The sequence below is a fragment of the Amblyraja radiata genome, chromosome 41 (assembly GCF_010909765.2).
Source record: "Amblyraja radiata isolate CabotCenter1 chromosome 41, sAmbRad1.1.pri, whole genome shotgun sequence".
NCBI lineage: Eukaryota > Metazoa > Chordata > Chondrichthyes > Rajiformes > Rajidae > Amblyraja > Amblyraja radiata.
This window is the reverse complement of record NC_045996.1, coordinates 10,365,437-10,467,433: the sequence shown is the minus strand read 5'-3', so window position 1 is coordinate 10,467,433 and position 101,997 is coordinate 10,365,437. Positions and strand designations below refer to the sequence as shown.

At 42.2% G+C, this 101,997-nt stretch overlaps 1 protein-coding gene and 1 long non-coding RNA gene across 2 annotated transcripts; one reads left to right on the top strand and one right to left on the bottom strand.

Annotated features, from left to right (window-relative positions):
• Positions 1-12,233: 12,233 nt before the first annotated feature.
• LOC116967865 (mitogen-activated protein kinase-binding protein 1-like) lies at positions 12,234-58,161 on the top strand. Its single transcript, XM_033014497.1, has 31 exons — positions 12,234-12,424; positions 23,591-23,682; positions 24,545-24,607; positions 25,894-25,951; positions 27,290-27,460; positions 31,778-31,915; positions 32,679-32,861; positions 32,956-33,116; positions 33,217-33,406; positions 33,654-33,803; positions 34,356-34,531; positions 35,395-35,486; positions 36,402-36,527; positions 36,809-36,879; positions 37,854-37,975; positions 38,401-38,476; positions 39,269-39,380; positions 39,989-40,052; positions 40,610-40,732; positions 41,550-41,677; positions 44,158-44,222; positions 45,272-45,517; positions 48,561-48,733; positions 49,283-49,431; positions 51,027-51,194; positions 51,291-51,411; positions 52,252-52,306; positions 53,680-53,956; positions 54,098-55,006; positions 56,265-56,350; positions 57,346-58,161. The coding sequence occupies exons 1-31, from the start codon at positions 12,305-12,307 to the stop codon at positions 57,586-57,588; spliced, it is 4,908 nt and encodes a 1,635-aa protein (XP_032870388.1). The 5' UTR covers positions 12,234-12,304; the 3' UTR covers positions 57,589-58,161.
• Positions 58,162-63,102: 4,941 nt separating this feature from the next.
• Positions 63,103-66,117, bottom strand: LOC116967667. The gene is made up of 2 exons (XR_004410304.1): positions 66,075-66,117; positions 63,103-63,739 (listed from the first exon to the last, which is right to left on the bottom strand). It is a non-coding gene; the product is annotated as an uncharacterized LOC116967667 (long non-coding RNA).
• Positions 66,118-101,997: the final 35,880 nt, after the last annotated feature.

The window sequence follows — 101,997 nt, the reverse complement described above, 5'->3', positions numbered from 1 at the left end:
TTTGGCATGTAACCTGTTGGCCTTTGAGGAGAAACTTGCAAGTGTATCATGGAGATTGTTAGAAGGATATATCTAGTGCTCCAGAACTGCAGTGATATGCTTTCCTCCCTTCCCCCCCAAATTTCAAAAACACAGCAGTCACAGTTCCATTCATACGAGAACGCCCAGCGTGAGACATTATTTTCCTATTGCCAGAGGGTGAAATATTTGTTAAACCTGAATTTAAATAGTTGGATTTCAAAAAGGAACAATTGAGTTAATATTGAATTAACTCATTGTTACTGGTTGATTTGCATTCAGTGAGGAACTACTGTTAACCAGTTTTCAAGTGAAATCCACGACACCTGTCCTGAAAACCCTTCTCCCCTCTCCTGCAATCAGTCTGAAGAAGGGTCCCAACCCGAAACGTCGTCTATCCATGTTCCCCCACGGATGCTACCTGACACGCTGAATTACTCCAGCATTTTGTGTCTTTCCTTCATAAACCAGCATCTGCAGTTCTTTGGTTTCTATATTCTGTAAAATCAGTTTGTTTTGTCCTTTTGAAGGCTGAGAGAAGGAGGGTGGGACTGAAGGTGAAACTAATGTTTGCTGATCACTATTGTTCTGTTTCTCTCTCCCATTGAAAATCTTTTTTCCTGTTTTTAACTTAATTTTGTTTTGGTGCCCATTACAAAAAATCATTTCCAACCCCTTGCACTAAATCTTTCCTTGATCTCAATATATCTGTCTTTGGAAAGTCAGATGAGGGGCAGCCATAGGGACAACAGCCAGTGATTAGACCAACTTGGATTTTTGCTGCATCTGTTAAAACTTGGGGTCAACGTAGTTTACAGTGTGTGTGTGTGTGCGCGTGTGTGTGTATGTTCACTTGTACAGGAGTAAGAATGAAATCTGCATTACCAAATGGGAAACCAAACTCTCATGAGGCAACGTTTTACTAATTTGTTCTATGTTCCTTTTCACATCTCTCGTTTCCCTCTCCCCGACTCTCAATCTGAAGGAGGGTCTCAGCTGGAAACGTCACCTATTCCTTCTCTCCAGAGATGCTGCCTGGCCCACTGAGTTAATGTGTCTATCTCGTCAGGCAACTTCAGTTCACAGCACCTGCACACACCTCTCAACAGCTCACATAATCATTCTTGACGTGGGAAAGTTTATTTTTAATTCCTCTTTCACCTGCAGCATTCCAAACTTTTTGTTGTTGCTTCCCTTCTGGGCATCTTGCATTTTCCTTCCCATTTAGTTTAGAATAAAGCCTTGCTGCAGCTTATGGAAAATGAAAAGATTGGAACCTTGCAGCTTGAGACACGCGGGCACCAGGCTTGAAATGCAAAGCAAAATATAATCTATGCACTGTGGCAGATATAGCCTGTCTTTAATCAGTTATTTAAAAATCAATTTTAGTGCTAATTTTAAGTTTATCTGTAGACTGCTTGGCCAATATACAAGCTAAGGGAGTGGATTATCTGCCAATTATATGTGATTACTCACAGGTAAATTTGTATTTGAAAATACTTTTGTTTTGTATTCCCATGTGATCATTGGCGTCATGGCTGTCACAGATATTGTGTGTGAATGGCCAGGTCCTGTGTTCTATCATCTGATGACTGTAGTTCGGGTTCAACCTCTAGCCTGGTCTGTAGAAAATGTACCCTCCTATCAATTACTTAGCCCCCAAACTAGAATTTTGATGAATTGTTTAATCATGGCAATGACATTGAGAATTGAAGGAAAGTAAGTTGCTTTGTCAATTGATTACCCTCTAGTCCGAGTGAGCAAATTGTGGACTTAATCACTACTTGAAGACATGAGTCCATAATTTAGTCTAACCCAACTATTGTTTACGGAGTTGATATTCTTTGGGTAGGGCACCAAGCAAGATGTGAGGTAGGCATTAGAAGCCAGTATGTCAATGAAGGCGAGAGATCTTGTGCTGTCCTGGCCAACATTCCTCCCATAACTGGATATTACACTCAATGTTGATGAGCTCTTGGTTACCCAGATTGGCTGCTTTTATTTGCCTACATAACAATCACTGCATTACAAGAGAATTGTAAGTGTGAAGCTCCTTGAGACCTTCAGGAGGTGTAATTAGGTGCTATATAAATGCATTTAAAAAAAATAATTGTGACTGTGAAGATTCCAGAGCATGATTGAAACATTTAATGAGGAAAAGCTCCTTAATGTGATTTCACAATGTAGAAAATGTAGAAAACATGACATCAATTTTTTTAATTCATGGTGTGTTCAAGTGCTTGTCTGCATAATGGAAGTTTTCCTTTCACGTCGTTGTAGTTCCTTGTGACTAAAGGATATCTTTTTTAAATGGCAAATACTGATTTGCTACTGAATTTATCTAAGCCAGTTTGTAAAGTAATACCAGTGTTATTTGTATTTTTAATATTTTTCAATGAAAGGTGCATCACCTAATGGTGAGAATTATTTTTAGTATGAATAATCTGTAAATACAGCAAACTCATTAAAAAGCATGTTTGCTGCAAAATGTTTTATTTGGCTAGATGTTGATCGTATTCACATCCAAGCGACAAGAAACTTAGCGTCTGATTAGTGATCTGCACAAGTATTGACCTCTCGCTCTCCACCTTAACTCCTGTTAATTTTTTTATCATTCCTGTTCACCTCAAATCTGTAATGCATTTTCACCATGCTCATACTACATCCCCACTGTTACTATATGTGATTAAAATGAAGAGTTGGGCTTTTGGAGTTTAGAGATGCAGCGCGGAAACAGGCCCGTCGGCCCACCAGCGATCCCTGCACATTCACACTATTCTACACACAAGAGGGACAATTTACAATTTTACCAAGCCAATTGACCTGTGAGAGGAAACCGGAGAACCTGGGGAAAACCTACGCAGTCACAGGAAGAACGTACAAACTCTGTACAGACAGCACCCGTAGTCAAGATCAAAACTGGGTCTCTGGCGCTGTGAGGCAGCAACTGTACTACTGTGCCTATAGACAAACATTGTCTATCCATGTCCTCCAGACGTGCTGGAGATAAATTCCACCTGTAAGTGACGGCTTTCAAATGTCCCTTTTGGTAGTTGAGGCTGTGGGTCCACTCAACAAGGATTGTGAAACTCCTGACATGGAGAAGTTCAAATCAAGAACAGCACTGGTCAGTGGAATCTCTGAAGGACATGGATAGGTAGGTGACACTTCAAGGTCTGAAGAAGGATCCCAATCCGAAACTACACCCAGCAATGCCAGTCAGAAGAGGGATCCCGACTCAAAACATTGTCTATCCATGTCCTCCAGACATGCTGCCTGACCTGTTGAGTTACTCCAGCATTTGTGCTCTACAAGATTCTAGCATCTGCAGTTCCTTTTGTCTTGGAAGCTCATAGCAAAAGAGCATAAGATTAAAGCAGATGGTAGGCCAGGATAAAATCTTGGAAGATTTGCATAAAAATCCATCTGCTTTATTAAAGTCCCTCAGAGGATGAAATTTGTCATCCTTATCCTGTCCAGCCAGTGTGTAAGTCCACATCCACCAACGTGGCTGACTGACTTCCCCGCAGAAATGGCCAGCAATCAACTTGGTGCAAGGACTTGTTAGGCATAGGTATTAGACTCTGCTCTACAATCAATGGCCACAGTCTGTATAGGGAGAAATGAGGGGGAAAAAGCTCCACTTTGAATCTTGTTTGTACCATGTTCCCGATGTTGGGGGAGTCTAGAACCAGGGGCCACAGTTTAAGAATAAGGAGTAAGTCATTTAGAACGGAGACGAGCAAACACTTTTTCACACAGAGTGGTGAGTCTGTGGAATTCTCTGCCTCAGAGGGTGGTGGAGGCCGGTTCTCTAGATATTTTCAAGAGAGAGCTAGATAGAGCTCTTAAAGATAGCGGAGTCAGGGGATATGGGAGAATTCACTGGATGTTTTCAAGAGAGTTGGATGTGGCTTTTAGGGCTAACGGAATCACAGGATGGGAGAAAGGAACTAATTGGGGATGATCAGCCATGATCACATTGAATGGAGGTGCTGGCTCGAAGGGCCAAATGGCCTACTCCTGCATTTATTGTCTATTGTCATTGAGTGGAGTTTTAAGAAGTGGCAATGTCACTTATCTGAGGATAATCGAGAAGACATCTCTACCCAGAAGAACGAATGGAGCGTTGGGTGGAAAACTTCCCAAGAGCTCTAGTATGTTCAAATGCACTGGAAACTGCTGCAAAGCTGAACAAACCAAGCATCAAAGAACCAAATAAAGCAGCAGATCCTTGCTAATAATAAAATCAGAGATGGCATCCAACTAAAATTATTAAACATAGGATAGATTTTAGAGTTACAGTGTTGAAACAGGCCTTTTGGCCCACTGATCCATGCTGTCCATTGATCTGATACACTAGTTCTATGTTTTCCCACTTTCTCATTCACAATGTACAGAGGCTAATCAACCTACAAGTCAGCACGTCTTTGGGATGTGGGAAGAAACCCATGTAGTCGAGTCACAGGGAGAATGTGCAAACTCCACACAGACAGCACCCGAGGTCAGGATTGAACCCGGGTCTTTGGTGCTGTGAAGCAGTGGCTCTAGCTCCTGCACCACCCATCTCACTGTAATCTTGCGACTAGACATAGTATTCAGTTCAAACCTGATGGAGGACTTGGTCCACAAAACTTACAATGTTATGGCACTGTAAGAATAGAAGTGACAATTCCAGTGGAATCTCCCTGCTGAGAATTACAGTGAATGTAACCAGAGCCTCCAGATAATTGTCGGACAGTAGGGTCAAAATTGATTCTAAGGAAAGATTAAGCAGATTAGTAGCATGAAAGGTGATCTTATTGAAATGTGTAACTTATGAGCGGGATGGTTAGGGAAGATATTCGGACGGGAACATGCATAGGAAAGGTTTAGAGGGAGATGGGCGAAATGAGGGCAGGTGGGGCGTCTTAGTAGGCATGGACAAGTTGGGCCAAAGGGCCTGTTTCTATGCTGCATGACTGTCCAAGATGCTACTTCCCCTCATTCGGGTAATCTAGAACTAAGGGAAATAGCCTTGACTCAATTTGGAAAACAGTAAGATATATTTTCAAAGGATTATGAATCATTGGAACTCTCTATTCAAGGCATAGACCTTAGGTGGGAAATCAGGGGGATTGGAGAACAGTGAGAAGGGAACTGAGGCCCAGCATCAGTTTAGCAAAGAAAATCAAACCAGAAACATCTGCAGACACTTGGAATTTGTTCCACCCACTGCTCTCACCCACTTCTCTGCTGGACTAACTTGCTTTCTCTTTCTTAATTCTGATGAAGGGTCTCAAACCTGAAACATTTAGTACTTCTCTTTCCACAGATGCTGCCCGGCTGCTGAGTTTAAGCATGTTCTGTTTTTATATCAGATTAACCATGAACTTTTGAATGGCAGATCGGGTTTGAGAGGTTGTCCCACCGACTCCTGTTCCAGTTTCTGTGTGATATTGAATATGATATTGCCAGCAGAACAGCTCCAACAGAAATGCAGAGAACAGAAAAAAAGAGATGCATGCCGATATTGACCCAACAACAGCATCTATCTTCTCTAGCTCTTTGCAAGCAGGCTGCTGGTCCTGCCACACTAGTCAAAGGATGAGTTGAATAAATATCAGCTCCTCTTATTCGTTTACAAAGCCCTTAACCTTAATCATGCCAAACTTGTACAAAAGGTAGAGCAAAGAATATAGTTATCAGCATTGTAGTATACCAGCTCCAGAAACAAAGTTCAATGTCCACGATGAGGTAGTTTGGAGAATTGGGTCTGCACTCTAGCTTATTTAAGGACAATTCAGAAGCCTGATAACAGAGGGGAAGAAGGCAGCTCCTGAGACTGGCGGTGTGTCCATTCATTCTCCGTAACAGGAGCAAGAGGAAGAAGGAATGGCTGGGGGTGGGAAAGGTCTTTATTATGCTGGTTGCAGTCCTGACGTAGTGTGAAATGTAGACGGAGACAGTGTTGGGGTATGGTCTGTGCGGTGGACTGGGCTACATCCACAACTGTCATTTCTTTACTTCTTTGGCAGGACTGTTCCCAAGCCAAGATGTGCTGCAACCTGCTTTTTATAGTGCACACTTGGCTTTTGAAGACCAAGTTTTGTGTTAGTTGTTCACTGCTCAGTGTTAGACCTTGCTGTACCTTTTGGCCTGTTTAAACTCTAAACGTTTCCCAGTAGCTTCAGTCACAACGTGGATGGATTCCACAAACTCACACAATCTACAGCAGGCAGTGAAGAAAGCGAATGGCATGTTGGACATTATAACAAGAGGAATCGAATATAGGAGCAAAGAGGTCCTTCTGCAGTTGTACAGAGCTCTAGTGAGACCACACCTGGAGTATTGTGTGCAGTTTTGGTCCCCTAATTTGAGGAAGGATATTCTTGCTATTGAGGGAGTGCAGCGTAGGTTTACAAGGTTAATTCCCGGGATGGCGGGATTGTCATATGCTGAGAGAATGGAGCAACTGGGTTTGTACACTCTGGAGTTTAGAAGGATGAGAGGGTATCTCATTGAAACATATAAGATTGTTAAGGGTTTTGACACGCTAGAGGCAGGAAACATGTTCCAGATGTTGGGGGAGTCCAGAACCTGGGGCCACAGTTTAAGAATAAGGGGTAAGCCATTTAGAACGGAGACGAGGAAACACTTTTTCTCACAGAGAGTGGTGAGTCTGTGGAATTCTCTGCCACAGAGGGCGGTGGAGGCAGGTTCTCTGGATGCTTTCAAGAGAGAGCTAGATAGGGCTCTTAAAAATAGCAGAGTCAGGGGATATGGGGAGAAGGCAGGAACGGGGTACTGATTGGGGATGATCAGCCATGATCACATTGAATGGCGGTGCTGGCTCGAAGGGCCGAATGGCCTACTCCTGCACCTATTGTCTATTGTCAATTGACAGCATTAGTCAGCTAATCCAGGAAGTGAAAGTTAATCTCCGAAGCTCTGCTGCATGCAACTTGCGAGAACAATGGGAACAGTAAATAACATGGAAATTATTATTAACCATTCTCCATAAACACAAGTACCTTAGACAAATAAATGGGTTGTTCTGAGTGCCATTTCAAGAATCGAGTTGTCAATAAAGAGCTTTGTGGCCCATGGGGAGATGGGATATTGTGAAGTACCATGCCAAAGGACTATTGTGGGGTTTTTCCTGAGAACCTCAAAGCCATTCCTCAGTCAATTCAATTCATTCTACATGATTTTAAAAGCTTGGTATAAATGAGGTAATGGGAGCAGACAACATCCCAGTGATAGCACTGAAGACCTGCACTCCAGAACTGCACCTTGAGTCATCGTTTCATCACACCATCTAATGGACTAGAAGGAAAATTGCCCAGTACATTGCTGTTCGCAAAACGACAGTACAAAACCAATTCTGCTTATTGCTGCCCAATCAGTCTACTCTCAATCTACAGCAAAGTTATGGAACATGTCATTAACTTGCTTATTGATATCCAGTTTGGCTGTCACTGGGACCCAATCTTGCTAAACCCTTGGTACAAACATGGAGCAAAAATCTGAATTGTAGAGATGAGTTGTAAGTGACTGCCCTTGACAGCGAGGCAGGTTTACACAGGAATCTAAAGCTGAAGTTGATGGGCATCAAAGCCTACTGAGTGCACCAATTACAAAGAACACTGGGTTTCCTTATCAAAGTTAGGAGAGGGACGGTGGTTCACTGGACGATCTGGATGGAGGTGACAGCTGCAATGGGTCTTTATAACCGGTTGTAGGTTGGACTTATAGGACAATGGTGCCAAAACCTGGCGACTCTTGTATATGGTTTCAGTGGGCTATGCCTATGCACTTAAACAATATATAATGTACCCAATATATAACAATATATGGTAATTTACTGAACTGTATGCAAAAAATAATAATTTCTCGGTACAAATGATGATAAAGAACCATTGAATCCAACAACCTCTTCCAAACCCCCCACCACCAAGAATGACAAGAACACCAGGTGCATGGAAAGGCCACATACAGTGTTTCCCTTCCAAGTCGCATGTCATCTTGATTTGGAAATATATCACTATTCCATCACCCTTGCTGGGTCTATATCCTGGAACTCTCTACCACAAAAGCATTGATTCACCAGAGGGGCAGCAGTGATTCACAGTGGCAGCTCACTATCACCTTCCCAAGCGCAGTCAATGCTGGCGACACTCAGACTGCACAAAACTGTTTTCCCAATGTAGTAGAGGCCGGGGAGGTTAGAGGCAGGAAGTCAGGTGATAACACTTCCTGGAATACATTCAGAGTTGGCAATGGTACTGCCTTACCAAAATAAATAACCAGCACAGAACACAAGTTTAAAACTAAATATCACATACTGCTGCAGTCCAGAAACTGAATCATTCCCACTTTGTGGTCCAGTGCTGTTTGCAAACTCAAACCATATCTGTAGGTTCAGTAGGCTGTGTTTACATTTTGCCTATCCAAATCCAATCAGCCCTGCAATCCAATCACCACACATCCAGCCTGCAATAACCTTCCTGTGTTTTTGATGATTCAGAATTAGAATGCAAGACTCATCTCCTAATGTGGGAGAGAATGCAGAGTTTCACCAGTTTTGCCACTGATCTGGATGAATTATGTTTGGAAATTGAGTTGGAATCTAATTGAAACATATTCTGACGCAAGAACATTTTTTGGACATGAATCTGTGTCAATTCCTCATGTGTGGTTTGAATAGACTTACTGGTGTGTCTGGACTTGCAAGAAAATCTCTCTTCCTGGGCAGGGCAGGCAAGACATTACTGTGAAGGGTAGAGTTTAACATGTATGTAACCACTGGGCGAAGTCATAATATTCTCTCCACAGATTTATTTGACAATTCACCTCCCAGGAATGTGCAAACTTCTTTGGCACAGAAACTGAGATTAAAGATCAAATCTGTTGACATCTTCTTCTCTTCTCTTAGCTCACCCACCAGACCAAACTATTGATCATTTAAAAAGTTGCAGAGCTTCTTCCCTCCTGGGTAAGAATCTAGATTAGAATGCATTATTTTAAAAAAAATACTGTATGAGCTGTCTGTTAGAGGCAGATTAAAGGAGACTTTTTTTTGCCTCTGAGGATTGGGAGTCTTTGGAACTCTTCTCCATAGTAGGGAAAGCAGAATCATAGAATAATTCTATAGCAGAGGTAGATAGATATTTAATAACCTTTCACTTCCTTGTTTATCACAGGCAGGCAGGAATATGGTTGAGATAATGTTCACATCACCCATCATTTTATTAAATGGCAAAACAGACCCAAGAAGCTGAGAAGCCTCCTACCGCTCAAACCTCCTCCAAGACCTAATCATGCATCTTTCTTCAGTTTCTCACCTGCTCCAACCACTCCACAATCTTGCCATTCGCTGCCTTAACATTACACTCACTGGCTATCCAGTTCTTTAATAGACTGACATTGTTAAATATTCTTACTCAACCAGTACTGTAATGTAAATGCAATGTAAATGCCAGCGTCCCTTGAGGCCAAGAGCAGAAGCTGGCAAATGTGCCTGTGCCTCGTGACTGAGGTCAGGTGATCTTCTAGAAGTTTCAGTTAGTTGTTCAAAATAAACTCTTCTTACACGATATCGTGGGTGTTGGACGTGTATTCACTGTGCTCGTCACAACAGGCTCTTACACCAGACTTTACATGGGGTCAGAAGTGGGATTTAATTTTCATCTCATTGGCTTGCTCCCCTTTTTCACTGCTTTCAGAGCGCTTATCTTTTCACACGCTGTTATTTTAAGCTTTTTCTTGTTAACATCAGTACTGATATTGTCACTGAGGCTCTCAGTTTCCAGGCCTTTCATCATTTTTGATTTTGTCCGCATGTTTAAACTCTGCTTTTTCTTTTTATCTCTCAGCATGCTGCCTTTCAGAGCTTCGCCAGAACCACGTTTTCTTCCTTGCTTCGGTTTCTCCCCCAACTCTCTTCGTTTGCTCTTCAGATCAGATCAGATTCAACTTTAATTGTCATTGTCAGTGTACAGTACAACGAAATGCAGTAGGTGATGCAGATGATGAACCTTCCCAGGTTCATCATCATCCAAGTCGGGATCATTGGAGTCCAAGTCATAAAAGCGCTTCAGGTCTTCTGTTGTGCTGTGGTTGATTGGTCCGCCCCTCTTATCCACAGTGTAATTCAGTTTAAATTTATACTCATGAAACATGCCTTGAAACCTTTTGTCAATCTTGATCTTGCGTTCTTTCTCGGGCACCTCCCAGAACCTGGGGCCCTTCATCACCTGCCTGATGCGGTCATCCACTCAGATGGATGCAGTATTCTACTGCATGATCAGGTGAATGAAGTGGAAATGGTGTTTGCAATTTTATTGTTCCATGTGGTATTCATAAACATAGAAAGGAATAAGAAATATGTGCACTTACTGTGGCAACCAGGTCACGCGACAACCGTTGCACAAAATGTATTTGTGTATTCTGATGCCATTTTCAGAAACTTGCCATCAATGTTTTATCTTTTCTTATATTTGTTGTTGATACTATGTTAGTCATGAACCCAATAAAGTGCTTGTCAGCTTTATTTAAAGAATTTGAAATTTAACCCCATGTCCTATTTTTGTGTGCAGTTTTGTAAAAAAATATATATATATATGAATTAATATATTTATATAGTTGCATATATTTATATGTATATATTTATAAATATAATTGCCTTTATAGTTTATGTACATCATCTGACAAATAAGATAAAGAGAGAAATAGTGTTGCTTTGAATCAGTTGCTTCTGATCCATAAAGCATGGAATAATCTCCACCCAACTATAGTTACCCAACCAGATGCAACTAAATTTAAAGTAGCTCTTTCTTCCCAATAACCCTTTCTGGCTTAAGCCCTCCCTTCACCACCTCGTTTAAATTCCATTTGGAATATTTTGGAGGACCAAGAAACCAAGAACCAAGGAACTTTGAGATCTATTTATCTCTAACTTGCCTCTCACACACAAACACACATTCATATATATATATGAATCTGAGTCTGAAGAAGGGTTTCGGCCCGAAACGTCGCCTATTTCCTTCGCTCCATAGATGCTGCTGCACCCGCTGAGTTTCCCCAGCAATTTTGTGTACCTTTCATATATATATATATATATATATAAATGTTTTCCCCCTGTGTAATCTATCTGTTTCTGCTCATTTCCCTCCCATCCTTCCTCCACAACCCCCTCCTTTGTGCAGTTTCCCTTGTATTGTATTATGCAGTTTCCCTTGTTTTGATTTAACACACACTGCACAAAATTAAGTTTAACTTATATATATATATATAAATATATCTTTAAAATTAACCAAAATCTGTGATGTGATATGTGAGCTTTATCACACACTGTCAGCCAACAACAGTGATTACACTGCAAGAGGCATAACGGAAGTGGCGTTTAGCATTCCAAGATGGCGGCCGTGACGCTCCGTTACGTACTACAGCCCAGCGCGTTGGGTTACGCAGATGTGGAATACCGACGAGTTTTGGGCGGTGATTCCGCGAAGCCTATTGGTTGATGTAGTTGCTAGGGTGGGCTCGGTCCAATCACAGGGCGGGGACATGAGCTGAGGGGCCACGCGGGGATTGGACAGGCCGCGCGTCCATCACCCGCGCTCGTCCAATCAGCGGCCGCCGCTTGAGTTTAAACGGGGGTTCGCGCGCCGCGCCGGCCGTTGGAGACTGGAGTTTAAATCTCGGCTCGTGAACGAGCGCGCGCCGCCGCCGCCGCCAATAAACAGCGGGGATAAAAGTTTTATATATAAGTTTTCCTGCACTGCCGCTGGGAGCGCACGGCCAAATATATTCGTGTCTTTGCGCAGGGTAGAGTTTCTGAGGTTGTTCTTGCGGCAGTTGGGAAGTTTTTGTTCCCCCTCCCGGTCGAGGAGAGTCGAGGGGAGTCGAGGGGAGGAGAGGAGAGTTGAGGGGAGTTGAGGAGAGTCGAGGGGAGTTGAGGAGAGTCGAGGAGAGGAGAGGGGAGGAGAGGAGAGTCGAGGGGAGTTGAGGAGAGGAGAGTTGAGGGGAGGAGAGTTGAGGAGAGGAGAGTTGAGGAGAGTCGAGGGGAAGAGAGGAGAGTTGAGGGGAGTTGAGGAGAGGTGAGGAGTGTCGAGGGGAGTCGAGGGGAGGAGAGTTGAGGGGAGGAGAGTTAAGGGGAGTTGAGGAGAGGAGAGTCGAGGGGAGTTGAGGGGAGTTGAGGAGAGGAGAGTTAAGGGGAGGGGAGTTGAGGGGAGGAGAGGAGAGTCGAGTTGAGGAGAGGAGAGTTGAGGGGAGTTGAGGTGAGTCGAGGAGAAGCGCCGGGATGGCGGCCGCTGCCGCGGACAGCAACAGCATTACCAGCCGCCTCAGGAACCTACTGCGCTCTCCCTCCGCCCTCGGCCTCAGGAGGTCGCGGCCGGTCGCCAGGGACGTCGCCGAGCGGGTGAGAGGGCACGGGAGATGGTGGTGGTGGTGGGTGGAGAAAGTGGGACTGAGGGTGGGGGTAAATAGGAGAGTGTGGTGGGGAGGTGGTGGGGGGGGGGGAGGAGTGGGGATGGGGAGAGCAAAGATACTAGAGCCCCTCTAGTATCTTTGGGGAGAGTGTGGGTGGAGTGTGGTGAAGGAGATTGGGTGGGAGTGGGGTGAGGAGTTGGGGGGGAGAGTGCGGTGAAGGAGAATGGGTGAAGAGTTGGGGGAGGGGTGGAGAGTGGGGTGGTGGTGCTGAGGAGGGGAGTGAGGATGGGGAGGAGGTGGGAGTAGGGTGAGGATTTGGGGGGGGGGGGTGTAGGGTGGTGGTGCGCGGGGATGTGGTGGTGCGGTAGGGGGGAAGGTGGTGGGGGTGAGGATGGGGAGGTGGTGGAGTGGTGAAGGAGAGTGGGGTGAGGAGTTGGGGGGAGGGTGGGGTGGTGCTGAGTGGGGAGATGGAGGAGAGTGGGAGGGAGGTGGGGTGAGGAGTTGGGGGGACAGTAGGGTGGTGGTGGTGCGGGGGGAGGGGGTGGAGTGGTGCTGTGGAAGTGGGGATGGGGAGGTGGTGGAGTGGTGCTAAGGAAGTGGGGATGGGGAGGTGGTGGAGTGGTGCTAAGGAAGTGGGGATGGGGAGGTGGTGGAGTGGTGCTAAGGAAGTGGGGATGGGGAGGTGTGGAGTGGGGGGGAGTGGGGTGAGGTTGGGGGGGAGAGTGGTGGTGGTGCGGAGGGGATGGAGTGGTGATGAGAAGGGGAGGGTGTGGGGAGTGGGATTGGGGAAGGAGAGTGGGGGGGTGGGAGAGGGGTGAGAAGTTGGGGGGAGGATGGGGAAGTGTGGGTGGGGGGCAAATGGGGCAATGCAGTCGAGTTGGGGAAGCGTGGCGATGTGGGGGGGAAGAAACATAGAAAGTTGGTGCAGGAGTAGGCCATTCGGCCCTTCGAGCAAGCACTGCCATTAAATATGATCATGTTTGATCATTCAAAATCAGTACCCCATTCCTACTTTTTCCCCCATATCCCTTGATTCAGAGCGATATCTAACTCTCTCTTGAAAACATCCAGTGAATTGGCCTCCACTGCCTTCCGTGGCAGAGAATTCCACAGATTCACAACTCTGGGTAAAAGTTTTTTCGCATCTCAGTCCTAAATGGTCTACCCCTTATTCTTAAACTGTGACTCCTTATTGTGGTCTTCCCCAACATTGGGAACATTTTTCCTGCATCTCGCCTGTCCAATCCCTGAAGAATTTTATGTTTCTATAAGATATCCTCTCATCCTTCTAAATTCCAGTGAATAATCGCCCAGTTGATCCATTCTTTCATCATATGTCAGTCCCACCATCCCGGGAATTAACCTGGTGAACCTACTCTGCACTCCATGAATAGCAAGACTGTCCTTCCTCAAATTAGGAGACCAAAACTGCACACAATGCTCCAGGTGTGGTCTCACCAGGGCCTGTACAATTAATGTAGGACCTCCTTGCTCCTATTCGCAAATCCTCTCGCTATGAAGACTAACATGTCATTTGCTTTCTTCTGGTGGGGTGGGGGTGAGGGATAGATTGAGGTGGGGTAGGAATGTGGGGGGGAACAGTGAGATGGGGAGGGGGAGCGGGAGCAGAAGAGTGGGGGAGGAGTAGAGGTGGGGGGAAATGGAGTGGGGAGCTGGCCAAATTGAGTGGTGCTGAGGAGGGGAGAATGGGGTGGGGATGGGGGTGTGTGTGGGTGGGGCTATTGGAATGGTGCTGAAGAGGTGGGGGTGCAAGTCGTCGGAGCTTGGGGCAAATTGGCGGGATTTGGGGCCTGGGTGGGGCCGATGAGGTGGGGAGGCAAGTGGGAGGGGCTGGGAGGTTAGTGGTTAGGGATGGGTAGGGAGCAAGTGGGCAGGACTGGGAGGTCAAGAGGGTATGTGGGTGGTATTGAGAGCTCAGTCAGTCAGGTGGGTAACGATGAGATGGGGAGGCAAGCTTGCACTACTGAGATTAGGGAGGCAAGTGGGCAGTGCTGGGAGTTCAGTGGGTTGGGCTGGGGAGAGGCTTGGGGGAGTCAGTGGGTCTGGGGAGATGGGAAATGGGTGGGATGAATGAAGTCACAGGAGCAAATAGAAGGGGTTAGGGAGGTTGGGACAGTTTGGACTCATTGGGGACGTAACCTGGCATGGAATTGGGGTTGACAGGAAGAGTGCTGAAGGAAGAGGATGAGGGTCATTTGGAATTCTGAAGGGGGGGTGTTTGAGAGATTAGGTCTTCTTATCTAGTCCATATCACGATTAGAAATTGTTCAGTCAGAGCTGAACACACCTATCGGCATCTGCATACAATGGCTTCTTGTGCGTAGTGGTAGAAAGATCGGTGGAAACGGGGCCGCAACGTAAATGTTCTTTCCTTGACCCTGAGGGATGAGGTCGTCTAGGGGTTAGTAGAGGGAGTGGGGGTTGAAGGAGAGGTTTCAAGCTCTATGAGATCGCGCAGAAAATGGATATGACAAGAGGCAGTGGGCTTAATGGCAATGGAGTATGTGTATGGCAGCTTGGGTGGAGGCAGTTGGCAACTGGAATCTAGGGGTTTATGTGGAGGATCGGTGGGCAAGAGCCTAATGTAGTTCAGTTTCCGTGAGTGATAACAACTTCTCCCCTTACCAGGATATTTATGGTGGAGTGACAGTAATGCTATTGATGATAAGAACTAATGTTAGATTCCTGTTAGCAGTCATTGCTGCCTCTATAGGCATAATTATTAGTTTCCACTTGTCTTTTCATGCCTGAATGTTGTATAACTGTTGCGTTCAGCTTTGGACTGTTCTTTGCTGAGAAATTAATCATGGTGCAGGCATCGAAAAATATCCCCACTTTATGATGGTACAAATGTCATTGATAATATAACTGATATTGGTAAGGTCCAACACACTGCACAGTTGCCATCTCCTAGGTCTGGAATTGTTGATATCCTTTCACGACAATCACCTTCTATGCAATATGACTCGATCGTAGCAGTGTTCACCACTTGATGCCTGTCGTTTTCTGTTTTACTGAGGTTCTGTGATATCATGTTCCATCAAATGCTGTCTTGATGCCTATGCCAGTTGCTCTCAGCTGTCATTGTTAAAATGAGTTATTTTTGCCAGTCTAATTCCAGAAAACTTGAGTCAAACCATTGCTGCTAAAATCAATTCTTTATTCTGTCAGCGCTGGATAATTCTTTAAACCTTCCAACACAGAGATAGAAACTGGGGCAGGTCGAAAGAACTACTGACTTTGGCATAAATGTAACACATTATATAGGTAAAAGACAAGGATAGTACAAAAGGAGTGTCAAACTATTAACCAATCATTATGGTTTACCATACATTTAACTTATTTGCATTAACCAATCAACTAAATCCTTTCCAATCCTTTCCATTGATTGATAACACGTATAGTCACATGATTTCCCCTTTTCCAGCCCCTTTACAACCTTCTTCCCCTCTGGTTTCTTCAACCTCTTTGCTCAAAATCATTTTATTTCAATAAAGTAAAACCACAGATATACAACTAATTCTCAGAATATATACATAATACAGCAATCACACAACACATACATACAAAACATATTTTCACTTTTGGAAGAGAAAGTTATTTCTAAAACTTCCGATTTAAACAAAGTCTAATACTTACAATCGTAATTAAACACAATACACTTCACAATTAATTTCCTTACAACCACATAGTTAAAATACAGTTATTTATGGATTACAAAGATTAAAGATGAGTTTTGCCTCATTCTTACAAAGTGATAAAGACAAAGTTCTAATCACACAATTCCCAACTACAGACACATAAAGGCCATTAATTGTCACACTTGATTGCTTCTTCCCAAGCTCGGGTCTAATTTCATTCTGTATTACAACCTCCCTCTACTATCTCTGGAAGAAAATAATGTAAAAGCCTCTTCACTAAAAGCATTCCTCACAACAAATGAAAGATCAAAACAGAATTACTTTCTCAGTTTCTGGTAACCATAAGAAATCCTTTTGCAAAGGTCACACAACCATCACCTAATGCCTTATCTCTTATCCCAACATAAACGCATGTAAACAGCACAAACCATCTCACAGACTAGTATCTACCCTTGGTGCCTACAATCCAACATAGGCAACCATAAATCGCCTTAAATGACACAGCCAAACTCTGAGATGTGTCACAAAGGAAGAAGGATGGTACCCATGTCATGGAGAAAGATCCCATTTACAACTTCCATTATAAACAGCAACCTAAACCAACTACAACTTCTCACAGCATGATTATTGCTTCAAAGCAATAAATAAAGATATGCCTATTCAGATCAACCTTTCCATGTCATGATAAGCCATCTGTTCTCCTGTGTGTGTTCTTTGTTCTTTATTTCTTTGTGGAGGCATGTATTTCTGAAAGTCCCAACTCCAAACCCTTCTCTTGCAACTTAACACAAGTTCCTTAAGAACTTATCATTTGAGCAATTTTATTATATATTTCCTCATCATCAGGGATTTAGCTGTTTTGTCCATGTTTGGGCCAAGACACCGGTGTCTGCAGCTGAGAGGTAATGGTGGAAACGTGGCTTGTACTTAACAGTGGCAGATGAATTGGGATCTGTGAGTGGAGAACTGAACTGATATACCAGGAGGTTGAGGTGGACAATCAAGGAAGACTGGTATGTCTGTAATTACTTCCCACACAAAACAATTTACTGGAGGAACTTAAGACAGCATCAGTGGAAGGTAATGGGTAGCTGATTTTTTATTTTTTAGGTCAAGACCCTTCCTCTGGACTGAAAGTGGAGAGGATGTAACCAGTATGGTAGGGTGGGGCAATAGCTGACACAATAGGTGGATCCAGGTGAGGAGGAATGGAATGGGGTGGAGCAGAGATGGGAAGGAATAACAAGAGGCTGGAACCCACGCGGTGAGACCATACACACTATGTGATTGCTTTGCTGAGCATCAGTGCTCTGTCCGCATGGGCACCTGAAGCGCCTGCCATTTCAATTTTTACTCCACACTGACCCGACTGCTCTCTGCCTCTTTCATTGCCTATCTTTACGACAACACCCTGTTCCCACTCACCCAGTTTCTTCCTCACCCGTACCACACTCTTGTCATCTGGCCTCCTTTTCCTCCTTCATTCCCACCAAGTCATATCTTCCCTTATTCGGTCCTATGCTCCATGTTCCTTTCCCGATTCCATCGTCTGCAGGTTCTGGTAACTCCGCTAATCACATCTGATAACCTGAAGTCCCACAAAAGTCAGATTGGGCAAATATATTTTCTATGATGAACAGTTAATGTGTTAATAATTTTCTAGAATTCTGTACATTACGGAATAATAGAATGTTGTAACAGATTGGTGAGCATTACCCTGCTACATTTAAAAACAATTAAAAAATAAATAAATTACAGATTGTATATCTGTGGGGCAAATACTAGAGGCTATTATGAATGATGAGGTAACAGAACACTTAGAAAATATTAACCAGATTACATAATGTCACTATGGATTTCCAGAAGTGACATGATGTTTTTTTTGCCTTCCATCACAGCGAGGAGGAGATGCGCTGTGATGGATGTCTGTGTAAATTGTGTTGTGTCTTGGGTCTTTTTTTATTGTGTGTATGACTGTAGAAACAACATTTCATTTGAGCCTCTATGAGGTTCAAGTGACAAATAAATTGTATTGTGTATGTATATAAAATGTACCAGAGTTCTTTGAGAATGTAGCCAGTGGCTGAGGTGCCTTGGATGACAATATGCATAGGAAAATGTGTAATGCATAATAATTATACATTATTTATTACATTAATTAATAGCCAACATTAATTATTAATACTATTGTACATTAATATTGATTAATAATTTTTTTTAAATATGCAAAGAAAAGAATGATCCCAAGCATTTCCCAAATTAAGGATCGTAACTCCTATTTTTTGTTTTTCTTTGTCCTTTCGTATAACCAAATATAATTGAATTATGAATACTGTCACAAATGTTATTGCATAAAATCATTCTACCTGCCCAATTTCAACCCTTCATGCCAATTTCTCATGACTCTTAAAGCTGCCCTCCTACAATATTGCCACAGCCATACATTAATCTGCATTGGGGCTGTAAAATGCTCCATTTATCCGCTCTATTACTCCTGACTCGCCGCTGTGTGGTGCTGGGAGTAAAACCTGGATACTATCACCTTTGAGCATTTGCTTGATCTCTTTCCAGAAGACCTCATTTGTATTTCTTCCTATGTTGTTGATTATACAACAGACCAAAAACAAATAGCTGTTCACTCTCAAAATACAGAAAGTTCTGTGGCTGCTCAATACATCTTTGCCTTTTGCACCCAGGAGGCAAAATATCATCATGGAATTGTGTGTGGCCACAGAATGTCTGTTTACTTCTCCAACTATTGCTGTATTGACCTTTCTTCCTTGTACAGCTGATGTTTTGGCTGTGACTTCACTTTTAAGGCTCTTCTATCGCAAATCAGAAATGTTTAGTGCGTAAAATGCCTTCAAGCCTCTCTCTGATCCTTTTATATTTGGTCTGTCCGGGCGGTCACGGTGGCACAGCGGTAAAGTTGGTGCCTTACAGCGAATGCTGAGATATGAAGAGAAAGAGAATTGCTTTTGCAGTGGAAGCATTTGAATGAGACAGACTTTTCATCATAATCTGAATGTTGTTCTATGATATATTTTAAATATCTTACTGTGAATTTGATTTTGATTCTATGATTTAAACAGCATAGTAAAATTTGGCATGTCATGGTGGAAGACATGAGATCTTACAGTGAAGGGTGCATGAGTAATTGATTTTGAGCACATAAAGAAAGGAAGGTGGTAGTTTATCTTCATATTCTGGTTCAATGGTCTCCAAGGGGTATAAATGAGTAAACATTATCAAGGGAAAAGGGCTCAGCTTAATCTCATCACTTTATAGAAAAGGCTCCTTTTAATCTTCACCAGATCTGCAGTTTTTGCATGGAGGCGTCACTAACTTTGTTCAGCTTCCAGAGTGTGGCCTAAAACCACAAGAATCTGATCCTAAGCCAATAAATCCTAAACTGTGGCAGGAGTACTTCACATTTGTTTCCACTCCTACAGCATTTGACTCTAAATGTCTTGTATGGTTTACTTCTCAACTAATGAAATTTAAACGTGTTTTAAATTACATTTGTGAAAGTAGATAACTGTGGTTGGTGACTGGTATAAATAACCCACTAATGCCATATATATCTTTTTCAAATGAATAAAAAATAACACCAAATGCCATCAGGGTGTTTATATTGCACTTTTATTGCATATTTAGTGAAGGCTTTCTGTTTAATATTTTGCAGCAGTTTAATGAAAGTTGCTTAAAATTTTAGTTGCTCGTCTTTTGATACATTATAATACACTTAATTGTATACAATTGAAAGCTTTATTTGCCCCCTCTTTATATGTGAACCGTATGTGCACTAAATATTTAATGAGCAATTTAAAGAATATTTTTGTGGACCTTATCAAGGAACTAAAAATCCCTATTGTTAAACTTGGTATTTAGACCATTTTGTCACAGTACATGTAATGAACATTTGTATTTACAATTGTAACTTGGGTAGTTAATAATGCAATAGATGTGGTCCAAAGACATCCCATGTTAGCGAAAATCACATTAGACAAATTTTGTTAATGGTGAATAGAGTGTTTGGACTGAGAGTTTTAGACTCAGCAAAAACAAAGTTTTGTTTCTCTCACAAGATTTTCAAAGTAAAGGACTTTATAATAGCTTTAAGTCTATTTTTGTTACGGCGGGTGAAAAATACTAAAGGCTATATCATTGTTTAATTGAGTATCATTGCATAAGGATCACTGGGAGCTGGAATCCTGAGCAAAAAGCAAAGTGTGAAGGAACTTGGGCCAGGCAGTATCTGCAGGGGGAAATCAATTGGCAACATTTTTGGTCACCCAAAATGTTACCTGTTCATTTACCTCCACACTGGCGGCCTGGCCTGCTGAGTTCTGCTACCACTTGTTATTTTTTTTGTCAATAGCAGAGAGTGCTTGTCAATTTCAATGGCCACCAGTAGAACGGACAGTCTGTTCTTAAGAAACAAATGGCTGATTACTGTGTGGTGGTTATATCGAAACAATTTGTTTTCTCTACAAAAAGACATAGTACTGGAGTAATTCGGTGGGAAAAGTGCCTGTCCCACTTGCACAACTTTTTCAGCGACTGCCGGCACCCATCATAGGGTCGTTACAGGTCGCCGAAAATTTTCAACATGTTGAAAATCTAGCGGTGACCAGAACAAGGTACGACTCTTTGGGCGACTACTCTTGATCATACAGACATGTCGCCAGGGTGTCGCCTGTATGGTTGTGAGTAAGTCTCCTAGTCACCCAAAGAGTCGTAGCGTCTTTCTGGTCGCCGCTGAAATTTCAACATGTTGAGAATTTTTGGTGACCTATGATGGGTGCCGGCAGTTGCCGAAAAAGTCGCGCCCTTCAGAACATGGATAGAAGGTGTCGCTTATCCATATTCGTTAGAATTGCTGCGTAAACCACTGACTTACTCCAGCACTTTGTGTTCTTTTGTGTAAACCAGCATCTACAGTTCCTTGTGTCTGTTGTTTTCCCTAGGCTTTTATTTGCCACACAGCTTTTTTCAGTAGTTGTCTAGTTTTCTGATCAAAATTGTGTTATAAACTGCCGCCCACCAAATTCAAATAATGTTATCTAATTTATCAATTGCGTTAAATCCAATTCACAACACGGGAATATGCGCCTTAAGAAAAGTACTTGTACATCATTTTTACTATGTTGCAAGGTCAATGCTTAAATCAGCCATGCAACTCTTTGAATCTGTAGGGAAATCCAAAATTGTTCTCGATTTCTTCTCGATGCCTTCTAGATTTGTTTACTTAATTAGTAATTCCAGTTCTTTTCGTATTTCTGTGAAGAACTGATAGGGACCACAGATATTCCTCGTAGGTTTACTTTCAGTTCTTCAGTGCTGTTCCTCCAACATTCCACTTAGTCACGTTATATGGAAATTTTTGACATGGGTTTGCACATCTTTTAGTAAGTTATTTAAAAACAAGAGAAATATGGGTAATTTCCATTTTGCAGCAACTATTCTATCCTAACATTCACTTTGAGGATAATATTGCTACCTGCACAGTATTTTTCACTTTGATTGGTGGCACATTTCTTGACTTTTAAATAGATGGGAGAGACTTAACATAAAATATATATATGATGCTAATTACATAATTACCTCACCAGTGCATAATCTTCAATTTTTTTTTGTTTTATATTTTTCCTTCCTTTCTCCCACTAAAAATATTTATTTACACTAATCTAACAATCTATTATTTTGTCAGCCAGTGTTGTTTCCAATGTTAAATAAGTAAATTACCATTAGGACTACACATCAGGGTAATGTTATGATTTCACACTGAGGAAGGATAATTCAGAATGGCATTGAGAACCCTAGCATACACAGCTTGGCAAAAATTGCGCTTTGCAAATTGCTGACACACTTGCCCTGCCAAGTACCTTTTTCTTCATCTGCATTTCCTACATTACCCTTGCTTGCCACCTCAGAATGCACAAAAGCAGACAAGAAGCAAGTTCCCAATGTTTAAAGACTGTCCAAGAAGTCTGGGAGAGAGCATATTCAATCTACTAAGTAACCACAGATTGTATGCATTGTAGCAGCAGTGTAATTTTTTAAAAACTGTTAAGCAATTTTATTTTGTCTCATCTATTCGATTTAATTAGCTGATTATTCTTTCCCTATTTCTACTTTCAGACATATTGAGTTGTATAAATCCAATTTTAAGAAGACACAAAGTGCTGGAGTTACTCAGCAGGTCAGGCAGCATCTCTGGAGAACATGGATAGGTGAGGTTTCAGGTCAGGATCTTTCTTCAGTCCTAACCCGAAATGTCATCTATCCACAGTCTCCAGAGATGCTGCCTGAGCTGCTAAATTAATCAAGCACTGTCAAAATTTGTATAATACTAGACCAAGTGCAGACCCGTTGGGTCTGTTCCCCCAGCGTGCGGTTGTGGGGGGGGGGGGGGAGAGGCGGCATGCAGCGTCACACACTAACTATCCTCCGCCCCCCCCCGCACTCACGCTAATTACACCCCTTGATATTATATTAATATTATTAATTTGCTCCTTTTACCCAATAACCACCCTATCCACTGACGCATAGCCCCCAACTTGCAGTCACATCTAGAGAGAGGGGGGGGGGCGGGGGTAGAGAGTGAGGGCAGAGAGAGAAGGGGCAGAGAGAGAGACAGACACAGAGAGAGGGGCAAGAGGGATTGAAGGGTGGGGGAGGGGATGGAGGGGAGAGAGAGAGAGGGGGAGAGAGAGGGTGTGCTGAGAAGGGGTGAGATGAGGAGAGGGGGGGGGAGAGGAGAGGGGGGAAGAGGAGAGGGGAGGAGGAGAAGAGGAGAGGGAGGGGGGGAGAGGAGAGGGAGGGGGGGAGAGGAGAGGGGGGGGGGGAGAGAGAGTGCCTTTTTACTTCAACCCAAACCCAAACAACCATTTGCAGGCAGTGCTTTTTTTAACCTCTAACCATATTTTCATTTTCAAACCAAATTAAGGGTACTCACAGTGCTGTAGACATTTGTCAGTGTCATTCAAAGCTCTGATTGAGGCACACCACTTGCAGAGACTGATTGAGGCACACCACTTCCTGGTTTTATAGTCGCTCCCCCTCCCTCCAGCGGGGGCAGCAGAGAGAATGGGGAATGTTGTAAAAACATTATTATCTCTGTCAATTTTCGTTGACGGGAAAAATCCTCGGCACACATGTGGCGGAGGGGGACTCTGAGCGAGGTGGCCAAAAATGACGGCCGTAGGTGGCGGCGTTCTCTCGGAAACCACAGCACAGAAAGCCAAAACCGGTCAAGAACAGAGTTTTAGTAATATGGAAGTTGCCAGCATCTGCAGTTGCTTATTTCAACAAATGCATTTTTAACCTGTTCTGTGATTTTTGGGAAGGGATAAATATTTAGAAGAATATGATGTGGAGAGATTCTGTGTTTGCTCCAACATTTGGAATTCTCTGTGCTCTGTCCAAATACAATTTATGATCCAGCTAACAAAGTAATCTGGATGTTTTGCTTTTAATTTTTTTTATAGATTACACTGGACAAAGTCCTTGGGATTACAGCATCCAACAGCAGTAGTTTAGCCTGTGATTTGACCACGGGGCTAGTGGCATATCCGGCAGGGTAAGTGGCAATGTAGACCCAGCTTTTGTGGATAAAGCATGAATGATAATTGAGACAGTTGCTGGCTTTAAAGAGATTTATTTTAAACTGATATTCAACAATCTGCCCATTCAAAATAGGCACTAAGATTATTGGCTTTTCTTTTATTGGAAGGCCATGAATAGTGAGTGGTGCATCACAAGGATTGGTTCTGGAAACTTTGCTGATTGTGATACATATTGGCAATTTGCATGCGAAAGTAGGAAGCATAATTAGCAAGTGTGAGCATGTCAGTGCATATGATAACTAAATATGCATGATTCTTGAGAAGGAATGTGGCCAGATCTCCTAAAATATCTCATTGTTCCCTTACACTTTTTTTATCTGCACTTCTTGTAACTATAACACTAAAGGCTGTAGCTCTGTATTCTGCATTGTGCTGTTTTTCTATTTACATTAATTGTTGTAATTTCAATTTACAAATAGCGTACACATTGGGGGCAACTTGCAGCAATCAATTAATTAATGTGCCCACTAAAACATATTTTGGGAAGCGGAAGGAAATCTTAGCACGGGGGGGGGGTGATCTCAGAGAAAATGCAAAGTTGCTGAGTTTATAAAGTTACAACATGCCAAGATTACAAAGTTAACAAAAATAAACTGTATAAATTGGTTTTGTTTTAAGCTAAGAAAATAAGCAAGAATAGCAAAACATTAGTGTGTGTAAAACATTAGTCTCATGACTTCACTATGTCATTCTCTATTTGGTGCAGAATTAGTTTTGGTAAAGTTGGGTTTACTTCAAACTTTTGAAATCGGTGTTCTTAAATAGGAAAATAATTTCTGAAACTAACAAAATTGAGTTCTAATTTTCTTTGTCAAGGTGCGTGGTGGTGCTCTGCAACCCAAAGAAGAATAAGCAGAGTCATATTCTCAATGCCTCAAGGTAAGATGACAAATAAGACAACTTTAGCCAAGCAATTAGTCTGTATCATTCCTTTGGGTGGCAAAGAGGGTGTGGTAGGTCATGACTCTTCATTTCAACAAGGATTTTTTTTATGGACTCACCACCCCAAATTTACTGATTTTTTGGGGGTTTTATACTTTGTACATTTTCTTTCATGTGCAACAGGACACACAAAGAAAAATATGGGGAATTGACGGGTTAAATAGAATGGTAAACACAATCCCAATGAGTGGTGTGGGTGTCTAGAGATTGAATTCTCTGTTATTTGGGTGCAGAGAATTAAGTGGGGGTTATGGGGATGTTAGGAACAACAAGAGCAGGTTGCAAACATTAAAAGTGACCTTGGCTGGAATCTCTTGGAGGAGGGTGCTTTTATATAGCACTACTGCCACAGTGCGATCCAAATATTTATTGATCCTCCAAATATGACTAGGTTTCTTGGGTAGCTCTCTAAGGGAGCAATATTTGCAATGGTGAAATTTAACCAGGAAATAATTGCAATCACATTCTTCTCTAGAAATTAATTTTATTTTGCATCCAGCTCAATGACACGGGAGAAAAACAGTACTTGCCTATGGTGGAGCAATCCAATCATGTCATGCACAAAAGAAAATTTTGGCACACAATGCATTACTTAATGACTACTTTTTAAAGGTTGAGTTGATGAAGGATATTTAATGTTGTAAAATACATTAGCTCTCATTTATCATTGCATGTCAGGATGCAGTATCCTGTTTTTATTTCACATTTTTACTTTTTTATTAAGATTAGAGTTGGGTAGAATATCTTGACTGGTCAATATTTGGATAATCATAGACTCATTGAGCTTGTTTATTAGTACTGAGTTTACTGATGATTTTAACCACATTTTTAAAATGTTATTCCTTTTAACTCTTCTAACCATAGAAATGTATCTGATATGTAGGTTCTTGTTATCCATGTCAGTTGGCCTAAGTTGGTGGCAAGCAGCACTAGCAGAGAAGTAGGAGGGGGAATGTTAGGTGTTTGGTAGTAAGCCGGTGATGGTTACAGAAGGGACCCACTTTGGCATCCTACTGAAGTTTTGGGAAATATTTATAAAGCATTTGTGATTTCATGTTGATTTTCAGATAGCTGAGAATGTTACCTTTCTTGGTGTGCAAATATTAAAGTAGCTAGGAAGTGGATTTGAGTATTCAATATTCTTTGGCGTTGATAAAATGCTGTTTAAAAATGAATACTGTGCTTCGATTTAAGTATTCATTTGATGTTTTCTCTTGATGTAGGAAAACAATCTGTTCTTTGGCATTCTCACCAGATGGAAAATTCTTAGTTACGGGTGAGGTGAGTGTCTTCTTAAAGTGGCAGGCAATATTTGCAGTCTGGAATGTTATTATCAGGTTCTGTGATATATAACCTTCTAAATAAGTGTGAAGAGACAAAGTGTGTCAATTTATTTCAATGCAGCCAGTTAATTGCACTACATTTTTGCTTCAACTCTTGGATATAGTTTGTTCTATTTCCATTGAATTCTCCAAACCTAGTGCATTGTACATTGAAACAAACTTAACTGTTCCTGTAATTTCTTTTTAAACTTGGGCATTTCCATTTACTCTTCACTGACAATGTTAGAAAAATCGATTACCATATTATTGGGATTTCTGACATACTGTGACATGCTTTATTCACTTTACATTCTCTGTTTAGTTTTTAATTGGTGGGTAACCTGATGAAATTTTACCTGTATTCCTGAATTTTGCAAAATGTAGTGATTCATTCGAGAGTGCTAACTTTAACTGAAATTTGAGCACTGAATTTAACTTTCGATTGATAATTATGAAAAAGATGCATTAAAGAAATGTTAATTGAAGTTGGACTACAGATAGTTGATGTCATCAAGGTTGCATACTATTGTCTGCAGACTGAAAGAATGCTTCATCTGGGACTCGCAGAAGCTAGCCACTTCAATTCTCCTTCTTCTACTGACCTGTCTGTCTTCGGCCAACAGGAAATAAAATAAATGTAATTGCAATTGATGCACAGAGTCTCTTACCGATGCACAGTCTCTTACCCAGAGTAAGAGAATCAAGAACCAGAGGACATAGGTTTAAGGTGAAGGGAGAAAGATTTAATAAGAACCTGAGGGGTAACATTTTCACACAAAGGGTGGTGGGTGTATGGAACGATCTGCTTGAGGAGGTAGTTGAGGCAGGTACTATCACAGCGTTTAAGAAACAGTTAGGTACATGCATAGGACAGGTTTAGAGGGATATAGACCAAAAGCAGGCAGGTGGGACTAGTGTAGATGGGACATGTTGGCCAGTGTGGGCAAGTTGGGCCATAGGGCCAGTTTCCACGCTATGACTACATATTGAATGCGAGCATGGAATCAAACGTAGTATTTTGCACAGGAGGATGGACAATTGAGTTGTAGCTTTGCACTACGTACGAAAAAGTAAAACAAAGTATATAGTTAGGAGATGCAGAGTTAAAGGGAAGGCATATAAAAAATTATATTCAGCTATACTCATAAGCTGTAAATTAAACAGATCTTGAGCCCCAAAGTGTAAATGCAATTTGGGGGTCAGTAAATATCTAAATTCAGTTACCTGATAAATTGTTTAATTGATCCCCAGTGTATGTTCTGCAAATGTGCTGATGTAATTTTACTTTTAAATTCAGAGTGGACACTTGCCTGCAGTGCGGGTCTGGGATGTGGCTGAGAAGACTCAAGTGGCTGAACTGCAGTGCCACAAATATGGAGTATCATGTGTGGCTTTTGCACCCAACATGAAGTATATTGTGTCAGTAGGCTACCAGCATGACAAGCTTGTGAATGTCTGGGATTGGAAGGTAGGATGACAATTGTGTTATAAAAAGGTAGTGGAGTCGTTTTTCTGTTTATGCAATTAAACCTGAAGGAAGTATGTTGTGGGATAAAAATCCAAGGGATTAATCTGTCTGGAATGAACCCCAACAGAACTTCAACTAGACTTGAATTCCAAATGTATGTGTACCTAGTAATCAGCAGTAGCAATGAAATTCCAGATAATTACATCTTAATCATGCAGTATGATGGGCGGCGCAGTGGCACGGCTAGTGGAGCTGCTATCTCGCGGTTTCAATCCTGATCTCCATTGTCTGTGTGGAGTTTGCATGTTCTCCCCGTGCCTTTCCCCGTGAGGTTCCTCCAGGTGCTCTGGTTTCCTCTCACATCCGAAAGACATGGGGGTTTGTAGGTAAATTGGTGTCTGTAAATTGCCGCTGGTATTTTGGGGGTGGATGAGAAAGTGGGCGTAAAATAGAACATGTGAACAGGTTATTGATGGTCAAAGTGGACTCGTGTTTAAGAAAGAACTGCTGATGCTGTAAAAATCTAAGGTAGACAAAAATGCTGGAGAAACTCAGCGGGTGAGGCAGCATCTATGGAGCAAAGGAATAGGCGACGTTTCGGGTCTGAGGAAGGATCTCGACCCGAAATGTCACCTATTCCTTTGCTCCATAGGTGCTGCCTCACCCGCTGAGTTTCTCCAGCATTTTTGTCTACAGTCAAAATTGTTTTGGTGGGCACCTGCTTCCATGCTATATCTCTAAACTAAACGTAATTTTCTGACGTGGTCTACGTTGTATTATGCAACTCTGTCTGCTCAATGATGGAAGGAACCGCAATCTAACAATCTTCTGCCAAGATCCTCCATATCTTGTAAAATGGCGGCGCCCTGGTTGGCTGCGGCTGCATTGACTCTTGTTAGGGATAGCGGTAAGTTTTCTAAGGTCCGGCTTCATAACTTGCAGCGGGCAGGCTGCAAGTTAACGTACGATCATGGGGCATTACTGAGATTACAACGGTTAAGCAGTAGAGACTACGTGGACGTTGAACTCGAGGAACGCCTGCACTGTCTCGGACTGCTGTGTCGGGAGAACCCAGCGGCCTGCAGAATTGCGGAGACATTCACAAACACTGGCCGCTACAGAAGAACACGGAGGCGGCGCTACAGAAGGACACGGAGGCGGCGCTACAGAAGACAGAAGCGGGGCTGTCGAGGGGGGCTAACGGCGAGGCTAAAGGCTAACCCGTGGAGGACACCGCTCCCATCCGTTCTCCTGTCGAATGTCCGCTCTCTGGAAAATAAAATGGATTATCTACATCTGGATCTCACAATAAAAAGGGAGGTGAGAGACTGCTGCGTTATAGTTTTGACAGAGACATGGCTAAACCCATCTGTACCTGATGCGGCTGTTAGCTTAGGGGGGCTAACAACTTTCCGGCTCGACAGGGACACTGTTTTGACTGGTAAATAGGGACACTGTTTTGACTGGTAAATCCCGGGGTGGGGGTGTGTGCATCTACACAAACAACAGCTGGTGTAATAATGCTACCGCTGTTTCCAGCCAGCTCTCCGGACATAGAGTTTTTGACTGTGAAATGCAGGCCATTCTATCTGCCACGGGAGTTTACTGTGGTTAGCATTACTGCTGTATACATCCCCCCTGCAGCCAACACTAAGGAGGCTCTGCGTATTCTCTACCGTTCCATCAGCGAGCTGCAAAGAAATCATCCAGAGGGCGTTGTTATTGTTGATGGGGACTTTAACCAGGCCAACATGAAGACTGTCCTCCCTCATTTCCATCAATATGTGGACTTTGCTACACGTGGAGAGAATACGCTGGACCGGGTCTACAGTAACATCAAGCAGGCTTTCAGAGCAGTACCCCAGCCTCACCTCGGCTCCTCTGACCACCTCTCTGTAATGCTCATCCCAGCCTATAAGCCCCTGCTGATCAGAGAGAAACCCACTGTGAAGCAGGTTAGAGTCTGGTCTGAGGGAGCTACAGAAGCACTCCAGGACTGCTTTGAGTGCACGGACTGGGACATGTTCAGGACAGCAGCCACTCACAACCAAAACATCAATGTGGATGAGTATGCCATGTCAGTGTCGGGATACATACAGAAGTGCATGGAAGACGTCACTGTCATCAGGAACATCACAACCCGGGCTAACCACAAACCTTGGATTACTGCAGAGGTGCGTGCCATGCTGAAAGCACGAAATGCGGCTTTTAAATCTGGTGATTTGGGGGCTCTGAGAACAGCGAGAGCCAACCTCAACCGCGAAATTAGGAAAGCAAAGCGCGCCCACGGACAGAAAATCCAGGGTTTCTTCCAGGATGATACCAACACCAGGAACATGTGGGAAGGCATCCGGGCCATAACAAACTACAAGGCCCCTCAGATGTCTTGTAAGGATGACACAGACTTTCTAAATGAACTAAATAATCATTTCGGCAGGTTTGAGGCACTGAACACCACTACAGTGAGGAAATTAGAGCCACAACCAGGAGAACAGACACTGTTTTTTGAAACTGCTGAAGTCCGCAAAATCCTGGAGGGCATTGACCAGCGAAAGGCAGCCGGACTGGATAACAGTCTGCTTAGGGGATGTACCGACCAGCTGGCTCTGGTTCTGACAGACATTTTTAACATCTCCCTGAACCAGGCCATTGTTCCATCATGTTTCAAGACAGCCACCATCATACCAGTTCCCAAAAAGTCTACAATAACCTGCCTGAATGATTATCGCCCCGTAGCACTCACACCAATAATAATGAAGTGCTTTGAGAGGCTTATTAAGCAGCACATGGTCTCTAAACTCCCCTCCAGTTTTGACCAGTTCCAGTTTGCTTATCGCCCGAACCGCTCCACAGAGGATGCTATTTCCTCTGCAGTCCACCTGAGCCTACAACACCTGGAGGAGAGGAACACCCACTTGCGGATGCTGTTTGTTGATTTCAGCTCAGCATTTAACACGATAATCCCCCAGCATCTGGTGAGCAAACTGGCACCCCTAGGTTTCAATACCATACTATGCAACTGGATCCTGGATTTCCTTTCTGAAAGACCCTAGTCTGTGCGGGTGGGAAAGAACACCTCCTCGGTCATCACACTGAGCACCGGCTCCCCTCAGGGCTGTGTCCTGAGTCCGCTGCTCTTTACATTGATGACACATGACTGTGTCGCCAGGTCCACTACTAACCATATCATCAAATACGCGGATGACACAACAGTAGTGGGCCTCATCTGCAATAACGACGACCAGGCATATAGAGAGGAGGTGGAACAGCTGGTGAGCTGGTGCAGCAGGAACAACCTTCTAAATGTGAACAAAACCAAGGAGATTGTCGTCGATTTCAGAAGGAAAATTCAGCCCAGTCACACTCCACTTTGCATCAACAACTCAGCAGTGGAGCAGGTGAAAAGGATCAAGTTCCTGGGGGTGCATATAACGGATACCGTAACCTGGTCCACAAACATTACATCTCTGGCAAAACGGGCACAGCAGCGGTTGTACTTCCTCCGCAGGTTGAGAAGTTTACACCTCCACCCTCCCATCCTCGCCACTTTCTACAGAAGCACAATTGAGTCGGTCATGACCAGCTGCATCTCTACGTGGTGCGGCAGCTGTACAGCTGCGGACTGGAAGTGCCTTCAGAGAGTGGTGAGGACAGCGGAAAAAATCATTGGGACTTCTCTTCCTTCCATCCTGGACATGGGGTACAAGCGCTGTCTGATTAGAGCTAAGGGCATTACCAGAGCCCCCACACACCCACAATTTGGACTGATTATACTGCTTAACTCTGGGAGGAGGTACCGCAGCATGAAGAGCGGGACAACCAGGTTCTGCAACAGCTTCATCCCCCAGGCCATAAGATTACTGAACAATCAAAACCGAGGCTAGAACTTTTTAAATATCGACACTTTTTAAAAACTTTTTATATATATTTATTTTACAGAACCATGCACATGAGGCATTTTTATGGACGCACCTAGCACTTTTACTTTTACTATTACCTGATTTGGAGAGTCAATTGCAACGAAATTTCGTTCAAGGTGCACTGTGTCTAGGTGTATATCTGAATGACAATAAAGTTTTCATTCATTCATTCATTCATTCATTCATTCAATCATTCATTCATTCATTCATCTTATCCCACCATTAACAAAAATCTGTCTGGTTCTAAATTCCAGTCCTCAGTATTCTTTGAATATCGAGGCCCTTATCCTCTACTGTCTGATTTTTTTTTTTCTAGTGAAAAATTATCACATATTGAGTATAGGGCGAGGATGTGTCTTGTGCATTGGTGCTTAAATAAATACTTTTTACTTTACAGAAAAACTCCATTGTAGCATCTAATAAAATTTCTAGTAAAGTGACGACTGTTTCGTTTTCTGAAGACAGCAGTTACTTTGTCACAGCTGGCAACCGACATGTTAAGTTCTGGTACCTGAATGACTCCAAAACCTGCAAGGTAGGTTATTATCATTGTCTAAGATTGCCTTCTAATCTGGCATACAATGCTTGTCACCATATTAAAAATAATTTTAGTCTTGCCAACTATGCTGATCTGTGATAAGTAGTTTCATTTCAAGATGCTGTTTTCATATCTGTTGTAAGCTATCATTTCAATAAATTATTTTGTAATGAATTGCAGTTGCCTTGATGTGTTCTTAATTTATTTCGCAAGTCTGTCTTTTGCCTCATTTTGTTTTTGCCACACATAAATCTCTTTTTTCTCAGCTTGATTGCTAAATCGACAATTTAATTAGAACCATTGAATGGGCTAGCTATTAATACTAATCATATAATCTTCAGCCAAGATTAATTGTCAGAATCCGGCATAGAGATAATCATTTAGACGTTTTTGAGTCCACATCTTAATGAAGATGTGATTCCTGCTATTCATGATGAAATCAAAGTTACTTCCTTATATTTGCCTGTAAAATTTAAAATATCTTGCAACTTGGCTACCAAGATCAAAAGCAAGTCTGTGATACTTTCTAGTTAGGGTCTTCTGTTTTTTTAAATATATTAATAAGATTATAACTCTTTGGTGGACCCACCACGTTTGCTTTGAAATTAAATGAGATGAAGACCGAATTTTATCCTGAACATGTTGGATGCTTTTGATCAAATCTTTGAGCAATCTTAATGGGTGCTTGGTGGTGTTCTTGTGTAACTTAACATATTTCTGTTGACTACTAAACCAAATCCCTGTATGTTTTCCAATTCAGGCAAATATTACAGTTCCCTTAATAGGACGATCTGGATTACTGGGTGAGCTCCATAATAACTTTTTCTCTGGAGTGGCATGTGGTAAAGGGAAGATGGCCAAAAGCACCTTTTGCATCACCAGTTCTGGTCTTCTCTGCCAGTTCAATGGGAAAAAAGTACTGGATAAATGGTTGAATTTAGAGGTATGCTGATCTCTGCTTCCTTTGATAAAAATTTAAATATTTAAATAATTTTAAAATTAAAAAGCATCTTTTATCTGCGCCTATTTCCCCACAGACCTCTGCAGCAAATTGTATCGCCGCATCCCAGGATTTCATCTTTTGTGGTTGTTCCAATGGAACATTGAAATTATTTAACCCTACAACCCTCCATTTTATCATCAATCTGCCCAAACCTCATTGTCTGGGAGTCAATGTGGCAGCAGGAATTGAAGCAAGGTAAATTTAAAAATTGGTCCATTTTTATTGTCATAAAATTCTTGTGTACAAGAAGCATAAGTATAAATATTTAATAAATAAAATTAAAATGTCTCTACAGCCGTTTATTCACTAAGAATTCAGCTGCTACGTATCCTGATATTATTGGTATGGCCTTCGACGCTTCCAATCGATGGTTGTCATGTGTGTACAATGATCATAGTCTCTACGTGTGGGATACAAAAGACATTAAGAAAATCGGGAAGATTTACTCATCGTTGTATCATAGTTCCAGCATATGGAATGTAGAGGTATGATAGCACGTGTGTGTGTGTGTGTTTCTTTAAACCTGCAATGTCCTTGTAAGTGTTGGCTCTTCCAGGAGATTTGATAAATCAATTCCACTTTGGGAATCTTCTGCTTTCCCACTACCTCGCCTCCACCCCGTTCTCTAATCCATAGCCTTGAATCCAACTTTTTTTGTAAAAATTTGTCCACTTTATCTTTATTGAAAACCCACAGTGTAAACAATGCAGTAATCATTTTTTAATTTTTCAGGTTTATCCAGAGTTGGAAGATAATAACCTGTCTTGTCTGCCACCTTCATCTTTTCTAACTTGTTCATCAGACAATACTATACGATTGTGGAATTCTGGTGGTACTTCTGAATTTCAATTCGCTTCATTCCGTCGTAATATTTATAGCACAGTGAGTTTTAACCTCTACTTCCTATTTCCACCTGAACTTGGTAGTTGATCTAATCCAACATGCTTTTGTTTTTTGCTAGATTCATGTGAAAACAAATAGTTTTAGCTAGTTTTGTGTTAAGGGCCATCAGGCAATTATTAATAGAGTGAGTTAGCTCAGGAAGTATGAAGGGAGAGAGACTTCCACTCAACTGAAATGAATGAATTCCCCTTGTCAGCATGGCAGAGGTTAAATAAATAAAACATAGTTCATTAAAATTGAGAATTGTAGTGATGAACCATTGACCTGCAAATGGTTTAATAAAAGCTGCAAAAACTTCTGCAAAAATATCCTGACATGGGTAATTTAAGAAACAAGAAATTTGATTTTTTTTTTTCCATATCAGTGTTTTTTAAAAAGTGGCTTTGTCACATAGGGAAGCATACTGGGGAATAAAAATAAATCAGACTTTAAACGTTTAGTTTGCACCATTCTTCACATTAGAACGGAAAAATGGAATCTAATGAGTGAAGAACTTGAAGTATTTGTGACCCTTGCTTTTTTTCCCCCCAGGATTTAATCAAAATTGTGTATGTGGACGGCAATATTCAGTACCTCCAAGACACAACAAGCAATCCTGACCGAACGGAAAATGGAGGAACGTCTGAGACAAAATCAGGAATTCGGGCCATAACCATCAGCCCTGATGGGCAGCATCTGGCATCTGGAGATAGGATGGGGACCCTGAGGTACAAATGATAATGACGTTTTCCTCAGCAACTTAATAGCACAGTTGGTTAAAGGAAATATTTTGCTGCTTATGAAGATACTTTTTACTGTGTCATTTAAATAACTAAAAATGAAAAGCCTATTGCTTATAATATGCAATTACATAAACTGAAAATGTTTACAGTATCATACTGTTTGAATTGCTGATGGCACTGATATTAAAATTATGGCAAATAAGAGTGATTTTAAAGGATGTGTATAGGACAAAAAAAATCATTATTTTCTTCCCTAACACTACCTGATCTGCTGGGCATTTCAGACACCCTTGGCCTGAATTTCAAAGCCTTTACAAGTTCCTCTGTATCAGGTTGCTGGATTCAAAAAGTTATCACCTTGCTTTAATGTACCCATGGGGTGGGAGATTGCAACCTTCACGTGGTCCGCCCTGTTTCGACAAATGCAATCAACCCGGTGTGCACAGTCAAATAAGATCAAATAGAACAAGTTGTCCTACAACTTTAGGCTGTGCACGACATACGCAAGAAGAATGTACCCATCCCTCCTCTGCTCAAACTGAACTGTATTTATTTCCTAATTTGACATGATCATTACATACGGCGGATATGTGTGAATAAATAAAAGATTTTATGACTATTGTTAATAGGACTTTGAGCATTTACAAACTCATTGAACTTTTCCCTTGTCTTATTCTTAATTTGTGGTTATGGTTGGAGATTTATTCCAGTTCAGCATGAAAAAGTGGAGGACTAGTTTGCGTGGTTGCAGTCTGGGTCCTGATAAATAGCCGAGTGCAATGTGTTGTGAAATCAAATATGTTTTGCATCAAACCCAGTGTTTTAAAATATTTTTTTACTGTTTCTAGAATTTTTGACCTGCAGTTCCTGGATGAAATAATGAAAGTTGAGGCTCATGATTCTGAAATTTTGTGTCTTGAGTACTCTAAACCTGAAACTGGTGAGTAAAATTCAGTTGAGCTCAATAGGGGGGAAAAATGGACCGATCAACATAATTTTCCTGCCCAGTCTAAATCTCAAATGATTGTGACCTACTCCTTATCCCAATTCTTGTATTTAAATAAAAACAGATATTTCCTTAAAAAATCCCAAATCTTGTAATTTGTTTCCCCCCCCCCCCCCTGTAAATAGCTGAGTCACCAGAAACTGAAACATCTGGCACCTTACTGGTAACTCATTTTTCCACGATTACCTGTTTATACTCATAATGGTTCCACGAACAATGCCTATTTTACGTACTGATTGGCCATGGTGGACTATTCTTTTGAAGCCTATTGCATATGCTTGGACAAAACTTCCTATGGCTGCTGTGCATTGATTTAGTGCTCTTTTACAAGCGCTATGCATTTTTGAGATCATAATCCTCATTGAAGATGCAACCTGATCCTTTAAAATATGCTTTTGCGTTAAATTAATCTATTTTGCCAATAGGCCTTTTTTAGTTTCCTTACTTCCACCTGTTCCACGTCTCCACTTTCCTCTCCCAAAGGTTGTGTTGGAGGGGTGATTTTTGCCCACTGTTAATTTGTGTGTGAGGGTGAGCGTATATAATCCTGATTTTTATTTTGGATCATTTTAACCTCTTCCACATTTAATTATTTTGAACAATCTACCAAATTAGTTTGAATTTAACTTTGTGCAATTGTGCCTGAAGTGTTGCATATCACATGGAAGAGGGTTTACCTGCTACTTTTGTGTAATTGGTAACATTTATAATTCTAATTCAAAATTCAAATGTATTTTTTCTACATATTCAATGTAATTACTGAATAATCACATCATTCTCTCCTTTGTGTACTTAAGAATTCTGGTACTCTTGTTACTGTATTTTAAAATGTATTAACTTTCTTTTAAGGAATGAAGTTGTTGGCAACAGCAAGCAGAGACCGTCTAATTCATATATTAAAAGTGGACAAACAGTATAGCCTGGCACAGACACTAGATGACCATTCCTCCTCTATTACTGCTGTGAAATTTGCAGGTACTTTGTAAGCAATATGACTGCCTCATCAATAAATGGCACTGAGCTTAATTGCTTATGGGCTTATTACACAAAATTACATTTTGAAATATTTTTAATATCTATTGAACGTGGATGCCACGGATCATTGATACTGGGTGTCAGTAAAGTATAAAGAACTTGGCTTTTCCAGTGTTGATGTCTACTTTTTAACCTCTACTAATGACTTGGATTTGTCCCAGTCACTTAATATGACGCAGATACTTGACAATGTTATGTCCCTTTCAATTCTCTTCCTGTAGCTTGCAATGATGTTGTCAAAATGGTTAGTTGTGGAGCTGATAAAAGTATCTACTTTCGTACTGCACATAAGGTAAACCTTTTTGGTTTCTAATTATCTCTGTAGTTTGTGCATTTATTTTGTGATGGCTTGGCCTCTTTGAAAGGGATTTTAAAGAGCTTCACATCCAATGCAGTGATGTGCATTACTTAATGTATTATCAGGTGATAATGCCAACAGCTAGCGACTTGTATGTGCAGTATAAACTGACCATCTAAGATTATTATTTATTCTGAATTACTGCTATTAGAATCCTGAGCTGGCATAAGAATCTCTCAAAACCAAGAATTAGTACAGAAAATTTGAACTGCACATATAAACACACTTCTTGTGACTTGGTAAAGTTAAGTATTACTGGTCCAAGGTTTTACCCTTCATGACTTCAAAATTTTCCAAAACTTAGACCCTGAATCTCATGCCTGCTGCTGAATGTTCACTCATATAAGACTGGAATAGTTGGTCAATGGAAAATGAAGGAAATTGAGGACACCAGTTTTTTTTTTTAATGTTAGTTTACTTCATTAAAAAAAGTTAAGCTTTTTTTGCAGATTAATGTTCTGGCTTGCAAATATGAAATGCTTTCCTAAGAAGAGGAAAAAGCACACTTAATGATTTCACTATGGCTTATTTTCAATGGTCTGCTCTGTGAAAACTACGGGTACATTCGTTCCATGGCAAAATTGTGTAGCAGTGGAAGAGTTTGCTGTGAATACGTGGGAAGAAACTCATTAGACATATTCAGTGAGTCATGCAGCGTGGAAACAGAACCTTAGGCCTAACTCTTCCGTGCTGACCAAGCTGCACCCCATCAACACTTGTCCCATTTGCCCTGGTTTTGTCTGTACCCCTCTAGACTTTCCCTATCTATCACACACATTTTGTAATTTTTTTAATCTCTTGCTGATTGTTTCCATCAAAATATGTGTTGTTGAGCGTGGGTAGTTTAATGCTGAATGTTAGTTATGCAAACTCTTAGTATTTAGACTAAATTAAATTTGTTTTTGCAGTCTGTCGATGAAGTTCAGTTCTCAAGAACTCATCATGTTGTTGGAAAGACCACCCTGTATGACATGGATGTTGATATCACACGAAAATATGCAGCTATCTGCTGCCAGGATAGAAATATTAGGTATGCTTATCTCCTTGGAGGAAATGGTCTTTTGTTTTTCTGTTATATCAGAACTCTCAAGTTGTATGATGTAGAATAAATTCCTTTGAGAAGGAAAGGATATAAATAATAGAAAATCCATGATACAGATCGCAAATCCATTTTAGTAACCGAGCCGTTTAAACTTTAGATTACCATGTATTTTTCTTGATATGTTCGCTCATTTCGATTGGGGTTGTAACTATTACCAGCATTCCAGTTCCCTATCCATAGACTGTGCTAGAAATACTGTGGGATTCAGACTGTGCTATAATATTGCACAGTGAAAAATGATGACACCAGCATTTAGATGGGGTATTGGCCAGTACCTGTAGAACTGTATAGAAATTTATTTGAGAGGAGAAGATTAAGGAAGTATAAAACATTAAGTCTTTTTTATGTTACAGAGTATTTAACATTAACAGTGGGAAGCAACAAAAATGTTTCAAAGGTTCACAGAGTGAAGATGGGATTCTCCTCAAAGTAAGAACTGCAAATCTCAAGCACCTGAAATAGTACAGAATTTCTTCTGTTATCGTCTTAGTTCTTTTGCAATATAATGCCTAACAATGAATAACAGCATATGGGAATTCAGAATTTAATGAAACATTTATTTTCACATTGTTTTGAGCATAAGTAAGCTTGGTAGAAGTTCATTATAGAATGGAATATTCTTATTTCAATGGAACATCGGTTCTCCTGTACATGGTTAATGTGTCCACAGCAGCCTTTTTGTTGAAGGCAGAATTGTCTTCACACATCTCTACTAGCTGCCACTTCCTGAGGTGGACAAACTACTCTTTTGTCTTACTGATGTTAAGGGCTAGGTTTTTGTTCCAACACTATGGTACAAGGTTCCCGAACTCTTTGTGGAAAATAACAGAAGCAAGTGGCCTCATCTTAAGCCAAATGTTGGTCTGTGGTGCCCTCTGCTGTTAGAATAATAAAAGCATTTGAATATAAGTGCATGAATGCAAAATGTGTCTTTTAGAAAGTTAATATTTTTAGACTATGAAGATTTAAAAAGAACATTAATATAAAAAGACAAGGACATTTTCTTCTTGCTAAAGAGCTAGGAAGTAAGATTTAAGTTCCATTTTGTATTGGTGTGGACACAATAAATAATGATTGCTTCCTATGAAGTAAATCACTATTTTCTGTGTATGATTTTATTTATTTTTTTGCATTTTCACATTTGGGTGACTTTGAATCAATTTTATTTAGTATGTAGTCTCTGGTCTACTTTCCTAGCACTTTCTCTGCTTTAAATTTTAGGTTCAGATGGATCCTTCCGGAACATTTGTGGCCACTAGTTGTTCTGACAAGAATATTTCTATCTTTGACTTCTACACTGGAGAATGTGTAGCCAGCATGTTTGGACATTCGGGTAATCTACTTACACTTACAAAGCAATTATTGTTTTGCTTTCATTCTGTTGCTTGATTTATCAAATTCGTTTTTATTCCTTAACACCAATTTTTATTTATTTATTTTTCCCCTGTTAAATATCTGACCAGCTCTTGCATTCTTGTTTAAATTGCCTGAAGACTGGGTACACAGGGCAAGTCTATGAGGTGCCCATTTTCACTTGCGCAGTACATAATAAGCAATCACAGTCATTTGAAAAGTGTGTTGAATTACAGTAAAGCCTTATTAAGAGTATTGTGTTTATTTCTGGTCGCCCAGTACAGGATGGATGTGGAAGCTTTAGAAAGGATGCCAGGGAGGTTTACCAGGATGATGCCTGGACTAGTGGGTATTGGCTACAGATGTTGGACAGACTTGGATTGTTTTTCTGGAATATCGGAAGTTGAGGGGAGACCTGATAATTGTGTATAAAGTTGTGAGAGGCATAGATAGGATAGACAATCACAACTAGTTCGCCAAGATGGAAATATCAAATATGAGAGGGCATAGCTTTATAGCTTGCAATACTTTAAAGCACTATGTTACATTACAAAACATTTCTAATTAGTTCTTATTCTTCTGTTTTAGAAATTGTAACTGGAATGAAATTTACGCATGACTGCAAATATCTAATAACAGTATCGGGAGACAGGTGAGTAATTTTCTGCTGAATGGACATTACACTTTTGGAGAACCTCCTTGCAAAGCGTGCTTGGTTGTAAAGTGCGTTATTGAAGGGCCCCATTTTGTTAGCCAACACCACTTTGTCACTGAAGCCATGATCATATTGAATTGCGGTGCAGGCTCGAAGGGCCGAATGGCCTACTCCTGCACCTAATTTCTATGTTTCTATGAAGCAACTGCCATGTTCTGCTTTTGATCTTTAAACATTGCCACAATGCAATTTGTGCTGCATTACAATAGGAGAAATGCACTGTCCTTTTCCAGATTTGGTTAATCACTAGGTAACCAATTTGGTACTGAAATGTCTGAAATATGATCAGTGGAAAGACCTTTCTCATTCCTTTGCTTCCCAACTTAATGTACTATTTATTCAGATATATTCCTTTGCACATTAGAGGGTGCTGACATGCAAACTTAAATATCCAGTGATTAAACAAGTCGGAATCAGAAAGTAGTTCTTTTCTAAACTGAGTATCATATTACATGTCTTTATTCAATATTTTACATTTTATTTTTATTCCACAGTTGCATTTTCATATGGCGTTTGGACCCTCAGTTGACTGCATGCATGAGACATCGTCTCTCAGAAATTAAACAAATCGCTAAAAAAGATAAGACGTGTGGAACCAAGGCTTCAGCACCAATTAGGTACGTTTTAAACCTGCAGACCTGCAAAGTGCTTCATAAAATTAGAATACTTTCAGTCTTTCTAATTTTACATCAAAACTGCAAAGTTTAAAGATCCAAGATATATCTGGGTGACACTCTTTCCATTAAGCTGTAAATCCTTTGGTCTGAATGCATGGTGAAATTTGCATGAATGATGTGGTGCTGGAAGAACAACTTTGTCTATAATCCAAAATAGTTTAGGATTCAACTCTAAGCCAAGTGTCATTTAGCCGATAAATCTTGAAGCACATTTAATTCTCGCCTTTCACAACAGCAAAACATTTTAGATCTGAGTACTTTTGAAGTAACGACATGATCATTAGAGTTGTAATGATGTTGATTGAGGATAAATATTGGTCAAGACACCAGGGTGAAATCCCTTGCTTTTATGATGGAGTGTAATATTTTACTAACACTTTAAGAGATGTATGGGGCATCAGAAAGGTGACAGCTCAGACACCATAGCAGTCCTTCAGTATTGCACTGGTGCCTCAACGGAAGTTTGATACTCAAGTCCTGGGTAGAATTGGCCCGAGTGAGATTGTAACAGTTCAAGTGTGCTACCACTAACCTGTCCTAGCCCAAGTAAAAATTACTGCTAATATAACTTGGTGTGTGTACAGTGCTTTTGTTTTCTGCAACTGCACTTTGACATTGTATATGCAAATGTATGCTGAGGAAAGCATAAAAATAGTATGCCTATTTATTGACTGATGATTAGAAGAGCTAGGTTTTGGTGTACTCCAAGGTGGAAACATATTTTATCTTCGGTATTAACTCTTCTGCAATGATTTAGGAGAGAAACCTTTATGGTGAAAACGTTAACTTCAGATTGTCAGGAAGATGATCAAGAGGAGGAAATAAGTGGGGAAGATGGAGATGATGGGTCATTCCAAACTCCTGTGAAAGATCACATGGACAGAGGTAAGAGCAGGCTTATCGATGAAATGACATTTTAAAGATGAATGGTCCTAAATATTAATGAATAATGTTCTTCATGCAATGTTGTTATCATAAATTAAAATCAATGCTTAAATATAATATGGAGGTAACAAATAAATATTGAATCCTAGAATAGGGAAATAGTTGAGGAATTAAACATCACAACAAAAACTTCTCCAGAAATACTGAAAGCCACAGGTCCAGTGCAGAGGAACTAAAATACGTTCTAGTTTTTTATATAAAAATAATAGAAATAGAAACTAATGGGCTGAAAAAAATGTATCAAGGACTTGGTCGACATCCCAGAGTTTTGAAAGAGGTGCACTGGAGCTGGTAGAAGCTTTTGTTTTAATCTTCCAAACATCTTCAAAGGTTTCAAAGGTCCTTTAATTGTCACCTCTACCAATTAAGGTACAGTGATATGCGAATTACCATTCAGCCATATGGGGGGTGGAAACGGAACGAGACACACAACTACATAAAAGTGAACATCCACCACAGCGGATTCCCCATATTCCTCACTGTGATGGAAGGCAAAAAGTCCAATCTTCTTCCTCTTTATTCTCCCGCGGTCGGAGCAGTCGAATCATCCATCGAAGCTCCCGCGGCTTGGAGTTCCCTAAGTCGGTCTCTGACCAGAGAACGCGAGCTCCGTGATGTTAAGTCCGCAAGCACCCATGGTTGGAGCTCAGAGGTCGATCACTGGTAAAGGGATCGCGGGCTCTGCGATGGTAAGTCCGCAGGCACCTGTGGTGGAGTTCTCAAAAGTTGGCCTCCAGCAAAGGTCCTGGGATACTTTCTGCAGATTATGGGTCACATTTACTTCACTTGCTCATTAAATGGAGGCAAAGAGAGAACTGCCAACTATCAAATACTTACCCTAGCATCAGTAGTTTGACAATACTGGAATCTATATTAATGCATGTGCCGTCAAAATCAATAAATGTACGCTAATTCTGCTCGTATTTTCTTGAAGGGAAATTGTATTTTAACTGATCTATTGGAATTCTTGGAGGATGTAGTTAGATAAGAGGCAACCAATGGATGTGGTCTGTTTGGATTTTCAGAAAGCATTTGCTGAGCTTGCAAAAGGCTGATTGCTGAAAAACATTAGAGCATATGTAATAGGGTGTAACATACCACTGGGAGTTGAGAGTTGGTTAACAGATGGTAAATAGAATAGGAATTGGCTGGCAGGCTACACTGCAACAAACGGGATACTGTGGGGATAGGTGTCTTGGCCCCAATCATCTACATTGATAATTCAGCTGTAGGTATCAAATATAACATATCCAGGGTACACAAAATTGCTGGAGGAACTCAGCGGGTGCAGCAGCATCTATGGAGCGAAGGAAATAGGCGACGTTTCGGGCCGAAACCCTTCTTCAGACTGGCACAAAATTGCTGGAGGAACTCAGCGGGTGCAGCAGCATCTATGGAGCGAAGGAAATAGGCGACGTTTCGGGCCGAAACCCTTCTTCAGACATATCCAGGTTCACTGTTGACAAAACTAAGTGGGAAATCAACTCGTGATGAGAATGTAGGGACTTCAAAGAGATAATGCTGATTTAGTGAGCATAGTACTATGTTGAAAAATGAGATCATCTTTTTCGGTAAAAAACAAAAATGCTGACTGGTTAAATAGTGAAAGATCAAGGAATGATGTTGAATAGGGCTTAGGTGTCTCTCTAAATAAATTGCAAGGAACAATGAGTACAGGAGTAAAGATCTCTTGCTACATTTCTACAGTCCTTTACAAAGACTATACATTGTTTTTTGTGCAAAATTTTGGTCTACTTAAAAATATATAGTTGCCAAAGAGATCCAATGTAAAATTATTAAAGTAGTTTCTCGCATGTTTAAGTCTGTCTACACATAAGTAGGCTTTACTCAGTGAATGCAGCTTTGGCGGTCTCTACTCCAGGATCAAAGTAGATTCGAGCATTGAATGCATTGAAAAGAGAGATCAAAAGGTTTCTGGCTGTTGGAGCAAACAAAGGAAATGGGAGTAGTGCAGGGCAGTGACGGTGAGGTGGTAGATTAGCCCTGTTAGTCCCATTAGCACTGGCAGAGCTTACTTGAAGAGCTAAATGTCTTGCACCTGCACTTAAAAAAAAATCCTACCAAGGTTTCAAAAAGGCTTTAAATTAAGCTTGCAGTTTGTAAAAAATGCTATTGCAACATTTATTACAAGTGTGATTTTTGCTATAATTGAATAAATCTTGATGATACCTTCCATAATTTCCCTTAATTTACTAACAATCTTTTTCATAAATATGGCACAAATGCAAATGTGGTGCCATTGTTATCGTTTTTTTAAATATTGCATAAAATACTTTTAATTCTTTTTCTTATTCTGCACAAAACCGTCGGAAAGAATCCAGTAAAGGAAAGCTTACCCCACAAGATTTTAGTCTTCCTTTTTGTGGAACAATCAAACTAATCTTGTCTGTTCTTTCCAGGTAAGGCTGAAGATGTTGCATTCCTGCTGACTAATGGGAGGCTTCCAATGTGGGCAAAGAGACTGGTAAGTATTTTGTGAGGAAGAGTAAACATTATTATAAAAGCAATGGGAATAGTTTGTCATTTAATTACTATCATATCTTAATTTATAGTGTACAATGTTACATTACCCTTCTCTATATAAATCTGCAGTAGAGGTATATGTTTTTTTTTTTGCAATATGGATATATTTGAAATGCTAAACAAGTTGCCTGCCAGGTTTGTAATTAGTCACATTATGCACTAAAACTGGTTAACTAAACTCGTTGGTAGATAAAAGTGCTAGAGAAACTCAGCGGGTACAGCAGCATCTATGGAGCGAAGGAAATAGGCAACGTTTCGGGCCGAAACCCTTCGTTAGGCTAACCTTCTTAATAACTAAACTCGTTACTGATTCAAGACTTTCAGATCAATGGGTTTTGCTAAAGAATGGCACGCTCTGTTCACTGGATGTCCTGTCTATGGACTTTGTGGTACAGTAAGGTGAAGCTGCAGTTTTATATTGAAAGAAAATATTGCAAGCTTAATCTGTATTTACTTTGGGCTCCCTAAATGCATTTTATTTTTCCACCTTTGATATACTGAAACAGATAACTGTTTCTTTCAACACAGATGCTGGCTAACCTGCTGAGTATGTTCAATACTTTGTTTCAGATTTCCAATATAATTGTTTTCATTTTCAGTTGATGAACTGATCTATTTTCAGCTAATGGATTTGGCAATATATTGCCAAGGCGATTGAACAGCTGAATTCTCTGGTGTTGAAAGAGATGACGTTGGGGATAGTATTAGACATTTTACAAAATTCTATATATCTAAAATGGTCCTAACTGGAAACAAATGTGAAGAAAGGGAAAAGACGTGCAAATAGTCTGTGGAATAAACTATTTTGAATCATTCTAAAATAAGTGAAATTATAGACTCTTACTTAATAGTAGTCAGTTAATCAATCAACTGATATTTCAAACTTGCAGAGACACACAAACCATGAGGGCTAATGTGCATTGACTTTTATCACACGGTAAATTCAATGCAAAGATTTTCTAAAATAATTCATTTTAATGTTTGTTACAGGAGGCAGGTGATAACAGTGTGCAGGATGGAGTAAGAGATAACACTGAGAAATTTCATCCACGGGGAAGGTGGGCTGAAAGGGTGGACAAAGATCTTATTCACTCCATTCTGGGTATGAGGCAACTGGAGGAGTACTGTGCGACCCCAACCCCAGGCAGAATGTCGGTGGCACCGGGAAAGCCTAACAACTGCTTGGTGACGCAGGACAATTTTGAACCACGTAATTTCGATAACTTTTTCAAGATGGTTAGTAGATTTCTGTGAACTAGTAACATCTATAAGATTAGTAATGACTACTAATAAATTGGTAATTCGGTTATTTAAATGATGTTGCTGTACATGTAGTGTAAGGGAAGACATTTTAATGCTCTATTTTGTTTTCTCTGGGAACAGCATTTATTTGGGAATCCAGTTGCAATAGCATCCCAGCCTGATAAATCTGCTCGCTTTTGATATATTTTATGCATGGCAGAATTAATAGTCTTACATGTAGAATAATGTTTACTACGGAATGAATAGGAGGAGCAACTTGACCTATTGAAATGATTGTTAAAAATGAAATGCTAAAACTTTATAACCATCTGGCCTTCACAGTGTCAAATTGTTTTCTGATGAGATTGTAATGTATATTGAGTTTTATTTTTGATTTTCACAAATGCTGCTGACAGTCTGGCATAGTACCAAACTATTTGTTGTCTGATAACATATCTGCAGGGTATTATCATTTCAAAATATCACTGTACCACCTCAGTATTGATATCATAACATTATTAAAATATGAACTACACTCTTTATTCCTGCATTTATTAAAGAATAAATACCAAAAACAAACTAATTAGATCCCCCTTTTACAAATTGAACTGTTGGAATCTAGGTGCCCTCTGGGGTGGGGCATGCGAGGGGGTCTATAAATAGTGATAGAAATCATCATGTCCAGCGGTAAACATGACTCTTGCATTTGGTATGGTTTATATCTTTACTACTAAAAATGTGTTCTTTGCTATCAAACAGTGTTATAAAAATCTTTTGTTTAGGATGATGCCTTGCTTAAAAAGGTTCAATGTAGCAGAAGTGATAAATGAACTACTTTAATAGATCAGAATTTGTAAAGGCAGAGCTCAGTCATTTGATTGTGTTATCAAAAGGCAATTTCTTCTACGCATTCTTCATGGAAGACTATATCAGTGCTGTTGCTGTTAGTCATTTCGTGTCTTAAGCTGTGCTAATCACTAATCTATCTTCAATATTTCATGACCTGACAAATATTCAAATAATCTTTGCTGTTAGAATCCTTCACTTTTATGTCTCGTTACTTAATTTTTTTCCAGAATTCACTAAGCATAATTACTGCTTAAAAATATCAGCATTAATTTAATTATAACATTTCCTATTTTTTACTTTTAAGGTCAACGTTAATTTTTTTGTATATTCCCATCATAAAAGATCAAGGAATGTCAGGAGAAGGCAGGAACAGTAAACTGAAAAAAATGATTGCCCACGTTTAATCAGAATGATGGGAAAATCCTTTTCCTAGCGGAGGGTCTCTGACTTAAAACATTGACACTATCTCTCTTTCCATAGCTATGGCCTGACCTACTAAATATTTCCAGCTATTGCTGTTTTTGCTGTACTCCTGTTTTTATATTTCTGTTTTGTTCTGGATCTATTTAAAATATTTTTTTACTTATAAAATTCTCTGGGATTTCTTTAATATTGACAGCTTAATCTGCTTGATAACAAATTTGTTGGAAGCCTAAAATGTCTCCTAGATACCTAATGCTGGCTAATATTAAGAAAGGGGAACTTCATGCTTCACAAAACAAAGATGAATCAGTATTAAAGTTCCGACTGAAGTAACATTTGCACTTTCATTGATCTTTTACTGAAAATATTCTACTTAATTGGTTCATAATTGAAAGTGGATTTTTAAAAATAATATATTTTGATTTTAAGCACCAATCTTTGACAAAGTTCATAAAAATTTGAAGTTACTAAGATCAAATACTTCCTTCCATGCCATCTACGTTACTGGTAATCTTGCTGCTCTGGTAGATTACGACTGAAGTTCAGATATTTTTCTTCCAACACCACTCAAACTATCTTCTCTTTCGCGACAAGAAAAATCTGAGTAAAAAATCCTATATTCTTCCAGGGTCTACTTCACTTTGGATTAAGAGGCTGGAAATCCTAGGCAATCTATTGAATTTATAGAACTATAGTTGGCCTTGAGTACTCATGTGAAATTGATGCTTGCGCAAATGTCATTATATAACCTGAACTTCAGTTAAACATCCGAGTCCCTAGACACAATTAAATGTTGCTTAACCCTAACTGCCACCACAGTTTAATACACTGGGAATGGACAATAAATGTGTAGATTTTTTACCTAACTCTTGAACAAACAGATTAATAGAAGAATAGCTAATATAATTAATGAAATAATTCCAAGGGACTTTGAGAAGCATTTCTCTGGAGTTGTATTCACTCAATTGTCTTCCTTTTTGCTGTACAGTAGAATGTCAGAGATCCCAAATGCTTAACATCAGTGGCTATTTTGAGACAGCTGATGTAATGTATGGATTATTATATTGCAGAATTTGCCTTGCTTATAAGCTGGGTGTGGTTATACAGCTGCATTTCTCTATGATCACTTTTTGTACACAAGCTGAAGTGGATTGTAATATATCTCAGATAGTGTTGGATCACTGTTTATTCAATTGATTGGGGAATGGACATGGTTTTATCATGAATTGCAGAGCAATATGAATGGTATGTGTTTGACTGTTTTATATGAGTTGATAGTTGGTTTAAATGTCAAATTGCAAAAATGATTTCCTACATTCTTGTCCAAGGTCAGTTAAGAAATCAGTTTGATTAAGATCAGTTTCATTGGCTTTGTTTCGTAAAATGTTTTTTCCCCCCCATTTGAAACGTTAAATTGTTTGATTAATTTACTTTGCAGTTTGAAAAATGTTTTAAGTTTTAAGTTCCAAGAAATTTTGAAGCTTTCAGGATATTTTGGAAATATGGAATTTTGATGTACTTTTACAATGAAGACATTTTAAGCTTGATTTAATTGCTAAGACTGTGCCCTTAGAAAATATTGGTTGCTTTTGCTTTTTTTCTTAATATTTAGCATTTTCTATACAATTTAAATCATCAAATAATTTAGCACCATACTATTCGTTAGCACAACAGATTTTAGTGTGTTAGTGTTTTAAACAACAGTTTAAACTGGTTAGTGTTTTAATTCTTAAATGTATCACATTACCTAAAATCTTGTTGCTAGATGGAATTTTCCCCTAGTCTTCTATCAAGAAATTCTATGGGAAGGCCAAGTTCAATTTGTCCAGAGGATACTGATAATACCTTTTCACAGAAGATGGATGTGGCAGAAACTGAACCAACCATGCAAACCTGTTATCCTTTGCCTAATGATGATAATTCTACTAGTATAGAGAAGTAGGTATTGTGAATTCTGTATTGTTAGATGTTGAATTCTCAAATTATCTTATAGTATTCATATCATGTTAGAGTATAGTATTATAGTTCTCACCATAATATTATGCCCTTATCTATGCATTGATGTCAGCGTTTATCATCTGCAATGCAAGCTATTCTGACATGTAGATGGAATTCTTTAGAAGTGACCCAGCATCTCCACCCAGACTGATTTGGATGGCAGTAATAGTTATTTCTGCTGTGCGTGTGCATGGTTTGTGCATTCTGTGTTGCATGGGTCCTGAAGACATGGCAGTAGGTTAATTGGCTGTTATAAATTTCCTCTATGTGCAAGTTAATGGCAAAGAGAAACAAAGGGGAATTGATAGGCATGTGTGAAGGCGAGGATCTGACGTGATATTTTGTGAAAAGGAAATAGTTACAAGTGAAAAATGTGGATGTAATGCTATTATTTAGTAAGATTTTATAATGCCAAGTTTGAGTATCCATTATTATCCTGCTATAGCTTGCAGTTGTTGTGTATTAACTATGTATCATCTTCCATGGTAGTGATTATCAAGTAAAAAACCCACCAAAAAAACTACAAGAAAGTGACTCCGAGTGGCCAGTTGTGCATTCAGTGGAGAACAGTCCTGACAGTGCCTACTCAATGGATTCGGGAAGTAACCACACCACCAGCCATGAACAACAACAGGATGGTGAGAGATTCTGAAAAGAAAGCAAGCAATAATTTTCCTTTGGTTTTAAAAGATAGAACAGTTGAGATTTGGAGAGTGGTTTGTGAGATAGAGGGAATTGTACTAAAGTTAATGCCACTGACATTGCTGAATGGAATATTGTATAATACATGTATGTGATAGGGATTTTGAGTAGCACATTCCATCGCATTTTCAAAAGGATGGTAATTGAGTGTGTTATCAGTTATCAGTGTGTTATCAGTTATTATTGAGCTATTTGATTATGTTATTAAAGTTCTGATAACCATCTGAGCTTCTTTCACTCAGGCTATTATGATCAATAATTCTCAAGTATAAAGTCTGTCTAGCAGCCAGTAGTGCATTTTTCACTGCATGGTTGCCTTGTATTTGTTTTTCCTAACCAAAAAAAGTTACAATGCTGTTTTTCTTTCCCCAAAGTGGGTTTTATATTGACTAGTAAAGTTGCATTTATGTACGCAGTGAAAATATTTTGAGATACAAGCACCTTAGGTGTAATTTTGTTAATATATTTTTCTCTTACAGTGGTATTCTTTTTATTAGAATGCTGTTTTGCTTAAATCTGCTCACTATATCTAGTACCATCTCCCTACTTTGCTCTCTACCTTGGAGTCAACTTAGACTGGATTTTGTAGATGCTAGGTACACAAAAATGCTGGAGAAACTCAGCGGGTGCAGCAGCATCTATGGAGCGAAGGATTAGGCAACGTTTCGGGCAGACTTTGGCACACTAACTCTTTCATAAATGATGTATTTAACATTAGAATACAATGGCGTTATGGTCTGTTTGGGGAAAATATATTTTGGGTAAGTGTGTAATGGAGTAGTGGCTGAATATACGGAAAAAACATTAAACCCCACAAAATCAATTGTTTTTCAGTTGTAGATTATTTTGCTGGGAATCAAAAAAAAAACAGTTGTACATTGTTGGCCTCCAAATGATAAAACAATTGAAGAGTAACCATTAGAATTATAAAAACATAGTTATTAGAGACTTATTATTTAACACTGAGGTCGTGTAAAGTTTAGAGCACAACATGAATTGAGTATGAGACCCTTCTGTGCTCTTTCAGCTTTCAGAAAAGAATGAATTGTAAATACAGTTTTGAATAAATGGAGCAGATTTCAGTAAGGGTGTATTTGGAGAATATTAATCTTTTTTTAATAGTTTACAGCTTAAAAATAACTGGCAAAGGGGTATTTTAGTGACGGATCGCTATAGATTAAACCAAAAATTAGTTGATAAATGTAAATTGAACAGAGGCCTTCAAAAGGACATGGTGCTGATAGAATGTTGATACAATTTCAAAACATAGATTGGGACTAATTGGATAACTATCAAAGGGCTTGAGAATAGAAGTCACTGTGTGGTATTTTGATTTTATGATCACTATACTTCATAAATTAGCTGAGAAACATGCTACATTGTCATTTTCCCGTCAGGTAAAAGCAGCATAGGTTTTGGTGTGATAAACCAAACATTGAAACAGTTCCACGAGGGTGATTTTTTTAAAAAACTTCGAAACTCCGAGTAAATCCTAACAACACTTGTCACATCTTGCATCTACCGTTCCTAGATTCTGACTCCGTGGGCCAACTAAGTTCTGATGGCCATTCTTCAGGATTAGAGGAGGACGAGGAACAGTGCAGCACAATACCGCAGCAATTACATGCAGCAAAAACTCCAGATCAAGAAACATTCCTCAAACACAACTTTGAAGCTCTAGCTAATGACTTTTCTCATGGTAAAAACGTGTAGAAAACTTGTTTTCTTTTCTCCATATTGTTCAAACTAATTACATGCATGTGCATATGACTAAAATAGGTTTGTTAATTTGCAGAGAAATTTGACAACTCTTTGAAAGATGTTCAACGAAATGCAGAAAATGAGAATAACTACTTCCTTAATCCTCGTTTAAGTATTTCTGCTCGATTTCTGTCCCGCTGCCAGAAAAGCAGTAGGTTAGTGTTTGACATTTTCAAAGACATTGGTAAAATAATATTACTTTGTGAAATTTTTATTGTATTCTTTATTACATTTTGGCAATCCTCTTATAATAAGACGAATCTGAACTTTGATCAAGAGACTATTGGAAAAGGAAGTTGAGGAGTGATGAAACCTGCTATATCCTTTTTTGTTTGGCTTCACAGATTTCCCCTAGCCTAATATTTTTTTTATATATCGTTGGGTTTGTGGCCATGGAGGAAATTATGGAGCAGCTGCTTTCAGTCCTTGTCAATGATCTGAATTCACTGCTGATCAGGATTCTACCCTGACAACCACATCTCAGCACTAAACAACTGCACTGCTTGGCAAAACACCAACACTCACCGACAGTCTTGTACACCACCACTACTATATTCTGGGTGATTCATTGTTGAGTGAGCAGCAACAGAACATTTAGGTGTTTGCGCAGCACCTACAGCCCAAACAGTGCCTGTTCACCTTCGGACTAGAGGACAAAAACATTATAACATAAGTGTGCAGCAAGAGGGTGCTGGTTGGATACCTGTGTAAGAGTAACAATATCTCACCTCTCTCAAATTTGATCAATTACAGTAAGCTAATTACAAAGGCATTGCAGCACAAATTGGTGACAACAATCTGGGACCATTTTGCCTACATGTGAATAGACAACTTGATCATTATATGCAGTTCTGGGAGTTGTGGATCAGATATTTTGGGGTTACAGATTAATTTGATTTTGCTTTTAAGAAGCATTACATTCAGGTGGTTTAAGAATATGCTCATGGTAATAAGAATGTAAATTAAAGCATTGTGACTTCTCTCTTTTCCTGCAGGATAGCAACAGCTTTCCCTGCCAACTTCCACCAGTATAGCAAACATTTGCAAGAAGTGAGTGGCTAATTTTGGATTTGTTGTCATTTTCAAGCGAGATTGAATAGTTTATGTAGTTTCCTGCTGCTTTGTTTTATTGCGTTCAAACCAAAGTTTATGCAAGGTACTGTGATGATCAAGCTTCCAGCCCAGCAACCAGAGGCACGTGTTAGAATCCAACGAATCCTGTTGGAGACGAGGAATTTTAGTTTGCACGTTCTTCCTGTGACTCCGTAGGGGGTTTACTCTGGGTGCTCCGGTTTTCTCCCACATCCCAACAGTGTGCGGGTTTGTAGATTAATTGGACACCGTGTGTAATTGCTCCTAATATGTGGGGAGTAGATGAGAAAGTGAGGAAACCTAGAGCTAGTGTGAATGGGTAATCAATTGTCCATATAAAATTCTTATTGGTTTTGGACAGGCTATACAGAAAAAATGTTCCCAATGTTCGGGGAGTCCAGAACCAGGGGTCACAGTTTAAGAATAATGGGGAGGCAATAAAGGACAGAGATGAGGAATAACTTTTTCAACCAGACAATTGTGAATCTGGAACTCTCTGCAGTGGAGGCCAGTTCACTGAATGTATTCAAGAGAGTTAGATATAGCTCTTAGGGTTAATGGAATCAAGGGAGTTGGGGAGAAAGCAGGAACTGAATGTGGATGATTACCCATGATCATATTGAATGGCTGTGCTGGCTCGAAGGGCCGAATGACTTACTCCTGCACCTATTTTCTATGCTTCTCCATTACAGTTGAAGGATCACTATAGGCTGCCACTGGCTTTACATTCTGTCTAAATTCTTAGATTCATCATTGGATCGAAGTAAAACTAATTCGTCCCTAGAACTGAGTTATTCATTGCTTTAAGAAGATTGCTTTGTGAAATCCTGAATAATCAGATCCAAATCAATAATCAAACTTCGCACCAAATATTTGTTATGCTCTACATTTTCAGTTGTATTAGAGAAAATGTATTAAGTTCTATTAAACATTTTACATTCATGTAAATATAATTATTGTAACTTTGTCCAGGGAAGGTTATAGCTGCATGTTCCAGAGTTTTTGGAAAGCAATCTGCAGTGAATAACATATAATGGAAATAAGAGTTTCTATCAGTATCTGAGAAGAGCTTGCAGCTAAATACCTTTCATTTACCTTTTTTGAACATTTCATATTATGCATTTTCAGATGTATTTATCAATCTCTTTATTTTAACTAAGAAGTGATATGTTAATTGATGATTTCTAACCCCGCTTAATGTTCAGATAGAATGAAGTAGCTCTAAGTGATGGAATGCATTTCCCATGGAAGCATTTTATTAATTAACAACTCAATTGAAAGCAAAGCATATTTGGGAAAAGTATCTTATCTTAATTATTTTTTTACTTCAGGCAACTTTCAAGCCTTTGCAGTTATGTGCTGAAGAGAATCCTTCTGTACAAGTTACTGGATCCGATGTGCAGTTGTCTTTCAATGGGACAGAAATTCATGACGGTGGAGAGAGGAATAGTGTTGAGAAAGTGATCAGTGGGAATGAAGGTGGTACAGAATCAATGAGTGCAAGTGCTGAGATGCCCCTTGCAGTGCCTGCGAAGAAAGATATTACAAATCATGAAAGAAGTCCAATGGGTAGAAGATCAGCCTCGGTCAAGGACTTGATACGAACAGGTAAGATTTGCCCTAATGTTTGCTATTACTTTCCATTCGAGCTATCTCTCCAAATAAACAACTTCTGATGGTAAAATAGTTTTTAACATTTTTTCTATTACTGCAAGTACATTAAATATTTCCTATTTTACTTTCAATTAGAAGAACAGCCATCGTCACCTTCATTCATAGCTTCTCAATCAAACAAACATGATATGCAAGTGAACGAGGAGGCAGGTGCCAGATTGTCGCTGAATGGCAAAATAAATCTGTTTGCTGATTCCCTTGCATCCAAGAACAAATCTGGCAGAGCCAGGTCCTACATGTATCCAACTGCCAGCTTCAGAGCTAAGATGTCTCGTAGTGTATCTGTGGGAGAGAACCTGAATCTGAAAACCTCAGGACAGTCGAGTGGTATGAGTTTGCCCAATTCCAAAGCATCATCCACTATAGATTTGACAACCGAGGCAGTGATGGGATCCATTCCAAGTGAAGTTGGTTCAATTGAAGATTCTAAAGAAATAATGTTGTCAAAACAAATATCGCAAAGTGGTACTTTATCTTATGGGAACCACCAAGCTAGAGCTAACTTGACCCTGAACCTTTCTAAAATTCATACAGACAAGTTGTTGATGCCTCCTCCAATAGCTAATGGTGTTGCAGTTTCAAAGGTTAAACCAAAGCTACGAGCTGCTCAAGATTCCGCGCGCTTGTCATCCGCTGCAGTTGCACCATTGCAACCAGCGTATTTATCTAAAAAGTATCAAGGTCCCCGTGACCATGAGGAAAACGTGACCAGTCCGAGCGTGAACTCATTGGAAATCCGAAAGCGAAAAAGTGAAAGTTCGGAGCAGTGCAACAGTTCAGGGGATGCAGCAGAGCATACTTTGGATGGATGTCAGTCGTTGGATTCATTCACCATTGCAGCACAACTTAACTGTGTCAGTCCTAACAGAGATAGAATGAGTAGTAATTCCATGACGATCTCAGAAGGAAACAGTTTCATGGTGGAAGTCCCCAACTCACCTGGAGAAACTCCGGAGGTTGAAGAGGAGACAAACAGTGAAGCAGGTACTATAATTCCCAAAGTTTTTTTCATTACTTCTCTGACCTAGAATATTTTAAGATTGTTTTTATATTTGGGGGACCAAAACAATCTTTATAATTTATCAAATTTGTATGTGTTTATTCTGCTTCCATTTAATATCCTCTTCACAAATTCTGCATGGGTACTGGGAAGTTTAAATCTGTGGTTGTGTCTGGAAGAGAGAGCTAGTCGCAATTTGGGGGGATATTAAACTATCGGATGTGAATAGAAGGAAATCTGAGCTAAATTCATATGTATGACTAGCAGTAATCATTGTATATTGACCAAGGCAGTAAACCAGTTGAATTTAGTCTGCTTTGTTCAGTGATACTAGATAAATGTTAGTACTCTGAATTAATCTTGGTAAATGTTGTTTACATTCCTCTCTGCAAATTGTTTGCAGTCTCTGTCTACCATGAATTATCCTTCAGCTAAAAAATTTTTAATCTAATAACTTTGACCCATTTGACAGATGAATTTGCTTCTCAAAAGTATCTTTTGAACTATAAGAATAATTATATGCTATTTTTGTATTTTTAAACCCTACATTTGGGTAGTTGGTTAACTCCCAATTTTTAAACATATGAAATTCTTAAGGGATTAGACAGGCTAGATGCGGGGAGAATGTTCCCAATGTTGGGGGAGTCCAGAACCAGGGGTCACAGTTTAGGAATAATGGGTAGGCCATTTAGGACTGGTGAGGAAAACTTTTTTTACCCAGAGAGATGTGAATCTGTGGAATTCTCTGCCACAGAAGGCAGTGGAGGCCAATTCACTGGATGTTTTCAAGAGTTAGATACAGCTCTTAGGGCTAACGGAATCAAGGGATATGGAGAAAAAGCAGGAATGGGGTACTGATTTTGGATGTTCAGCCATGATCATATAGAATGGCGGCGCTGGCTCGAAGGTATGTCTTGCTGCCCAATGTTTCTCTTCTCCCCATGTTCGCTCTTGTTTCCTCTTGGAGTGTCTGTGTTTTGAACAGGAGTTTGTGTATATGAGATAATCCTTGTGTTCAGAATCGTTCCAGTGCTTTTATGATGTGTATATTTTTGTTTGTGTTTTGAACAGGAGTTTGTGTATATGAGATAATCCTTGTGTTCAGAATCGTTCCAGTGCTTTTATGATGTGTATATTTTTGTTTCTTGTTTCTTGTCTGTGTTTGTGACATTTTTTGTTGCACTCCACCTTTTAAGAGATAGTGGGATTTTGTTTTCCCTAATTTGTAATAAATGTTTACAGATCTTCCAGTCAGTGTCGAGAACTGTGAATATATCGTAAAGGAACTTCAGAACACATTGCAGAAGGCCGTACAGATGTATAGCAAGGTTTGTTGACATTGTTTCATAACATTTTATTTCATCGCCGTTCTGTATTAACTTTATTTGCGTCATATTTGATTGAGGATACACTCTGCTGACCTATTGGAGTATTTGTCTGTTAGTAGCCGATGTATTTATTCCACACACCACCATAAACAATTGATATAATTGATAAGCTAAGATGCTTAAAGAAGCTTACAAGAAGTGTAACAGATGAACATGCCTGAAGCAATGTAATTTGATGTCTTTAACTGAGTACTCTAGAAAATCTCACCACTGCAAGTTTCACTGTAACCTGAGGTTTTTAGACTTGTGGCTGCTCAAGTAAATGCTAGGTCCATTAGTCTATTAAGAAAAAGATCCAGTGGCTAGAGGACAAGGGCCTCTAGGCTGGTGCAAGTAGCCTTTTGGGGTTGAGCGAGCGCTATCCTACACACACTAGGGACAATTTACAATTATACCAAGCCAATTAACCTACAAAACCTGTACGTCTATGGAGTATGGGAGGAAACCAGAGATTCCCAGAGAAAACCCACACAGGTCATGGGGAGAGCATGCAGACTGTAGTCAGGAACGAACTTGGGTCTCTGGCGCTGTAAGGCAGCAACTCTACTGCTGTGCCACCGTGCCGTGCTTTCTTTGAAAAGTATCACGAAGAGTATGAAGAAGAACCAGTAAATTTAATATTTTTGGATAAGGTGCATAAAGTTGGCATGGCAAATTAATTGATTGTGTTGGAGGTGATCTTTTAACATGGATAGAGGATTGTCTGACCAGCATCGAGTAGCAAATCAGTTTAGAGAACTGTTTTACGGTTGGCAAACCAATATCAGTTGAGGCTGTAATGCCTTCTCTGCACAGCCTGTTATTTGAATTATCTAATGCATGCTGACCAACTTGCTTCGGATAGCAGCTGATGCGTAAGAAAATAAACTTGAGTAGGATTCAGTAGGAGAGTGAAATATATTTGTTAAAAGTATTATTTCAATCCAATCTTGCAGGTGACATCCAGTGACACTGAACCGGAAGTGAAGTCCCAGATGACAACTATCCTGTGTGATTCATTTTCCTCTGTCAGGAAGCACTTGAACTCTGTAGCATGTTTGCCAATTTCAGATGCTGTGGCAAACAAGTCGCCTTTCCCTTCAGAATCTCCGGATAAGAGCAGGACGACAGTTCTGCTTGAGCACTATTCGGAACTGTTGATAGAAATGGTAACACAGAAACTGCAATTACAGAATTAAAAGGCACTTCTGAAAACACAGATGTTAAAAGTGGCCTGGTCCTTGGAGGATTGTACAGCGCTCCAGTAAAGAAATGAAATTCCTCATCAATTCATAGTTTGCTGTTATATTTATAAGCTAGATATTCTTTCCAGAATCCGTTGTGCTATTCGGAATCAATCCCTAATTCTTAACCCTTCGTTGCCACGAATGTAACAAACAGAAAACGTTTTATATTTTCAAGTAATTCAGGATTCTACCTCCCTCTCCTCCCCACACTTCTAGGCAAAAAAAATAATAATTACGCTCACCTATACTGAGAAATAGGCTTGTAACTTTTTTAAAGTTCTCAATGAGAAAACTAACTTTGCTCTTTAAGTGTTATTAGTTTTGGAAAATGTGCAGTATTAATTTGTGAAATAGTCGCAAACCTGCAAAATATACAAAAGATACAGCTAGCTCTATTGTGGTTGGAGTTAAACTTGTCTCAAACTGCAACTTACCTCTAATTCTCCATATGTTTTAATATAATTATCCAATAATTTCAATTGATTATGCACTATTATAAAGTGGTTTGAAAAAAAAACAATATTTTTTTACAAATTGGATTTAGACGAATAGGTCATATTTCACATCCCAGATACAGTATAGAGGTTAGCTTGTTGCATCTGACCAGTTGCAATAACAGCATTATGGTACATCAAAAATAATTTACAAGCTGGCTAACTGAATTGTGTATTTCAATTTTGTCTCTTGAAGGGAGATTTTTAATTTTTATTTTTTGATCTGGCCCAAGGAATTGTCAACTCAAGCTGGTTTCTTGCATCCTTGTTGTTTTACAAATATATATATGTATTTTCATGTAACTATTTTTAGAGCAGGTTTGAAATTTTAAAAAGTAGCTACATTTGTGAAATCTGTCCGAATTGTAAAATAATGGGGTGGGGAGAGAAAATGGTATTTGTCTTAATCAGGATTCTGATAGGCTTTTTCTTAAAATTGCATGAGTATTTTAAAATGCTATATGATCCATGTGGATACATTTGCTTTTCATGCTACTGTACATATACCTGTCTAAAGTTAGTTTATACAATGCAATAATGTGTTAAAATAGGCACAACCTGTTTTGAAATTGCATTATTTTAGGATTTTTTTTGTTGTAAATGCTTTTCTAGTTTGTGTGGAGATTTTTGTGAATCTCTTGCTTGAAATCTTTTGAAATAAACACTGTTTCATATCAAATTTGGAGGTGAGGTGAAGCATTTTAATATACTAGATTGTGGATGTTGATGTTTCATTTTTTCATGAGCATATGAAATAAGAATGGATCACTTGACTATGCCCTGTTTAGGATTATGGTTATAAAATCATGATCATAACTTCTATTCTGCTTTCCCATCAAGCCAAGTTGACCCTTCACCCCCTTATCAGGATTGTATCTACCTCTGGGTTAAAGATACCCAGAGGTCATAGCCTCAGAATTAAAGGACAATCTTTTAGGAAGGAGATGAGGAGAAATGTATTTAGTCAGATGGTGGTGAATCTGTGCAATTCTTTGCCACAGAAGACTGTGGAGGCCCTCAGTGGATGGATTTTAGAGAGAGTTAGAGCTCATGGGGCTAGTGGAATCAAGGGATATGGGGAGAAGGCAGGCACGGGTTATTGATTGGAAACGATCAGCCAATGAATGGCGGTGCTGGATCGAAGGGCCGAATGGCCTCCTGCACCTATTTTCTATGTTTCTATTGATATTTTTAAGGCAGAGATAGATTCTTGATTACTACAGGTATCAGATGTTATGGGGAGAAGGCAGGAGAATGCGGTTAGGAGGGAGATAAATCAGCCATGAATGGTGGAGTAGACTTAATGGGCCGAATGGCCTAATTATACACCTATCACTTATGACCTTTTGGGCCACACTGGGAGTAGTACGTGTAATGAGGTCCTCCCAAAATCAGTGGCTACTGCCAACCAGCTGTACGGTTTTCTTGACTCCAGCTAATGGATGGCAGGCCAGAAACCAAACAAGCAGTGTTGATCTCGTGTTCAGATGGCTAGATTGTTACACTGAGATATTTGTAGTGTACATCAGAGATTCCCAAAGTTTTTCTCAGTCTAATGTAAGAGCAGCAACTCAGCGGGTTGGGCGGCATCTCTGTCGAACATGAATAAGTGACATTTCGGGTCAGAATCCTCCTTCAGACCTGAAGCGTCACCTATCCATGTTCTCCAGAAATGCTTCCTGACTGGCTGAGATACACTAACCAGCATGTAAAGTTCCTCTTTATTACCAGAGAATGTGTAGTGGCCACTGACTGCAGCTCAAATCTATAATGATATCGTGGGACTTCATTTGGCTTGTTATTCTGGCAATTACTTTATACTTTTTTGCTGGCTCTTTGTGACAATTAACGCATTACTGCTTCACCAATTATTTAAAAATAAACTTGGAAAATTTAGTTGGCCTATATATCAACAACGAAAAGACTGTGTATTCGCGGGCCTTTAGTGAGGACAGAATTAGAGTTAGGGATGCATTGAGCCTGTAAATACTTTACCAGGTCTCGTTGTTAATTCTGTGGATGGAGAGTAGGTCAAATTCATAAGGAAGATGAGTGGTTCAGCAAAATAGCTTTTTCCCCTCACCAATCTTAAACTTTGGAAAACTTGTGAACTTGTGTCTTTCCATAAGAACAGTTTTTTTTTCTTTAATTTAACGCATTGTCCTTGTTCCATGTGGATTGTTTCAGAGAAACCTTCAGTCGTTTTGGAACGATGGAGGCTTTGCATTTGAGTATTAATTTGAGTTGTGTTACCTCACAAACTCCCAGTGGTCCTATGGATCAGAAATTTGACTGCTATGGTTGATTATTTCTTCTGAAATTTTGAAAGTGACCAAAATTTTAATTGTTTTGACTAAGCATTGTTATGTTGGAGGTCATTTACCTAAAACCATGGATGTGTTTTCCTCTCCAGAGATGCTGCCTGACCTGACATTTTATTTCCTACTGATGGTCTTGCCCAACTACATTTCCCAGGCCACATTATGTCCTGGCCTTCATTTTCTAATTTAAAAATTCTCTCTCTGACCGCCTTCATTTTCGGTCGCCTCCTCCACGGAGAGGCGACTTTCTCCATGTCGCCTCCCTTGTGGCCTAACGCCAAGGATTGGTGCCAGCCTTTCCCGTGGACGGGCCCGGAGCCTCAGCGGCGGGCGCAGCGTGGACTTTTCGTCGCGGAGCGGGCGAGCCCTCGCCAGGGGTCAGCAGAAGGGAGTGTTCCGATCGCTGGCCCACAGACTTGCATCCTGGAGCCTGGGATCCCTCGTTGGGGACCACGGAGGAGAAGAGCTCCGACCGCCGTCCTGCGGCCTACAACAGCTTGAAGGCGCGGCGGGGACTTACTTACTTACCATCCGGAGTGGGATCCCTTCCCGGGAATCCCTGGAGAAGAGCTCCGACAGCCGGCCTGCGTCATCTTCAAGCCGCGGTCTCTGGTAGGGAAACACCAATTCGGGACTTACCTTGCCTGTACATCTGGCCGCCCGCAGCGGCGACTGCGGTTTATGGTCCTGACCACGGGGAATAATGGAGGAGGACTGACTGAACGTGTGCCTTCCACCGCAGTGATGAAGGCTGTGGTGGATGTTTTGTGTTTTTTTTTTTTAATTGTGTATTGTTGTTTTTTTTATTGTACCGCTGCTGGCAAGTTCATTTCACTGCACTTCATTGTGTATGTGATGAATAAATCTGACTTTGACTACAACCTTTTTAATAATCTCTGCTGCTGCGCTTGAATTCACTCTTCCCCTATTTTCATCACTGTTGAATTTACTTGCTAAACCTCTCTTGCCTTCATCTTAGAAGATGCACCATACAATGCCACTGTGGATCATTTATTTTACTGATATCATCTGAATTAAATGCAGACAATGCTGTACTCAACTGATCAGACTATGGATCAATGGAGCGAGTACACTTATATTCTAGGGTGAATCTTCATTAAAAGAGTAACTTGAAACCTGGAATCCTTATATTTTACATTTCAATTTTTATATCAGATTTCTGACCTCAATATATGTTAAAAAAAATGTTGCTTTCCAAAATATTAAATCCTTTGGTGTCAAATAGTTTGATAACACTGTCATGAAGTTCCTTGTGTTTTATTATGAAAATATGAATTGGCTGACCAAACATTTATATTGTGCCTTTCAGTTTGGTGTGTTTCTATACTGGTAGTACAACAGCATCATTGTGGTACAAAAAGTGGTAAGATCATGTGGTGGGTGAATTTGTCCTGAGGGATAAAGATGGGATGGAAGGATTCCATCCTTCAAATAGTAAGCTGGAACGTACAGAAGGGCTCTCGTTTCAAATATGGTTTACTTATCAACGCATTCTCCAAAATGTCTCTACAAATACTAGGTTTGGTCTGATTGATTGCAGGGGTAGGAGGAAAGAACGCTGAGAGAGGAGGGACGGGACAAAGCATGGTAGATCTTATTTCTTAGGTTAATTATCCCCACTGTTGGTGAGTGGTAGAATCTGGGGAGCTGATGGAATGGGGTTAATGTAGAGTTAAGAGGATGTGGGTGTTCGATGGTGGGCAAGCACAGTGGTAGAGTAATGCCCCTGTCCCACTTGGGAAACCTCTGGAGACTTTGCGCCCCACCCAAGGTTTCCGTGCGGTTCCCGGAGGTTTTTGTCAGTCTCCCTACCTGCAACCTCCGGGAACCGCATGGAAACCTCGGGTGGGGCGCAAAGTCTCCAGAGGTTTCCGTTCAGGTTTCCTAAGTGGGACGGGCATTATTGCCTTACAATGCCAGCGACCTGGGTGTGATTCTGACTATGGATGCTGTCTGTTTGTTCTCCCTGTGACCACATGGGTTTTCTCTAAGTGCTCATGTTTCCCCTCATACTCCAAGGATGTCCAGGTTTGTAGGTTAATTGGCTTCTATAAATTGTGTAGGATAATGCTAGTATACAGGGTGGGCAGAGGAGCCTGTTGCCATGCTGTTCTCTCTAACGTCTCTGGTGAAGGGTGTGATCTTACAGCCTCAGACTCTGAAATAAGAATATTGTGAATTTTGCTGCATCTGATTGTAGTCTGACATCGAGGTCATCCCATTTCATAACTGTGTATTATGTTTGCACATAACGAGCATAATCCTGAATGCTACCTTTTTTTGCATCAAACATGCTTTTGTATCAGTGCATAAACTACCACTTGCCTTACTGAAGGACAAGCAGCAATGATGGCACAGTTTTTTGATTTGAGTTTTACACAAGGATGAACAGAAGATTTAATAACATTGCAAGGGCAGCTAATGCTTTAGCTCCATTTAACATTTGCCCTCGAGGCAGACTGCATGGTTATTTCTTTCTAATGTTTGACCCTGCTATCCTTTGCTGAGCAAATAGTAGGACATAGATGAAACATTCCTAATTTAAATCCTGTAATGTGATTCCAATTCCAGAAGTAGATTGGACAGATCTTTCCAAAAAGTTGTATTTGAACAAAGTATCGCATACAGTCTATTTTTAATTTGTAAAATTTATTATTGCAGAGATAAAAACAAGATAAAAACATCTTGTCTATTGAAGCAGTGACTGAAGTGGTTAATAACATTGCATTCTAATCATTACAACTATCTTCCCACTTTCTCCTTAAGTTCCACTCTTGCTTAATAATTAAAACTAAATCATTTAGTACTGCCACTTAGCTTAATCTTTCTTCCATTGCATTATTTGCATTGACAGCCACTGGGGCAAGGCAATAGTTCAAGTCTTGGAAAGTTTTTAAATGTTAACATATTCCCTCTACAGGCTCTAGAAAATCTTTTTGTGTTAACTTTAGTCAAAAAGTTTAGTAATTGAGGTTATAATTTTAATTTCTACTATGCTTCTAGGTAATTAACAGTTAATAAAACGACTTTAAGATCTTGTACATAAAGACGCTGTTTAATGTTAATTACATGCACATCATTAATTACCCAGAAGGTTTAATGAAATAAAGTGGCAAGAAAATAATTAACAAGTATGTAGTAATATAGTCAATCTAAAATAGAGGATCACTTGGAACCCAAGATACATGAAAACGAGCAGGGTCAGTCACCACTACCAACAGCGCTGTTGCCATTATTAATGGCAGGGCTTAGGCTTATGTTTCTTCTCTTTCTTGTCTTTATGCTGTAAGAATAAAAAGACATGTTTTGTTATACCCTGATCCTTCAGGTTTAGATAACAATCGAGAGCTCCCAGTGCTCCCTCAATTTCCAAAGTTCCTTTGGGTTCATATTGAAACTGCTATTATACCCATTTATGTGGCTTTCCTGGTTTGGAAAATAACTGCTTAACCTTAAAGGATTTTGTCATTAGCTCAAGTGTATCATTGCGTTCGATCCAGATCAGTGGAAACAAAAAATCACATCATTCCAATATGCAGAATCTTCTTAAGTACTGACTTCACACTGGGATTTTAAGAGACTAAACCTAACATGCCATTGTATAGTTAATAGTCTAGCATTATTATTATTCCATTTTTATTACCACTGCTCTATGGAGTAATAATAGCTGCTTCTCTTGCTCCACTTTAGCATCTATACAAACATACGAGTCCCAAGGCATGAGATTAAGAACCAAATGGGTTTGTTTCGAAAGATAAAAAATATATATTGGCAGATTATTATTCAATGAGATTGAAAAGAGCTGCTGACCTTTTACATGAATTAGGTAATGTGCAGGTGCAGCATGAATGTAGGAAGGCAAGCAGCATGCTGTCCTTTTATTGCAATAAAAATGGAATATCCAAATAAAAAGATGTCATAGTACAATTACATAGGACCTTGGTAAAGGTCTGGTCTCCCTAGAAGAAGGGTCAACTAGCTGTGTGTTAGGATGGCAAACATGTTACAAAATGAGATTAAGGCAATTTTAAAGAGAGTGGGAACAGATTTAATGAGACCCTGATGGGCAACTTTTTCACTTGGGTGGTGGGAATATGGAATGAGCTGCTAGAGGAGATAGTTAAAGCAGGTACAATAACACTTGGACGGGTGCAAAGACAGGAATGATTTAGAAGGATATTGAGCAACTGAAACTAGCTTAGATTGGGCATCTTGGTTGGCATGGACAAGTTGGACCAAGGGGCGTGCTTCATGACCAGAGTTTCAATGATCAAATCTGAGCCCTACCTTTTTCTCCTTCCCTTTCCCTTTCCCTTCATCGGAAGAACTGCTGCTCGAGCTGCTTGAGCTTGAGCTGGAGCTCGAGTCATCGCTCTGCAAACAAAGTAGAGAATTCCGTTATAGTTTCACATAACACATAGGTGAACTAGCTAATTTGGTATACAACAATGGTTTCGCTTGATAGTTTAGAGATACAGCTGAGAAACCCTCCAGTGATACCCGCACATTAACACTATCCAACACTGAAGATCCACACAGGTCACGGGGAGAACGTGCAAACTCCGTACAGACAGCACCTGTAGTCGGAATCGAACCTGGGTCTCCAGCTCTGCAAGGCAGCAACTCTACCACTACGCCACCGTGACTGCCAGTGGTGGTAAAGATTTTTCAGACAGAAGTCTGATTAGCAGTATGCCTCGGGTCAGTGTTGGAACCATTATACTTGTCAGTTATAATCAACAATTTGGATGAGAATGTACAAGGCAGGGTTAGTAAGTTTGCAGGTGACCTAAAATAAGTGATACTGTGGCGACTTCATACTTCTTCCTTTACTTTCGCTCGTGAGATTTAGTGGATTCTACACAGTGGCAAAAAAAAAATAATCAAAAATTACAGCAAGATCTTAATCAGCTGGGTACGTTGGCCAAGAAATGGCATAAAGTGTATAGATATATCTGACGTGTTGCATTTTGGGAAGTCAAACCAGGGAGGGACTTTCACAATTAACAGTCGGACCCAGGGAAGTGTTGCTGCACTGAGGGACTGAAAAGAACAAGTACATTGAAAGTGCTATCACAGGTAGATTAGGGTAGCATAGAAGGATTTTACATGCTGGCCGTCATCAGTAAGAATGGTATAGGAGTTGAAATGTCGTGGTCAGTTTTGGTCACCCTGCTATTGGAACGATGTAATTAATCTTGAAAGAGTACACTAAATATTTGAGGATGTTGTTGGGCTAGAGGGATTGAGATAGAAAGAGGTCTTTATTTCATTTTTTAATGGAGTGTAGGAAAGTGATGGTGATGTTTAGAAGCGTACGAGTCATGAGGGGCACAGATAGGGTAGATGCGTAGTCTTTTCTGCAGGGTAGGGGGAAATTGAGAACTAGAAGGCATATGGTTTAAGGTGAGACGGAAGATATTTAATTGAAACCAGAGGGGCAACCTTTTCACATAGTACGTGAAAGGCTGCCAGAGGAAGTGGTTGATGTAACACATTTTAAAGGACATTTGGATAGGAAAGGTTGAGAAGAAATGGATCAAATGTGGGCACAAGGAATAAGCCCAAATGGGCAGCTAAGCGTAAATTAGTTGGGCTAAACGCATATGCTTGAGAACAGAGCAGTAGACCTGCTTCAGATGCCAATGCATCACAAGAAGCATTAATCTGATGCGCTGATGGACTGAATGGCAATTTAGGCCAGGGATAGGAATTGTGATGTCACACACCCGACAACAGTGGAAATCCTCACCATTTCACACTGACTGTTAAAAGGACAAGGGGTCACAGTTTAAGGATAAAGGGGAAATCTTTTAGGACTGAGATGAGAAAAACATTTTTTACACAGAGTGGTGAATTTCTGGAATTCTCTGCCACAGAATGTAGTTGAGGCCAGTTCATTGGCTATATTTAAGAGGGAGTTAGATGTGGTCCTTGTGGCTAAAGGGATCAGGGGGTATGGAGAGAAAGCAGGTACAGGATACTGAGTTGGATGATCAGCCATGATCATATTGAATGGCGGTGCAGGCTCGAAGGGCCGAATGGCCTACTCCTGCACCTATTTTCTATGTTTCTACGACCTAATGTAATAAAAACCCATGGGGCAACTTTTTCCGCAGGTGGGTGTATGGAACAAGCTGCCAGAGGAGGTGGTTGAGACAGGTACTATGACAAGATTGAAAAGACATATGGACAGGTACATGGATAGGCAAGGTTTGGAGGAATATGGACCACATGCGGGACCAGTGTAGATGGGGCATCTTGGTCAGCATATATAAGTTGGGCCAAAGGGCCAGTTTCTGTGCTGTATGACCCTATGAATTGAAAGTAAAAGCAGAACAGTAACCATTTGAATTATGCACTCGCCTTTTTATCACATGACTTCTTCTTCTTCACTTTCTTCTCCTTTTTTGTCTTTTCACATTGCTCCTTTGTCTTTTCACACTTCACAATCTTGTCTTTGATTTGATTGCAAAAGAGAGAAAAAAAAATCTGGTTGAATTATTCAAAAGTACAGGGGTCAGCTAATTAGGTATGCAGACCAGTCTGAATTGTAACATGGCAGCCGAGGAATTCAAAATTGGTTATTTATACAAATAGCAATCATGAAGTTACCAGATTCTCCATATTATAAGACGGAGCAGAATTAGACCATTTGGTCCACCATACATAAAAAAAATATGTACAGAAGTACTAGCCTCAAACAGAAGTAGTGCTTGAACAGTATCTAATCAGGGTGGGGCAAGTTTTATTTTACGCTGAGCAAGATTTTCTTTCTCGATTTAATTCCAAAAAGACAGATGCTGGAATTTTGAGCCAAAAAAACACAAAAGCGCTTGAGTCTGAAGCAAGATCCTAACCCGAAACGCCATCCGTTTGTTGTGTCCGCTAATACTGCCTAACCTGCCGAGTTCTTTCAGCACTTTGCGTTTTGCTTTGTAATTCCAATCCTGTTGTGATATCTGTGCAGGTTCCCAAACTGCCACTCCTTCTTGAACTCATGCATTTTCCAGGAGGGCGTGTGTGAATAATTGTGGTTGTTGGATTTTCAAAGAGAGGAGAATGTGACCAGAAACTGCAACAGGTGCAAGAATATTATCCGAATCCAACTAGTTTGTTGAATCGCCTTGCTTCATCACCATTTCTGTTCTGTCGACTATGGGACATCACTCATTATGTCCGCCAAATGATTAACCTGCATTCCTGTTTATTTAGAGCACAAAGCCTCAATTGCTACCTTTTTTTTTTCCCCTCAGGTCTTTGCCCGTTTTTACTGCACATTCCCACCCTTCCTCCCACCTACCTGTCTTCTCTCCCACCACTACTCCCGTTGGGGAAAACCTGCAGTTTCTTTGTCATCTGGCATTCTCGGCCAAGAGCGACCTCCTTATCAGCAACAAACCGCCACGTCCACCCTCGTCAAACCTCACGCCCAGTTCAGTCAGCAGAGTCAACGCGCTTCCCATTGAACTTGGCATTCCCACTATTCCTCCTGCAAGCCACTCTCTGCATTTCATAGAAACATAGACATAGAAAATAGGTGCAGGAGGAGGCCATTCGGCCCTTCGAGCCAGCAGCACCATTCATTGCGGTCATGGCTGATCGTCCCCAATCAATAACCTGTGCCTATAGAAACATAGAATAAACCTACTAACACATATACACATATAGAAACATTTCCCCCTAGACTGCTCCACAACTCAGCAACAAGGCCCCGATCAGTGATGGATACAATGGATGTCACTGCATTTATTATGGACACAGAACATGTGCCCACTTTGGCTGTGTTCGCCGTCTCAACCATTCGATACCTAAGTGTGCGTCACTCATCTGTCTTCCCCCCTTAACCGTTGTGGGCAATTTGCTCATTCAGTCATTAGAAATTTGTCTCCAGTTTCTTGCTAGAATTTCTAACAAGCTTCTCGCTGGCATGGAGCCATCAACCAGACAAATGGCAAACGCATGGGTAGCACAACGGTAGAGTTGCTGCCTTACAGCGCTCGAAACCTGGGTTCGATCCTGACTACGGGTGCTTCTCTGTACAGAGTTTGTATATTCTCCCCCAGCAACCTGCGTGCATTTTCTCTGGATGCTCCAGTTTCCTCCCACATTCCAAAGACATACATGTTAGTAGGTTAATTAGTAGGGACAGGGCAAACAATTCAAGATGTTCTCAAAATCTCCATGAAATTGGATAGGGTGATGGGCATGGACATTAATACCAGAATACTTGGGAGTCGGTGAGCCCCAAAGGGGCTGAAGGGCCTGTTTCTGTGCAGTGTCTGCTTATGACAGTGTAATATCCTCACCGACTCACAAGTATTCCAGCCCATGGTAATGCAAGTGGATGATAGAGAACTTGGAGGCCATGCATCGAGATACACACGTAGACTCTACATAACCAGCAGAAGGAACGCACCACTTCACAAACGAGCCTCCCCAAATCAACCATCACCCGCCCCACCTCCGCCACAAAAGGTTGATCTCATCGGCCACCTCGCCATCTCAGAGCCTGCAGAACCAGAACGGAAACAGGTTTTCTTCATCCCCTCGGGAACCACCAAGGGGGTGGAGACTTGGCAACTACGCTTGTTATGGCTTCCAGTTAGCCAAGAATACAAATCGTTAGTCATTCATTTATTGTTACGTGTACCGAGGTCGAGTGAAAAGCTTTCGTTGAGTGCTAACCAGTCAGCAGAAAGACAATGCATGATTACAATCGAAGACATGCAGGTATGTAGGTTAATTGGCTTGGTAAATGTAAAAAAAAATGTCCCTTAGGACAAAAGTTGTCCCTTAGTGGGTATGGGATATGTTAATGTGCGGGGATCGCTGGTCGGCGTGGGCCGAAAGGGTCTGTTTCCGCGCTGTATCTCTAAACTATCCACAATGTCAAGATACATGAGAAAGGGAATATCGTTAAAAACATTTAGTGCGAGATAAAGTCATTAATGTCCGATCAAAGTTAAAACAGGGTCTCCAATGAGGTAGATAGTAGTTCAGGACTGCTCTCTCATTGTAGGTAGGATGGTTCAGTTGACTGATAACAGCTGGGAAGAAATTGTCCCTGAATCTGGAGGTGTGCATAGCTGCCCAACCTACAAGACCTCAACGACAGACCAGAGTTATCTTGAACTCAACGGCTGTGAAGGCGGATGAAGGCTGCAACTAATCTATCAGCTCCAATTGTCTTGGTTCCCTTGCCATCGGAATAAGTCGATTGGTTTGTGAAGGACTGTGTGCTTCTTGGAGTGCAACATCAAGTACACGTTAAACAAACACACGCACAGGCATCTTCGTTCTGTGAGCAGCATAGCTGTGTAGCAACATTCCCATTGTCATCAGCCCGCCCTCCAGTACATGGCTAAGTGTGATCCATTTTACCGCAAAGATACTAATTAAGATTATACTTCTAACCACAAATTACACTGCAAAATAGAGTGGAGCTTTATTTTATAATCTGTCATTAAAATGAAAGGAACAAATAGGAGCTGGATTAATTCCAGATTTGTACTCCCTGTTTAAAAGGTATTTTGAACAAAGTTTTCAACTAGTTAATGGTGGTGAGAATTATTATTATTTTTTAAAAACAAGGTACCTTTGTAGGTTCCTTCATATTTCTAGTTACTAAAACGTAAAATTAATAATGCGTGTTTTGTCAACAAAATATATCACGGGATAGAACACAAAACAGATCATCACATGAACAGGCCCGTGCCGAACATGATTTCATGTTAAATTAATTCCCTCTGCCTGCACACACGATCCATTTCATTCCAGTCCCTGCATATCCATGTACCTATCTAAAAAGCCTCTTAAATGCCACTATCACATACATCTGCCTCCACCAACTCCCCAGTACTTCTACACTTTAATAACCCTAACATTCCCAATCATCTTCTCATATTGAAGGTCTCTAGTTCTCACCTCAATGTAAAAATTTCTATCAAAGCTGGCATCATTTAAAGGGCATTTATTAGCTAGCCCTCCCCCTCTCATCTTCTTTGCTCAATATAATTCACTGATAGTATTTTAGGACAATGTCAATTCTACCTCAGGGTAAATAAAGGCAGCAGCTATACTCTGCCCTCGGGCACCTCCCCAGCTCTGAATCATTGGCCAACATCAGCTCATTCACAGTTAAATAAAGTTTTTTCCCCCAACTTGCGGATCAGAAATAAAAACAGAAATAGCAGGAAACATTCAGCACGTCCGGCAGCATCTGCGGAAAGAGAAACCGCATGCATGCTTTAGATAGAGACCCCCCTCCAATACAGGAAAAGGGGGAAATATTATTGTGTAGAAGGCGGGGAGGGATGGGAACATCCTCTGCAGAGAAGGGCTGGGGCATTGCTGAGATTCCTCATGCCACCATTTTAATTCCTCATGCCACCATTTTAATTCACGACCCCACCATTTTAATTCACCACCCCGCTCCCATTTCAACCTTTCTCTCTGTAGACTCCTGCAATTTTATAACAAGCTTTAGAAAGCTTTAGAACCTCACCCTCTGTCCAGTACACTACAACCCTCTAGACACAATATCAAATTCCCCGACTTCCAATAACTTGCTTTCTCTGTCAACATCTGATCCGGAGGGAAAAATAAGACACAGAGTGCTGGAGCGGGTCAGGCAGCATCTCTGGTGGAAATGAAGAGGTGACATTTCGGGTCAGGACCCTTCTTCAGACTGATGCACGGAACTGCAGAGGCTGGTTTACAACAAAAACGCTTAAAGTGCTGGAGTAACTCAGCGGGTCAGGCAGCATCTCGACTTGAAACGTCACCTATCCATGTCTTCCAGAGATGCTGCCCGACTCGCTTTAGTTACTCCAGCACTTTGTGTGTGTTTTTTTGTAAGCCAGCATCTGCAGTTCCTTGTGTCTATTTCTGATCCAGCCAGTCCTTATTATCCTGTGATGTTATCTCAGTCCTTTCCCTCTGCATTACCCTTCATTGTCACCCACTAACTACCACAATAACAATAACATGCAGCTTCCCCACATTCCTCACATTCTGGCAAACAGAAGTAATCCTTTTGCTCGAAGCATCCCCCTACCCACCTTGCCGACAACTCTGCCCCCCACCCCCCCCAAATTCCCAATCCTGGCCTAGCTCCCTCTCCACAGATAGATAATAGGTGCAGGAGTAGGCCATCACTGTGATCATGGCTGATCATCCACAATCAGTACCCCGTTCCTGCCTTCACCCCATATCCCTTGACTCTCCGCTATCTTAAAGAGCTCTATCTAGTTCTCTCTTGAAAGCATTCAGAGTATCGGCCTCCACTGCCTTCTGAGGCAGAGAATTCCACAGATTCACAACTCTCTGTGTGAAAAAGTTTTTCCTCTTCTACGTTCTAAATGGCCGACCCCTTATTCTTAAACTGTGGCCCCTGGTTCTGGACTCTCCCAACATCAGGAACATGTTTCCTGCCTCTAGCGTGTCCAGTCCATTAATAATCTTATATGTTTCAATAAGATGCCCTCTCATCCTTCTAAATTCCAGAGTCTACAAGCCCAGTCACGCCATTCTTTCAACATACGACAGTCCCGCCATCCTGGGAATTAACCTTGTGAACCTACGCCGCACTCCCTCAATAGCAAGAATGTCCTTCCTCAAATTTGGAGACCAAAACTGCACACAATACTCCAGGTGTGGGCTCACCAGGGCCCTGTACAACTGCTGCCTGACCCGCTGTGTTTCCAACATTCAGCTTATATCTCCCCAAGCATTACATTTCCAAAATCCTGCTCTCTTACGATACGATATCTTCTCAATATGTCACCATTAAAACAGAGGACAACCCCTAGATGTGTAGGAAGGAACTGCAGATGCTGGTTATACACTGAAGATAGACACAAAATGCTGGAATAACTCAGCGGGGCAGGCAGCATCTCTGGAGAGAAGGAATGGGTGAGGTCCAAAAACACAACCCCCAAGACACCGTCCTGCCAGGATCTGGCTAACTTCTCCCTCGCCCCACAACAAGCACCTCTATTCCTCCTGCAAACTGGTCTCACCATGGTGGGAATGTATCAACATCAAGAGAGTCCCGAGCTGTTTCTCCCTCCGCAGATGCTGCCTGGCTTGCTGAGTTACTCCAGCAGTTTGTGTCTATCTTCTGTGTAAACCAGCATCTGCAGTTCCTTCCTATACATATCTGATCCACCGCAAAATCCACTCAATGTACGCCTACTTTGAGGAAGTTCTCATCCTCTCTCCTACAAGTTCTGCAATACCCTCTCTCGCTCCCCCTCCCCATCGCCCTCGTTTACTTTGATCTCTCGTTTTCACACCCTACGCTTCCACATCTCTCGTTTCCCTCGTCTACTGACTCAGTCTGAAGCAGGGTCTGGACCCGAAACGTCAACCCATTCCTTCCCTCCAGAGATGTCTGTCCCGCTGAGTTACTCCAGCATTTTTTTTGTGTATCTTCGTGTGTTTGCTCGGCTGGTGATACCCCAACACAAAAAACCCACGGGCCTGAACTAAATGCTGCAAGAATGCTGATTTACAAACAAAAACAATACTCAAAAGCACTAGAGTAACTCAGCAGGTCAGGCAGCAGCATCTCGACTTGAAACATCACCTATCCATGTCCTCCAGAGATGCTGCCTGACTCAAGAATGCAGTCTTGTCTAAAACACACAGGACAGGTTGTCTAAAACACACAGGACAGGTGCACCAAGCAAACTCCAACTGTGTGAATCTGTCCCCGCAACATGTGTTGGTTCCTCTTACCTTTGCAGTCCATGATGCCGCAGGAGAGAGAGAGAAACTGAGGTCTGGTCGCTGCAAGTCTCTTTTTAATCTCTTTGAAAGGTTCCTCCCAGTTGCAGCCTCGCCCCTTCCAGGTGACCAGTGGGCGGTGGCCCGGCGTTTCATGTTACCAGCTGCACCTTAAGGTGTGTATCAGTTTAAAGCGTGCAAAGTCCCATTAAAGGACTTTGACGTTAAATCATTCGCGATTTCTTATGAGTCAACTGTGCACTGTACTGGCAATAACGATCTTGAATGCATGGGTAGAGTATATGTGTGTATGCGTATATATGCATTTGTGTATGTACATGTGTGTGTATGTACAGTAAGTATATGTTTGTATATGTGTATATATAATTTGAATGCCATATATATATATATATATATACACACACACACACACACATATATACATATACACACACACACAGACATATATACACACACGCACACACACATATATACATATACACACACACACATATATATACACACACACACACACACACACACACACACACACACACCCACCTCTGCAATTTCTGCCAAATATATCCATTCACTTGGCCTCCACAGCCTTCTGTGGCAATGAATTCCACAGATTCGCCACCCTATTGTAAAGGTAGATATTGTTAGAATGCCTAATAGGCATTGGAGCAGGTACACAGATAGAAATAGTAGGTAGGAACTGCAGATGCTGGATTACACACAAAATGCTGGAGTAACTCAGTGGGTCAGGCAGCATCTCTGGAGAGAAGGAATGGGTGACGTTTCGGGTCGAAACCCTTCTTCAATTGAATGCAACATCTCCAAGTTTGCGGATGACACGAAGCTGGGGGGCAGTGTTAGCTGTGAGGAGGATGCTAGGAGGCTGCAAGGTGACTTGGATAGGCTGGGTGAGTGGGCAAATGCATGGCAGATGCAGTATAATGTGGATAAATGTGAGGTTATCCACTTTGGTGGCAAAAACAGGAAAGGAGACTATTATCTCAATGGTGGCCGATTAGGAAAGGGGGCGATGCAACGAGACCTGGGTGTCATGGTACACCAGTCATTAAAAGTAGGCATGCAGGTGCAGCAGGCAGTGAAGAAGGCGAATAGTATGTTAGCATTCATCGCAAAAGGATTTGAGTATAGGAGCAGGGAGGTTCTACTGCAGTTGTACAGGGTCTTGGTGAGACCACACCTGGAGTATTGCGTACAGTTTTGGTCTCCTAATCTTAGGAAAGACATTCTTGCCATAGAGGGAGTACAGAGAAGGTTCACCAGACTGATTCCTGGGATGGCAGGACTTTCATATGAAGAAAGACTGGATAGACTCGGCTTGTACTCGCTAGAATTTAGAAGATTGAGGGGGGATCTTATAGAAACTTACAAAATTCTTAAGGGGTTGGACAGGCTAGATGCAGGAAAATTGTTCCCGATGTTGGGGAAGTCCAGAACAAGGGGTCAGAGTTTAAGGATAAGGGGGAAATCTTTTAGGACCGAGATGAGGAAAACATTTTTCACACAGAGAGTGGTGAATCTGTGGAATTCTCTGCCACAGAAGGTAGTTGAGGCCAGTTCATTGGCTATACTTAAGAGGGAGTTAGATGTGGCCCTTGTGGCTAAAGGGATCAGGGGGTATGGAGAGAAGGCAGGTACAGGATACTGAGTTGGATGATCAGCCATGATCATATTGAATGGCGGTGCAGGCTCGAAGGGGCGAATGGCCTACTCCTGCACCTATTTTCTACGTTTCTATGTTCAGCAGACCAACAAACCTGTACGTCTTTAGAGTGTGGGAGGAAACCAGAGCACCCGGAGAAAACCCACGCGGGTCACGGGGAGAACGCACAAACTCTATACAGACAGCACCCGGAGTCAGGATCGAACCCGGGTCTAGGGCAGCAACTCTACCGCTGCGCCACCGTGCCGCCATTTGATGACATCAACATTCGCTCACGAACTCCAAGTCCCTGCGCACACAGGTGGTAGAGCTGCTGACTCACAGCACCGGAGACCTGGGTTCAATTCCAACCTCGGTTGCTGTCTGTGTGGAGTTTCCTTGGGTTTCCTTCGAGTGCTCTGGTTACCTCCCACATCACAAAGACGTGCGGGTTTGTAGGTTATTTGGCCTCTATAAATATCAACTAGTGTGCAGGGGATGTGGAAGTGGGATAACATAGAACTAGAATGATCGTTGGTTGTGGTGGACTCAATGGGCCGAAGGGCCTGTTTCTGTGCTGTAACTAAACTAAACTAAACACTGGTATTCCTTCTTACATTTAATCGTGAACCCCTCACCATCTAATCAACATTGGTAACACGATACAGCTTAGACTTCTGTCATTAAAAGAGAGCTGACTACATTTTAAATTGGACAGAATTTTATTTCATGGCAACGTTAGCATAAATACATTAAAAACACCGAGACACAAGGAACTGCAGGTGCTGGCTTACAAACAAAAAACCCAAAGTGCTGGAGCGACTCAGCGTGTCAGGCAGCATCTCTGGAGGACAAGGATAGATGATGTTTTGAGTCAGGAGTTGAGAGTCTGAAGAAGGGTCTCGACCTGAAACGTTGCCTCTCCCTGTCCTCCAGAGATGCTGCCTGACCCTCTGAGTTACTCCAGCACTTTGATTCCATTCAGTAAAAACATATAGATATGAACTATCATATTTTGTCAGAATCTATCTCCCAGGGTGGAAATACCAAGTAATAGAGGGTCAACTTTAAGATGTGAAGGGTAATGTTTTTTTTCCACAGAGGATGGTGGGTGCCTGGAACGCACTTGCCAGAGGTGGTGGTGGCAAATACAACAGTGGTGCATTTAAGAGGCTTTCAGATGGATGTGCAGGGAATGAAGGGATATGGCAGGCAGAGATTAGGTTAGCATGGACATTGTGGGCCGAAGGGCCTGTGCTGTACTGTTCTCTGTACTAAGTGGGGAAGGGAAGGAGAGAGAAGGGTGTAAAGAGGAAGATGTATTTACAAATGACAATAGGATGCCTTAATCACGCTCAAAGAGCAAAATCCCTGCCAGGAGTTTTCTTCGAATGGCTCTCAACATTTGCAGTTCTCCATCTTGGTTTTGTTGCTGTCTCCTACGCCGCCACCTTTCACCTGGTCCGCCTTCCCTTTCTTCACCTTTTTCTTCCTCTCCGCACATCCAGGCTGCGAGGAAGGAGAGTCAGCGGGTGAACGAGAGCCACAACAAGGACACACCCAACCGCACCAGTTGCATAAATGCCCCTGAAACTCCACCAGCTCCACTGTCAGAGCGAGGCCTGATTCACGCAGGTTGGAGGAACGGCACCTTGTATTTCGCTTGAGCAGCTTTCAACCCAGCGGTTTGAACGTTGATTTCTCTAATTTTAAGTAACCCTTGCATTCCCTCTCTCTCTCTCTCCTTCCCTTGCCCAACCCTGGGCTTCCTGCTAGTTCCACTGTTCACATCGCTGGATCATCACCTTCATCATCACCACTTCCCCAGCCAACAATGGGCCATTATGATCTGATTAATACGGGTGTCAGGGGTTACAGGGAGAAGGCAGAAGAATGCGGTCGAAAGGGAAAGATAGATAGAAACATAGAAACATAGAAATTAGGTGCAGGAGGAGGCCATTCAGCCCTTCGAGCCTGCACCGCCATTCAATATGATCATGGCTGATCATCCAACTCAGTATCCCGTACCTACCTTCTCTCCATACCCCCTGATCCCTTTAGCCACAAGGACCACATCTAACTCCCTCTTAAATATAGCCAATGAACTGGCCTCAACTACCTTCTGTGGCAGAGAATTCCACAGATTCACCACTCTGTGTGAAAAATGTTTTTCTCATCTCAGTCCTAAAAGACTTCCCCCTTATCCTTAAACTGTGACCCCTTGTTCTGGATCCTTAAACAGTGACCCCTTGTTCAGCCATCATTGGATGGCGGAGTGGACTTGATGGGCCGAATGGCCTAATTCTGCCCCTATATCTTATTATGGGCTCCACCTTTTCTTGGTAACCTGTGGCTGACCCTGATTTGTTGTGGCCTTTTCCTACTTCTAGTTCACCCCCACCTCTCTACTTTCAGTCTGAAACATAGAAAATAGGAGGAGGCCATTCGGCCCTTTGAGCCAGCACCGCCATTCATTGTGATCATGGCTGATCACTGGCTGAAGTGTCCCGACCCGAAACTTCACCCATTCTTTTTCTCCAGAGATGCTGCCTGACCCGTGGAGTTATCCCAGCACTTTGTGTCCATCCACTCTTGGAGCTCTGGGCCTGAGAACAGCTGAGGGCAGTTCAAATTACAGAGGCTGGGGCAAAGAGGCCTCAGCAATGGTGGACAGGATCAGGATCCGATACCACGCATCAAGTCAGATTGCAGGAGGCCATTTCACCCCAGTCTCTCTCCGTGACATTTCCATCCTGTAACACCCTCCTATCGTCCTATTGAATTTCACTGTCTATATAACCCGTTATCACCCAGCCCACAACCAACAATGGACCATTGTGGGCTCCACCTTTCCTTGATCATTGTAACTTTTTTGCATATATCTCTCGTCTATATCTCTCGTTTCCCTCTCCCCCAACTCTCTATTCCTTCTCTCCAGAGATGCTGCCTGACTCGCTGGGTTACTCCAGCTTTTTGTGTCTACCTTTGGTTTAAACCAGCATCTGTAGTTCTTTCCTACACATCCTCCAGGTGTGGTTTGCACGCAGCGACTGAACCCACGTGCTTCAACCTTTGTGCCAGTAATGTACAATTTTGTTTTCCCTTCTTCGCATGCGATGTTTTGACAAGGTTCACTAAAAAGATCTAAGATATGAAGGAACCTGGCTTCCAAGGACAGGTTAAACCAGTTGAGTCTCTATTCACTGGTTCTCTAGTTCAGAAGAATGAGATGTGGTGTAATTGAAGCATGTAGGATTCATCGCAAGTGTATGTTTACCCCGGGGGAGTGAGTGTTCAAGGGTTCAGAGTGAGGTGACTCTCAATTAAGTTGCATTTTCAGAAGACAATCCAGGGTGGGGCTTTCACAGTGGGATCCTAATACCCCTGTCCCACTTAGGAAACCTGAACGGAAACCTCTGGAGACTTTGTGCCCCACCCAAGGTTTCCGTGCGGTTCCCGGAGGTTTTTGTCAGTCTCCCTACCTGCTTCCACTACCTACAACCTCCGGCAACCACCTGCAACCTCCGGGAACCGCACGGAAACCTTGGGTGGGGCGCAAAGTCTCCAGAGGTTTCCGTTCAGGTTTCCTAAGTGGGACAGGGGCAGTAGGGCATTGCCGGACAAGGATCAAGGCCTTCACCAGCGAGGGCATCGAGCGTCGAAATTGGCCCATTATGTTGCAGTTGTACAAGACGTAGGTGAGGCCGCACCTGGAGTATTATGTTCAATTTTGGACATCCTGCTATGGGAAAGATGTCCCTAACCCAGAAAGAGTGCAGGAAAGATTTATGAGGATGTTGCCAGGACTGGGTTATAGGAAACGGTTGTGCAGGCTAGTACTTTATTGCTTGGAAAGTAGGAGATGGAGGGATGATCTTATAGTGTTTAAGAAGGAACTGCAGATGCTGGAACAATCGAAGGTAGACAAAAATGCTGGAGAAACTCAGCAGGTGAGGCAGCATCTATGGAGCGAAGGAAATGGGCAACGTTTCGGGTCGAGACCCTGCGTTTGACGAAGTTGCCCATTTCCTTCGCTCCATAGATGCTGCCTCACCCGCTGAGTTTCTCCAGCATTTTTGTCTACCGATGATCTTATAGTGGTGTGTTAAATCATGAGGGGCATAGATAAGGTGAATGCTCACAGTCTTTTTCCCAGGGTTGGGAGATCAAGAAGTAGATAGGTTTATGGTGAGACAGGAAAGATTGAATGGGAACCTGATTGTAGATCAAACAGCAATGCTGTGTGATCTACACTGAGGGCCAACGTTTTCCACACAGAGGGTGGTGGGTATGTGGAACAAGTACAATAACAATATTTAGAAGATATTTGGACAGATGCATAGACATGGAAAAGTTTAGAAGCACATTCATAGGTCTAATGCGGTCAAATGGGACTAGTGTACATGTGTATCTTGGTCGGCAGGGATGAGTTAGGATGAAGGGCATGTTTCTATGCTGTGTCACTCTATGAATGTTGGCAGAGTGTGGAGGTTGGGCTATATTTGGAGCTCTGCGTCCAGTTCTGGGCACCACAGGAAGAATAAATCATCTTTCAAGTGCTTCGGGAAATCCTGAGGTAACGAAAAATAAAATGAAAATGAACGTCAATCTCTCTCGCCCTTTCACAACTCTGTTAGGGATGGGATTATCAAGAACCTAATTTGGGCACCCTGGTCAGTGCTCTTGCCTCACAGCTCCAGCGACCCAGTTTCAATCCTAGCTTCCGATGCTGTCTGTGTGGAGTTTGCACGATTCCCTCGGGTGTTTCAATTTTCTCCCACGTCCATAGTTTAGTTTAGTTTAGCTTAGTTTAGAGATACAGCGCGGAAACAGGCCCTTCGGCCCACCTAATTTGGGACGACAGATGGCACAATGGGCTAAGTGTTCGGCTGGCAACCGGAAGGTAGCCGGTTCGAATCCCGCTTGGAGTGCATACTGTCGTTGTGTCCTTGGGCAAGACACTTCACCCACCTTTGCCTGTGTGTGAATGTGTGTGAGTGATTGGTGGTGGTCGGAGGGGCCGTAGGCGCAGATTGGCAGCCACGCTTCCGTCAGTCTGCCCCAGGGCAGCTGTGGCTACAGAAGTAGCTTACCACCACTGAGTGTGACTGAGGAGTGAATGAATAATGCGATGTAAAGCGCCTTGAGTATGAGAAAGGCGCTATATAAATCCCATCCATTATTATTATTATTAATCCGCGCTGACTATCGATCCCCGCACACTAACACGATCCTACACACACTAGGGATGATTTACAATTTTACCAAGACAATTAGCCTGCAAACGTGAACGTCTTTGGAGTGTGGGAGGAAACCAGAGCACCTGGAGAAAAACCACAGAGGTCGTGGGGGAGAATGTACTAACTCTGTACAGGCAGTACCTGTGGTCAGGATCGAACTCGGGTCTCTGATGTGCTGAGGCAGCAACTCTACCACTGCGTCACCGAGCCGCCATAGGTTATTGGTGTAAATCATGTCTGGTGTAGGTGTAAGGTGGGAGGATCAGATAGTGCCCTGCACGCAGTCACCTAGGCTAGTAAATAGGTTAAAGTTGCTTAGGTTACCTCCCATATCCCAATGACGTGCAGGTTTGTAGGGTAACTGGCCTCAGTAACTTGCCCCTCGTGTATACAGGGTGGATGTGAAATTGGGATAACATAGAACTAGTGTGGTCGGCCAGGACTCGATGGGCCGAAGGGCCTGTTTCCATGCTTGCTTTCAATTCAATGCTTACCTTGTCCTTGCCTTCGCTGTCCGAGGAGCTGCTGGAGCTGGAACTGGAGGAGTGACCAGCGTCTACCTAGAGGGACAGAGAACAGAAGAAGGTCAGTACAGACAACACCCACTGACTGATTCAGCCAACGGTGCCTGAAATATTCATTCACAGTCATTTCAATCCTGCCCGGAGATGCGAGTGTTTTCCGGTTCGTATCTCCGGTCGCTCTGCAGCCTAATATCCTGGAGCTGGAGGCCTTGTTCCGGTCTGAGCCTCACCGCGAGGCGTGGACTTACCATCGGAGCCCATCCCTTGCCTGGGGTCGCTCCAACCTCAGCCTGCGGACTTTACCATCGAGAGCTCGCAGTCTCGGGTAGAGACCGTACATGTTGGGAGCTCCAATGACACAGAAGGTTCGACAAGCCCCGACCAGGAGTCAGATCGCTCGGCACGGGGAGCTGAGATTCCCCTCGATGCAGGAGCTTGATCGCCCCGACAAGGAGGGCTCGAATGCCGGCTATGGGAGTAAGATCGCCCCGTCAACAGGAGGCTCGAGGCCACCGCCCGCAGGAGAACAAAGAAGGGAAGAGATTGAACTTTTTTTTGCCTTCCATCGGGAATGGCGGGACTGTCTTAATCTAAGAGAATGGAGCAGCTGGGCTTGTACACTCTGGAGTTTAGAAGGATGAGAGGGGATCTCATTGAAACATATAAGATTGTTAAGGGCTTGGACACGCTAGAGGCAGGAAACATATCCCCGATGTTGGGGGAATCCAGAGCCAGGGGCCGCACAGTTTAAGAATAAGGGGTAGGCCATTTAGATCGGAGACGAGGAAACACTTTTTCTCACAGAGAGTGGTGAGTCTGTGGAATTCTCTGCCTCAGAGGGCGGTGGAGGCAGGTTCTCTGGATACTTTCAAGAGAGAGTTAGATAGGGCTCTTAAAAATAGCCGAGTCGGGAGATATGGGGAGAAGGCAGGAACGGGGTACTGATTGGGGATGATCAGCCATGATCACATTGAAGGGCCAAATGGCCTACTCCAGCACTTATTGTCTATTGTCTATTGTCCATCTCAGTGAGGAATGTGGAGGAGTCACTGTGGTGGATGTTTATGTAAAAATGTATTTTGTGGGTCTTGTTGCTTTTTATTTGTATGACTGACTTCGCAAATGAAATTCCTTGTATTTGGCTAATAAAGTATTATTGTGTTGTATTTTCTCCATGTAATGAGCACCTACATAATTCCCTCCGACTGTCCTTGTACGTTCAAAGCCCCCAGTAACATAGCCATGGTCGTTCCTAGGCCTGGCCTAGCTGGCCATCCGCGAGTCACGACTCCAGGCGGAAGAGGGCTCTGCCCGAGCCGGCTGCTTGCCCCTTTTCCGGGGTTGCGTCCGTGCCTGGGTGGTACTAGAGAGGGTCTACGCGCTGTCCACAGGCACCTTGGGGGATTTCGCTGGTGGTGGGTTTAATTTTGATTTATTTCGTACTTTACATATTGTAAATAGTTGTGAACGGATGATCGGTGTGGACTCAATGGGCCGAAGGGCCTGATTCCACGCTAGAATCTCGAAACTAAACTGAAGAAAGTGTCAGTAAACCTTGGCTGGACTGCTGGGGAAAAGCAGAGAGGTTAATATTAAGAGACGGATCTGAACAGCTTTTACCTTTTTGTGCCCTTTGCCAGTCTGGTCTTTGGAATCAGCCTTCTTCTCATCGTCATCGCCCGCGTTACCTTGGGCATCCTTCTGGCTGTCCGCTGTGTTACTGCCACTCCCTTCAACCTCTCCGTGGTGTGGCTCTGGGTCCCCGGCGTTGGCCACGGCATCCTCTTTGGCGTCAGGTTCCTTCACCTTGGCTTCCATGGCACCCCCACCGGCATCGCCAGTGCCCTCTTTGGTGTCGTTGGGCACGTGCTTGGCAGAGCCACCCTCCGTCACCTCAAAGCCTTTAGTCGACGACTCTGCTTCCCAACAAAGAGGAGAGTTTAGGACGGGCATGGAATTGTTAGCAGGTATCTCTGGGCTTCACGGCTTCGGTGACCCGCCCGGGAGCAATCCTCACCAACCGGGGGAACGTGTGCAACCTCTCTCCAAGCGCCAGAGATCCGGGTTCGATCCTGACCTCGGCTGCCGTCATTTTTTGCACGTTCTCCCTGTGAACTCATAAAATCTCCCCTGGGCCCTCTGGTTCCCTCCCACACCCCAAAGGCATATAGAGTTTGCAGGTTAATAGTCCCTCTGTGAATTGCCCCCATTGTGTGGAGTTCCTCCTATTCCCCCTCTCTTTAATTCCCTGTACCCTTGCAACGTATTTAACCCAGAGATGCTGCCCGAACTGCTGAGTTACTCCAGCACTTTGTGCCTTTTGGTGTAAACCAGCATCTGCAGTTCCTTTCCCCTCTATTTAAAATAGCCCAGCATATGACCATTGACTCTACCAAGGGTCAATTTACACAGGCCTATGAACCCACACATCTTTGAGGTGTGGGAGGAAGCAGGATCACTGGGATAACACCCATCCGTTCACAGGAAGTGCGTGCAAATTCCACACAGATTGCACCTGAGATCAGGATCGAACCCGGGTCTCTCGCTCTGTGAGGCAGCAACTCTACCGCTGCGCCACCATGATCTCCAGTCATAGGTCATAGGTGATAGGAGTAGAATCAGGCCATTCGGCCCATCAAGTCTCCAGTTGCAATGTGAAACCCTTTCCCAGCTGATGAAGACACTGCTGTAATTTCTGTAAACCATCTTCACTCTCTACGATACCACCCACTTTAACATCATCTGCAAACTTACTAACCAACTTGTTGGACAGTGTGGGCAAGTTGGGCCGAAGGGCTTGTTTCCAAACTGTATGACTCTGTAATCATGCCTTGTCATAGAACATAGGACTAGAGGCCATAGACTAGAGGTCATAGACTAGAGGTCGTAGCCCCAGAATCAAAGGACGTTCCTTTAGGAAGGAGATGAGAAATAATTTCTTTAGTCAAAGGGTGATGAATCTGTGGAATTCTTTGCCACAGAAGGTTGTGGAGGCCAAGTCAATGGATATTTTTTAAAGCAGAGATAGATAGGTCCTTGATTAGTATGAATATCAGGGGTTATTGGGAGAAGGCAGGAGAATGGGGTTAGGAGGGAGAGGTACAGTAGATCAGCCAGGATTGAATGGCGAGTGCACTTGATGGGCCGAATGGCCTAATTCCACTCCTATCACTTATGACCTTGTGAACATAGAACAGTAAGGACATGTTTGAGGTTGGGCCCAGGAAACTCAGCAAGTTCACTCAAACTGTAACTAGACACCATCTGGATAGGTCGTGCAAACACCAGCATTACCACGGCAACCCTGCCTCACCTTTCCAGTGACATTCCTTTTCACCCTTCCATCCTTACCCCACCCAGCCTACCACTGCAAACTTAGCTAACTCTTCCGAACGAAGAGGGGCTGAATAGTGTAGGAAAGAACTGCAGATGCTGGTTTAAATCGCAGATAGACACAAAGTGCTGGAGTAACTCAACGGGACAGGCAGCATCTCTGGAGAGAAGGAATGGGTGACGTTTCAGGTCGAGAAGTAGGGTCTCGACCCGAAACATCACCCATCCCTTCTCTCCAGAGATGCTGCCTGTCCCGTTGAGTTGATCCGTGGAGTTACTCCAGCACTTTGTGTCATTTTTTGACAATCCTTGTCCCACCACCCCTTCACAGTTCGGTGGATTGTTAACCACCCAGCAGAACCACTTCCTAAATCATTCCAAATCTTTGTCACCACCTCTACTGTTCCACAACATCAGGCGTTAAGCTGTTCATGTATTTCTCCAACTAAGTTGTTACATTACAAAGGGACGGCATATTACATAGGGGCGGCACAGTGGTGCAGCGGTAGAGTTGCTGCCTCACAGTGCAAGAGACCCGGGTTCGATCCCGACTACGGGCGCTGTCTGTACGGAGTTTGCACGTTCTCCCCGTGACCTGCGTGGGTTTTCTCCGAGATCTTCGGTTTCCTCCCACACTCCAAAGACGTGCGGGTTTGTAGGTTAATTGGCTTGGTGTCGCCTGTATGGTCAGGGTGACGCCTGTATGGTCAGGGTGTCGCCTGTATGGTCGTGAGTAGTCGCCCAAAGAGTCGTACTTTTTTCTGGTTGCCGCTGGACTTTCAACACGTTGAAAAAGTTTGGTGACCTGCTGCGACTATGACGGGTGCCAGCAAGTCACCGAAAAATTCGCGTAAGTGGGACAGGCCCTTAAGATTCCTATTAAATCTTGCCCCTCTCACCTCAAACCTATGTTCTTTGGTTCTTGATTCCCTTACTCTGGATAAAAGACTTTGTGCAATCACCCTATCTATTCCCCTCATGATATTACACATTGCTTGTACAATTCAACATAAACATCGGCAGCGAGTGGCGAGACCTGTCCTGAAGGTTTGTATTAGAGCCAGAGAGGCGAGAGGTTTAAAATAAAATGAATATTTAAATATAATATTCATTCCTGTACCGCTGGAAGCCTCAGCTTAAATCATTCATCAGCTAATATTAAAACAGGTTTTCAAGTACCATTCAAATACTATTGACGTCATCCACCCAAAATGACAGAATGTAGAAACTGCAGATGTTGGCTTACACCAAATTATACTAAAGTGCTGGAGTAACTCAGCAGGTGAGGCAGCATCTGTGGAGAACATGGATAGGTGACTTTTCACAGAGTGCTGGAGTAACTCAGCGGGTCAGGCAGCATCTGTGGAGAACATGGATAGGTGACGTTTCACAGAGTGCTGGAGTAACTCAGCAGGTGAGGCAGCATCTGTGGAGAACATGGATAGGTGACGTTTCAGTTCGGGTCCTTTCTTCAGAAGTCGGAAAAAGGGTCTTGACCCGAAACATCACCTATCCATGTTTTCCAGAGATGCTGCCTGACTCGCTGAGTTACGCCAACACTGTGTGTCCTCTTTCCTTCTCTTTCCACAGATGCTGCTGGTTTTAACTTTGCAACATTTTTAGGTTTCAGCTTTTAAGGGTGGCACACGGTAGAGTTACTGCCTTACAGCGCCAGAGACCCGGGTTCGATCCCGACTATGGGTGCTTGTCAGTACAGAGTTTGTACGTTCTCCCCGTGACCTGCGTGGGTTTTCTCAGAGATCTTCGGTTTCCTCCCACACTCCAAAGACATGCAGGTATGTAGGTTAACTGGCTTGGTGTATGTGTAAATTGCCCCTAGTGTGTTTAGGATAGTGTTATTGTGCGGGGATCGCTCGTCGGTGCAGACTCGAAGGGCCGAAGTGCCTGTTTCTGCACAGTATCTCTAAACTAAACTGAAGTCTCAACCCGAAACGTCACCTATTCCTTTTCTCATAGATGCTGTCTGACCCGCTGAGTTACTCCAGCCTTTTGTGTCCAATCCCAACCTTTGTTCTTTCTCCAAAGACCCATTGCTCTCCCTTTATTTTTTCATCCACTGTTGAACTTTCCGCCTCACCTTTAGACCACTTCAAACCTCAGCCACAGCCTCATTCTCTATCCTTTCAAAGGTTTCACCAAAAACTTCAAATTTCCTCTTAACCTCCCTGCTCATATGCAAGGGAAGAATTTCCCAATCTTCCAATCCACCTCGTTCAGACTCTTGCGCTTTTTCTATCTGCACTTTCTGTAACATAATATTCTGGACTGCGTTTATTTTCTCTCTTGCACTACCAGGAATACTACCTGGAATAAGTCTGAAGAAGGGTTTCGACCCGAAATGTTGCCTATTTCCTTCGCTCCATAGATGCTGCCTCACCCGCTGAGTTTCTCCAGCATTTTTGTCTACCTTCGATTTTCCAGCATCTGCATTCCTCATTTGATTTGCCTGGATAGCATTCAAAATAAAGTTTTCCACTGTATCTCAGTACACGGGACAATAATAAACCAACTCAAAAAGGTGGAAGATATCCCAGCTAAAAGCTCAGAGACTGGGAGTGCAACCAGTGTCTGACTGATCACAGCTGACTGTTTACTCAATGGGTTGATGTTAGAAGGATCACCTCAAATGGTGAGTGAGGGGGGGAAAGAAACAAGGAAGGGAATTCCCGGGAGAGGTAAATCCAGGATCATTGACCAAAGGCTGGAGCATCAAGTTTTATCATCACCAACCACGAGTTTGAAAATCCAGTCGAGATATATTCAGAAAAGCTCTTTAAAAACAGAAACATGAGGAACTGCAGATGCAGGGACCTTGAGCAAAACACAAAGTGCTGGAGAAACACAGCGGGACAATCAACATCTGTGGAGAGAAATGGCAGAAGATGTTTCGGGTCGGGTCCCTTCTTCAGACGGTCCATTCCTTCCGCAGATGCTGCCTGACCTGCAGAGTTCCTCCAGAACTCTGTGTTTTGCTCTTTAAATACATTTAACACTGAGCCAAGCTTCCTTGTCCCAGTTGACAGACCATTGTTTGTTTCATTCCCTGCCTCACAGAGGGGGGAGGGGGGGGGGGGGGTATATTTCAGTCGTTGCAACCCACTTTCAGTATCACACATTATAACTTGTACATCTCAGTATCACACAGCATAACTCTATACCCCAATACCACACAGTATAGCTGTATATCAAATTATCACACCGTATATGTAAGTCTCAGTATCATGCAGTATAACTATATCTCAATATCACATACTATATTCAGGTCGAAGGTACACCTTCAGGTAGAAGGTACAGGAGCCTGAAATCTGCAACATCCAGGTTCAGGAACAGCTATTTCCCCACAGCCATCAGACTATTAAACTCAACTCAAACAAAACTCTGAACATTAATAGCCCATTCCATTTTATCTGTTTATTTATGTGTATATGTATATATATATACACATACGGCATATTACAGAGGGACCGCACGGTGGCGCAGCGGTAGAGTTGCTGCCTCATTGCGCCAGAGACCCGGGTTCGATCCCGACTACAGGTGCTGTCTGTACGGAGTTTGCACGTTCTCCCCGTGACCTGCGTGGGTTTTCTCCGAGATCTTCGGTTTCCTCCCACACTCCAAAGACGTACAGGTTTGTAGGTTAATTGGCTTGGTTGGCTTCAGTTCCCCCCCATATGGACACACTGATCTGTTCTGTATTTATGCCTACTATGTTCTGTTGTGCTGAAGCAAAGCAAGAATTTCATTGTCCTATCTGGGACACATGACTAAACCCTCTTGAATCTTGAATATAACTGTATATCAGTCCGCATTAGTAACACACACAGTGTAACTGTGTGTCTAATATCATGTATAACCATGTATCTCACGATCATAGTGTAACTGTACACCCTAGTGTAACTAACTGTGTGTCTGTACCACACAAAAAGCTGGTGTAACTCAGCGGAACAGGCAGCATCTCTGGGGAGAAGGAATGGGTGACGTTTTGGGTCGAGACCCTTCTTCAGACTGATCTCAGGGGAGAAGGGGGCGGGACAGAATGTCTGTACCACATAATATAAACTGTACAGCCGAATAGCATGCAGTATAACTGTGTATCTCTTTGTCACACAGTGTAACTATATGTCCATATAACATAATATAATTGTATATCATATTATCACACAGTATATCGATATATCAGCATCACACAGTATAATTGTATCAATGTCAAACAGTGTATCGATATATTACACAATATATCTATATGTCTATATTACACAAAACAGTATATATCTGTATCACACACTATAACGGTATATCCCAGTATAACTTCATATCCGAGTACACAGAGTATAACGGTATAACGGTATGTATCAGTGTACATGGTACACTGTATATGCCAGTATCACACTGTCCAGCTATCTCCCACAAAATCGAACTCGTCTTCTCCCCAGTGTCCGGGCTCCGGCCACATCCACACCGCCCCGGGGCTCAGCGGCCAGGGTGGTTCCTCGCCCACCTCAGCCCATTGCACACCTCTCTCGCTGCCGGTTCAAAGCCCGGGGACCACCCGAGCCGTCCTGAGTCCCATTGCATCCCATTCTCACTCTGCACCCTCTAACCCAGGCAAGCATTGCAAGTCGGTCCCTGCGTTAAATGCAAACACCCTTCAGTCTTACCTGAAGCCATGGTGTGAGTGAGACCGGGGCCAGCGGTGCTGCGGGTTATTTATATGACAGGGGGCGTGTGCTGAGAATTGGCACTCTTTACAGTCCCAAAAACGTGCCAGTTTCAATTGCTGATCTAACATCCATGCAAGTACATTTAAATAATATTGCTTCACTTAAATTCATTTACAAATCAAAAATATCCACAATTTCAATTGCAAAATGCACCGCGTTACAAATTGGAAACGTATATATCGCCAGCCCCAAAGACCAGGGTTCGATCCTGACCTCGGGCGCTGTCTGTGTGGAGTTTGCACGTTCTCCCTGTAACAGCGTGGGTTTCCTCCGGGTGCTCCGGTTTCCTCCCACATCCCAAAGACGTGCGGGTTTGTAGGTTAATTGTCACCTCTGTAAATTGTCCTGGGCGTGTAGGAAAAGTGGAAAGTAGAACTAGCGTGAAGGGGTGATTGGTGGGCTGAATGGTCCTACTTGCTGTAGGTCTTAACATAACAAACGTCGCCTATTTCTTCTCTCCATAGATGCTGCCTCACCCTCTGAGTTCCTCCAGCATTTTTGTCTACCTTCCTGTGATTACTGCTCAGAACGAAATTGCTACATTTTTTAATTCAGTAAAGATAATCTTTTCCACCACTGATAGAACCGCTGTCCCCTAGAATCATAGTTCCAGGTTCGATCCTAACCTCGGGCGTGGAGTTTGCATGTTCTGTCCCTGCCCCCACCCCCCTGCTCAGATTTAATCTCAAGTCCCAAAAACGTGCAGGGTGGTAGATTAAGTGTGTAAAAGAGCTTTGAATTTGATGGGAATGGGGAGAGAATAAATTGGGAGTGGCGAGATCACATGGAATCCAGGGTGAGCTTGCTAACTGGATAGAGAATTGGCTTCATGGAGGGAAGCAGAGGTTATGGTGGAAGGTTGTTTTTCAGACTGTAGGCCTGCGACTAGTGGTGTGGCTCAGGATCAGTGCTGGCCCTTTGCTGTTTGTGGTCTATAGCAACAATTTGGATGAGAATGTACAAGGCATGATTAGTAAGTTTGTGGATGACACGAAAGTGGGTGGCCTCTCAGCTAGTGAAAATGGCTATCAAATGGTAGAGGGCCAACAGCATCTTCTGACCCAGTGCCACAAGCCAGGACAATGGGCCTTCACCGCAAAGCTAACACTCAACATCGTTAACCACATTGGTCTTCACTCCGCACACTAGCACACTAATACTACACAAACACACACTAGGGACAATTTACAATTTTGCCAAAGTCAATTAACCTACAAACCTGAACGTTTTTGGAGCGTTGCAGGAAACCGGGACACCTGGAGAAAACCCACGTGGTCACATAAAATGTACAAACACATACAGGAGCTGTGTACATTCACCAGGTCTGATGAATGGGGAAAGCGACTAAGTGAAATGTATTTGTTCTTATAGCGTTTAGTTGTGTGTATAAGGGCAGCACAGTGTCGCAGCGGTAGAGTTGCTGCCTTACAGCACCAGAGACCCAGGGTCGATCCCGACTACGGGTGCTGTCTGTACGGAGTTTGTACTGTGATCACGTGGGTTTTCTCCGGGTGCTCTGGTTTCCTCCCACACTCCAAAGACATACAGGTTTGTAGTATAATTGGCTTTGGTATAATTGTAAATCGTCCTTAGTATAATGTACTTAGTATATCAGGCGGATTCAGTGGGCCAAAGAGCCTGTTTCCGCGCTGTATCTCTAATGTCTAAACTAAAATAGAAACACAACACACTATGAGTCTTTCCATTTATTGTTCAACATATCCAAGAGTTGACCATTTGTGCTTTTATAAATGCAACAAAACACTTCTTTCGAAATGACAAAAAATAAAATATAAAAATAACTCTAGGATCAAGTGGCGTAACTCGGGTAGACCATCAAGTATGTATCTGCCCTGAAGACAAAATGGTTGGATTTCAACTCATTCCATTATTCAAAGAACAACATCCCAAACCATGGCTCCTATACAAGTCTCATCCAGTTTACGATGGAGTTGAAGTTCATGACATGTACGTCCTGATAAATAGAAAAGGTTTGAGTTTTCAAGCTGTCAAATAAACACCAATTTTGTGACAGCATTCTTGTTGGTAACTTTAGAGTTTTATAAAATTTGTAGAGTTTCAAATTTGAAACATATAAGATTGTTAAGGGTTTGGACACGCTAGAGGCAGGAAGCATGTTCCCGATGTTGGGGGAGTCCAGAACCAGGGGCCACAGTTTAAGAATAAGGGGTAAGCCATTTAGAACGGAGACGAGGAAGCACATTTTCTCACAGAGAGTTGTGAATCTGTGGAATTCTCTGCCTCAGAGGGCGGTGGAGGCAGGTTCTCTGGATGCTTTCAAGAGAGAGCTAGATAGGGCTCTTAAAAATAGCAGAGTCAGGGGATATGGGGAGAAGGCAGGAACGAGGTACTGATTGGGGATGATCAGCCATGATCATATTGAATGGCAGTGCTGGCTTGAAGGGCCGAATGGCCTACTCCTGCACCTATTGTCTATTGTAGAGTTTTACAATTTGACGTGGCCACAGGGTTATGTATTGAGGAAAATGCACTGGAGAAGAATTTTAAAAGATATATTAATTGTCTCTTTCTAACTCCACCATGACCAAGTCAAGTCAAGTCAAGTTTATTTGTCACATACACATACGAGATGTGCAGTGAAATGAAAGTGGCAATGCTCGCGGACTTTTGTGCAAAAGACAAACAACCAAACAACCAAACAAACTATAAACACAATCATAACATACATATTCTTTTACATAATAAATAATGGAAGGAAAAACATTCAGTAGAGTTAGTCCCTGGTGAGATCGGCGTTTACAGTCCGAATGGCCTCTGGGAAGAAACTCCTTCTCAACCTCTCTGTTCTCACCGCATGGCAACGGAGGCGTTTGCCTGACCGTAGCAGCTGGAACAGTCCGTTGCAGGGGTGGAAGGGGTCTCTCATGATATTGTTGGCTCTGGAGTTGCACCTCCTGATGTATAGTTCCTGCAGGGGGGCAAGTGAAGTTCCCATAGTGCGTTCGGCCGAACGCACTACTCTCTGCAGAGCCTTCTTGTCCTTGGCAGAGCAATTCCCAAACCAGATGGTAATGTTCCCGGACAAGATGCTTTCCACCGCCGCTGCGTAGAAGCACTGGAGGATCCTCGGAGACACTCTGAATTTCCTCAATTGCCTGAGGTGGTAAAGGCGCTGCCTTGCCTTACTCACGAGTACTGAGGCGTGTGATGCCCATGTCATATCCTCGGAGATGTGGACTCCCAGATATTTAAAACAGCTCACCCTATCCACAGTATCCCCATTTATCCTCAATGGAGTGTACGTCCTCGGATGATGTGCCCTCCTAAAGTCCATGATCAGCTCCTTTGTTTTTTTAATGTTCAAGAGGAGGCTGTTATCCTGGCACCAGAGTGCTAGACCAGCCACTTCCTCCCGGTAGGCCTTCTCATCGTTGTCTGAGATCAGGCCCACCACCACAGTGTCATCAGCAAACTTAATTATTGAGTTGGAGCTGAACCTAGCCACACAGTCATGTGTGTACAGGGAGTACAATAGGGGGCTGAGGACGCAACCCTGGGGCGATCCTGTGCTCAGGGTGAGGGACTTCGATGTATTCCCTCCCATCTTGACTACCTGGGGCTTGGCGGTGAGAAAGTCCAGGACCCAGGCACACAGGGAGGTGTTGAGCCCCAATTCCATTAGCTTCCCGGCCAGTCTGGTGGGGACTATCGTGTTGAAGGCTGAACTGAAGTCTATGAACAGCATCCTCACGTAGCCCCCCTTCTGGCTGTCCAGATGGGAGAGAGCGGTGTGCAAGACCTGGGAGACCGCATTGTCCGTGGATCTGTTCGGACGGTATGCGAACTGCAACGGGTCCATGTTCCGAGGGAGGAAGGCGCAGATGTGTTTCTTCACCAGCCTCTCAAAGCATTTCATGACTACCGAGGTAAGGGCCACCGGACGGTAGTCATTCAGACAGGCTGGGGAGGCATTTTTTGGTACCGGTACAATGATGGATTTTTTGAAGCAGGCAGGGACCACGGACTTGTCCAGGGAGAGGTTGAATAATGTAGTGAGCACTGGAACTAGCTGCGTAGCACAGGACTTGAGTACTCGCCCCGAGATGCCATCGGGGCCTGCAGCTTTTCTCGTGTTCACCCGTGTCAGAGCCCTCCACGCATCGTGCTCGGACAACGAGAATGTGTGCACATTCCTCCCTTCAGCTTCGGTAGCCAGCCCGCTGGCGGTATTGTCGATAGTTGGCAGACCTGGGGTGGTGTTGCCCCTCTCGAAACGAGCGTAAAAGGAGTTCAGGTCATCAGCTAGGGAGGTGCCGGCACTTGCAGATGAGGGAGGGGTGCTCCGGTAGTTGGTTACAATCCGTAGCCCCTGCCACAGGCTTCTGGTGTCCTGCTGCTCCATCTGTAACTCCATCTTGTCTCTGTACCTTCTCTTTGCGTCCTTCACCGCCCTTCGCAGTCGGTAGGACTCTGCCTTGTAGACGTCCATGTTTCCTGATGCCAGGCCCGAGTTGTAGGCAGCAGTGCGAGCATTCAGGGCCACACGAACAGACCTGTCTACCCAGGGTTTTTGGTTCGGAAAGGTGCTTACCCTTACCGTGGGGACGATGTTGTCGGTTACTGTGAGTCTTCCTCCATCTTCATGGTCCCATCTTCTCCCCAACCCAGGGTATCTTCAAGGTATCCTCAAAGCATATGATTTCTTTCAGTTTCCTTTCCTGATTTTTCAACAATTTGGAATTCAAATCAGTACTAAAGTAGTTATTAGTCATAGCAGGAGTGTGGAAACAGGCCCTTCGGCCCAACTTGCCCATACTGACCAACACACCCCATCCACACTAGTCCCACCAGCCTGCGGACAAAGACTCTCTAATATTACAGCTTGTAGTTTCAGACAAAAGACCTGCGATGAAAACCAATAAACGTCCTTTGTTGTTTGTCATGTACATCAATGATCTGGATGAAGGGGTGGTAAATTGGATTAGTAAGTATGCAGATGATACCAAGATAGGGGGTGTTGTGGATAATGAAGAGGATTTCCAAAGTCTACAGAGTGATTTAGGCCATTTGGAAGAATGGGCTGAAAGATGGCGGAGTTTAATGCTGATAAATGTGAGGTGTTACACCTTGGCAGGACAAATCAAAATAGGACGTACATGGTAAATGGTAGGGAATTAAAGAATACAGTTGAACCGAGGGATCTGGGAATAACCGTGCATAGTTCCTTGAAGGTGGAATCTCATATAGATAGGGTGGTAAAGAAAGCTTTTGGTATGCTAGCCTTTATAAATCAGAGCATTGAGTATAGAAGCTGGGATGTAATGTTAAATTTGTACAAGGCATTGGTGAGACCAAATCTGGAGTATGGTGTACAATTTTGGTCGCCCAATTATAGGAAGGATGTCAACAAAATAGAGAGAGTACAGAGGAGATTTACTAGAATGTTGCCTGGGTTTCAACAACTAAGTTACAGAGAAAGGTTGAATAAGTTAGGTCTTTATTCTCTGGAGCGCAGAAGGTTAAGGGGGGACATGATAGAGGTCTTTAAAATGATGAGAGGGATAGACAGAGTTGACGTGGATCAGCTTTTCCCTTTGAGAAAAGGGAAGATTCAAACAAGAGAACATGACTTCAGAATTAAGGGACAGAAGTTTAGGGGTAACATGAGGGGGAACTTCTTTACTCAGAGAGTGGTAGCGGTGTGGAATGAGCTTCCAGTGGAAGTGGTGGAGGCAGGTTCGTTGGTATCATTTAAAAATAAATTGGATAGGCATATGGATGTGAAGGAGGGTTATGGTATGAGTGCAGGCAGGTGGGACTAAGGGAAAAAAGTTGTTCGGCACGGACTTGTAGGGCCGAGATGGCCTGTTTCCGTGCTGTAATTGTTATATGGTTATATGGTACTGGTGGCCGGCTCTGTATTCATTCATGCAGTGATGAAATCCTGCAGCCCGAGTCAGTGCAAGCATTAGAAACACCCAAAGGACAGCCAAAGAATGGAAAACTTTGAGGAGGGGATGTCCTTTTAGCTTTTAAAAAGTTTAAATGACCACCTTCTGATTTTAACTGGAAATAACATTAAATTGAAAGTCCCAAGTTGGGCGTTCAATGCTGATAAAACTACACACAGTTTTATTATGCGATAGTTACAATCCTCAGAAACCTTGCCCTACTGAAAATCTCTTCATAAAAAGCAGTTGAGTCGTTGGGGAAATGGGGGTGAGGGGCTAGAGTATTTCAGACTTCCACAGGATTTTCAAAAGTAAAGCTCTTTTTAAAAGCTAAAAGATTTTTTTTACAGCAAGCTAAAATTAATAAAGGGTGTTTAATAAAATATCAATCTTTGCACAATACAATACAATACAGTTTTATTCGTCACATTGCACATAAAGTGCAAGTGAAATGAATTTACCAGCAGCGGTACAATGATAAAGAACACACAATACACAATAAACATTTAACACAAACTGTGATGAATGCTGTGGTGGAAGGCACAACATTTGGCCAGTCCTCCTCCATTTTCCCCCGTGGTCGGGATCTCGACCCTCCGCAGCCGTTGCTGCCGCGGGCGTCCAGATGTGCAGACAGGTAAAAGTCCACGTAAGTCCAGAGTCGGCCCTCCTCCATGGAGGAGGCGACCGAAACGGTTTCCCCCTCGTCCCTCCCCCCCACCCCACACAAGACACACAAAGAAACATTAGAAACACACGTTAAAACATACTAAAAAAAAAGTTGAGAAAAACTAACAAGCTGCTGACAAGTTTCAATAGAAGTGATCGCATGCCAATTTCAATGGCCATCAGTGGTTTCAAGTAGTAGCTGTGTGTTCGTAATGGATAATGGTGTCTGACATCAGGCAGGTTACCCAAGACCATAAGACATGGGAGCAAAATTAGGCCATTAGGCCCATTGAGTATGCTCCATCGTTAGATCATGGAGGATCTATATTTCCCTCTCAACCCCATTCTCCTGCCTTCCCCCCCCCCCCCCCATAACATTTGAAGCCCTTACTAAGAACCTATCAATCTCTGCCTTAAAAATACCCAATGGTTTGGCCGCCACAGACATCTGTGGCAATGAATGCTAGAGATTCACCACCACCTTGATAAATAAATTCCTCCTCATCTCCTTTCGAATGGTACGTCCTTTTATTCTGAGGCTGTGGCCTCTCGCCCTGGATCCTCCCACTACATCCTCTCTACTTCCACGCTATCCAGGATTTTCATTATTCAGTAGGTTTTTATTGAGATCACTTGGAAACACATTTGGCGGCAGGATAGCTTTTCGCTGCTTGCCAATTTCCAAACGAACTCAAGTTGTTCTCTCGTTCCCAATTAAAATGGAATTATTATGAATTAGGCCAGCGTAGTACAAATAATATTCCCTAATTCATTGATCGCATTATACCCATTCGCGTGTGGAAACAGGCATTGTCGTTGAACTATGTGTACACAAATGCCTTTTTTCTCTGAATGTATTAGATGGAGTTGAACATACGCCTTTAGTGGGAGAGTCTAGATCCAGATGCCACATAACCTTAGAATAAATAGACCTAGTTTTTTATCATCATGCTATCAGGCTTCTGAACTCATAAACACATCATATATATGTTGATTATTTTATTTATCATTGACTTTTATCTACCAATGTCACTTTTATTTTATCTTTTTTTACCTGAGGTGACCCGTTGCCTTGTCAAACACATTTCATTGTACCGTTGACCCCGTGTTAACCTACATATGATAAATAAAACTGAACTCAACATTCAGAAAGGAGATGAGAAGGAATCGCTAATCAGAGGGTGGTGAATCTGTGGAATTTATTGCCACAGACGGCTGTGGAGACCAAGTCAATGGATATTTTTCAGGCAGACAGACTTTTATTTAGTATAAGGGTGTCAGGGGCTATGGGGAGAAGGCAGGAGAATGGGGTTGAGAGGGAAAGGTAGATCAGCCGTGATTGAATGGCAGAGTAGATTTGATGGGGACAAATGGCCTTATTCTTCTCCTAGGACTAATGAACTGTTGTGTAAGAACCAGGGGATTTGGACTACTGAGTTTGTGACCTGTATTCACTTGATTTATGTTTAAACTGGTTCTAATGAGTAAAACGCTGTGGGCTCAAAGCCTTCTGTCCCATCTCCCTGAAGACTTGGGGTAGTTGACAAGGGGTTATCAAAAGTCATTCAGATGCAAGAAGAGATTGCTCCTCTGGAATTGAATCTCAGGGTCTGGCTGCAGTTAAACAAAGGCTTCTTTATGTTGCATCTGCTTGTTATTGGGTTGGGCAACAGAAAATAGGAAGTTCCATTCCCAGCACTAACAGACCTCACCCCTAAACATTCTTATTAATACTTCAGCCTCAACATCCTGAAATAGCATACCGTGAAAACATTTAGAACCAGTTCCAAACATGTTATTTACAGCTTGGTCAGTCCAACAATAACTACACACAGTGAGTGGCTTGTTATGTTCACTTAGCCTCTCCTCAATCCAGTGTTTGTTGTCTCTTTACATTAGAGATAGAGGTCCCTTTAATACAAATGCACTATTTACAAGCCATGCAAATTTCTTCAGGATTTGTGGCTCTCTCTGCAAGAGGAAACTGCCAAGTAGATTCACAGAGAGAAAAAAAAACTTCCCGCAGTTTGATGATGGGATACACAACTTGGTTATAAAAACGACTCCGAGTGTCAGGCAGACGAAGAGATTGCCAACTCTCCTGATACAAGGATCAGTCTTCATCCTCTCTCCCTCTCTCGCACCTCATTGCAACAAATAACGCCTCAATGTTCCATACTGGTTGGTGTTCCCTTTCTGCTGGTGTTTGTGGAAGCCTGGCTCCTTCCCACAGGAAAAACAAATATCCCTTCTCCCAAAGATAGGAAAGAAAATAAACACACACACTGCATATTGATCAAAAATAAAGCCCGCCTGCACAGAAATTGGACGTACATGAAATGTTCTATTTCATCCTTTCCCCTGGTTTAGTTCCACACTTTTCTCTACCCCATTTTACTAATAATTCAAACACTGAATCTCTCTGTGACCGAAGCAATATCTTGTTGTTAGATCAAATCCAGATTATTGGACTGCACTGTCTGTTTGATTGAGCAAGTTGACAGTGAGATCACACCAGCAGGCAGCCAACAATACAAACTTTGTATAAAAAGATTGGAGCAGATTAAATCTTTTATCTGGGGGAAGAGAACAGCAACTATAATAATGTCCCTAACGTTTGCCTGCAAATTCCACGCATGCAAAATGATCTGAACTGCTCTGCTTCAGCTGAACAGTGAACAGCTGTAACTACGTGTGGCCATTTAAACATTCAACTCAAAGTAAATTAAACAACGCTTAAAATCAAACCTCAACTCTGCACAAGTCTGAATGGTGGCCGATTAGGAAAAGGGGAGATGCAACGAGACCTGGGTGTCATGGTACACCATTCATTGAAAGTAGGCATGCAGGTGCAGCAGGCAGTGAAGAAAGCGAATGGTATGTTAGCATTCATAGCAAAAGGATTTGAGTATAGGAGCAGGGAGGTTCTACTGCAGTCGTACAAGGTCTTGGTTAGACCACACCTGGAGTATTGCATACAGTTTTGGTCTTCTAATGTGAGGAAAGACATTCTTGCCATAGAGGGAGTACAGAGAAGGTTCACCAGACTGATTCCTGGGATGGCAGGACTTTCATATGAAGTAAGACTGGATAGACTCGGCTTGTACTCGCTAGAATTTAGAAGATTGAGGGGGGATATTATAGAAACTTACAAATTTCTTAAGGGGTTGGACAGGCTAGATGCAGGAAGATTGTTCCCGATGTTGGGGAAGTCCAGAACAAGGGGTCACAGTTTAAGGATAAGGGGGAAATCATTTAGGACCGAGATGAGAAAAACATTTTTCACATAGTGGTGAATCTCTGGAATTCTCTGCCACAGAAGGTAGTTGAGGCCAGTTCATTGGCTATATTTAAGAGGGAGTTAGATGTGGCCCTTGTGGCTAAAGGGATCAGGGGGTATGGAGAGAAGGCAGGTACAGGATACTGAGTTGGATGATCAGCCATGATCATATTGAATGGCGGTGCAGGCTCGAAGGGCCGAATGGCCTACTCCTGCACCTATTTTCTATGTTTCTAACAAGCACTGCAGGATGCAGATATTAAGGGAGTTCATTTTGAAACAAAAATCTGCAGCTCTATTTTAAAATCTATATAGTATATATGCATTAATTTAGATGCTCAATGAGTTTTATTGGCCTGTCCCACTTACACGTCTGGTACTTACCTGTTTGGTGGTGAGTAGTCGCCCAAAGAGTCGTACCTTTTTCTGGTCGCCGCTGGATTTTCAACATGTTGAAAATTTTCAGCAACCTGCTGCGACTATGACGGGTGCCAGCAAGTCGCCGGGTGGGGAAAAGATCCCCAGCACTGTAAATATTGGCAGCAATGAAAATAATTTCCCTCAACTTATGGAAGTAATCAAAATCAAAACAATAACAAATACTGAAACTAACTGGTTATACACAAAGTACAATGCTGACCCATTCATTATTTCTGCTCTCAATTACAAAACCTACAGCATGGAAACATGCCCTTCAGCCCTCCGAGTCTGTGTCGATCATTAACTATCAATCTGCACTAACCCGACATTATTTCCATTCTTAGAAACATAGAAACATAGAAATTAGGTGCAGGAGTAGGCCATTCGGCCCTTCGAGCCTGCACCGCCATTCAATATGATCATGGCTGATCATCCAACTCAGTATCCCGTACCAGCCTTCTCTCCATACCCTCTGATCCCCTTAGCCTCAAGGGCCACATCTAACTCCCTCTTAAATATAGCCAATGAACTGGCCTCAACTACCTTCTTTTCACATATCTATAAAAACTTTTGCAGTCAGTTTTTATGTTCCCTGCCAGTTTTCTTTCATAATCTATTTTTCCTTTCCTAATTAAGCCCTTTGTCCTCCTCTGCTGGTCTCTGAATTTCTCCCAGTCCTCTGGTATGCTGCTTTTTCTGGCTAATTTGTACGCATCATCCTTCGCTTTGATACTATCCCTGATTTCCCTTGTTATCCACGGATGCACTACCTTCCCTGATTTATTCTTTTGCCAAACTGGGATGAACAATTTTTGTAGTTCATCCATGCAGTCTTTAAATGTCTTCCATTGCATATCCACCGTCAACCCTTTTAGAATTAATTGCCAGTCAATCTTGGCCAATTCACGTCTCATACCCTCAAAGTTACCTTTCTTTACGTTCAGAACCATTGTTTCTGAATTAACAATGTCACTCTCCATCCTAATGAAGAACTCAACCATATTATGGTCACTCTTGCCCAAGGGGGCACGTACAACAAGACTGCTAACTAACCCTTCCTCATTACTCAATACCCAGCCTAAAATAGCCTGCTCTCTCGTTGGTTCCTCTACATGTTGATTTAGATAACTATCCCGCATACATTCCAAGAAATCCTCTTCCTCAGCACCCCTGCCAATTTGATTCACCCAATCTATATGTAGATTGAAGTCACCCATTATAACTGTTTTGCCTTGTCGCACGCATTTCTAATTTCCTGTTTGATACCATCTCCAACTTCACTACTACTGTTAGGTGGCCTGTACACAACACCCACCAGCGTTTTCTGCCCCTTAGTGTTTCGCAGCTCTACCCATACCGATTCCACATCCTCCAAACTAATGTCCTTCCTTTCCATTGCGTTAATCTCCTCTCTAATCAGCAACGCTACCCCACCTCCTTTTCCTTTCTCTCTATCCCTCCTGAATATTGAATATCCCTGGATGTTCAGCTCCCAGCCTTGGTCACCCTGGAGCCATGTCTCCGTGATCCCAACTATATCATAGTCATTAATAGCTATCTGCACATTCAACTCATCCACCTTATTACGAATGCTCCTTGCATTGAGACACAAAGCCTTCAGGCTTGTTTTTACAACACTCTTACCCCTTATACAATTATGTTGAAAAGTGGCCCTTTTTGATTTTTGCCCTGGTTTTGTCTGCCTGCCACTTTTACTTTTCACCTTGCTACCTATTGCTTCTACCCTCATTTTACACCCCTCTGTCTCTACGCTCACACATTTAAGAAACCCTTTCCCTTTAACTCCATCCTCCACTATCCCATTCGACACCCCACCCCCCTTATTCAGTTTAAAACCACCCGTGTAGCAGTGGCAAACCTGCCTGCCAGAATGCTGGTCCCACACCTGTTAAGATGCAATCCGTCCCTTTTGTACAGTTCCCCCTTACCCCAAAACAGATCCCAGTGATCTAAGAATCTAAATCCCTGCCCCGTGCACCAGTTCCTCAGCCACACGTTCAGGTCCCGTATCTCCCTGTTCCTGCTCTTGCCAGCACGAGGAACTGGAAGCAAACCGGAGATAACAACCCTGGAGGTCCTGCTTTTCAGCATTTTTCCGAGCTCTCTAAAGTCAACTCAATTGTTATGTGAGTTGTACAGTACGGAAACAGGCCCTTCGGCCAAACTTGTCCATACCAACCAAAGATGCCCCATCTACACTAGTTCCACATCCCTCTAAATCTTTCCTATCCATGTACCTGTCCGAATGTCTTTTAGAGTTGTTATAGTACCTGCCTCAATTACCTCCTCAGGCAGCTTGTTCCATACAACCACCGCACTTTGTGAAAATGTCGCCCCTCAAGATTCCCATTAAATCTTTCCCTCTCATCTCAAACTGGTCCTCTGGTCCATGATTCCCCTACTCCGAGTAAAAGACTCAGTGTACTCACTCTCTATCTATTCCAATTCTCCCCCCACAATCTCATCAACAGCATCCTAGGTGAGGATTAAACCTGGGCCACTGGTGCTGACTTGAGCAGCTCTATAGCTGTGCCACCAGAAGTGTATTCATTCAAATGGGATTGAAGGTACAGGCTTCTGTAACGTTTGATGTTATGCAACACATTGGGGGGGGGGGTGAAAGTGTGGTGTTCACAGGTGACATCACGGCACGGTGACTCAGCAGGAGAGTTGCTGCCTGATAGCGCCAGAGATCCGGGTTCCATCCTGACAATGGGTACTTGTCTGTATGGAGTCTCTGCCTCAGAGGGCCGGTGGAGGCAGGTTCTCTGGATGCTTTCAAGAGAGAGCTAGATAGGGTTCTATAGCGGAGTCAGGGGATATGGGGAGAAGGCAAGAACAGGGTACTGATTGGGGATGATCAGCCATGATCACATTGAATGGCGGTGCTGGCTCGAAGGGCTGAATGGCCTACTCCTGCACCTATTGTCTATTGAGTTTGCACGTTCTCTCC

Excerpts from the sequence above, each read along its gene's own strand:
- LOC116967865 (XM_033014497.1), top strand. The coding sequence starts at position 12,305 with ATGGCGGCCGCTGCCGCGGACAGCAACAGCATTACCAGCCGCCTCAGG. Across the intron at positions 36,880-37,853 it reads ACTTTCGTACTGCACATAAG|TCTGTCGATGAAGTTCAGTT; the intron begins GTAAACCTTTTT and ends TTGTTTTTGCAG. Across the intron at positions 45,518-48,560 it reads TCGATAACTTTTTCAAGATG|ATGGAATTTTCCCCTAGTCT; the intron begins GTTAGTAGATTT and ends TCTTGTTGCTAG.